Source organism: Crinia signifera, chromosome 12 (assembly GCF_055691185.1).
Source record: "Crinia signifera chromosome 12, ASM5569118v1, whole genome shotgun sequence".
NCBI lineage: Eukaryota > Metazoa > Chordata > Amphibia > Anura > Myobatrachidae > Crinia > Crinia signifera.
In genome coordinates this window covers 61881148-62000934 of record NC_139228.1, presented here as the reverse complement: position 1 = coordinate 62000934, position 119787 = coordinate 61881148, and the positions used below count along the sequence as shown (strand labels likewise).

At 45.6% G+C, this 119787-nt stretch overlaps 1 protein-coding gene across 3 annotated transcripts; it reads left to right on the top strand.

The window, feature by feature from the left end:
• Positions 1 to 8710: 8710 nt before the first annotated feature.
• AMN (amnion associated transmembrane protein) lies at positions 8711 to 95926 on the top strand. 3 transcript variants are annotated; one of them, XM_083165927.1, is made up of 11 exons: positions 8711 to 8831; positions 46878 to 46999; positions 51761 to 51805; positions 68041 to 68125; positions 68979 to 69211; positions 72795 to 72932; positions 73058 to 73169; positions 91753 to 91835; positions 92493 to 92679; positions 94468 to 94639; positions 95627 to 95925. In XM_083165927.1, exons 3-11 carry the CDS (start codon positions 51803 to 51805, stop codon positions 95766 to 95768), a joined length of 1155 nt encoding a protein of 384 aa, XP_083022053.1. In that variant the 5' UTR covers positions 8711 to 8831; positions 46878 to 46999; positions 51761 to 51802; the 3' UTR covers positions 95769 to 95925. The 3 variants fall into 3 exon arrangements, with proteins under 3 accessions (XP_083022053.1, XP_083022054.1, XP_083022055.1); XM_083165928.1 differs by lacking the exon at positions 8711 to 8831 and adding an exon at positions 38516 to 38601; XM_083165929.1 differs by lacking the exons at positions 8711 to 8831; positions 46878 to 46999; positions 51761 to 51805 and adding an exon at positions 66263 to 66335 and having other exon boundaries at positions 95627 to 95926.
• Positions 95927 to 119787: the final 23861 nt, after the last annotated feature.

Below are 119787 nucleotides of genomic sequence, written 5' to 3'. Positions count from 1 at the left end.
TCTGTAACTGAAAATTCCTTTTGCTAACAGGCAAAGTAAATATCCAGGCAAGGTTGATAACAGGAACAGACAAGTCAAATATCCAAGGCTTATTTCCTGAAGGAGCTGGAGTACAGAACATCCACACATGGAGCAGGAACTATGACCAGTAATGCCCAAACTAATATAATATAAAAACGCTTGTTCGCATCTGCATATTTTATTTTACACTCCCAGAAAGTGTCCAATTCCCACCCAAAACTCCAGCTTCCTATCAATCAACCTCTGGGCACATTGCATTAAAGATCCATACACTTTTTCTGTCGCTGTTTGGGCTACAATCCGTGTGCTTGAGCAGTCCTTCTATAATCAATAGAATGGTGAACATTCATATAAAATGTTCACATAACCTTGATATTTTTCGGGCATTTGTCACCCAAAACCGTGGGACAGAGAAGGTTAGTGAAATTCAATAGTGGAAACCCCCTTTCAGGGCCAACAAGAGCTGAGCAGTATAGGTGTACTTGAGGTGGCGGGATGGGATTGGGGGGCGGGACAGTGCAGATAATGTGGCAATGGCCCCTCCTCTCTGGGGTCTGAGCAATCAGGACTCCCCCTCTCAGCGCCACCGCTGGCTTTTAAGATCCTCAATCTGTATTATAGCGTATGTATGTGTGTATATAATATATATTTGCTTGCTGTAGTGAGCGTAAAAAAAATATTTAGTGTTACAACTTTCCCCCTGCAATATTGAGGCCTATACAAAATGAGACACTTGTAATTACAGGAAATGCTGAATTCTTCACTAATAATAATAATAATAATATTTTGGTTGCTAATTACCATGTATGTAAGGCAACACGCCAATAGCCACAGCCCTGCGCCCCGCACTTCTGACGGTCTCCTGGGACGTTAAGCCTGAAAGCATGGCCATTAAGTAGCCTCTGTGGACTGAATATACACACTGCTATTGTAATATTGCTTTATATAAACGATGTAAAATAAATATATATATTTACTTGAAAATGATGACAGCCAGTGCTATTACAGTGAGTGATTGGAGATGTGTATCTACTGTTTCCGTTCTGCATTTGAGGATGTAATGTGACAGAAGTGACCGTTGTTTACAGGGCTGAGAATTTTCCCTTACTTCCTGCAAGAAGGCGCATTGAGAAAAGAGGTGGCGTTCTTTGCTGGGGTGGGGGAATGCAATCAGATGTGGGTTACACATGTCAGAAATCAGGACGTTTCCTACAGAAATTTGGTGGGGTATGTAGACGTACGTAAAAAACTAACATGGGTTCTAGGTGCAAAGTGGGGATAGTGTTAGGTCCAGCACGGGGTGCCGGCATTTTAAGTGTTGGCTTTAGAACGTTAAACACAGTGGAGGTTACAGAGGAGGCGCTGCAGCACCGTTCAAAATACAGATAGGGGAGCCCCACCCACTGCCAGTGAGTCAGTTTGGAATGGAAGTTGGTGTCTCTTCCCTATTTGAAGTTTGAACTGTGCTGCAGCTCCACCTCCTGGAACCGCCACTGGTTAAACACTGGCCAAGCATCTCATTTGAATTTCTAAAGTCGACACAGTTAAAATGCTTTAAATCGCATTATTTGCATGTCGGTATCTGACCTAATAATGCCCCTGCTTTCATAGTCGCTATTTCTTCTACTAACCCTTTTACGTATGTCTTGTCAGCAAAACCTACTACCTCATTTGTCTCTAGATGCAGTAATATAATATATAGCAATGGTAGGTCAGTAAGAAGTATTGAAACCAATTTATGACATAACCTAATTACTGGAAGTTTAATTGTGCTTGATAAACAGTCAATAGGTCGCCCATTAACTATCTAGGCACAGTAGATGCATTATCTGGATACCAACTTATAACTGAAGACTTCAGAGTATCCTTATGCCCATATTTGGCCAATTATTTGAAACCTCATAATCTGTGTGCTAAACACTGTTACTTGGAGGTGCCCAGATCCCATTGTCTGGAAGGAACTTTCGCATCAGGCACTAAGGCAATGTCATCATCTTTTGGGGACAGTCATCCTTGTTGCGTGATGAACGCCTGTTCCTGGTAAGGCAGACACCCCGCAATCTCACAGACCTGAACCCTCTTTTCTCACTGTCAGACTTTGTTGCATGGTGCTGTTGACTTAAGGGGTAATTCTTGTCTGCAGGCTGGCCACGGATTAGTGGAAAGGCCATGGAGGTCTAGGGGCTGTGGCTGTTGGTAGTACAAAAAATTAGGCTTGGTGTGGACACACAAATCCTGGCCGGTTTGCAGATGAACACCTGTAAACGTGTCTTAATGTATAGGGGGGTGGGGGGTTAATGAATTAGATAAGAGATGTCACACCTGTTATAAATATAACTTTTATAATCTCTTGTATAACTTATCTGTAATACTTGCTATCTCAGAGTGACTGTGTTTTATATCTGCAACAGCTACAAACTGGTTACTGTTCCATTACGCCGCAATCCCGTCTTCTCTCTACAAAGATGGACAGAAGCCTTTCTTACATATCATTTATTGCAGCGCTGTGTATGTCTCTCTGGGAGCTTTGTGTGCTTGCTATTTATTTGTAATGTCTTGTATATAAGTAATAAATATAGGTTTTTCTTGTTTTCTTTTGTACAGTGGTTGTGTGTGTGTTTTTATTGCAAGTCATAGGCTATAATAGTGTCTTACGGCTATCCGCAAAGTGCAGTACGCCGTCTTGTGGATTGGACCATTTTTGCCCATACACTATCATACTGATAAAATGGAGATTGATAAACAACTAACCAATCAGCCACTGCCTGACGTTTTTCAATCACAGTCTGGGGCATGTCAGGCAGGAATGGATTGGCTGGCTGTTTTCACTCTCCATTTTATCACTTTTGAAGCTTGGTGCATCTGGCCCTCTCCTTCAGGGAGAAAATGCTCTGTTCCTGGACTTCCCTGGTAATGTGTGATTGCCATCACCAGTGAGGAGCTAGGTAATTGATAAGAAAGGTGTTGGCAATCCTACATTACCAGGGAAGTCCAGGAAAAGAGCATTTTCTCCCTGAAGGAGAGGGTCAGGTAGGCAACCCTGAGATACATTTGGTTGGGGGGTGTTCAAACTGTAATCTATATTGCAGGGTAAAATAAAGCAGCCAGTATTTGCCCTGCACAGAAACAAAATAACACACTAAAATCTATCTCTCTGCACCTGTTACATCTGCCCTACCTGCAGTGCAGCATGGTTTTATCCATTTGCTATCTAAATTTGCCCTGCGATCATTTCTAAATTAGGTCTTTTATCTGTCTCTGCTTTATCACTCTCCAAGGCTTAGTACATCTTGCCCTGAGTCTGAAGCTATGCTTTAGGTCAGGGATGGGGAACCTACGGCCCTCCTGCAATGCAATGCAATTTTTCATTGTAAAGACCTGATTTTTAATTGTATAGTCAACCATTAATACTATACAATTAAAAATTGGGTCTTTACAATGAAAAATCACATTGCATTGCATTGTATTGCATTGTATGCCACTATATTGCATGCGATGCGATGCAATGCAATAATCGGACGCCCAGATAATACATAAGTACCCAAAAATGCATAGAAAGGGTGATCTTGGAGGCAAATGTCCCCATGCAGGCTCCTGTTCTCGGTTTATCTAGGCAAAATCAGAACTCAGAGGTAGATTTATCGGTACTTATGGTACTTGTGAGTTATCCGGGCTGCCGATTTTTTTTCATCGTGCCCGAAAAATCGCGGGCATCGCGTCGGTCGCGGCCATTATAAGGGGCCGCGACCGACGCGATGCCCCGCGATTTCCCATAGACAGTAATGTTAAAAGACGCGATAGATCCGATTTCCCATAGACAGCTATGTTAAAATTATTACAGTAATGTTAAATGATGTGCAAAATAAAATGACAATGTGAAATGGGCCAATATGGCCATTTCACATCGGATATGTTTTAAAAAAAAAGTTTCATGGCCCCGTTAACACCACCCCGCTATTGACGCCAACCCAAAGCGTGGCGAGCGCAGCGGTACGCGTCCTCCAACCTTTTCATACCCCTACTATCCACGTCGGCGTGGAGTTGAGAATAGAAAGTGTGGCGAGCGCAGCGAGCCACCGAGCCCGAAGCGTGGCGAGGGGACGCGGACACCTGTGAAGACCGCGAGGGGACGCGGATATCTGTGAAGGTATCCGCGTGCGCTCGCCACACTTTCTATTCTCAACTCCACGCCGACGTGGATAGTAGGGGTATGAAAAGGTCGACAACCTCAGCATTCCCTAATACGAGACACATCTGGGTTATTTGATACCATCCAAACCCGAAAATTATCTGTGGTCTTTCTGAGTCAATCTGGATCCATAATCTGCTGGATAATTCTCCGGGACTCCATCCATCCTCCTCCCCAAAATATACAGGAAAGAGACTGCCGAACTACATACTTGGTAAATATTCTACCATCTCTGGTGCATTTGAACTGCTTCTTTTGTCCACCCACTGGAGCACTACCTTTCCAGACTGCCCTTACCCATCCCCCAATTGGTGAAATAGAGAATTCTCTAAAGTTGTCAATTTTAAATGTTTTATTGATGTTTAATAAATGTATATTTTTGGCTAAATTGTGTTAGCCTCCTTTTCAGTCAAACCCAGCGCTGTATACTTTTTTTAAACCATTACAGGGAGCTTTACACACTCCCATATACAGCTGCTTTAACTACACTTGTGGTCCATATCTCTTTGTATTTGTATTCTTTTCGGGGATAGCGCTTACCCTGATGCATGATAGCAGCAATGCGGGTACTATATCTGCGGCACCACGGGGGAAGAAGCTTAGCGCAGCCGCTATATTTTATAATGCGCGCCTGGCTCCCACCGAATGTATTAAGCTTCTTTATGCCCATGCTTTCCTTATTATTTCTCCTGTCCATAACGCCAGAATTATCTGGCGCTGCAGGCTTCTCATGTCTTGTTGTTTTTTTTTTTTTCATTTTTTTTTTCATTTCACTGAACTTTATTGTTTTACTTCCTGGGCAGCTGGCATTTCACTTCCCGCCTAGGTCTCTCCTGCCGCCCAATAGCTAGAACTGCGCATGCGCAGGACACCCAAACCGGCACAGTAGCTCAAGGAAGGACACAGCGCACCAGCTGTTATGGGAGGATGCGTATACCCGTCGGGTGGGGATAACGCACTCCCATAACAAACACTTCAGGATAATACATCCAGGCGATGTGCGGTGCCGATAAAGTGGTGAAATGGGAGGGGGCTCATAAAAAACGATAAAGACCTGGGGCCAGATGTATCAAGCTTCAAAAAGTGATAAAACGGAGAGTGATAAACAGCCAGCCAATCAGCTCCTACCTGTTATTTTTCAAACCCAGCCTGTGACATGACAGGTAGGAGCTGATCGCCATTTTATCACTTCTGAAGCTTGATACATCTGGCCCCTGATGAGAAATCTACCCCTCAATCCCTTAAAGTTACCACACCCTATTTGGCAGTTGCTATTTCCATTTATATATAATTATAATACATCATTTATACATATAATACATCACCCTGAAGCATGTGTGTGTATATATAAATCCTCAAGATAAACAGCTCTTAAAAACACAGATATATCTACCTAAAATAAAAATGTGCATGTACATACACTAATTTCAATTTAATAATAACTCTTAAAGAAATGATGGTGCTTCTTTCTGATCATATTATATTTGGTACTGCTTTCCTAGCACGGCGCCCACGATAAGCATCGCATGTATCGGTCCTTAATCGCAAGCATCTTATGTGCTTCTGCACCATAAGATGAATACGATGTATACGATTTATGCGACTACAGTGATTTTTCATCGTATCCATTTTTATCACATGTATCGCATCGGTCGTACTGTTTTAATGTCATAATATGCATGCGATGCATACAATTGATGCAACCCCGCGAGGGGCGGCGGTACGCGTCCTCCGACCTTTTCATACCCCCACTATCCACGTCGGCGTGGAGTTGATTTTATAAAGTGTGGCGAGCCCGAATCGTGGCGAGCACAGCGGATACCTTCACAGGTATCCGCGTCCCCTCGCGGGCTTCACAGGTATCCGCGTCCCCTCCACGATTAATAAGTAAACGATGAGTGCGATGCATGCGATTTAAACGCATACATCGCAGTCATCGAATCGCACGCATCGTACCGTACTATACTACTGTTTTTCATGCGATACATGCGATTTAATAACCGAAATCGCACGTATCGCACAGATTGTATGCCTTATAAAAATTTACACGATTAATGCGATGGGCGCCGTGCTAGGAAAGCAGTACCTTATATTTATTTACATAGAAAGAGGTATAGGCACTAGGTCGACATTCAATAGGTCAACCACTGAAGGTCGAGGCCTTAGGTCTACCCCCTAAAAAGGTTGACATGACTTTAGGTCGACAGGGTCATTAGTTCGAAATCAGCATTAGGTCAACATGGGGAAGGTTGACAGTCGAAAGTTCAACATGGGTTTTTTGAGTCGACATGTGCCGACAGGCGGTATTTCATGCCCTACTATTACTTCTCAAAAATACTGCAAAAACACATGTAGACCTTTTGACCTAATGCTTGTGTTGACCTTCAAACCCTGTCGACTTTATATGTATTGACCTAAGGACCATATACCCTCCATGCTCTGCAGACTTGGGGCCAGATGTATCAAGCTTCAAAAAGTGGAGAGTGATAAAAAAAAAACCAGCCAATCAGCTCCCACCTTTCATTTTTCAAACCCATCCTGTAGCATGGCAGGTAGGAGCTGATTGGCTGACTGTTTATCACTCTCCATTTTATGACTTTTTGAAGTTTGATACATCTGGCCTTCAGTGTAAGCCAGCAGATGCGCCCACAATGCAGATGTGGGCGCATTGTGCAAGGTTGTGTCCCAGGCCATTGCACACCAACCTGGGAATGGCGAGTGCGGTGGTATCCTGTATGTATAGTTTTGGGTTTATTTCAATTCACCGTTCTGGGAGCACAGCTTTCTCAGGCACTCCAGGTAAGTTCATTTATCCTAAACCTGTGACAGCTGCTCCCTCAGTGCTAGTTCAGGAGTTGTGTTGGTGACTGTCTCTCCTTTCAAAGCCAGAAGGTAATTGGCAGCTGAGCTTTAACCCTTTGGGTGAATTTGTCAAAACAGGTGTGAAAATTGCACAAGCAAACATCTCTTCTCACCATAATGACCTGTAATGTCACCTTATGTAGGAAATATCATCTTTTTTTTTTAACACATTTTTTAATTGAATTTATATAACAAATGTGAGCGACGCTGGTATTTTAAGAGGATATCTTGCGCATCTCTCACAGTGACGTTGGCACATCTGCTCAATGCAGCATAACCAGTGGCGTAGCTAGAAATTTTTCTCCCCCCCCCCTGCCAAAAAAAATTCTGGCGCCCCCCTTCCCCCCCAAGATGGGGCGAGGTAATGGACTATGGCTGCCACTGGCTGAGCTGACAGGCGACCTAGGCGGTATCCGGACTATTTGTCTACAGCAAAAAGATAGACAACCATTAGGTCGACATGCCAAAAGGTTGACATGGGGTTTTTCAGTTTTTTTGAGCCGACATGTGCCGACAGGCGGTATTTCATGCCCTACCATCTACTAGGGCGAGGTGTGAGAATAAAATAGTGTGCCGAGCACAGCGAGCGAAGCGAGGGGCTGCGGTTCCCTTCAAACTGTGTCCATGTCGACTGTATCAACATTTGGGTAAAAAAACAGTGAAAAAACCCATGTCGACCTAGACACTGTCGACCTAATGGAAGTGTTGACCTTTTTGCATGTCGACCTATTTGCTTGTCTATCTTTTTGCTGTAGACAAATGGTCCCGCTTCCAACCCAGGCAGCAGTGAGCGCTGAGCTGGTTCTACTCCATGCATATCTAATGAGCCAGGATCCAGCGCAGTGCATATATAAAGAGCGGGTCCCCGTCCTGTGCATATGTAATGAGCGGGACCCACTCATTACATATGCACGGGGCGTGGATCCGCTCATTCAATATGCACTGCACTGGGTCACATTAGATATGTACAGGGCGGGACCAGCTCAGCGCTCACTGCTGCCTGGGTCGCTTGTCATTTCAGCCAGTGGCGCCCACTATAGACCCCACTGGTGCCGCTCCCCCAAGCCGCTGCAGGGTTTGCCACATATGTAATGTAGCTACGCCACTGAGCATAACACTGGGCATTCCCTCGGGTGAAAAATAATTTGATGGTCGCTCACCATCAAATGATTTTCAACCATTGGCTAATAAAAGTCAGTCTAGACCAGCGGTTCTCAACCTCGGTCCTCAGAACCCCCCAACAGTTTGCGGTTCTCAGGTCACCCTGCAAGTACACAGGTGCATTCATTATTCATTGACACATTTTAAAAGATCCACAGGTGGGGCCAATCACTTCACCTGAGACTCTGTGTGGAGACCTGGAAACCATGTACCTTGGTACATAACTACAGATTTATCTGTCCAGTTGATCTGGTGGGAACCCAAATCTGTAATGTATGGGATTATAACAATTAAACATTTGCTCCCAAACACTGTAAAGTGGTCATTCATACATATAGGTTACAGCCATCTGCTTTTACAAATGCATCCAAGCAATGGTTTTTGTCTGTGTTCCAGCATTTGGGAGTAAATGGTTAATAGTCATATATTCCCATACATCACCAGGTGTTTGCTCTCATCAGACTGATTGGACCCAAGCCCACCTTGTCCAGCACCTGAAGGGTATTACTTCATTAACTGAGCAAGTTCAATTTCACACAGAACAGCTCTGAGAGGCAGAGAGAGAAGTAGTGCTTGGAGGATGCAGGGGTGACGCCAGGTAGGTTACATGCGTGTGTGTATGTATATATGTGCTATTATCATGTGGCTTTACAGTACGTTATTATATTGCTAGTGTCAGTACTGTTATCTACCTGCCTGCAATCCAGAGACAGGTGTGCAGCCTGAGCCAGGGTCATACAACAGGCAAGGATGGAACCTATCACCAGTATACTGCACTGTACATACTAATACCGTATATTAGTCTAATTATTCATGTGTATACATATGGTAGTGTCATTCATGTATTCATATACAGTATCCTGGTGATAGATTCATGTATACATGTACAGTGCTACTAATAAAAAATATAAATAAATGACCTTACCATATGTATACATGAATAATGACACCTTTACCACCATATATATATACACATGAATAATGATAGAACCTAGCACTTCTATCTTACTCCAATGTACATGTGTGTCCAGGGGACTATGTACTAACTCCGCCTTGGAGCCGGCGCTCCCCGTCCTGCGTCCCTGCTTCTACCGCTTCACCTGTCCAGCTGCAAGACAGGCGGCGGCACCAGCAGCGTGGAGTTGTAGCTGCAGCCCGCTGTCCTGCCGAGGCTGCGCTTACAAAAGGCGGCAGCGCTGCGCTTTAATGGCCGTAAGCGCTATATCCGCGGCAGCTCAGCACAGCCTATTATGGCCACATATGCATAGCTCTGGTCCTTACTCCCAGTCACCGCTCTGCAGCGGCATCCAATCAGCTGCCACCAAATCCAGCCCCCTAATTTTTTTGCTGAATGATAGCGTTGCCAACCAATGTATCAGCAACTGGCACCTTGTTAGAGATGGCCAATCAGTGCAGTTAAATCAACCAACTATCATAGTCTATGGTTGCCATTGATGGTGATACTAGAACCAGCTATTCATGGTAATGAAATAAACAATGTGATGGATGACCATCGATAGTTGTAGCTATCGATGGTCATCCATTTTCTTTGACTGGCTGGCCAGTGGGCCGATCTGAATGTGGGGACGGGACTTCAGGGTTAATGGGGGTGAAGCTTTGCACCGTGTCCCTACACCTTAAAACTGGGGTAGCCAACCCTAGTCCTCGAGAGCTACCAACAGTGCATGTTTTGCAGGTCTCCTCGCATGGGTCCTCCAAACTGCGGCCCTCCAGATGTTGTAAAACTACAAATCCCAGCATGCCTTGCCACAGCTTTAACACTCCCTTATAGCTAAACTGTGGCAAGGCATGCTGGGATTTGTAGTTTCACAACATCTGGAGGGCCGCAGTTTGAGGACCCATGCCTCACAGAATCACAAGTGAGCTAATTAGCTCCATCTGTGTAATGTGTCAGTGATTAATGAGTGCAGCTGTGCAGCAGCTAGCTTGTCCGGAAAATGTGAACTGTTGGTAGCTCTCGAGGGTTAGGGTTGGCTACCACTGCCTTAAAACAAAACCGGTATTGTTGTGAAATCGATGGAGGAAAACCATTTAGTTCTCCCCCATCGATGGCAAAAGTATTTGACATCGCTCATAAACCATCGATGATTTCGTATCAATGATGGTGAATGGCCATTCCTACCATTGTCCCTGTATTGTTATTACTATTTGCCTTAGGCATCCGGACTCATGATATGTTGACTCTTGGTCGACCACTAATGGTCGTCAGTGGGTAGGACATTTAAATGTTCAATATACTCAAAGTCAACAGTGACAAGTCGACACAAGCAAAAGGTCGACAGATAGTTGACACAAGTTTTTCATGTTTTTTTTGTTGTTTCGACCGACTTGGTTCATTCTTTATCATCCACTATGAAGTGGAGGGAGAATAGAATAGTGTGCCCGAAGCATGGCGAGCGCAGCAGTACACTTTTATACGGTGTCCCTGTGGACATAGACACAAATAAACATGAAAAACTCATGTCAACCTCTTGCTTGTGTGACCTTCTGACACTGTCGGCCTTAAGTATGTCGACCACTTAAAGGTGTCAACCTGCCTTTATGTGTAAGGTGCATTGCTACTGAGTGTGGCCGTTATGTTTACAGGTCATTACTACTGTGGCCTTAAGTGTGTCGCTACTACTGTGGCAGTTATGTTTAAGGCGCATTACTACTGTGGCCATTATGTGCATCACTACTGCTGTGACTGTTATATGTAACGGGTATTCCTACTGTGGCAGTTATGTGTCTCGCTACTACTGTGTCCGTTATGTGTAAGGGGCATTACTAATGTGGCCGTTATGTTTAAACGGCCTTATTGTGGCAGGTGTGTGTGTGTGTGTGTGTGTGTGTCCCTACTACTGTGGGCGTTGTGTGTTAATGCAACTGTAGCCTTTGTGTCATGAGCATTACTACTGTGGCCGTTATATGTATCAATATTGCTGTGGCCGTTATGGGTAAGGGGAATTACTATTGTGGCCGTTATGGGTTAGGGGTATTACTACTGGGGCCATTATGTGTGTCATTACTGCTGTGGCTGTGAAAGGAGCGTTACTATTACTGCCGTGGCCGTGTGTGTGTGTCATTACTACTATGGCTGGTGTGTGTGAGGGGTATTACTACTCTGGCTGTTATGTGAAAGGGGCATTACTACTGTGGCCATTATGGGTAAGGGGCATTACTACTGTGGCCATTATGTGCATCACTACTGATGAGCCCATTATGGCTAAGGGGCATTACTACTGTAGTCATTAAGTGTGTTACTACTACTGTGGCCATTTTTGTGAAGGGGCATTACTACTGTGGCCCTTATGGGTAAGGGGCATTATTACTGTAGCCATTAAGTGTGTCACTACTACTGTGGGCGTTAGGTTTAAGGGGCATCACTACTGTGGCTGTTGTGTGTCACTACTCCCCCTGTGGTGTGTGTGTGTGTGTGTGTGTGTGTGTGTAAGGGGCATTACCACTGTGGCCATTATGGGTAAGGGACATTATTACTGTGGCCGTTATGGGTAAGGGGCATTACTACTGTGGCCCATGTGTGTCACTACTATTGTGGCCGTTATGGGTAAAGGGCATTACCACTGTGGCCGTTATGGGTAAGGGACATTATTACTGTGGCCGTTATGGGTATGGGACATTATTACTGTGGCCGTCATGGGTAAGGGATATTATTACTGTGGCAGTTATGGGTAAGGGGCATTACTACTGTGGCCCATGTGTGTCACTGCTATTGTGGCCAGTACATGTAAAGGGCATTACTACTGTGACCGTTATGGGTAAGGGGCATTTCTACTGTGGCCATTGTGTGTGTAAGGGGCATTACTACTGTGGTGTCACTACTACTTTGGGTGTTGTGTAAGGGGCATTACTACTGTGGCCCATGTGTGTCACTACTATTGTGACCAGAAAATGTAAGGGGCATTACTACTGTGGCCCATGTGTGTCACTATTATTTTGGCCAGTACATGTAAAGGGCATTCCTACTGTGGCCTTTATGGGTAAGGGGTACTATTACTTTGGCCATTATGTACGTCCCTACTGTTATGGGTAAGGGACAGTATTACTGTGGCTATTATGTGTCTTACTATGGGTAAGAGGCATTATTATTGTAGCCGTTATGTTTAAAGGGCATTACTACTGTGGCCATTAAGTGTGTCACTACTACTGTGAGCGTTGTGTTTAAGGGGCATCTCTACTGTGGCTGTTGTGTGTCCCTACTCCGCCTGTGTGTGTGTGTGTGTGTGTGTGTGTAAGGGGCATTACTACTGTGGCCCATGTGTGTCACTACTATTGTGGCCAGTACATGTAAAGGGCATTACTACTGTGGCCGTTAGGGGTAAGGGGCATTACTACTGTGACCGTTATATTTTAAGGGCATTCCTACTGTGGCCTTTATGGGTAAGGGGTACTATTACCGTGGCCATTATGTACATCCCTGCTGTTATGGGTAAGGGACAGTATTACTGTGGCCGTTATGGGTAAGGAACATTACTACTGTGGCCCATGTGTGTCACTACTATTGTGGCCAGTACATGTAAAGGACATTATTACTGTGGCCGTTATGGGTAAGGGACACTACTACTGTGGCCGTTGTGTGTGTGTGTGTGTGTGTGTAAGGGGCATTACTACTTTGGAGCGTCACTACTACTTTGGGCGTTGTGTAAGGGGCATTACTACTGTGGCCCATGTGTGTCACTACTATTGTGGCCAGTACATGTAAAGGGCATTACTACTGTGGCCGTTATGGGTAAGGGGCATTACTGCTGTGGCCATCATGTGCATCACTACTGCTGTGGCCATCATGTGCATCACTACTGCCGTGGCAGTTATGTGTAAGGGGTATTACTACTGTGGCCATTATGTGTCTCACTACTACTGTGTCCGGTATGTGTAAGGGGCATTGCTAATGTGGCCGTTATGTTTAAATGGCATTATTGTGGCAGGTGTGTGTGTCCCTACTACTGTGGGGGTTGTGTTAATGCAACTGTAGCCTTTGTGTCATGAGCATTACTACTGTGGCCGTTATATGTATCAATATTGCTGTGGCCGTTATGGGTAAGGGGCATTACTATTGTGGCCATTATGGGTTAGGGGTATTACTACTGCGGCCATTATGTGCATCATTACTGCTGTGGCTGTTATGTAAAAGGAGCGTTACTATTACTACCGTGGCCGTGTGTGTGTGTGTCATTACTACTGTGGCTGGTGTGTGTGAGGGGCATTACTACTGTAGCCATTAAGTGTGTCACGACTACTGTGGGCGTTACGTTTAAGGGGCATCACTACTGTGGCTGTTGTGTGTCACTACTCCCCCTGTGGCCTGTGTGCGTAAGGGGCATTACCACTGTGGCCATTATTTACATAGTTTACATAGTAGGTAAGGCTGAAAAAAGACTTGCGTCCATCTAGTTCAACCTGGTATAGATATCCATTGCTGATTTGGTAGGTTCTGCTATTTTACAGACAAATTATATTTCTTATTTGTACCCATGGATGTTTTTCCCCAGTAAATGTTTGTCCAACTTTGCCTTGAACGCATTTAATGAGCCAGCCAATACCACCTCTCTGGGAAGAGAGTTCCAGAGTTTGACTGTTCTGACCGTAAAGAAATTCTTTCTACTAGCTGAATGAAATCTTTTTTCTTCTAATCTATACTCATGCCCTCGCGTCCTAGATTCCTTTCTAGTAGAAAATAGGGTGTGTGACAGTTCCTTATATTGGCCCTTGATATACTTGTACATGTTGAGCATGTCCCCCCTTAAACGTCTCTTTTCTAATGTAAATAGTCCCAAATTGCTTAATCTCTCCCCGTAGCTTAAATTCTCCATTCCTCTAATAAGCTTTGTTGCTCGCCTTTGGACTTTTTCTAATTCTATGATGTCCTTTTTATAGTGTGGGGCCCAGAACTGTACTCCGTACTCTAGGTGAGGTCGCACCAATGCTTTATATAGTGGCATAATTACCCTTGAGTCCCTAGTTTCCATTCCCCTCTTAATACATGCCAGAATTTTGTTGGCCTTTTTTGTAGCTACATTACAATGGGCACTACATCCTAGATTGCTGTCTATTTGGACTCCTAGATCCTTTTCAAGTATGGAATTACCCAGTTCCTCTCCGCTAAGGTTGTAACTTGCACACTGGTTGTGTCTCCCAAGGTGCATAACCTTACATTTATCTACATTGAACCTCATCTTCCATTTTTTAGCCCACTCATCTAGAATTGCAAGATCATTTTGAAGCATGGTGACATCTTCTGGTGATTTGATGACTTTGCTAAGTTTTGTATCGTCCGCAAAGATGGATACATTGCTGAGTAACCCTATCCCAATATCGTTAATAAAAATGTTAAACAAAATGGGCCCCAAAACCGAGCCCTGGGGCACTCCACTTAGTACCGGTATCATATCTGATACGGCACCATTCACAACCACTCTTTGTTCTCTATTACATAGCCAATTCCCTACCCATCTGCAGATAATTTCACCCAATCCTAGGTTCTCCATTTTATTAATCAATCTCTTGTGTGGGACAGTAATCTCTTGTGTGGGACAGTAAGGGACATTATTACTGGGGCATTACTACTGTGGCCCATGTGTGTCACTACTATTGTGGCCAGTACATGTAAAGGGCATTACTACTGTGACCGTTACGGGTAAGGGGCATTACTACTGGGACCGTTATATTTTAAGGGTATTCCTACTGTGGCCTTTATGGGTAAGGGGTACTATTACTTTGGCCATTATGTACGTCCCTACTGTTATGGGTAAGGGACAGTATTACTGTGGCTATTATGTGTCTTACTATTGCTGTGGCCGTTATGGGTAAGAGGCATTATTACTGTAGCCGTTATGTTTAAAGGGCATTACTACTGTGGCCATTAAGTGGGTCACTACTACTGTGAGCGTTGTGTTTAAGGGGCATCTCTACTGTGGCTGTTGTGTGTCCCTACTCCGCCTGTGTGTGTGTGTGTGTGTGTGTGTGTGTAAGGGGCATTACTACTGTGGTGTGTCACTACTACTTTCGGAGTTGTGTAAGGGGCATTACTACTGTGGCCCATGTGTGTCACTACTATTGTGGCCGTTATGGGTCAAGGGCATTATTACTGTGTCCATTATGGGTAAGGGACATTATTACTGTGGCATTTATGGGTAAGGGGCATTACTACTGTGGCCCATGTGTGTCACTACTATTGTGGCCGTTATGGGTCAAGGGCATTATTGCTGTGGCCGTTATGGGTAAGGGACATTATTACTGTGGCCGTTATGGGTAAGGGACATTATTACTGTGGCCGTTATGGGTATGGGACATTACTAGTGTGGCCCATGTGTGTCACTACTATTGTGGCCAGTACATGTAAAGGGCATTACTACTGTGACCGTTATGGGTAAGGGGCATTTCTACTGTTGCCATTTGTTTGTTTGTGTGTGTGTGTGTAAGGGGCATTACTACTGTGGTTTGTCTACTCCTTTTGTGTTGTGTAAGGGGCATTACTACTGTGGCCCATGTGTGTCACTACTATTGTGGCCGTTATGGGTCAAGGGCATTATTACTGTGTCCATTATGGGTAAGGGACATTACTACTGTGGCATTTATGGGTAAGGGGCATTACTACTGTGGCCCATGTGTGTCACTACTATTGTGGCCGTTATGGGTCAAGGGCATTATTACTGTGGCCGTTATGGGTAAGGGACATTATTACTGTGGCCGTTATGGGTATGGGACATTACTAGTGTGGCCCATGTGTGTCACTACTATTGTGGCCAGTACATGTAAAGGGCATTACTACTGTGACCGTTATGGGTAAGGGGCATTTCTACTGTTGCCATTTGTTTGTTTGTTTGTGTGTGTGTGTGTAAGGGGCATTACTACTGTGGTTTGTCTACTCCTTTTGTGTTGTGTAAGGGGCATTACTACTGTGGCCCATGTGTGTCACTACTATTGTGGCCAGAAAATGTAAGGGGCATTACTACTGTGGCCCATGTGTGTCACTATTATTTTGGGCAGTACATGTAAAGGGCGTTACTACTGTGGCCGTTACGGGTAAGGGGCATTACTACTGTGACCGTTATATTTTAAGGGTATTCCTACTGTGGCCTTTATGGGTAAGGGGTACTATTACTTTGGCCATTATGTACATCCCTACTGTTATGGGTAAGGGACAGTATTACTGTGGCTATTATGTGTCTTACTATTGCTGTGGCCGTTATGGGTAAGAGGCATTATTACTGTAGCCGTTATGTTTAAAGGGCATTACTACTGTGGCCATTAAGTGTGTCACTACTACTGTGAGTGTTATGTTTAAAGAGCATCTCTACTGTGGCTGTTGTGTGTCCCTACTCCGCCTGTGTGTGTGTGTGTGTAAGTAAGGGTGCATTACTACTGTGGTGTGTCACTACTACTTTGGGTGTTGTGTAAGGGGCATTACTACTGTGGCCCATGTGTGTCACTACTATTATGGCCAGTACATGTAAAGGACATTATTACTGTGGCCGTTATGGGTAAGGGACATTATTACTGTGGCAATTGTGTAAGGGGCATTACTACTGTGGCCCATGTGTGTCACTACTACTGTGGCTGTTATGGGTAAAGGGCATTACTACTGTGGCCGTTATGGGTAAAGGGCATTACTACTGTGGCCGTTATGGGTAAAGGGCATTACTACTGTGGCCGTTATGGCTAAGGGACATTATTACTGTGGCCGTTATGGGCATTACTACTGTGGCCCATGTGTGTCACTACTATTGCGGCCAGTACATGTAAAGGGCATTACTACTGTGGCCGTTATGGGTAATGGGTACTATTACTGTGGCCATTATGTACATCCCTGCTGTTATGGGTAAGGGACATTATTACTGTGGCCGTTATGGGTAAGGGACATTACTACTGTGGCCCATGTGTGTCACTACTATTGTGGCCAGTACATGTAAAGAGCATTACTACTGTGGCCATTATGGGTAAGGGGCATTACTGCTGTGGCCATCATGTGCATCACTACTGCTGTGGCCGTCATGTGCATCACTACTGCTGTGGCAGTTATGTGTAAGGGTTATTACTACTGTGGCAGTTATGGGCATCACGGCTACTGTGGCATTTAGGTGTAAGGGGCATTACTACTATGACCGTTATATTTTAAGGGCATTCCTACTGTGGCCTTTATGGGTAAGGGTTACTATTACTTTGGCCATAATGTACGTCCCTCCTGTTATGGGTAGGGGACAGTATTACTGTGGCTATTATGTGTCTTACTATTGATGTGGCCGTTATGGGTAAAAGGCATTATTATTGTAGCCGTTATGTTTAAAGGGCATTACTACTGTGGCCATTAAGTGTGTCACTACTACTGTAAGAGTTGTGTTTAAGGGGCATTACTACTGTGAAGTGTCACTACTACTTTGTTTGTTGTGTAAGGGGCATTACTACTGTGGCCCATGTGTGTCACTACTATTGTGGCCAGTACATGTAAAGGGCATTACTACTGTGGCCGTTATGGGTAAGGGGCATTACTACTGTGACCGTTATATTTTAAGGGCATTCCTACTGTGGCCCATGTGTGTCACTACTTTTTTGGCCAGTACATGTAAAGGACATTATTACTGTGGCCGTTATGGGTAAGGGACACTACTACTGTGGCCGTTATGGGTAAGGGACACTACTACTGTGGCCGTTGTGTGTGTGTGTGTGTGTGTGTGTGTAAGGGGTATTAGTACTGTGGCGCGTCACTACTACTTTGGGCGTTGTGTAAGGGGCATTACTACTGTGGCCCATGTGTGTCACTACTATTGTGGCCAGTACATGTAAATGGCATTACTACTGTGGCCGTTATGGGTAAGGGGCATTACTGCTGTGGCCGTCATGTGCATCACTACTGCTGTGGCAGTTATGTGTAAGGGTTATTACTACTGTGCCAGTTATGGGCATCACGGCTACTGTGGCATTTAGGTGAAAGGGGTATTACTACTGTGGCCATTATGTGTCTCACTACTACTGTGTCCGGTATGTGTAAGGGGCATTGCTAATGTGGCTGTTATGTTTAAATGGCATTATTGTGGCAGGTGTGTGTGTGTCCCTACTACTGTGGGTGTTGTGTTAATGCAACTGTAGCCTTTGTGTCATGAGCATTTCTACTGTGGCCATTGTTTGTGTGTGTGTGTGTGTAAGGGGCATTACTACTGTGGCCCATGTGTGTCACTACTATTGTGGCCAGAAAATGTAAGGGGCATTACTACTGTGGCCCATGTGTGTCACTATTATTTTGGCCAGTACATGTAAAGGGCATTACTACTGTGGCCGTTACGGGTAAGGGGTACTATTACTTTGGCCATTATGTACGTCCCTACTGTTATGGGTAAGGGACAGTATTACTGTGGCTATTATGTGTCTTACTATTGCTGTGGCCGTTATTGATAAGAGGCATTATTACTGTAGCCATTATGTTTAAAGGGCATTACTACTGTGGCCATTAAGTGTGTCACTACTACTGTGAGCGTTATGTTTAAGGGGCATCTCTACTGTGGCTGTTGTGTGTCCCTACTCCGCGTGTGTGTGTGTAAGTACTACTTTGGGCGTTGTGTAAGGGGCATTACTACTGTGGCCCATGTGTGTCACTACTATTGTGGCCAGTACATGTAAAGGACATTATTACTGTGGCAATTGTGTAAGGGGCATTACTACTGTGGCCATTATGTGCATCACTACTGCTGAGGCCATTATGGGTAAGGGACATTACTACTGTAGTCATTAAGTGTATTACTACTACTGTGGCCGTTTTTGTGAAGGGGCATCACTACTGTGGCTGTTGTGTGTCACTACTCCCCCTGTGGCCTGTGTGTGTGTGTGTGTGTGTGTGTAAGGGGCATTACCACTGTGGCCATTATGGGTAAGGGACATTATTACTGTGGCCGTTATGGGTAAGGGGCATTACTACTGTGGCCCATGTGTGTCACTACTACTGTGGCCGTTATGGGTAAAGGGCATTACTACTGTGGCCGTTTTAGGTAAGGGACATTATTACTGTGGCCGTTATGGCTAAGGGAAATTATTACTGTGGCCGTTATGGGCATTACTACTGTGGCCCATGTGTGTCACTACTATTGTGGCCAGTACATGTAAAGGGCATTACTACTGTGGCCGTTATGGGTAAGGGTTATTACTTCTGTGGCCATTATGTGTCTCACTACTACTGTGGGCGTTACGTTTAAGGGGCATCACTACTGTGGCTGTTGTGTGTCACTACTCCCCCTGTGCCCTGTGTGTGTAAGGGGCATTACCACTGTGGCCATTATGGGTAAGGGACATTATTACTGTGGCATTTATGGGTAAGGGGAATTACTACTGTGGTGTCTACTACTTTGGGTGTTGTGTAAGGGGCATTACTACTGTGGCCCATGTGTGTCACTATTATTTTGGCCAGTACATGTAAAGGGCATTACTACTGTGGCCGTTACGGGTAAGGGGCATTACTACTGGGACCGTTATATTTTAAGGGTATTCCTACTGTGGCCTTTATGGGTAAGGGGTACTATTACTTTGGCCATTATGTATGTCCCTACTGTTATGGGTAAGGGACAGTATTACTGTGGCTATTATGTGTCTTACTATTGCTGTGGCCGTTATGGGTAAGAGGCATTCTTACTGTAGCCGTTATGTTTAAAGGGCATTACTACTGTGGCCATTAAGTGTGTCACTACTACTGTGAGCGTTATGTTTAAGGGGCATCTCTACTGTGGCTGTTGTGTGTCCCTACTCCGCCTGTGTGTGTGTGTGTGTGTGAGGGGCATTACTACTGTGGTGTGTCACTACTACTTTGGCTGTTATGGGTAAGGGGCATTACTACTGTGGCCCATGTGTGTCACTACTATTGTGGCCAGTACATGTAAAGGGCATTACTACTGTGGCTGTTATGGGTAAGGGGCATTACTACTGTGACCGTTATATTTTAAGGGCATTCCTACTGTGGCCTTTATGGGTAAGGGGTACTATTACTGTGGCCGTTATGTACATATCTGCTGTTATGGGTAAGGGACATTATTACTGTGGCCGTTATGGGTAAGGGGCACTACTGCTGTGGCCGTCATGTGCATCACTACTGCTGTGGCCGTCATGTGCATCACTACTGCTGTGGCCGTCATGTGCATCACTACTGCTGTGGCCGTCATGTGCATCACTACTGCTGTGGCCGTCATGTGTACGGGTTGTTACTACTGTGGCAGTTATGGGCATCACGGTTACTGTGGCATTTAGGTGTAATGGGTATTACTACTGTGGCCATTATGTGTCTCACTACTACTGTGTCCGGTATGTGTAAGGGGCATTACTAATGTGGCCGTTATGTTTAAATGGCATTATTGTGGCAGGTGTGTGTGTCCCTACTACTGTGGGTGTTGTGTTAATGCAACTGTAGCCTTTGTGTCAGGAGCATTACTACTGTGGCCGTTATATGTATCAATATTGCTTTGGCCGTTACGGGTAAGGGGCATTACTACTATGACCGTTATATTTTAAGGGCATTCCTACTGTGGCCTTTATGGGTAAGGGGTACTATTACTTTGGCCATTATGTACGTGCCTACTGTTATGGGTAAGGGACAGTATTACTGTGGCTATTATGTGTCTTACTATTGCTGTGGCCGTTATGGGTAAGAGGCATTATTATTGTAGCCGTTATGTTTAAAGGGCATTACTACTGTGGCCATTAAGTGTCACTACTACTGTGAGCGTTGTGTTTAAGGGGCATCTCTACTGTGGCTGTTGTGTGTCCCTACTCCGCCTGTGTGTGTGTGTGTGTAAGGGGCATTACTACTGTCGTGTGTCACTACTACTTTGGGTGTTGTGTAAGGGGCATTACTACTGTGGCCCATGTGTGTCACTACTATTGTGGCCAGTACATGTAAAGGGCATTACTACTGTGGCCGTTATGGGTAAGGGACAGTGCTACTGTGACCGTTATTTTTTAAGGGCATTCCTACTGTGGCCTTTATGGGTAAGGGGTACTATTACTGTGGCCATTATGTACATCCCTGCTGTTATGGGTAAGGGACAGTATTACTGTGGCCGTTATGGGTAAGGGACATTACTACTGTGGCCCATGTGTGTCACTACTATTGTGGCCAGTACATGTGAAGGACATTATTACTGTGACCGTTATGGGTAAGGGACACTACTACTGTGGCCGTTATGGGTAAGGGACGGTACTACTGTGGCCGTTGTGTGTGTGTGTGTGTGTGTGTAAGGGGCATTACTACTGTGGCGCGTCACTACTACTTTGGGCGTTGTGTAAGGGGCATTACTACTGTGGCCCATGTGTGTCACTACTATTGTGGCCAGTACATGTAAAGGGCATTACTACTGTGGCCGTTATGGGTAAGGGGCATTACTACTGTGGCCGTTATGGGTAAGGGGCATTACTGCTGTGGCCGTCATGTGCATCACTACTGCTGTGACAGTTATGTGTTAGGGTTATTACTACGGTGGCAGTTATGGGCATCACGGCTACTGTGGCATTTAGGTGTAAGGGGTATTACCGCTGTGGACATTACTATTACTTTGGCCATTATGTACGTCCCTACTGTTATGGGTAAGGGACAGTATTACTGTGGCTATTATGTGTCTCACTACTACTGTGTCCGGTATGTGTAAGGGGCATTACTAATGTGGCCTTTATGTTTAAATGGCATTATTGTGGCAGGTGTGTGTGTGTGTGTGTGTGTCCCTACTACTGTGGGTGTTGTGTTAATGCAACTGTAGCCTTTGTGTCATGAGTAGAGACAGGATTATATGCAACATAAAAAGCTTGAAATATGCATGCAAATATGCATGAAAAATACTTAAAATATGCATGAAAAGTGTTAAAATATGCTACATTTAATAATAAAAAGTTATTTTTTAACTTATTTATTTAAAAATCATCAATTAGTTGCAAATAAACCTCAAAACTAGGCCCACAGCATCTGCAGATGTCTAGTGCTGTACACAGGATATTTTTTCTTCCTGGCTGCTACAGCAGACTGCAGCGTCCAAAGATGCTCTTGCATAAACTACACGGACCCTCATCGCCAGCGCCGCAAATGTCAGTATAGCGTGTGAGGGCGGCGCAGTTGATGGCTTCCTCCCTGCGCCGCATTCTCACTGTGACACAGCATTTTCTCTGCGCTGCGTGATGTCACAACCCTTCCGCCTGCCTCCTCTGCTGCAGAAGTCTGTCTCTTGGTGGAAAGTTCCAGGCCAGGGGCAGGCAAAGGTTCAGGAGCTTTGTAATGTCATCTGCCCGACTGACTTTTATCAACATGGATTGGCAGCCCAGAGCAGTGTCAGACATAGCGTACATCCAAGGTTCCCCACACTGCACACATATTGCCCCAGCCTGCACACTCTACTACTACCTGGCCAGCAGCAGCAGGGCAAAGCAGTGCTCTGACTCGCGGGTGGGAAGAGGGCAGTGCCTAAAATATGCACCATCACTAGATTTTTGGTAAAATATGCAATAACCAGTGAGAATGGGCAAAATATGCAAATATGCAAATGCATATAATCCTGTCTCTAGTCATGAGCATTACTACTGTGGCCGTTATATGTATCAATATTGCTGTGGCCGTTATGGGTAAGGGGCATTACTATTGTGGCCGTTATGGGTTAGGGGTATTACTACTGCGGCCATTATGTGCGTCATTACTGCTGTGGCTGTTATGTGAAAGGAGCGTTACTATTACTAACGTGGCCGTGTGTGTGTGTGTGTGTGTGTGTGTGTGTGTGTCATTACTACTGTGGCTGGTGTGTGTAAGGGGCATTACCACTGTGGCCATTATGGGTAAGGGGCATTACTACTGTGGTGTGTCACTACTACTTTGGGTGTTGTGTAAGGGGCATTACTACTGTGGCCCATGTGTGTCACTACTATTGTGGCCAGTACATGTTAAGGGCATTACTACTGTGACCGTTATATTTTAAGGGTATTCCTACTGTGGCCTTTATGGGTAAGGGGTACTATTACTTTGGCCATTATGTACATCCCTACTGTTATGGGTAAGGGACAGTATTACTGTGGCTATTATGTGTCTTACCCATAACGGCCATAGCAATGGTAAGACACATAATAGCCACAGTAATACTGTCCCTTACCCATAACAGTAGGGACGTACATAATGGCCAAAGTAATAGTACCCCTTAACCATTAAGGCCATAGTAGGAATACCCTTAAAATATAACGGTCACAGTAGTAATGCCCTTAACATGTACTGGCCACAATAGTAGTGACACACATGGGCCACAGTAGTAATGCCCCTTACACAACACCCAAAGTAGTAGTGACACACCACAGTAGTAATGCCCCTTACCCATAATGGCCACAGTGGTAATGCCCCTTACACACACCAGCCACAGTAGTAATGACACACACACACACACACACACGGCCACGTTAGTAATAGTAACGCTCCTTTCACATAACAGCCACAGCAGTAATGACGCACATAATGGCCGCAGTAGTAATACCCCTAACCCATAACGGCCACAATAGTAATGCCCCTTACCCATAACGGCCACAGCAATATTGATACATATAACGGCCACAGTAGTAATGCTCATGACACAAAGGCTACAGTTGCATTAACACAACACCCACAGTAGTAGGGACACACACACCTGCCACAATAATGCCATTTAAACATAACGGCCACATTAGTAATCCCCCTTACACATACCGGACACAGTAGTAGTGAGACACATAATAGCCACAGTAATACTGTCCCTTACCCATAACAGTAGGGACGTACATAATGGCCAAAGTAATAGTAATGTCCACAGCGGTAATACCCCTTACACCTAAATGCCACAGTAGCCGTGATGCCCATAACTGCCACCGTAGTAATAACCCTAACACATAACTGTCACAGCAGTAGTGATGCACATGACGGCCACAGCAGTAATGCCCCTTACATGTACTGGCCACAATAGTAGTGACACACATGGGCCACAGTTGTAATGCCCCTTACACAACGCCCAAAGTAGTAGTGACGCGCCACAGTAGTAATGCCCCTTACACACACACACACACACACACACAAACGGCCACAGTAGTAGCGTCCCTTACCCATAACGGCCACAGTAGTAATGCCCCTCACACACACACACACGAGGAGTAGTGACACACAACAGCCACAGTAGAGATGCCCCTTAAACATAACGCCCACAGTAGTAGTGACACACTTAATGGCCACAGTAGTAATGCCCTTTAAACATAATGGCTACAGTAATAATGCCCCTTACCCATAACAGCCACAGCAATAGTAAGACACATAATAGCCACAGTAATACTGTCCCTTACCCATAACAGCAGGGACGTACATAATGGCCACAGTAATAGTACCCCTTACCCATAACGGCCACAGTAGTAATGCCCTTTACATGTACTGGCCACAATAGTAGTGAAACACATGGGCCACAGTAGTAATGCCCATAAACGGCCACAGTAATAATATCCCTTACCCAAAACGGCCACAGTAGTAATGCCCCTTTCCCATAATGGCCACAGTGGTAATGCCCCTTACACACACACACACACACACACACACACACACACAGAGGCGGAGTAGGGACACACAACAGCCACAGTAGAGATGCTCCTTAAACATAACGCTCACAGTAGTAGTGACACACTTAATGGCCACAGTAGTAATGCCCTTTAAACATAACGGCTACAGTAAGAATGCCTCTTACCCATAACGGCCATAGCAATAGTAAGAGGCATTCTTACTGTAGCCGTTATGTTTAAAGGGCATTACTACTGTGGCCATTAAGTGTGTCACTACTACTGTGAGCGTTATGTTTAAGGGGCATCTCTACTGTGGCTGTTGTGTGTCCCTACTCCGCCTGTGTGTGTGTGTGTGAGGGGCATTACTACTGTGGTGTGTCACTACTACTTTGGGTGTTGTGTAAGGGGCATTACTACTGTGGCCCATGTGTGTCACTACTATTGTGGCCAGTACATGTAAAGGACATTATTACTGTGGCCGTTATGGGTAAGGGACATTACTACTGTGGCCATTATGTGCATCACTACTGCTGAGGCCATTATGGGTAAGGGACATTACTACTGTAGTCATTAAGTGTGTTACTACTACTGTGGCCGTTTTTGTGAAGGGGCATCACTACTGTGGCTGTTGTGTGTCACTACTCCCCCTGTGGCCTGTGTGTGTGTGTGTGTGTGTGTGTAAGGGGCATTACCACTGTGGCCATTATGGGAAAGGGGCATTACTACTGTGGCCCATGTGTGTCACTACTACTGTGGCCGTTATGGGTAAAGGGCATTACTACTGTGGCCGTTTTGGGTAAGGGATATTATTACTGTGGCCGTTTATGGGCATTACTACTGTGGCCCATGTGTTTCACTACTATTGTGGCCAGTACATGTAAAGGGCATTACTACTGTGGCCGTTATGGGTAAGGGGTACTATTACTGTGGCCATTATGTACGTCCCTGCTGTTATGGGTAAGGGACAGTATTACTGTGGCTATTATGTGTCTTACTATTGCTGTGGCTGTTATGGGTAAGGGGCATTATTACTGTAGCCATTATGTTTAAAGGGCATTACTACTGTGGCCATTAAGTGTGTCACTACTACTGTGGGCGTTATGTTTAAGGGGCATCTCTACTGTGGCTGTTGTGTGTCACTACTCCTCCTGTGTGTGTGTGTGTGTGTGAGGGGCATTACCACTGTGGCCGGCCGTTATGGGTAAGGGACATTATTACTGTGGCCGTTATGGGTAAGGGGCATTATTACTGTGGCCGTTATGGGTAAGGGGCATTACTACTGTGGCCCATGTGTGTCACTACTATTGTGGCCAGTACATGTAAAGGACATTACTACTGTGGCCATTATGTGCATCACTGCTACTGTGGCATTTAGGTGTAAGGGATATTACTACTGTGGCCATTATTTGTCTCACTACTACTCTGTCCGGTATGTGTAAGGGGCATTACTACTGTGGCCATTAAGTGTGTCAATACTACTGTGGCCTTTGTGTGTCACTACTACTCGTGTGTGTGTGTGTGTGTGTGTGTGTGTGTGTGTGTAAGGGGCATTACTACTGTTGCGGTTGTCCCAGTACTACTGTAGCTGGTAGGAGTAAGGGGCGTTACTACTGTGGGCATTGTGTGCAGCACTCCTGTTGTAGCCGCTATGGTTAAGGAGCATTACTACTTTGGGTGCTACGGGTAAGGGGCATTATGTGTGCCACTACTATGGTGACCATTATGTGTAAGGGGCATTACTGCAGCAGCCATTATGTTTACTGCTGTGGCCATTGGGTAAGGGGCATTACTGCTGCGGCCGTTATTGGTAAGGGACTTTATTACTGTTGCCGTTATGTGTAAGGGGTATTACTACTGTGACCTGTGTATTTTAAGGACATTAATACTGTGGCCATTGTGTGCATCACTACTACTGTGGCCTTTATGGGTAAGGGGCATTGGGGCAGATGTACTAACCCCCCTTAGCGCTTCTCAAATAACGGGTCCCGCTTCTCCTGCATAACGAGGAGAAGCAGGCACCCGTTATTTCCTAATGGATTAACCCCCTGCAAGCTGATAAGGAGAGCCGTTATGCCCAGCGTTAACGGCTCTCCTTATCGGCTGCCCTGGTGTCCTGCGCATGCTCAGTGCGCTTTCCCCCCCCCCCCGGCTCTAATGGGCATGCGCGAGATCTCGCAAAAACCGTGAGATCTCCTGCGCAGCCCAAGTCAGAAGCAGGGCTAGCGTCGTCCCCGCAGTGGGGGACAGGACAACGCTAGCCCTGAGCTGGCGAATTGGGCGGGGCTGTTAATACATCGCCCCAGCCGCTAAACACTGAGGGGGGATTGCAGGGGACAGCCCCGCCGAGCGTAACTCGGCGGGCTGTCACTAGCGCACCTTAGGTGTGCTAGTAATACATTAGGAAAATCGTAATCCCCCCCCCCCCCACCCCAGTTAACCAGCGTTAAGTGCATTTGTGCAATGCTGGTTCATACATCTGCCCCGTTATTACTGTAGCCGTTATGTTTAAAGGGCATTACTACTGTGGCCATTAAGTGTGTCACTACTACTGTGGGAGTTATGTTTAAGGGGCATCACTACTGTGGCTGTTGTGTGTCACTACTCCTCCTGTGGCCGGTGTATGTGTAAGGGACATTATTACTGTGGCCATTATGGGTAAGGGACATTATTACTGTGGCCGTTATGGGTAAGGGACATTATTACTCTAGCTGTTATGGGTAAGGGGCATTACTACTGTGGCCCATGTGTGTCACTACTATTGTGACCATCACATGCAAAGGGCATTACTACTGTGGCCGTTATGGGTAAGGGGTATTACTACTGTGGCCGTTATGTGCGCCACTACTACTGTGGCCTTTATTTTTTAAGGTGCATTATTACTGTGGGCGTTGTGTGCGTAACTATTGTGGTGACCGTTATGTGTAAGGGGCATTACTACTGTGGTTATTATGTGTGTCACTGCTACTGTAGCCGTTGTGTAAGGCATATTACTCCTGAGGCCTGTTATGGGCTTCACAGGTATCCGCGTCCCCTCGCGGGGCTTGCTGCGCTCGCCACACTTTCTATTCTCAACTCCACGCTGACGTGGATAGTGGGGGTATGAAAAGGTCGTACGACGCGTACGGCCGCCCCTCGCGGGCTCGCTGCGCTCGCCACGCTTCGGGTTGGCGTTGATAGTGGGGGTGATAGTGTGAAAAATGACATTTGGGGTGCATTTTACATGATTTTAACACATGTCCATGATTTCTGTGAAAAATGACATCGCATGCGATGCGATTTTTTTCCCTGTGCGATGCCCATCGTGGGAGCCGTGATAGTATACAAGTATCGGTATTACTACTGTGGCCATTATGTGTCTCACTACTACTGTGTCCGGTATGTGTAAGGGGCATTACTAATGTGGCCTTTATGTTTAAATGGCATTATTGTGGCAGGTGTGTGTGTGTGTGTGTGTGTGTGTGTCCCTACTACTGTGGGCGTTGTGTGTTAATGCAACTGTAGCCTTTGTGTCATGAGCATTACTACTGTGGCCATTATGTGTATCAACATCGCTATGGCCGTTATGGGTAAGGGGTATTACTACTGTGGCCGTTATGGTTTAGGGGTCTTACTACTGTGTTCCATTATGTGCGTCATTAGTGCTGTGGCTGTTATGTGAAAGGGACGTTACTATTACTACTGTGGCCGGTGTGTGTGTCATTACTACTGTGGCCGGTGTGTGTGTGTGTGTTTTTTGTGTGTGTGTCATTACTACTGTGGCCTGTGTGTGTGTGTGTGTGTGTGTGTGTGTGTGTGTGGGGTATTACTACTGTGGCCTTTATGTGAAAGGGACATTACTAATGTGGCCTTTATTGGTAAGAGGCATTACTACTGTAGCCATTATGTGCATCATTACTGCTGCGGCCGTTATTGGTAAGGGACTTTATTACTGTGGCCGTTATGTGTATCAACATCGCTGTGGCCGTTATGGGTAAGGGGTATTACTACTGTGGCCGTTATGGTTTAGGGGTCTTACTACTGTGGCCATTATGTGCGTCATTAGTGCTGTGGCTGTTATGTGAAAGGGGCGTTACTATTACTACTGTGGCCGGTGTGTGTGTGTGTGTCATTACTACTGTGGCCGGTGTGTGTGTGTGTCATTACTACTGTGGCCGGTGTGTGTGTGTGTGTGTGTGTGTGTGTGTGTGTGTGTGTGTGGTATTACTACTGTGGCCTTTACTACTGTGGCCTTTACGTAAAAGGGACATTACTAATGTGGCCTTTATTGGTAAGAGGCATTACTACTGTGGCCATTATGTGCATCATTACTGCTGCGGCCGTTATTGGTAAGGGGCATTACTACTGTAGTCATTAAGTGTGTCACTACTACTGTGGCCGTTTTTGTGAAGGGGCATTACTAATGTGGCCTTTATGGGTAAGGGGCATTATTACTGTAGCCGTTATGTTTAAAGGGCATTACTACTGTGGCCATTTAAGTGTGTCACTACTACTGTGGGAGTTATGTTTAAGGGGCATCACTACTGTGGCTGTTGTGTGTCACTACTCCTCCTGTGGCCGGTGTATGTGTAAGGGACATTATTACTGTGGCCATTATGGGTAAGGGACATTATTACTGTGGCCATTATGGGTAAGGGACATTTTTACTCTAGCTGTTATGGGTAAGGGGCATTACTACTGTGGCCCATGTGTGTCACTACTATTGTGGCCAGCACATGCAAAGGGCATTACTACTGTGGCCGTTATGGGTAACGGGTATTACTACTGTGGCCGTTATGTGCGCCACTACTACTGTGGCCTTTATTTTTTAAGGTGCATTATTACTGTGGGCGTTGTGTGCGTAACTACTGTGGTGACCGTTATGTGTAAGGGGCATTACTACTGTGGTTATTATGTGTGTCACTGCTACTGTAGCCGTTGTGTAAGGCATATTACTCCTGAGGCCTTTTTATGGGTGTCATTACTACTGTCGACGTGTGTGTGTGTGTGTGTGTGTGTGTGTGTGTGTGTGAGGGGCATTACTACTGTGGCCCATGTGTGCCACTACTATTGTAGCCAGTACATGTAATGGGCATTACTACTGTGGCTGTTGTGTGTCACTACTACTTTGGGCGTTGTGTAAGGGGCATTACTACTGTGGCCCATGTGTGTCACTACTATTGTGGCCAGTACATGTAAAGGACATTATTACTGTGGCCTTTATGGGTAAGGAGTATTATTACTGTGGCAATTATGTACGTCCCTGATGTTATGGGTAAGGGACAGTATTACTGTGGCTATTATGTGTCTTACTACTGCTGTGGCCGTTATGGGTAAGAGGCATTATTACTGTAGCCGTTTTGTTTAAAGGGCATTACTACTGTGGCCATTAAGTGTCACTACTGCGGCCATTATGTGTGTCACTACTACCGTGGGCTGTATATTTAAGGGGCACTACTGCTGTGGCCGTGATGTGTCACTATTGCTTTGGCCATTAGGTGCATCACTACTACTGTGACCGTTGTATTTTAAGGATGTTACTACTGTGGCCATTATGTGCATCACTACTGCTGCAGCCGTTATGGGTATGGGGCATTACTACTGTAGTCATTAAGTGTGTCAATACTACTTTGAGCGTTATATTTAAGGGGCATCTCTACTGTGGCTGTTGTGTGTCACTACTCCTCCTGTGGCCGGTGTGCATATAAGGGGCATTACCACTGTGGCCATTATGGTTAAGGGACATTATTACTGTGGCCGTTATGGGTAAGATGCATTACTACTGTGTCTCGTGTGTGTCACTACTATTGTGGCCAGTACATGTTAAGGACATTACTACTGTGGCCGTTATGTGCATCACTGCTACTGTGGCATTTAGGTGTAATGGGTATTACTACTGTGGCCATTATGTGTCTCACTACTACTGTGTCCGGTATGTGTAAGGGACATTACTAATGTGGCCTTTATGTTTAAATGGCATTATTGTGGCAGGTGTGTGTGTGTGTCCCTACTACTGTGGGCGTTGTGTGTTAATGCAACTCTAGCCTTTGTGTCATGAGCATTACTACTGTGGCCATTATGTGTATCAATATTGCTGTGGCCATTATGGGTAAGGGGCATTACTACTGTGGCCATTAAGTGTGTCACTACTACTGTGGGGGCGTTATGTTTAAGGGGCATCTCTACTGTGGCTGCTGTGTGTCACTACTCCTCGTGTGTGTGTGTGTGTGTGAGGGGCATTACCACTGTGGCCGTTATGGGTAACGGACATTATTACTGTGGCCGTTATGGGTAACGGACATTATTACTGTGGAGGGGCATTACCACTGTGGCCGTTATGGGTAACGGACATTATTACTGTGGCCGTTATGGGTAACGGACATTATTATGGTGGCCGTCATGGGTAACGGACATTATTAAGGTGGCCTTTATTTTTTAAGGTGCATTATTACTGTGGGCGTTGTGTGCGTCACTACTATGGTGACCGTTGTGTAAGGGGCATTACTACTGTGGTTATTATGTGTGTCACTGCTACTGTAGCCATTGTGTAAGGCATATTACTCCTGAGGCCTTTTATGGGTGTCACTACTACTGTCGACGTGTGTGTGTGTGTGTGTGTGTGTAAGGGGCATTACTACTGTGGTGCGTCACTACTACTGTGGCTGTTGTGTGTCACTACTACTTTGGGCATTGTGTAAGGGGCATTACTACTGTGGCCCATGTTTGTCACTACTATTGTGGCCAGTACATGTAAAGGGCATTACTACTGTGGCCGTTATGGGTAAGGGGCATTACTACTGTGGCAGTTATGGGCATCATGGCTACTGTGGCATTTAGGTGTAAGGGGCATTACTAATGTGGCCGTTATGTTTAAATGGCATTATTGTGGCAGGTTGTGTGTGTCCCTACTACTGTGGGCGTTGTGTGTTAATGCAACTGTAGCCTTTGTGTCATGAGCATTACTACTGTGGCCGTTATATGTATCAATATTGCTGTGCCCATTATGGGTAAGGGGTATTGCTATTGTGGATGTTATCAGTGGCAGATTCAGGGGGGGGGGGCACCCGGGCACGTGCCCCCCCTGTCATTAATTTTGTAGATGAGGACCAGAGCTTTCCAACGAGCCCAGCCCCATGTCTCTAGCCCCCGGGGAACCGGAGATATCGCCTGGCAAAGCTGTAACATTTTTTCCCCATAGGATAATATGGGACCTGTCAATTCCGACCCCCACCCGGTTCCAACAGCTTCCAGTTCCCCCCCTGGCATCACAGGAGCTTGTGATTGATGTTATTCAATTCCAAATCGCTGGGCCTTCAATAGGATACCAGGATGGTCCATATCGGTCAATCAGTTCCAGAGATATAGCGTGTAAATCGATTTTTTTTTTTTTTTTTAAATGTAATTTCATGGCTGTTCATGTTCTTTGAGGGCAGATTACTCTGGAACCAAACGTTCCAGTTTTACTGGACCAAAATCATTCAAAGCCAACTCAAAAGTTCTTCAATATGATACTTGTCTCATGTAAATGGGTCAGTTAGTTCCGAAGATATAGCCGGTTAAATGAGATAACTGGTTAAAGGGGGGGGAGGGGTGGTTTTCTCTCCCCCTCACACCAGAAAATGCAGGGACTAGGCTGGTGTAAAAGGGGCCAACCTGGGAATGCATTTTCTGGTGTGAAATGGGTATTATTTCAAATAGCTGGGACCTGCAGTGCTCGGAATACAGCCAGGCTCTGCCACTGTCAGTGGCTATCACTTCTGCCTGGCGGTGGCTGTCCCCCATTTACCACAAGCATGTATTCCCCGTTGGCAACGAGCATGGAACCTCTGGCAATGAGCATGGAACCCTTGGCAATGAGCATGTAGATAAGTAGCACTTACTGTATGTAGCATAATTTTTAATAGGTATTATGGTGTTTGGCATAATACATAATGGACATCATGCCGTGTAACTTAACGTGCAATGGACATTATGGTGTAAATGTTTAATGCGCGCCTTTGGTGGACAATGTCCCTGTTTATGAAGTTTATTGTGAATTTTGTCTTAATCTGTGTGGCATTATGTGAATTCTGGCTCAATCCGTGTGGCATTATGTGAATTTTGTCTCAATCCGTGTGGCATTATGTGAATTTTGACTCAATCTGTGTGGCATTATGTGAATTTTGGCTCAATCCATATGGCATCTTATGAATTTGGCTCAATCCATATGGCATTTTATGAATTTGGCTCAATCCATGTGGCATGATGTGAATTTTGGCTCAATCCATGTGGCATGATGTGAATTTTGACACAATCCATGTGGCATTATGTGAATTGTGACACAATCCATGTGGCATTATGTGAATTTTGGCTCAATCCGTTTGGCATTATGTGAATTTTGGCTCAATCCGTGTGGCATTATGTGAATTTTGACACAATCCGTGTGGCATTATGTGAATTGTGACACAATCCATGTGGCATTATGTGAATTTTGGCTCAATCCATTTGGCATTATGTGAATTTTGGCTCAATCCGTGTGTTATTATGTAAATTTTGGCTCAATCCGTGTGGCATTATGTGAATTTTGACACAATCCGTGTGGCATTATGTGAATTTTGGCTCATTCCATTTGGCATCATGTGTAAGGGGCAAGTATAATGGGGTCTAGTATTTTGTTGCATAATGTGTAGAAGTTGTATATGGTGTTGTACACTACACTCAAGGACATGCCCCCTGTTGAGTGGCCACACCCCGTTTTCCAGAGCGCACCTTCGGCGTGTGCACAACTACATCCTTCACTTTTGTTGCCATGGTGGGCCTGCGTACTTTAAATGCCAGGGCCTATTTTTAATCCCATTCCCACCCTCTCTCTGCCGCTCTCTTAGCATGTACACTGGCACCACTAACACTGGCCCTCCCCCACCTAAACCCTCTTTTTATCATGGTGCCCCCCCTGTCATTTTATCCTGGATCCGCCCCTGGATGTTATGGGTAAGGGGCATTACTATTGTGGCCTTTATGGGTAAGGGGCATTACTACTGTGGCCGTTAGGGGTATTACTACTGTGGCCATTATGCGCGTCATTACTGCTGTGGCCGTTGTGTGTGTCATTACTACTGTGGCCGTGTGTGTGTGTGTGTGGTAATTACTACTGTGGCTGTTATGTGTAAGGGGCATTACTGAGGCCGTTATGGGTATTACTACTGTGACAGATATGGGTATCACTGCTGCTGTGGCCGGTACGTGTAAGGGGCATTACTACTGTTGGCGTTGTTTGCAGCACTACTGCTGTGGCCTCTAAGGGTAAGGGGCATTACTAATGTGGCCTCTATGGGTAAGGGGCATTACTACTGTGCTTGCTGTGGGTAAGAGGCATTATTACTTTGTGCGTCACTACTTCTGTAGCCGTTGTGTAAGGGATCTTACTACTGTGGCCTTTTATGGGTGTCGCTACTACTGTCGACGTGTGTGTTTGTGTGTAAGGGGCGTTACTACTGTGGCTGTTGTGTGTCACTACTACTTTGGGCGTTGTGTAAGGGGCATTACTACTGTAGCTGTTATGTGCATCACTACACTGTTGGCCATTGTGTGTGTGTGTGTAAGGGGCATTACTACTGTGGCCATTATGTGCGTCATTACTGCTGTGGCTGTTATGTGAAAGGGGCATTACTATTACTACTGAGGCTGTTATGTGAAAGGGGCATTTCTACTGTGGCTATTACGTGAAAGGTGCATTACTAATGTGGCAGTAATGTGCATCGCTACTACTGTGGCCAATATATTTTAAGAGCATTACTACTGGGGCCGTTATGTGCAGCACTACTGCTGTGGCTATGTTTAAATGGCATTTCTACTGTGTCTGCTATGGGTAAGGGGCATTACTACTGTGGCCTTTATGGGTGTCGCTACTACTGTTGGCTGTTAGGTGTAAGGGGAACTATGGCTGTGGCCGTTATTTGTCTCACTACTGCTGTGGCTGTTATGTGTAAGGGGCATTAGTACTGTTGGCGTTATGGTCGTCACTACTACTGTGGCTGCTTTTTCTAGGATTACTACTGTGGGCTGATGTGCAGCTGTGTTACTGGATGCAATGTCTATCTTCGACCCTCACAAGTCTTGCCCTCTCTGCGAACTGCTGCCTTCACACTTACATAGCAGCCTTTGCACAAGAAAACTTTTACTCTGCCCATGTGTGGGACAAAGCCCATCATGGATTTTTGGACATTTGCACATGGTAGGGAAATACTTGCATAACCATCCTAGTGCTCCTAACAGCCTAACTTGGCATATCACCCTGAGGAAGAACAACTATGTTTGAAACGCGTTGATGTTAATTGGATTTTTTTCTTTGGGACCAATACCTACCTTTTAAACATCATAAGGACTGACAACCTTCATGCTTGTCATTCCAGGCAAGAAGTTTGTAGTGTCGGTCTGGAGTACTGTGCCCATTGTTTTAACGTACTAGATAAAACCTGTTTGGATCGTTTCTGGATTGGAGGTGTTTGTCTGGCCTGATATCCACAATAAAGAAACCTTTATATGAAAATAGGGATCACCTTTTAGGTGAGTGTCTGTCTTTATGGGTTATGAAGTCTTCTGCATATAAAGAAACCTTTATGTGAAAGTCTTCAAATTAGACTAGGTGAGACTTACATGATCTAATTAAAATGATTCTTCTTGTTTTTGTCCCTTTATGGTTGGAGTTTGGAAAAAAAAATGTCCTCTCCTATATGGGATCATTTGGCTTATCCTGGGAACAGCGCTGTGGAGATTATTTTTTTGTATCAATATTTCGTGCTGTGTTTTGTATCCCTTATGTTTACCCTAGCTGCAGTTTCTTTATGAGCGCAGGTGGCATTATATAATATTTTCTGGACGGAGGAGGTAGCGATGATGTGTTTCGTCCTCGATATGGGGACTTTTTCATGACTGATGGCTCCATGGTCTGTGTTCTCCTCTTATAGCTCTTTAATTGCTTACATTTTAAACCGCTGTGACCTAGTAATAGTTTTGGACATTTTTGTTTGGTCCGTGCTTCACAGAATAAATTGTAACATGTTATTGAGTCTGGATTCATAATAAAAAATATATAATACTAAATACAAAGTAACAGTTAATGTAAACCCACTAGACGGATGTATCCATTTTTAATTTGAACTTTGTCCCCACCCCCCGAAGGGCAGATTTGGTTCTCTTCTCCGTAACTTCAAAAGTCAGCAAGTATGGCTTAGTACATACACCCTTAATATATCGCACTCTACACCTAGAACCCAGTTGTTTCAGGCTTAATATTAATAAAAGGTGAAAAAAACCTATGCCATGACCTTTTATCTGCTAATTACTTATCTTACATCATGTGTATTATAATCTAGTGGTTAAAAGCCTGTCAAAGATATGGTTTCTGCAATGGGGTAGACCGCATTAGATCTACAGGGTCACAAGCATTAGGTTGACAGTCAAAAGGTCGCTATGGGGTTTTTCACATTTTTTGTCTTCAATTTCAACACCGTCGATATGGACACTGGAACGTTGCACCCGCGTCCCCTCACATGGCTCGCTACACTCGCCACGCACTATGGTAGGGCATACGAACTGTCGGCACATGTCGGTTCAAAAAAATGAGAAAAACCCATGTCAACCTTTTGATTGTCGACCTAATGCTTGTGTTGACCTGATGATCCTGCCGATCTACAGTCATGTCGACCATCTGCTTGTAGACCTAGTGAACGTATTACCTGCAATGTCCTTTCACTTTGAGCTGTGACCGCTTTTAGACCAGAGACTCTCCACCCCACCCCCACCCCCCATCTGCTCCTACCTCCAATCCCTGTCTTCACTCTGTCCATATCCAGCAAGTTTGAAACAGATCAGTGTCGCTGCAAAATTTGCATTCTCTTTCTGTTATGTCCTCTTTTTGCACACAAGGGAGTCCGTGAAGCGGCCTCTAGTGTTCAGTGGTGGTACTTCACCTGATAGAGGTGAGGAGTTGTTAGCAGTGACTGATCCTACCAGTGTGTACCCAGCTTTAGAGGTGTCCTCCGTGAGGAAGAGGAAGCAGTACAATGCTGAGTTCTGAGCTTGCGGGCTGGTGCTCACCAGGGATTACACCTGCGGCATGTGGTCAGTGGTGCGCTCGCCACACAAGACACGTGTTGCTGACAAAACGATGACTACCATTGTGAGAATATGAAAATCATTGTATTCTAATTCTGCAGCGTCTGGGGTCTGTCTGAGGGGGAAACACAGCTCATTTTTATTTCTTGGAAACTTTTGTTACTTTTTTTGAAGAAGGCATATTCCGTTTCAGAATTTCCTGGTGGTTATATTATTACGAGAGGGGGGTGTCTAGAGAAGTCCGAAACCTTCTCAGTATTTACACCTGCAGAGCTTTTGTGGTGACATCCCGTCTGTGCAGTTTCATTTCTGTTTGAGGCCATGGTGCAGGAACATGACTGAAGTATTGGCAGTAAAATCACTACCCTTTACCTACCTCCCAGAAATGCGATATGTTCTAGAGCAGACATTAGTGGGCTGCGCAGTCTGTTTCGCATTGGGTATGGATCATTGAGTCAACCCACCAAAGGTCGGAATTAAGTTGACCACAGAACTTCTACATGGCTTAGTTGGGCACCTCAAATAGGTTGACATTTTTAAGGTCGACATGGTTGGAAGGTTTACACAAGCATTAGGTGGACAGTGTCTAGATCATGGGTCCTCAAACGGCGGCCCTCCAGATGTTGTGAAACTACAAATCCCAGCATGCCTTGCCACAGTTTTAACACTCTCTTATAGCAAAACTGTGGCAAGGCATGCTGGGATTTGTAGTTTCACAACATCTGGAGGGCCGCAGTTTGAGGACCCATGGTCTAGATCAGGGCTGGGCAATTGCGGCCCTCCAGATGTTGATGAACTACACATCCCAGGATGCTTTGCATTAATTTCTACTATGTGGCCATGCTGAAACTGATGCAAGGCATTCTGGTATTTGTAGTTCATCAACATCTGGAGGGCCGCAATTGCCCAGCCCTGGTCTAGATCAACCGTCAAAATGTTTTCACTTTTATTGTCCCAAATGTCGACATGGACACGTCTGTGCATCACGTCCGCACGCCATGCTTCAGGCATGATGCCTCACTACGCTTGGCACACTTTTCTATTCTTCCCTCGTGCCCTAGTGGATGGTAGGGCATGACATTTTGCCTGTCAGCACATGATGGCTCAATAAAAAAAAAAGTGAAAAACCCATGTCAACCTTTTTCAGGTGTCGACCTAAGCCATGTCGACCTTCAGTTGTCTAACCAACTATCATATACCCTTGCATTGTGGTACTAAAGTATAAAAATGTTTTGTAAAAGAGTTGCTCTCTACCCACTGCCATATTTTGCTAAAACTGCTTCTTGTACCACTGAGTTAAAGGAGTAGATACACAGTGCCAATATTACAGGTACTTGAGGCAAGGGCCACAATTCTGCAATTTTTTTAGCACAGTGTGGTCTGTTTTTAAGCACTGATATGCAGACCAGACTGTGCTAGAAACACCACAGCCGATGGCGACACTCAAGGCAGGGAAGAGGAATTGCAAGGGTTTTGAACGAGGCAGCCTACTTACAGAAAATAACCGAGGGGGATATGATGACACAATTCATTGCATCATCCTAGCCACCTCCCCCCCCCCCCCCCACTATACAGTGGGGGTGGAGCCATGATGACCCAATCTGCCTACCTTCCTGCTGGCCATGCCCACGGTCCCTCAGTATGGTTCACACTGGATGACATCACAGAGCCTGAATTCCAGGGTCTGCATTGAAATTGTGGACAAGAGTCCCTGCAAACAGAACTTGCCGTAGGAAGATTCCTCTATTGGGCAACCATACAAAGAGAACGTACGTGGTGAGCTGTAAATGCGTTATGCACTGAGTCCTAACCATTGTGAATCAGAGGGTGTATGGTCATTGGGTCGACCACTAAAGGTCGGCACGGCTTAAAGTTGATATGGTTGGAAAGTCGTCACAAGCATTAGGTCGACAGTGTTTAAGTCGACATAGGGTTTTCTGTGTTTGTTTTTGTTTTTTTTAAGCTGACATTCGATATTAATGCCCTACCATCCACTAGGGCGTGGTGGGATGGGAGAATAGAATAGTGTGCCAAGCATAGCAAGCGCAGCGGTGCAATGGTACGGTGTCCATGTCAACATTCAGGACAAAAAAAGGGAAAACCCATGTCAACCTATTTCAGGTGTCGATTTAAACTGTTGACCTTTAGTGGACAACCCAATGCATGTCGACCCAATGACCCATACCCAATCCTTGCAGAGGACTCCTCCTGTTGCCTTTTCTCCTCGCGTGAAATCAGGAGACCAATTTAGAACGTACTTAATGGCTTACTTTGCTGAAATGACTGAGGAGTGTCTGGCGGGCACAGCTGTAGAACACCGCTTTAAAATGCTAATTAATTTTAAAAAGCCAATTTAGAGGGAAGATTATTTATATCTTATAAACTCCTAAGGACATAACCTTTCATCATTACTGGAAGCACTCGTTCGGCTAAAGTATGCAAGGCCTTCTGCCTAAGCTGTGTGGTCAAGGGGACAAACCACCTGGAAAGGTGGGCAAGTCTCCTGCATCCCCTAGGACCCATGTTGGCCACCCACTTACCTATGTAATAGATCGACAAGGTCAAAATGTTGACATGATAAAAGGTAGACACCTAAAATGTTGGCATGAGTTTTTCACATTTCTTTGTGTCCGTGTTGACAACTGTCAATTACTGTCGCTTCGATCGCTATGCTCAGCACACTATTCTATTCTCCCTCTATACATGGATGGTGAAGTTAAAACTAAATAAAAAAGCATGAAAAATAAGTCGACCACATCATGTCTACACGTTTTTTATGTTGACGTTTTGACCCTGTTGACCAGGGGTGGCCAAACCTGTGCTCGAGATCTATCAACGGTGCATGTTTTCCAGGAAACCTGTGGGTCTATAGTAGGAATGATGCAGCATGTTTTAAAATGTGACAGTTAGTAATGACTACAGCTGTGCACCAGCTAGGTAACCTGGAAAACATGGACCGTTGGTAGATCTCGAGGACCGGTTTGGCCACCCCTGCTAATGACCCTGTCAACCTACTGCATATTGAACTTTTTGGGTATTAACTGTTTGTCTTGACCACTGGTTCTCAAACTCTGTCCTCAGGACCCCACACAGTCCACGTTTTCCAGGTCACCCGGCAGGTGCACTCTTTACTGACTCATTTGAAAACATCCACAGGTGGAGCTAATTATTTCACTTCTGATTCTGTGAGGAGGCCTGCAAAACGTGCACTGTGTGGGGGTCCTGAGGACCGACTTTGAGAACCAGTGGTTAAGACACTGTAGATAGGTTACCCAACCAGAAGATGTTTGCCATCTGTCTCTGTACACCGTACATCTATGAGGGAGGATTTGTGCTGAGGATGCAGAATTGTTGGCTCGTTCCTTCTCCTTGCCACGTGATCCGGCACAGGTCAGAGTACAATCCTGTCTTCTTAGTTATCCCTGTGACAAAATGAATACAATACAGGTCTTGCTGTCTCTTCTGTCCGTCAGTAAGTATAGATTTTTAACAACATGTATCACATCTAATATATAGGGCCCTATTTACCATTGATCGCATTTACAATGCGATCTGGGCGGAATATTACCGCCCAGGATCGCATTGTAAAATGCGATCATTTCACCCCAATGTATTACCGGACAGGGGGCAGGGATAGGGCTCAGAAAAGAGCCCGTCCCTGCGATGCCCGGAGCCGGTAGCTGGGGTGGTCTGCGCATGCGCGGTTATGTGCTGACCGTACTGCCGCTCGGGCAGTGCGATATGTAGCCATAGGCTACCATGGGCTATCGCCATCTCAGGATGTTGATACATCAGGCAGTTTTATCATACCCCATAGAAACCTATGGGGGATGCGGCCGGCAGCGCTGCAGGGGGCACCGCAGCAGGGATCGGAGATTCCTGCTGCGGTACACTGTGATACATCGGGGATTTAGCCGCAAATATCATTTGATAAATGTGGCCCTAAGAGGCTACTGGTAGTGAGAGGTGTGGATTATTAAGAACCTAAAGTAACCATCAATTAATGAGCTGCAGTTCCATCTGTTTTATTTTTATGTGTCTTCTAGTTGCTGAATTGTTCCGTGTGTGTTTTTTTTTTTTTTTTATTGTGTTATTACTTATTTTAGACAGTCTGCAGTGCTTTACAGATTATTTACATTCACAACCAGGGGCGTAGCTAGAACTTTTGTGGGCCCCATAGCAGAATTTATAATGGGGCCCCCTCGGTAATGCCCCTTACACAATATGCCACACACCAGAATGCCCCTTACACAATATGCCATACACCAGAATGCCCCTTACACAATATGCCACACACCAGAATGCCCCTTATACAATATGCCACACACCACAATGCCCCTTATACAATATGCCACACACCACAATGCCCCTTATACAATATGCCACACACCACAATGCCCCTTATACAATATGCCACACACCACAATGCCCCTTATACAATGTGCCACACACCACAATGCCCCTTATACAATGTGCCACACACCACAATGCCCCTTATACAATGTGCCACACACCACAATGCCCATTGCACATTATGGCCCTTATTCTGGTTCACTCGCAAAGGCAAATTACTTCTGGGCAAAAACTTGTGCACTGCAGGTGGTACAGATGTAACATGTGCAGAGAGAGTTAGATTTGGGTGGGGTTTTACTTCAAAGTGAGATCTATATTGCAGTGTAAAAATAAAGCAGTCCCTGCACAGAACAAAATAACGCGCCCAAATCTCTCTGCACATGTTACATCTGCCCCCCCCCCCCCCCCTGCAGTGCATATGGTTTTGTCCATTTGAGAAGGAATTTGCCTATGGAAGTGAACAAGAATAACCACCTATGTGACACACCATAATGTCTCTTACACAATATGCTGTCAGAACACCCGGGCTGGAAATTGGGGGGCGGTCTCTCACGGAACAGCGAGCCCCATGTGTCTGCAGCTGACGCAACATCATCCTACCAGAGACGCTTCCCGCAAACCCTACTGGCTCCCCCAAGCCTCTGTGTGATCTGCAGCACAATGTAGCCCTGTTAATGTTTGCTGCGATGCGGCATGCTGCGCCGGCCTGTGACTATTTGTAACTGGTGATCGCGCCATTAATTTCTATAATAGTCACTGCCTGGCGCAGCATGCCTGATGGCAGCAAACATTACATTTTGTATAAGACAGAAGAAATGCATAAGAAAAAAAAAAGTAAATACAACATTTGAAATGTTTTATGTACAGTAGGACATCCCGCCAGCAGGGCCATCTTCTCTTATGCTTTCAGTCCCAGGCAGGCACGTGGGTGGATGGCTCGTCTGTCAAGCAGGATGTGGGGTGGGCACCAGCAGGCTCCATGTGTGTCACTCCTGCTTCTTTCCACGCGCACGGCGCTACCTCCCACACTCGCCGCCCGGCTCCTTCTTCATGCCGCCGTCCACTGCCCGGATCCTTGTGCAAGGTGCCACAACCCACCTGCCCTGCGGTAGCGGAGGCGTGGTGAAGCAGGCAGCTCTCCAACAAAATAATAGAACTACAGAGGGTGCAACGGATTGCTTGCTCTTCATGGGGCCCCCCTAGCCGCCAGGCCCCATGCAGCTGCACCCTCGGTAGTTCTTCCACTGTTCACAGCGGTAACTGCCCCAGTGGAGCTTATACTCACTCTATATATTCTCTGCAACATGTAAACACACATCCATGCTGTGGCCAATGCCAATTAACCTACCACCATATTTTTGAACTGGGGGAGGAAGCTAGAGTACCCGGAGGAAACCTACACAAGCATGGGGAGAATATACAAACTCCACACAGGGCCATGGTGGGAATCAAACCCATAACCATGACACCAGTACTATTTTTCTGGAAAAATAGGTTCAGGAACTCCAGGTCAGGGGGGTGGATCAATTAAATAAAAAGAAACATATATAAGAGAGAGAGGGAGGGAGGGATATATGTATATATTGTATTTAGAAACAAAGGCACTCACATGTGACTTTAAAATTAAACTTATCTTATGGAAAGTAGATTTTCAGTTACTGATGATGTCCTAATTAATTAGAGGTTCAGGAACTGAGTTCCTGCTGGTTCCTGCTGAAAAATAGCCCTGCATGACACCAACCGTGGTGCTACTTACACTATTCATGATGCCACAGTAATAGTATTCCCTCTATACAGTCAGTAATGTGGTATTACATGGTACCATAGTATGGGTGACCTATTATTGGAGGGGATTGTGTTCTATGACTATTACTCAGAGGAAAAAAAAGGGGGGGGGGGCTCAGCTAGTATACCTATTTTTTTGCAGGATCATCCTATTTTTATTGGGTGGGGGGTCCCACGTCCCACTGGGGCTGCCAGTTTCTGTATAGCAGTGATTCCTACTTTTTTGAATCCCGGCACCCTAGAGTATGAGTTGTGTGGGTTTTTTTTTGGCACCCATAGACCAAAAATTCCTTACATTTTTATAATTTCCGAAATTACTCCAATACATAAATTGTGTTTACTGTATATGCCACTCTTAGGCTCCTTTATGTGGAGATGGACAGGATTCACTTTTGTTTGTCCACATATTATCCACATATTATATAATTGGTAACCACAAGCACTAGTTTTGCCTGTTAGTGACCCTAAATCTGATTTGGACCTAGACCACCAACCCAGTGCACCCCTGCAAATGCTCCACAGCACCCCAGGGTGCCACGGCACACAGTTTGGGAATCACTACTGTATAGTAAATCTGGGTTGCCTACCCTCCCAGAATGGCCAGGAGGCTCCCAAAAATCAGGACCCCCATCTCTGCCCACCCGGAAAGGTGGGCAATACCGGTGCCACCTCCCCCTTGCATCGCCCCTTGCGTGTTTCGCAGATTATCGGGGGAGGGGGCGGGCCTAAAGATTCAAATAGCCTAATTTAGCGCTGCCCCTCCCGCAGTCTCAAGAAATTTGGGATTTCCCTAGTTGGGTTAATTGGGTGGCCCCAAAAAGGGTGTGTGGCTTTGTTTACAAGGGGCATAGCATGCCCATTTGTGCCACTGTGGGGGCATTGCCAGCTCAGTCTGAGCTGCTGACCATGTCCCCAGCCCCTCTGCCTCCTGTGAATAGATGGCTGTCTATTCACCACTGCTAGGCAGATTATCATGTGGCAGTAGGGACTCCCAGCTGCCCCTCACTGTGTCACTGCCAGCTCAGGGCCTGAGGACAAGTATTGGTAGAATTGCTCCAAGATTACACAAAGCGCCCATATCCATTGGTGGCCCTACTCTACTAGGCAATTGGATCTCTAATAGAGAAACCATCGATCATTCCAGTCCACAGTCTTAAATATCATCCCTAGAGGAAGAGTTGGAGCCCACTGGGGATTTTCTGTTCTCTGGTGGTCCTGTCTGCCCCTGGGTCAACGTTCTGTTAGTCAGGAGTAATACCCACAATGAAAGCTAAAGCCTGAATCCGTATTTATAAATACACTGTATAATGTACGTTCTTCCTGCTGCATAATAGACTAGCTGACTGCAGACAGAATTTCCCGATCTGATACATATTTACAGACTCATTAAAGGAAGCTGAGTATCCTCCAGCCTGAGTGTGATTCACAGAAGTACAGGATAGAACTGTGAGGAAGTGACTCTGAATAACCCCATGTACAGTATGTCATGCAAGTCGGGGAACCCAACAAAGCAAAAAATAAGTCCAGTCTGCTCCTGCCGGTAATTTAGCCTGGCAGTCTGCTGTCATCAGGCTAGATATTTGTAATCATGGTGATCCCATGCCGCATCGGGATACACCCACTTTCAGTGCTTTAAAGTGGTCCTGGAGAGGTGTTGGAACTCCTTTCACCTAACACCCCCCCCCCCCCATTTAGCAGAGCCTGGACAAGTGCCAGGGAATTTGTGCCCTACCTCCCATAAAGGAATAATGGTCCCACAAGGAAGGGGTGTGGTCACACAATAGTAACTCCAATTAAAATTACAACACCGTAGCAGAATCATATACACATTGCACCACATGTAGTGTCCCTGATTCATATTGCACCATAGTAGTGACCTTTATACACATAATGTCCACAGTTGTGCTGCTTATACACATATGTCTCTGTTGCTCCATGCCCTGTGTCCCTCCAACAGATTCCCCACCTCTGAGTTCCTCCAGCCCCCTGTCTTCAGCAAGCACAGAGCCTGCTCCTCTTAGTGGCTCTTCACTTCAGCGGTGGTGATGGCATGACGTTGCCTACACCGTGCCAGAAGAAGAAGAAGCCTCTGGGAATGAGGGGTAGATTTATTATTAGTGCCGTACCGATCTTTATGGGCGCAGGTTCGCTTCACCACTTTATCGTGGTGAAGCTCACCTGCAATTCGGCCAAATTTATCAATGGAATGGGCTTCGTTATGGTAGTGCGTTATCCCCTGCTGCCGGGGATACGCTGCCTCCCATAACGTATGTGCGCTGCCGTCCCCCTGCCTTATCTGCGCACGCGCCGGATACTTTTTTTCTCGCAATACGTCCCGGCGCATGCGCAGTTTTCCATGTTAGCCTCCGCTAGTTGGTCTCCGGGTCTTCAGATTAAAACTGCACATGCGCCGGATAATGTTTGCCGGGGATGCTGTGTACCCGGCCCATGCGCAGTTTGGATTTGAAGACACCGGAGACCAGCAAGCGGCGCTGACTATGAAGCAGTAGACCCACATCGCCAGAAAAAGATGGCGATCCGGGACGGAGCTCCATAAAGAACGAAGCCCCACATGGCCGGATCATACATAAGGTAAGGCGCAGGCTCTCTTTTTAAAATAACATTGCTGCGCTATCCCTCCTGCCCCGCACCGCCGCCTGTTTAACACCCGTATCGCGGGCGTCATAAATCAGGGGAAGCGCTATCCCCTGCCATAACGCATGGGGATAGCGCATATTCCCCTGATCGAAGTTTAATAAATCTACCCCTGAATTCTCTGTTGGAATTACTGTTCAGGGCTGTGGTAGAGGTGGAACTCAGTTCAACTCTTCTTGTTCCCCCTCAATTTAACCACTGCCCACTTCTTAATAAGGGAGGAAGGGGTGGACTGCTCTTGTGTTTTTTCTTTTTAAACATTTTGACAAAATGACAGGACATCAGCACCGACGGCTGTGTGCGACCACGTGGAGCATGACTTTAATTGCTCGGTCATGCGCCATCTATTGGCCTCCAGCACACACACTTAAACCCCCCAATAGAGGTGATATGCAAAGCATTTATTGTATAGCATTATTGCAGAAATACTGGGATCACCAAAGGGGATTTTAAGATTCTCTGGGGTAAATTTTACTAAAGTGGGAGTTGAAAGGATGTTACACGTAGCAACCAATGAGGTTTTACTTATTTGTTTAGAACTTAGGTAGCATCTGATTGGTTGCCCATAGTAACATCCTATCTTAGTAAATTCAGCCTTCTGTCTCTCCTGCGTCTCATACACTGAGTCCTGTAATGACCATACAGGATATAGCACACGTTGTAGGCAAATGAGATAACTATAGTTACAGAAAAATGATTTGGATAATCCAAAAGATTGAAACTAATATTTGAGATTGTAAAGACCTATTGCTACTATTAGAATATATATTAATATAAAATACATATTTTTTTTTTCATAGTTTTTTTTATTTTATTTTTTTATTCTTTCATTTTAAAGTGACATAACGCATTTTCTTGAATTGAGCACTCTGACCCTTACTGAGCATGTGCAGATCTCCAGAAAAATGGCGGGCGGACATTTTTCTGGGGATTTCAGCAGCACTAAGGCCGGCGTCACGGTACTCCGGAGGGTAAGTATATTTAAAAACCCATTATAAATACGCCACTGGTACTGCTAAAGAAATTACACTCGCACGGTACATGAGGTCGTGGGAAGAGATGCCTTGGAAATCAGGTTTGAGCTGTGACATCTCCTTTTTTTTTTTCCACTTCCTTTATCACATGATGTGCTGTGAGCTTCTCTGTGTATGGAGCAGCCATCTTATATGCCACTCCAGAGTTATTTTGAAAAGGAGATTATTGATAGTATTTTTCAAAATGTCGCATCAATATATAAATATTTTTTTTACAGTTGGGTTAACAGATGCCATCGTCAAACGTTGGATTCCTAATACAAATTTTGAGAATTCTTCAAACTGGAATGAGCAGAGAGTTCCCTGTTCCCAGGATAATGTCATTTTTGCAAAAGAGAAGGTATATATTGTTGTGGTTGTTATTTGTACTGTTCCAGCTATTATTTTGTTTATACAATATACAGTACTTTGACATACAGTATGAATATTAATGAGGCAAGACTTAGCCCTCATAGCCTGCACGAGTACTTGCTTAGTCAGTTGTGGGATGTATAACCGTGTGTGTGTGTGTGTATGTATGTATGTATGTATGTGTATATGTATGTATGTATATATATATATATATATATATATATATATATGTGTGTATATATATATATATGTGTGTATATATATATATATATATATATATATGTGTATATATATATATATATGTGTATGTATATATGTGTGTGTGTGTATATATATATATATATATATATATATATATATATATATATATATATATATATATATATATATATATATATATATATATATATATATATTCTCTCCACACCTGGACCGGCACTCCCTTTAATTTCAGCAATGTCGCTGTATACAAAGCAAGGTCCCGATTCCCCTCAGGTAGCCGGAACAGACACGTCACTGCAGCCTTCTCACAGATTCAAAGTTGCTTTATTAGACCTCGATGGGCCGTTTCGGGGTAACACCCAGTTTTCAAGAGGATACAACACATACAAACATCTTACCATTTAAATAGGAACCCGTGGCGCCAATCTTCACAATTCTCCGCCCAAAAGCTCCCCCAGCCGGCCCCTTGAGTACGGGCGCATAGATCTGACGTCAGCGGCTCCCACCCGCCGGGTAGGATAGACGCTGTCTCCATACAGTCTGAAGTGAAGGCGGGTTGTCATGGTGACGACGCCGGCAAGTGGGAGCCGCTGACGTCAGATCTATGCGCCCGTACTCACGGGGCTGGCTGGGGGAGCGTCTGGGCGGAGAATTGTGAAGATTGGCGCCACGGGTTCCTATTTAAATGGTAAGATGTTTGTATGTGTTGGTCCGTTTCGGGGTAACACCCCGTTTTCAAGAGGATACAACACATACAAACATCTTACCATTTAAATAGGAACCCGCGGCGCCAATCTTCACAATTCTCCGCCCAGACACTCCCCCAGCCAGCCCCGTGAGTACGGGCGCATAGATCTGACGTCAGCGGCTCCCACCCGCCGGTGTCGTCACCATGACAACCCGCCTTCACTTCAGACTGTATGGAGACAGCGTCTATCCTACCCGGCGGGTGGGAGCCGCTGACGTCAGATCTATGCGCCCGTACTCAAGGGACTGCTGTGTCCCGAAACGTCAGTACATCGGTCTGCTGTCTCTTTCTCTGTTTGAGAACACAGTCCATATTTAATGATCCTTTTTCAATGATGCAATGAAGGTTTCATCCAATATTAATTTTATTTTTGTCCTTCAATGGGTAGTCACATGTCCAGGCAGATGTACAAAGAAATGTCCTGTCTTTGTATACACACACGTCTTTGTATACACACTGCTCAAAAAAAATAAAGGGAACACTTACACAACACTATTAACTCCAAGTCAATCTCACTTCTGTGAAATCAAACTGTCCACTTAGGAAGCAACACTGATTGACAATCAATTTCACATGCTGTTGTGCAAATGGAATAGACAACAGGTGGAAATTATAGGCAATTAGCAAGACACCCCCAATAAAGGAGTTGTTCTTCAGGTGGTGACCACTTCTCAGCTCCTTTTCTTTCTGGCTGATGTTTTGGTCACTTTTGAAAGCTGGCGGTGCTTTCACTCTAGTGATAGCATGAGTCTACAACCCGCACAAGTGGCTCAGGTAGTGCAGCTCCTCTAGGATGGCACATCAATGTGAGCTGTGGCAAGAAGGTTTGCTGTGTCTTTCAGTGTAGTGTCCAGAGCATGGAGGCGCTACCAGGAGACAGGCCAGTACATCAGGAGACGTGGAGGAGGCCGTAGGAGGGCAACAACCCAGCAGCAGGACTGCTACCTCCACCTTTGTGCAAGGAGGAGCACTGCCAGAGCCCTTCAAAATGACCTCCAGCAGGCCACAAATGTGCATGTGTCTACTCAAATGGTCAGAAACAGACTCCATAAGGGTGGTATGAGGGCCCGACGTCCACAGGTAGGGGTTGTGCTTACAGCCCAACACCATGCAGGACATATGGCATTTGCCAGAGAACACCAAGATTGGCAAATTCACCACTGGCTCCCTGTGCTCTTCACAGATGAAAGCAGGTTTACACTGAGCACGTGACTGGAGACTCAAAGAACGTTCTGCTACCTGCAACATCCTCCAGCATGACCGGTTTGGAACTGGGTCAGGAATGGTGTGGGGTGGCATTTCTTTGGGGGGCCGCACAGCCCTCCATGTGCTCACCAGAGGTAGCCGGACTGCCATTAGGTACCGAGATGAGATCCTCAGACCTCTTGTGAGACCATATGCTGGTGTGGTTGGCCCTGGGTTCCTCCTAATGCAAGACAATGCTAGACCTCATGTGGCTGGAGTGTGTCAGCAGTTCCTGCAAAACGAAGGCAGGTCTGGCCTGCCCGTTCCCCAGACCTGAATCCAAATGAGCACATCTGGGACATCATGTCTCGCTCCATCCGCCAATGCCACGTTGCACCACACACTGTCCAGGAGTTGGCGGATGCTTTAGTCCAGGCCTGGGAGGAGATCCCTCAGGAGACCATCCGCCACCTCATCCGGAGCATGCCCAGGCGTTGTAGGGAGGTCATACAGGCACGTGGAGGCCACACACACTGCTGAGCCTCATTTTGACTTGTTTTAAGGACATTACATCAAAGTTGAATCAGCCTGTAGTGTGTTTTTCCACTTTAATTTTGAGTGTGACTCCAAATCCAGACCTCCATGGGTTAATAAATTTGATTTCCATTATTTTGTGTGATTTTGTTGTTGGCACATTCAACTGTGTAAAGAACAAAGTATTTAATAAGAATATTTCATATTCAGATCTAGGATGTGTTAGTTTTCCCTTTTTAATTTTTTTGAGACCCACGAGCGAGTGTGAGAGCAGATACTGTATTACAGACCATATGATCTGGCTCTTTTGCAAACTGATGTCATATTAATTAAACCTCCCTCAGAAACCGGTTGTGTCATAGGTGTTGCCTGAAGCAGAACATACAGTACAACCCCATCCGCTCCGCAGAGAACAATCTGTTCCCAAACTCCACACAATTTAACTGATTTAAATGTTTTTGGACAAACAGAGTCTCACCCTTGTAATCAGTTAATTATTGCAGATCCTGTCGTGGGCGGATTGTGTCAGACTGGAGTATTGAGGTCCCACAAAGTGCCACAAACATATGAAGGACCCAGTCTGGCTCTAGTGAACCTATTGCTAGCACCAGGGTTATCACTGGGGTCATCAACACTGGATGTGCCAACAAGTCCCCACCAAAGCGGTGTGATATTGAAAAGGGGTGGGGCGTACAGAACATCCTTGGAGATGCTGCACTCCTGGCTAGGGATGGCCATCGATGATTCAAAATCATTGATGGTTCATGGCCGATGTCGAATACTTTTGCCATCGATGTGGGAGAACCAGATGGTTTCCCTTCATCGATGGAACAGCAAAACGATGATTTGCTGTGTTTTTTTTTTTTTTTCTCAAAATGCCGGGACACGGAGCATAGCTCCGCCCCAGACACCTGTGAAGCCCCGCCCCATGTTCAATCAAACACAATGGTTGACCATCGATATGTAAAAGGATCGATGGTCATCCATTGCATCGTTTAGCACTATCAATGGCCAGTTGCAGAATTGCCATCGATGGCGACGGCAACAATTGCCATCCCTACTCCTGGCTCCTACACTGTGACAGGAGCTGAGTGCTGCTGTTAGTGTCACCATGCAGCACCTGGCTCCTGTCACTGGGGAACAGCCGGCAATTTAGTGTCACCCCCTCCGATGTTTTGTCAAATAAAACAATATTCAGGATCATGCAGCCTATCCATTCCTGATGTGATTATTTGCTATAAGGTGGGCATTGTCCTAGTTGTGTCAGGACTCGCAAAGTAAATTGTGCCTACCAGGTGATTTTCCACCCAGCTAAGCAAATCCCTTCATAATAAAGTGAAGTCCGTTCATTTTGAATTTGATACATTCCTTAACTAATACATCTTGGGGGTAGACTTGCATGTGGTGCTGTTGCCCATAGAAACCAATCAGATTCTAGCATTTTCTAGGATTCAATAGAACACAGGGTCTCAAATGTGGTCCTTAGGGCCCCACACAGTTCAGGTTTTCCAGGTCACCTGTGGTTATTTAAAATGCGACAGCTGGTGATACACAGTGCACCTGCCGGGTGGCCTTGGGAAATGTGGACTGTGTGGGGTCCTGAGGATGCTACAGAGAAATAGAAAAAGGTCAGTGTAGATTTACAAATGCTCCTCTATGTCACTCTCCCATGGGTGTAGGGGGCTACCTGAAAAAATTGAGTCTACGGCAACTTGCGGGTAGGCAAGCATGCTTCTGGATGCACATGTTAATGTGTGTGTTTAAAGCGGCCAATCCTCTGAATACTACTTTTCTGAGGTTTCACTGTTATTGTTATTTATTATTATTATTATTATTATTATTATTATTACAAGTCTTGTTTATTTAGGCCAAGTACATGGTGAATAAAGATGTGTGTGTGTGTGTGTGTGTATATATATTTTATAAAAATGTATTTTTTTAATTAGTGTTTATGTTATTTACATATGTGATTATGTGTATCTCGAACCATACTATCCCTGGGTACTGGGCCTCACAATAATGTTATGGTGGCCATCTAAATATATCTCCCTTTCTTTGTAGAAAGTCTCCGTCTACGTGCAGACGACTCACTCCCTGACAGCGATGGTAAGAGGATTACTTCTTTACACATAAATCAGATTGATGTTCACTTATCTTTTGATGCCTATTGCATATTATGCCACATTCCTTAATGTCCATTACAGATTATGCCACATTCCTTAATGTCCTTAAATATTATGCCAGATACATTAATGTCTATTACATATTATGCCACGTACCTTATTGCCTATTACAGATTATGCCAAATGCTGTAATGCCCATTACAGGTTGTACCACAATGTATCTCTTACCTACATGCTTGTTGTCAGAGGTTTCTTGCTCAATGCCAGGGGTTACATGCTTCTAAATATTTGTGATCTATTTTTACACATTTATGAATACATCAGATTCTAGACCTCTGTTTAAGTGCAGTCTGTGCCTAGGAAAACTTCCCAAATTCCTCTTCCCTTTGGTTACATGCTTCTTGCCACGGGTTTCATTCTCATTGCTATGGGGGGGGGGGGGTGGGGTGGTGTTTACATGCTCGTTGCCACTGGGGAAGTTACATGCTCCTTGCTAGGGGGAGTTACATGCTCATTGCCAAGGGGACATAATTGCATGCTTGTTGCCCAGGTTTTTTTTTCGAACAGCATTCCTGGAATCCGCACTTCCAGGTAGCACGCTGCGCTCCTCTGACAGACACTAGGTCATTATGACCAGAGCCTTTTGTCTTTGTACAATTTCTATGCTCCTCCATTGACCAAAATAAACACTGGCAGATTACATTGGTGCCTGGGTATTTGTGGAAAGGAAACGGAAATGTCAACATTCTGTTCATTTTTTTTTTTTTAAACTCTAACGCTAATTCCAATGGAAATGTTGGCATTATGATTATGTAAACATTTAAGTGTCCATGTTTCAGGTATCAACATTAATTATATTGACAATGTGATTGTTGACTTTCTGACTGCATACTGTTTGAGCACCATATATCTATACATCTAAACTGGTTATTGACCCTGGGTGCTCTGCGCCGGAGTGGTGGTATAGGTCGGTGTGGCGGCCGTGAGCATATATACTATAAAGTTGACTTTATTGCTTGGCCCATTAATTCGGCTCTGTGTCGGCACCATGCTGAGCTCTCTAGGAAGCGGGGCTGTTTTTTTTGCTGAATGAACTTTGGATGTGGTTGTTTATAGCTGTGGGGAGACCACAAAGAATGCGCTTTGTTTTCCATAATCCCCCTCGCAGGGATTTCCCTAAGATTCTCAGGAAATAAAAGCTCCACACTCATCTATAGATCATATTTCATACTGGGAGATGAGAGAGGCCAAACGGCTGGGACAACAAGGTGATGTATTTCCACAGGCGGAAAATCCCGGCTCAAAATTAGTTTTTATTGTTTTTTGTTTTTTCTTTTTGCATTCTATAAATTGGTTCAAAAAAATGCAAAACGCTTTTGTTTTACAATCACAATGTATTACAGGAAGGGGATGCAATGCACACACGGGCTGCCTCTTTAGTATGCGAAGTAGGAGGTGGCTTGTTGAGAGACATATTCTTTTGGGGTCTGTGATCTGCTGCTGCGTCGTATGAAACAGCAGCATCAGACCACATATATAAATGATTACTGAATGCAGTACCCTTGGTTTTAGCTTCTGAGCAGATCAGTATGGAGTCAGCTCTGATTAGAAAGCCAGACCTAAGCTTTGCATTACATGGCGGTCACTGCCCAGAGCTGTTGTCTGCCTCGCCTCCTGCTAGGAGTGCGGCACTGGTATGGCCCAATTCTCTGCACACCTCGACCCTTCCTCTGTTCTCCTGGCTCCTACTAGGCTCTCTCCACTATATCCTATGTATCCTCACACTGCACACAATGTGACTGCGGGATGCGTGCCACCCCCAAGTGCTGGAGGTCATACCCACACCTGCAGGCAGTGTGTGTGTGTGTGTGTGTGGTTTGACAGAGCCAAATTACTGCCTTGTCCCGGGTGATGAAAATCCTACCTTCGGCCCAGGTGGGGGACAACGGGTAGACAGCAAAAATGTCAACATGGGGTTTTTCACTTTTTTTTTTTTTTTGTTCCAAATGTCAACACAGTAGCACAGTATCCCCTCGCGTGGCTTGCTACGCTTGCCATGCTTCGGGCACACTATTTTATTCACCAACCACCATGCTGTAGTGGATGGTAGGGCATGAAATACCGCCTGTCGGCACAGGTTGGCTCCCCCAAAAAGTGAAAAACCCATGTCGACCTTTTTTTGTGCTTTGATATTTTTGCATGTCGACCTTTTTGCTGTCTACCCGTTGTCCGGATACCTTTTTTGGCCCTGCTGGATGGATTTCTCCACATGGCTTCCCCATCATGAGCAAACGCTGCAGGAAGTAGGAACATGGCTTTTTGTCCCGGGTTCTAGGGGCAAATGTACAGGTCAGACCAATCCCAGGCACCCAAAATGCTACGGTCCCCTACATGTCAGGGCCAGTCCCCAAGCATACCCGACCTCACCCGCACCACAATGCCATTGCCCCACCGACTGCCGTTTGCCAATAAAGTAATAAGTTGTAAGGACCAAACCCAAAACACCAGCCACATCTAGCAGGGCTCTCATGCAGTGGAGTCAGCCCCCCAACACCTCCACCACACCACACCAGCAAGTGGCAACCCCCCCCCCCCCCCACCAAAAGAAAATTATTATTATTTTTTTTAAAATCAGCAGTACCCTGAGGGTCTGTGATGTGTTCTCCTACCATTTCTTGCAGCTTTGACTAATTACTGCCTGCCTGACTAAAATCGGCCCGGTCCGGGAAAGTCCCCTGCAATGGCCGCAGTCTCCTGTAACCCCTTGACAGGAGGAGGGGGTTGTCCCTGCCCCCGCGCTGTGGGGGCTGAATTGCATCATCAACCTATCCATTAGCGTTAACATTAGGGTTAATGGAAGGTTTGCACTAAAATAAGACATTGTCGACATTACACCAGTGTCGACATTAACCATGTCAACATTAATGCTCCACCCAATTCATATAAGGTACCTTACGCAGCTAATATTCTACCATGTGTCACGCTGTATCTATGTGAACACAGTAGGAATCCGAGTACAGAGATGCATCCGTTCTCCGGTCTCAGAGCAGATTGGAATATTTTGAGCTGGATCCATATATAGTGTCAGGGATTAGCTGCAGGGCTTCTCCTCCCGTTATAGCGGCAGATCAAACCTGCAGCAGCCAATGATTAATTATCCTCAGGCTGTGAGCGATTCACAGGCCAAACCGAGAGAGGAGTATGGGGCTGCCCAATCCCCCTCCACTGTAATCAGGGACACCCCTGCTGGGATAATGAGCTATTGCTGCTGTACCCACACCTATACCGTGTGTGCGTGTGAGCCTAATTAGGAACCCTGGCTTCTTAGTAGAGGCCTCCTGTAGGTAGCGAGGCCTAGATCTCTGTACAAGCCTCAGCTGGTGGTGCCACAATATAACTGACAGATTTCTCTGTGCAAGGCAGGATCCTGGGAGTCACTGCATATAATGATCCTGTCAGTCACACGCGCCGTACGTGGTAGTACTCATTTCACTGCCTGCGGCGGGAGACTTGGCCGTGCAGGATGTACTATTATGTTGTAACAGCATCATCCATTCCGCTTTTCTCTATGGTGTCGCATAACTCTGCAGAACAGGACAGTCGGTGCAAGTCAGACAGTATAAAATAAATCCCAAGTCACGTGTAAAACAGAATAGGAATGATTCAGACCTATTTGTACGACCAGCGATCAGTTGACAGTGAAATCTCCCTGTGCAAATGGATGCGTACGGCTGCACCTGAGAGAAAATTTCCAAATTGCGTGAAAGCCGCCTACCATTTAATGATCAGGTGCTGGGATTGCAACCAGCGTGTCAGTTGGCATCGTAGGGGTCCAGACCAGAGCCAGATTAAGGTCAAAATGGACCTGGAGCTGAATGATCAAGGGCCTATTATGTGCAATAATAGGGGTTGTGGCCAGCACCTAATAATGTGGGAGGCGTGACCACTGTTCTGGTTGGGTGGTCTGCTCATGGGTGTGTCTGTATTTGTGTAACTACTTTCAACTAAATATATATGCCTGGAAAAAGCAGGGGGCTGGCATAGGAAAAATGCAAGGAGATATATTGGCGGGTGCACTCCAAAGGTGCACCCGCAGGACGCCGATGTCCTAAGATACTTGCGGGGTGGGGCGGCATTCCAGTCATAAAATAATAATGAAAGCCGAAACTTGGTAGACAACATTTCAGCACCTTTTATGTGATCTCCTAAGTTTACCACATCATATGCCCCTTATACATATCATGCAACACAATAGTAACCCCTTATACTGTACTTGCCTCTTACACAATATGCCACATGGAATGAGCCAAAATTCACACTATGGCACACAGATTGAGTCACAATTCACGTTCTACCACACAGATTAGGCAAAATTCACATTGTGCCATATGGATTGAGCCAAAATACACACTATATCAGGCATATCCAAACTGTGGCCCTCCAGCAGTTGTGAAACTACACATCCCAGCATGCCTTGACATCATTTTATCATTCCCTAATAGCAAAACTGTGGCAATGCATGATGGGACTTGTAGTTTCACAACAGCTGGAGGGCCATAGTTTGGACATGCCTGCACTATACCAAACAGATTGAGCAATAATGCACAATATGCTTCATAATTAAATTGGGGCATTGGCGTGCATTAAAAATTTACACCATAATGCCCATTACAAGTTAAGACACACACCATAATGCCTATTCAAATTTATGCTACATAAGTGTTGCTTACCTACATGTTCATTGCCGGGGTTCCATGCTCGTTGCCATGTGGGATTACATGCTCATTGCCAAGGGGGAATACATGCTCGTGGTAACTGGCGGACAGCCGCCGCCGGGCAGAAATGACAGCCGGGCAGAGAGCAGGGGGCTGCCCGGCTCTATTCAGAGCACTGCTATTTGAAATAATACCCCTTTTCACACCAGAAAATGCAGGGACTTACCCAGGAATATGGTCCCAGGATCATGCAGGGACATTCCCAGACTGGCCCCTTTTACACCAGCCTAGTCCCTGCATTTTCAGGTGTGAGGGGAGAAAACCACCCCCGCCCCCCTTTTAAACAACCAGCTATATCTTCGGAACCAACTGACCCATTTACATGTAGGCTCCGAATTATGTCGGTCCCGTGAAACAGGGCCGTTTGGTTCCAGAGAAATCTATCCTCAAACAACATGAACAGCCATGAAATTACATTTCAGAAATGAAAAAAAATTGGTTTACCCACAATATCTCTAGAACCAATGAACCCATACATATGGACCAGGTATCAGATTGAAGGCCCAGCGATTTGAGTTTGACTGAGATCAACCTCGAGCTTCTGTGATGCCAGAGGGGGAACTGGCAGCTGTTGGAACTGGGTGGAGGTCGGAATTAGCGGGTCCCATGTTTTCCTATGGGGAAAACGTTCCAGGTGTGCCTGGCGGTATCTCCGGTTCCCGGGGGCCTAGCAATGCAGGGCTGGGCTCGTTGGAAAGCCCTGGCCCTCAGCTACAAAATTTGGAGGCCTATTTGGAGAGTGGGCCTGGAGCTGTAGCTCCATCAGGCCCATTGTTAATCCGGCCCTGGTCCAGACTGGCGGATTTCCCAGAGCTTGGACATGTTCAGCTCAGAACCTGCCTCCGCCAATGTGACCCATTCCGAGTGGAGACGCCAGTGTATAAGGGGTCAAATGCCAGACTGTACCTAGGTTGGAGCTGGGTCCAAAAACTTGGTTGCGACCTGGCATTTTTGTGTGAAAGGGGTATATGGCGGTAAAAAATGGGGGCTTATGCATTAAGGTGGGAGGGGAGGAGGGTTAGGCTGAAGGTAGGTAGAGGTAGACCCTGTCGGGATATTGACCCTCTGGATACCACTGTCTGTGGTCTGTCATCCCGACCACAGGTCATGCATAAGTATTCTGATTTGAGGGCTGAACATCCAGATCACTATTGCAGTCATTATGAATACTATATAACAAAGACAAACACAGTTTTTGAGCGCTGTATGGTGATTATAATGCACAAGCGCTGCCTACATTTTTTCTTTCTTTGCCATTTTGCACAAGCGCTGCCTACATTTTTCGGTACTCTTTACCTAGAACGGCACCCGCGATTGGAATCGCGGGCGTCGGGGGTAAAAAATCGCGGGCATCGTGGGTAAATCGCGGGTACATCAAAATCGGGTGCCCGCGATGACCGCGATTTTCCCATAGGGATCAATGTTAAAAACGGTGATTGACCGCGATTTTAATGTTAAATGCCTCAATGCCCGCGATTTGGCCATAGGAATCAATGTTAAATGGGCCACAGAGCCCTAATAGTCACCGTGAACTCTGAAATGGCCCCCACAATTGTTAACGCCACCCCACGATCAACGTCAACCCGAAGCGTGGCGAGCGTAGCGAGCCCGCGAGGGGCGGCAGTACGCGTCCTCCGACCTTTTCATGCCCTACTATCCACGTCGGCGTGGAGTTGAGAATAGAATAGTGTGGCGAGCGTAGCGAGCCACCGAGCCCGAAGCGTGGCGAGCGCAGCGGATACCTTCACAGGTAAACGCATCCCCTCGCGGGCTTCACAGGTGTCCGCTTTTCGCCACGGATACCTGTGAAGCCCGCGAGGGGACGCGTATAACTGTGAAGGTATCCGCGTCCCCTCGCGGGGCTCGCCACGCTTCGGGCCTCGGTGGCTCGCTGCGCTCGCCACACTATTCTATTCTCAACTCCACGCCGACGTGGATAGTAGGGCATGAAAAGGTCGGAGGACGCGTACCGCCGCCCCTCGCGGGCTCGCTGCGCTCGCCACGCTTCGGGTTCACGTTTATCGTGGGGTGGCGTTAACAATTGTGGGGGCCATTTCACAGTTCACGGTGACTTAGGGCTCTGTGGCCCATTTAACATTGTTTCCTATGTAAAAATCGCGGGTATACACTAAAATCGCGGTCAATCTGATTTTTAACATTGGTCCCTATGGGAAATCGCGGCCATCGCGGGCATCGCGTCGCACCTGATTTTTAGTGCATTCGATGGTCGCGATGGCCGCGATGGGCGCCCTTCTAGGTAAAGAGTACCCATTTTTCCTTTCTTTGCTCTTCTACATTATGAATACTAGCTGTAGAAACTAATGTATTTGTATTGTATATACATGTCACTGAGAGGCAGGTACGGGATCAGTAGATGATGGAGGGTATGCTGATCCTCGATGTTGGCTGTATAAGAGAGGAGGGGGCTTGTGTGCAGGATGTAATGATCAGTTGCTGGCCTGTACAGGTGGAATTTGTGTTGTATTTTTTCCTGTCCAGATGAGCCCCCTCCCGTCCTCTCACCAGTGCTGGCCGGGTATGGATCATTGAATAGACATCAACTAGGTAGACATGACTGAAGATCGACCGGTTCGTTAGGTTGACATGGGGTTTTTCAAGTTTGTTTTGGTCCTGAATGTTGACATGGGCATAGAAAAGTAGCACCGCGTCCCCTCGCATGGCTCGTTGTGCTCGCCAAGCTTTGGGCTCGGTGTCTCGCTAAACTCGGCACACTATTTTATTCTTCCACCCGCCCTAGTGCAGTAATGGCTAACCTTGACACTTCAGCTGTTGCACTACACATCCCAGCATGGCCTGCCTCCGTTTTAAAATGGCCAAATAGTGAAACTGTTGCAGGGCATGCTGGGATGTATAGTTCAACAACAGCTGGAGTGTCAAGGTTCGCCATCGCTGCCCTAGTGGACAGAGCCAGATTAAGGCCTAAAATGGGCCTGGAGCTGAAAATGATCAAGGGCCTATTATGCGCAATAATAGGGGTCGCGGCCAGCACCTAATAATGTAGGTGGCGTGACCAGTGTTCTGGTTGGGGGATCTGCTCATGGGTGTGTCTCTATTTTTGTGTAAATACTTTCAACTAATTATATATGCCTGGAAAAGGCAGGGGGCTGGCATAGGAAAAATGCAGGGAGATATATCGGCGGGTGCCCTCCAAAGGTGCACCCGCAAGACGCCGATGTCCTAAGATACTTGCGGGGGGAGGCGGCACTCCAGTCATAAAAAAATACTGAAAACCGAAACTTGGTAGACAATATGTCAGCACCTTTTATGTGGTAACCTAAGTTTACCACACCATATACTCCTATACAAATCATGCAACACAATAGTAACCCCTTATACTGTACTTGCTTCTTACACATTATGCCACATGGAATGAGACAAAATTCACACAGATTGAGCAAAAATTCACACTATGGCACACAGATTGAGTCAAAATTCACGTTATGCCACATGGATTGAGCCAAAATACACACTATACCAGGCATGTCCAAACAGTGGCCCTCCAGCTGTTGTTAAACTACACGTCCCAGCATGCCTTGACATAGTTTTAGCATTCCCTAATTGCAAAACTGTGGCAATGCATGATGGGACTTGTAGTTTCACAGCTGGAGGGCCATAGTTTGGACATGCCTGCACTATACCAAACAGATTGAACAATAATGCACAATATGCTTAATAAATAGGGGCATTGCGCGCCAAAGGCACACATTAAAAATTTACACCATAATGCCTATTACATGTTAAGCCTCACACCATAATCTCCATTACGTATTATGCCAAACACCATAATGCCTATTAAAAATTATGCTACATAAGTGTTGCTTACCTACATGTTCATTGCCAGGGGTTCCATGTCGTTGCCATGTGGGATTACATGCTCATTGCCAAGGGGGAATACATGCTCGCGGTAACTGGGGGACAGTCGCCACCGGACAGCCATTAACAGCCGGGCAGAGAGCAGGGGGCTGTATTCAGAGCACTGCATGTCCCGGCTATTTGAAATAGCCGGGACATGCATTTTCATACCAGAAAATGCAGGGAATATGGTCCCAGGATCATGCAGGGACATTCTCGGACTGGCCCCTTTTACACCAGCCTAGTCCCTGCATTTTGTGGTTTGAGGGGGAGAGAGAAAACCACCCCAGCCCCCCTTTAAACAACCAGCTATATCTTCGGAACCAACTGACCCATTTACATGTAGCCTTCGAATGATTTTGGTCCCGTGAAACTGGGCCATTTGGTTCCAAAGAAATCTGTCTCAAACAACATGAACAGCCATGAAATTACATTTCAGAAATGAAAAAAAAAATAGTTTTACCTGCAATATCTTTAGAACCAATGAACCCATATGGACCAGCCTGATTGAAGGCCCAGCGATTTGGGTTTGACTGAGATCAACCTCGAGTTTCTGTGATGCTGTAGGGCAGTGTTTTTCAACCAGTGTGCCGTGGCACAATAGTGTGCCTTGAGCTGTTCTCAAGTGTGCCCCCAGATCTAGAGATGCCCAAACCCATTTACAGCCACCACCAGTTTAAATGTTATTTACTGGTCTCTTCTTTTCATGTAAAGGGCCAATGTATTTTATTTTTGTTACCTGTGGGGACCAGTGTGATTGTTTTTAATGTGGAGGCCAATAGGTTTTTTTCTCTCCTGTGGTGGCCAATGTGTTTTGCCCTGTGGGGATCTCAGGGTGTGCCTTGGCAATTTTAAAGTCTTATTTAGTGTGCCGCAAGGTAAAAAGGTTGAAAATCACTGCTGTAGGGGGAACTGGCAGCCGTTGGAACCGGGTGGAGGTCGGACTTAGCGGGTCCCATGTTATCCTATGGGGAAAACGTTCCAGGTTTGCCTGGCGGTATCTCCGGTTCCCGGGGGGCTAGCGACGCGGGGCTGGTCTCGTTGGAAAGCCCTGACCCTCAGCTACAAAATGGGCCTATTTGGAGAGTGGGCCTGGAGCTTATAGCTCCATCAGGCCCATTGTTAATCCGGCTCTGCTAGTGGATGGTAGGGCATGAAATACTGCCTGTCCGCACATGTCGGTTCCCCCCAAAAGTGAAAAACCAAATGTCGACATTTTGACTGTCAACCTAATGCTTGTGTCGATCTAACCCACGTCAACCTAATGCTTGTAGCCCTAGTGACCGTATCCTGCTGGCCAACCTGTTTCTGTGCATTTTTTTTTTTATAATTTTAAGCCTTTGACACTATTCTGGTTTCTTTTTTTATACATTTCCTGTATTTGTGGTTAATGAGACGCCTATTAACCACAGTTGTTTCATCTAACTAGAGAGGGGATTACCACGGATGAACCTTTCCTCTACGGTCATGGGTTATAGATAGGGGGCATTCTAGCTGGCATATCTATAATGCCGAGAGCTCCTTTGTGTTTAATATTGGCGCCCAGGGGTTTATTTACAAAGATGGGAGTTATATTGAAGATAGGAAGTTGCTATGTGCAACCAATCTGAATCAACTTCTTATTTAGCACGTTTTAGAAGAAAAGAGAATCTGATTGGTTGTCCATAGCAACATCTCATTTTGAATAGTACTCCCATCTTGCTATCCCCCCTGGACTCAAACCCAACAAGCAATGATGACAGTGCTACCCCATCATTCTCCTCTCCTTCCCCGTAATCCCATTACTACACCACCCTAATCAGTGGCGTAACTATATCTCCGCAGCCCCCGCGGTGGCGGGGGGCAGAGAAATTGGGGGCGCCGCCGGGGGGCTGCGGGGCTATAGTTACCCGCGGTCTGCGTCTCGCCCGGCTCTCTGACGGGACCTGCCTGACCGTCACGGTCCCGGCCGGCTCCTGCTGCAATGAAAACTGACAATTAGAAAACGGCTGCCCCCATACTGCAGACGGTTTTCTGTCTGCAGTATGGGGGCAGCCATTTTCTAAGAATCAGTTTTCATTGTAGCAGCAGGACCCGGCCGTGACCGTGACGGTCAGGCAGGTCCCGGCAGAGAGCCGAGCGAGACGCAGACCGCGGGTGCGGGTAAGAAGGAAGGGGGGGGGCAGGTTTGGTGGGTGGGGGGTGCCGAAAAAACGTGCGGTGGGGGGGGGGGGCAAAATAGTTAGTTACGCCCCTGACCCTAATGGCTCCGATATAAATGCTCCGATATAAATGCTACTGTAACTCATGGCACACCTATTGCTTCTGTTAATACAGATGCTGTGGTCAAATCAGAGCTTGCGGGCCGGCAGCCAATCGGGATCTGCTGCGGGTGCTCTTGATTGTCTGTCTGCGATTCCATGAGCTCCGGTTGGCCGGAGGTAGTCTCAAAATATCTATATATCTCTCTCCACATGTAAAGCCTGTGTTTGTCCCTCTGGACCTTACTCTGTAGGGGCCCTGACCGGCTCAGCGCTGACTGTGATTAAAAACCCTCCCTCTCGGCTCTGACCTCTTGAGCAAAGGAACTTTCTAGTAGTAAATGCCTGGTAAACCTTTTGTGGCGCTTGAGGCTCTGGCAAGTACAGTATGTGACTGTTTGCACATTTGGACATTCTAAAGAAACCTGGGAATACGATGGTTAAAGACGAGCAGATGATGAAAGGAGGAAGGGGAACTGTACTTTTGCAACTGATAGCGATCTACTTCGGGACTTTGCAAACCCCGATTTTCATTAACAGTCAATGAATTCCTGTATTGAAAAGCCTGGGTAGTTTCTGCGCTGGTCACATGAGGTCATGTAGACTGAACAAAGTTCCTTGTAGGTAAGATTACAGAGCCACCTATTGGTGAAATGTGTAACTGCCTCAATGTACAGTACCTATTGGTTATTTAATGTGGTGGCTTTTTTTCCCCTTTCTTTTCTGCAGGATTATTTGGCATTGTCCTTGTGGGGTACGGTTGCTAGGTCAACATTGGGATGCTCGACACCTAAAATAGGTCGACATGGCTAAAGTCGACGCAAGCAATAGGCTGACAAATCATAAAAATAACAGAAAAAACACATGTACATGAAAAGATTTGTTAAATATGTGACCGGTTGTATCATGAATGTCAAAAGCCTCATTTGCTGGGCAGAACTAATCATTTGCATCCGCTTCTACAAGAACTTTCTTTTTGTGTACAATTTTAGTTGCCTACCCTCCTGCATTCTGCAGGAGACTCCCTGACATAGCAGCATATCTCCACCTCTCCCTCATTAGTCTAACAATCTTCCTCATTTCACCTAGCCCACATTACACTGTTACATAGTTACCTACCCTCCTGCATTCTGCAGGAGACTCCCTGACATAGCAGCAATCTCCCTCTCCCTCATTAGTCTAACAATCTCCCTCATTTCACCTAGCCCACATTACACTGTTACATTTTTGGGGAAAAAAGGAATGAGAGACAGATACATTTACATTGAATCATCAGCACCATTTCCCAGCACTTTACCAAGTATAGTAGCTCTTACTAACTGCTTTGCGACTCATCTACATTTGGATATAACTAAGTCATGTTAAAAGATTCCTCTCATACGTAGCAGTACACAACCAAGCATCTTGGTGCCACGTTCAGTCTTTTTTCACAATCTCTCCATATAAGGAGCTAGACACGCCCTTTGGATGGAGCATGACACGCCCCCTCAATGGGGCACTGTACAAAATTCTGCTACCAACTATAATCTCACTGAAACTAGTTTTTAAAAGTAGGCAAGTATGGTGCAATACTAATACCATCCTGCTAATACCATCAGATATTTTTGCCACTAATCGTTTCTAAGCTTTTGCTCGGCTAAAGATGTTTTATCTACAGTTTTTGCTACAATTGGTCACATTTAACAAATCCTTTATGTACATGTGTTTTTTTTTTGGTTTATTTTTATGATTGTTATATGTTGTTTAGATTAAGATGATACATTTTTATTGATTCAATTTGACACAAATGAGTTTATAATAGTGTCAATATTTTCTTATATTTTTATTAAAATAATTCCATTATAGCGCAGTGTCTTCTGTTCTCATTTGTTTTTCCTTCATGTGTGTTTGTAGCCACATTTCACTTCAGCTTTAAGAGGAACTACTGTATATTATATCTAACGGAGTGGTTTTCTAAGCGCAGTCACTCGCTTTACTCGGTTGTGAGAAACGTCTGTTATTTTAAGGATTAGCGAGTTTGGATCGTAGAGATCCGAACACAGCCGAACTTGTCTGATCTGAGGCGTTTCCGAACAGCTTGCTTCCGTTTCGTTGTAAAGCCGAGTTGAAAACGAGGCCGAATGTCCATATCAGATTCTCGTGAGTCCCAGGCTCTATAGAAGTTCCATCCTTGTTCCCGCAGTTACATAGTTACATACTGTCTGCTACTATGGGCTTTAATGGAGTCTGAGAGGGGCAGAGAGGGGGGCTGCTACAATGGGGGCCACCTAAGGAAGACAAGTACTATGGGGGAAATTACTATGGAGGAACTAGTATACAATGGGGGAACTCTAAAGAGTACAATTATGGGGGCACTACTAAGGGGGCTGGGGTCTAATAAATGGGGATTGCTGTGTATTTATTTTATTTATATATATATATATATATTGTATTTTCCGGCTTGAGAAAGGGGCGCTGCCCCGAAACGTTGCCATCACCTGCACCATTAAAAACTAAAAAGTTTTTTGGTTTATTGCATTTATTGGAGTGCCGCCCCGAATCTGTATAATATATATATATATATATATATATATATATATATATATATATATATATATATATATATATATATATATATATATATATATATATATATATATATATATATATATATTGTCCAGGGGTGCCACCATGTGTACCGTATAATTAATGGGGTGCCGTGAAGTCTGCTGAATCTGCCCAGGGGTGAGCCAAGAGTGCGGTATAATTTCTGGGGTGAGCCAAGTGTGCTGTATCAGTCCAGTGTTTGTGTGCATAGTCCTCCATCTACCTCTGTGCAACCTTTTGGCCTAAAAACAACATTGTGATGTGGTTTCAGGATAGACCGAAAATAAATGGAAATTAATGTTATTGAGGTTAAAATAGCATAGTAGCCAAAAAAACACCAAATTCTGGTGTGTGTGTGTGTGTGTGTTAAAAAACAAACAAAAAAAACCCACACAGACATGAAACACAGAAGGGTGGTGCGTTGGAACAAATCCAGATCCAAAACACGGCCAGAGATACAAACCCGAAAAGTGGCTGGTGTACATGCCTAGTTTATTAACTAATATATAGGTGGTAAACATTGATCATTAGGCGTGGGGGAGAGAAGTGAAACTCCTTTTTAAAAGAGAATGAAAGCCCAGTGAAGAAATGACGTTCTGAACTGGAAGGGCATCTGTTTAGGGGAATTATTAGGGAGTATTTGCTCAGAGTAGGATTTCGTTACCATGTTGTCATTTTAGAACAATCTTTAATTTTCGGAATTATTTTCTGCTCGCCTCATTTAGAATGAAGTATAATTCATTAACTGAAAACATAACTTCTTGTTCAGCATCCCAGGCAGTGCTGATCTGTCTGTCTCCTTGTCACGTGTCCAAATCATCATCTTAACAAGTGTTTTTATTGTTTGCCATTACTTAACGCCAGTGTTGTAATAATACTGCACTGCATCTTTTTGCTGACCACAACCACTCCCAACTGATGAAGTCACAAAGGGGGTGGGGCCACCAGTGCTGGGAGTGGGGCAGACCTTCCTGGAGTGTACTGAGGACACACTGGGTGGGGGTGGTTGGCAGGTGGACACTAAATAGGTCAACAGTCAGTAAGTAGACCACTATTGGTCAACAGGCCATAGGTTGACCAATGAAAAAGGTTGACATGGTCAACAGTCGACACAAGCAATATGTCAACATTGAATAGGTCGACATGTCAAGGTCATTTATAAGTGAATTTTGTTTGTTTTTTAAATGCTGGAGTACAGCGATCATTGGCCAGGACATGCCCATTATTTTCAGGGGTGAGCCTCCTTTGCACCAATGTCACCAATGTTGGGAGGTATGCCATTACAGATTCGCTACTGTATGGGTATCAGAAATCTGCATCCCACGGCTGGCAACCATAGAATTCCTTCAATTTGATGGGAAAATTGCTTCCATTGCATCGGGAACAGTGATGGTTACTATCAGTTTCGGATATCCATTGCTGATTCTACCATTGTCACCAATCTTCTGCACCAAAGTATGGTATTGTCTTATCCTATCCTATTTGCATTTCAGAATTAAGGGGCCTACACACGGTACAACACTGAGCGGTGCTAGAATGCTTCAAGATCGCTGAGCACACAGCACTGCACAGCGATGTGTCAGCGCTGAGCGATCGGTCAGGCCCAGAGTTCTCCAGGGCCGGCGATTTTGCTAGATTTATCCAGCATGCTGGATATTAATTGCCAGGTGATTGCGATGCGATATGTGGTGCCGTGCATCGCTGTCGGTATGGCCCCTACACATGGAGCGATGTAGGGGTATTTTCTAAGCGATGTAGTGAGATGCCAAGTCCTCTTTCTTTATCTATTTATTAATTTACAAACATTCCCGTTATCACGTCTTGTAACACACAAGCCAAGTTTCTTCCATCACTTTGATTGTGGAGTCATCACCTGTGATGAGTTGGGTTGGGGTTTCCCTGGTAGAACATGCCAAGATTTGCATTGCGGAAGAGACAGTGTGGCTTGGCAGAGGTGACCGACCTGTGGCATTAAGAATAAATGTAAAATCAAATAAAAAATTTTGACTTACAATATTATGTTTATTTTGACACAGCTGTGAATTTGCATAACCACACCCTTCTAATGGATCTCAACCCCGCCTTTCTGGTTGCTCAACCTCCTCTTTCCTCAGTCCTCAGTCCTCCTCCTCCTCCTCCACCATGCACTTGGCAGTCACTGCCACAGGTAGCTAGTTATTGTGGCCCGACTCCTCATCTGGGGCCATCCCTGATCCTTTCTCACTACCTACTTTATATAAGTATTTTCGCCATTTTCGTTTTTCAGCTCCCCATTTGACCCCACCCGCTCCCCTTTGGACCCAACCCCTCTTGCGGCATATCACTGGGTATGCATATCCTGTAATGTGTACATAGATTTTTTTTGTTATTTTATAATAATATTTAAAGCGAATACAATGCATGATAATGGGGTGACAGTAACACATGTTCTGGGGCAGATTTATTAAGCCGGTGAAGTGACAAATTGGAGGGAGAATGCAGCAGCCAATCAGCTCCTGTCATTTCCCAAACCCAGCCCGTAACATGGCAGTTAGACGCTGCGGTGTTATCACCTTCCACTTTACTAATTCTGCTCTAATGGTCAATCGCAGTTATCCTCTACATTGTATGTTAAATTCAGCAACATCAATGGAGCATCCGCCAATGGCAGCCTTGCATGTGAGCACAGTCGGCCAGTATCCGTCTGTGTAGCACAAGTCCTTGCGATAGAATGCCTCCTGAATTTGTGTTCTATCTGTTCCCAGATCCTGCCAATGGACGGAGAGTTTATACTGTCGCACGGCGCTGGCTTCATGTCGGCTTCCAGGGGAGATCCAGAATGTGGTGACGGTAAGAAGACTGGCTACTGACAATGGGTGGGGATGTATCATGCCTTGCAGAGGGATAAAGTGGAGTAGTCACGCTGGTGAGAGCAGCAATAAGCCTGGGGTCTACTGCCAATAAAATCTGCACCGAAGCCCCACATCTGGATCCAGAGCCGGCCCTAGACATGGGCAAATGCCTATGGACATGCATTCCAAGCATGGTAGTTGCTAAGGGACCTTTCACGCCCAGGGGGAGGAGCAAGGCCAGGGGGCTTGCTCCTTCACTATCCATGCCACCACTGGTTGCTTCCTCTCTCTGCCCCCTCTCCTCCCCTGTGATGCCAGGAGGTTCCTTAGCCCACTTCAATTTAGACCTAACCTTCCAAGCAAAGGGCCAGCTCACATTGACTGAGGGCAGCAACAGGCTGAGACAGGCATAATGTGTATAAGGTAAAGAGGTACTAATGTATGGCATACCATGAATAAGGAAACCCTGTCATGTGATGTAATGTGAATAAGGTTGCACTACTGTGTGATGCCATTTAATTTGGTACTATTTTGGGGTCATACCCTTGCAAGACCACACCCCTTTCTGCCCCAATTTAAAACATTGGGGTCTGGATCAAAGCCCCAAAATGTCTAGTTATGGCTCTGTGGATGTGGGTAAGGGTGATGGATGTTTCTGGCTGCTAGTGTGAACTGTGCTACTGGGTAATGGGTGCTGTGCTGGGAGAGGGCTGCTTGGACATGGTATTAACTGCTGATGGTGTGAAGGGGCATCAGCCAAAATCCTGTCTAGGGCATTAAAATGGTTAGGGACGGCTCTGTCTGGATCAGAGGACCTTGCATCTAATGCCAGATGTTTTTCACCTATACAGGGTCATTTGTAAACTTCCATGATGTGGATCAGTTCCAGTGGTATGACCCCACGATGTGGCAGGCTGCCCTGTCCGCAGATGACCTTGAAAATGGCAGATTTCTCTTTGCTGTGGACTCGGAGCGTGTCCCCTGCACTTATGATGATGTCCTCTTCTCACCTGAGACCTCCTTTCTTGTCCAAATGGAGCAGGCTTCTGAAGTTCAGCTGAGGAGCATATCCGTATTGGGTCAAGTAGGGTTTCATTTTATTTTTTTCTTTGTACACTTTTTGAGTTGTCCCTATAAACATGACTTGGGTGACTATACTGATTGATCATAGGGTGCTGGGTGACTGTCCGACAGTCGGGATCCCAACTGACAGGGACTATTCTCCCTCGTGGGAGTCTACAACCCCCATACAGGGAAAATAGAACTTGTGACGAACTGTCAGAGTACCTGCGGTTGGGTTTACAATGTCATCAGCATACTGACATCTGAATCCCAACCGTTGGCCACTCATGCCACATCTGCTTGTACTACCGCCCGTCGTCTTCCTTAAAATGAAAATGAAGAAGTCCTAATTTTGTTTTGGTATGGTACATGGGGCGCTGCTGCTGGCTCGCTCTTCCCTATAGAAGCCTATGGGCTTCTTTCCGCAGCGCTGTCAAATGGATACACCACTGGCGGGGTTATAACTGGTAATGCCCCTGCCCACCCCATGGCACTTCTATTTGGTGCTCGACGGCCATTTCAAATGCAGTGCCGGCCAATCAGTGCTCGTATACCGGCAGTGGCGGTGATTGGCTGCTGGACTATAAACTCCAAATGGTCACCAGCCAGCGCCATGTCTAAAATATCTGCCGGTGGGAGAAGCTTGTGTCCCCTGCACAGTGACCAGCAGCGGCAAAACACAGGGGGCATTATATACACGCAGGGGGTGGGGGTACCCCAGATATCCGTGTATAGGGCCCCAAAGTTTCTGTTACCGACCCTGCAACCAATCAAATACTATCTATTGTCTTCTAGAAGGTGCTAAATAAGAAGTAGAATCTGATTGGTTGCTATGGGCAACATCCCATCTTCAACAGAACCCAGAACTCCCATCTTAGTAAATTTACCCCGGAATACCTCTTTATCTGCTAAAACAGAATGATAAATCAGTGCTGTTATTTATGTCTGGACCTTTTCCAGGTAACAATTCTCCCGGTTAGTCACTGATGTCACCGTGTCCCCTGTGCTGACTTGTCTGTGGATGACATCACCGTTGACTCATACCAACAGCCCTCACAGACATCTCTCAGGTTTCTGGGTGTTGTCTGCGCTTCTAGACTTTAATTAACAATGTATTTTATTCTTATGTCTACAATAGCAAAATATTTTTTTCAATATATTTAACCATCTCCTTACCTCCTCTGCAGATCATTAAATTACTGACCTCTCTATATATCTACAGAACATTGATCTGTTCTTTTACACCTTACCCTAGTGATCTATTGTGCAGAGGTTCTCCCCTTTTAGGCTGCTTAAAACAGTTGCATTGGGTGCTGGAATCTGGGGGGTGTCAGGAGAAGTGGGAATGGGGTAAATAGATCATACCTTCCAACAATTGCTATTGTCAAAGCGGGACCTGCCGCACGAAAGGCACCGCCACCTTGAAAAGTGGGTGGATGTGGCCTTGGGTAGATGGAATGTGGCCTAGCGCCCCTACATTATCCCTGATTTTCGGGGATGTGCCAAGTGCTCCAATATCGACAGTGCAGCCTCCGTCCCCTGGGCACCTCCCTCCCTTCACTTAAGCGATACAGAGCAGCGGTGAACTCCGGCTGTCCCCCCTCAGAACACTGCGACCCATGGGAGGGACAGCAGTGCAGTCTCCAAATAACAGGAATGTCCTGCTGTAATTGGGACAGTTGGAAGATCTGTGGGTGCAGTGCGGAATACGAATGATAGACTGAAAGGGGGTGCTGGTGTATGTCCTGCTCCTAGCCAGGGGATATTGACCCCTCCGCAGCCCTTTGGCCTCACCGCTGTGGGGCTGTTGCTCCTGCTCCTATTAAAAATGTCCTCAGAAAATGGCCACCGCCTCATCCAGAATTCTTAGTAACTGTCTCCTGTGTGCAGCAGCCATTTTTGGGAGGGAATTATTATTATTATTTTTTTAATGGTGGAAGGCATAATGGGACTGTAGACAAGTGTCTGCCAATCCGGGCAGAGTTCTAGCATTTTCCCCGCAGTGCCCCAGCGCCCACATACCACCCAGCTTTCCCAAGCAACTAATGGTCTGCAGGGGGAATTGCTACGCCACTAATGCTGCTTTCAGACCGCAAAACTGGCTTTGACCAGGTATTTTAAAATGTTTCTAAAGACGGGTCTACCAGCTTAAACCCCCTTTCCCATCGCAAGTCTTTAAACAGTATTTCAATGCAGTTTTTGTTCCTTCACAACACTGAACCCGTTTTAACCCATAGAAAACAGTGGATGAAAAAAAATGGGTCTGAAATGGGTAGGACCCTGCTTTACTACCGTTTAGAAATACCAGTTCAATCGAACCGGTAAATTCACTCTGCACCTTTCAGACTGCACAAATTACCGTTTTAAAACTGCAAAATAATGGGTAAAAAGTGTGGTCTGAAAGGGGCATGACAGTTACGTTCTATCTCCTAATACCCCAACAATGTCTATGCCCCGCTAACAGGGCATGCTGCAGTGGCAAACGCAGGATTTTCAGAAGGGGGTTTCCAGAGGGGTGGAGCAAAGCACGGAGATGGACACTTAGGTGATTCAATATATGCCGGGTCAGTTAAAGTATTATAGATAGACCAAATGTATATAAATAATTTTTAAAAATAATTATGTATGTGTGTGTGTATATATATATGTATGTATGTGTGTATATATACATACATGCATACCTACCTACCGCAGTGTATGACCCCTGGGCATAGCAATGTATTGGGGCCCCTACCGATCCTCCAGCGGTAGGGGTGGGGGAAGCTTTGATGTCCTGCGGGTGGTAGGGGGTATTATATCAACCGTTCTGCATGTAGGGCCTGGATCAGTAATTTCCACTAATTTCCCCTTTACTGCACAGATGGTGGGAGATTGGGTGGGAGAAGAGGGCATTGGGCTGAATGAAGGGGCCCTGATACATAACTTCCAGGGTGGTAGAGGATGTTTAATATGCAGAGGAGGGGTGTATAGTGGAGTGGGCTCATTATTCATAATTTTCTGGTGGGAGGACAGCTTGCTTGACTGCAGATATCTCCAGGTCCCAGAAATAGATTTCTTAGATTTTAATGGAATTCAAAACTAGAGAATCCCACCTACCAAATGGTATTGGGGACTAGGGGATCAGAGTTCAGGAGGCAGAGCAATCTGCCCACGAGTATATAATACTACATACCAGGTGTGTGGAGCTAGAGCAGTAACCAGCTGCTGGAAGGCTGATATCTCTGGTTCTGGGCACAGTAGAGACAAGCTACTAGTGTCCCTCAGAGTTTTTCTGAGGATATATTCCAAAAGCTGGGACTCTTCCCCTTTGTCAGACAGAACCTGAAATATCTGACTGGGAATAATAATTAACAGGCTTGGATGGGGACCACTGCTTTGAAGTCAGATATCTCCGGTTCCCAAGGGCCGGTTTTTACACTTCTTATACCCATGGAAAGAAGGGACCCTTAGACTCCTGGGGGGGTTTCTAGATACTCAGACACCCCCCCCCCCCCCCTGCGTGCGCTACTGTGCTGGGAGTTGGGATTTAATCACAGCTGGAGCTATGATCTAGCAGTGCCATTACTAATACTATGTTACATTTCTGTCTCTTTATTGGACTTTAGAAATTCACCAGCAATGAGGAATTTGCACTGTATGCTCAGTCTCCCACTGGGAAGCTGCAGTTTCCTGGCCCGGTCCTGCCCCATATCATCAACACCAAGTGCCAGGACCAAACCGGCTGCGTATGTCACGATGGCAGGGTGAGACCCCAATACTTTTTGTATACAAGGCAGAACAACGTGTACTGCTGAAACCATGTAATAATCCTTTTACGTGTTTGTCTACATGGAAAGTACAATTTTTAGTCTGATTTTTTTTTCTTCAGATGCTGCCGGTGATCTGTTCTGCGCTGCTGCGACATGCAGATGGTAACAAGTGTCCAAACGTGCCGTGCGCCAATCCTCTGCGCCCAGCAGGACAGTGCTGTGATATATGTGGTAGGTGGGCACACGGGAATTAAAAATATGGAAATATTGACATTCTAACGGATGATTCATTTAGTGTTCAGTACCCGGAATCATGTCGACAGTCATTGGGTTGACCACTATTGGTTGACAGGCAATCAGTCGACACATGTCTTGACAATATAGGTCAGATATGTATCAGAATATTTTTGTTCACAGGTTTGTAGGACCTCCAACACTATTAAATTGATTGCCTGCACTTAGTAACGATATTGTCCCGGCTCACTATTCCCTTATAGGTTATCGGTATAAGCTCATAATAATAGGTAATGGTGCAGGGAAAAGTTCCCTTGCGTTTCTACAATACAGTCTCCCTTCAGGGCTGGTTGAAGGACTGGGGGTTCCGGCCGTCCCCATCCCGATATTCTATGCAGTCCTGGCGACCTGCGGTGTTCAGGGCGCACATAGCCTGTGTGCTGTAGGTCCTGCTCCTGAGTTCCTTCCCTCTGCAATCAGTGTCTTTACCGGCGGTGTCCTGACCCTGTGACCTGGGTCACGTGATCAGTGTATTCCTTTCCGACGTACGTTTTGCTAAGAAAGCTTGCTCACAGGTCCCAGCATGCCTTGCCATAGTTTTTGCATTCCCTAATAGCAAAACTGTGGCAAGACCTGATGGGACTTGCAGTTTCACAAAAGCATGAGGGCCATAGTTTGGACATGCCTGCTTTTTCAGCTTTCAATGTTTCATAGGCTGGCTTTGTTCAATATATAGTTTCAGGGTCCCGCCTTGCAATTTATGTATATGACTATCTATATCTCTTTGTATGGACCTAGATCTACTTCTACTCATAAGTTGCGAATGCACTGTGCGATTACTCATCTGTAATGACTGGGTTACTGTTGGAAAAACATGAGGTGAACAAGTGGTCCTAATCCTTTGGTGGTGGATATTTCCAAATAAGGGCGCACTTTGTGTGTGTGTGTGTGTGTGTGTGTGTGTGTGTGTGTATGTATGTATGTATGTATGTATGTATATATGTATATATATATATATATATATATATATATATATATGTACGCGTTTTGTTGTAAACGACTTCCTCAGGGGTAACTTTCCGTAGGCAACTTAACCTTGAATACAGTTGTTATTTGCTCCAGATGTCAAAAAGTTTTCTGACCCAATATGAAAAGGGTATAAGAAAAGATCCTTTGAAGATCTTAATCTTGATGCGTAACCGCATCTAAAATATAATCAATTTCCAAATGGGACCCTTTTGGAAAAAAGGGGGAAACTCTGGAAGGAATTAGAACGGACCATTTCCTATAGTATCAACAGGTTCCTCAAACAGAGCTCAGCATGCATATGGTAGCTTGGGTTAAGTGTATAAAATATGTATGTATGGCTTTTCCCAGCGATAACCTATTACACCATCATGCTCAGCAAATCTAGGCAAAGTAAACTGTAGTACACCATGCAAAGCACATGCATATGGAAATTGCGTATCTACACAATTGCTAAAAAATGCCAGTGTTTACTTTTTAAATACTATTTTGCCTTTGATAGTCCACAAAACTATCACTGAGGCCTGTCCTCTTAACTGACATTTGTTCTATAACCCCTTCATTGTAGATTTTCATAGGCCACCCCCCCCCCCCCCCAAGCCAAGCCAGATGCAGTCTCTTTGAGACTGCTCTGGCTTCAATGTGACTTCCTATTGGAATATAGACAATTGGAAAAAAATTGGGGTATTCCTTCTACCTGTACGGTGAATAGAATGGCACCCTTGGGGGCGCAGTGAGCTCGAGCTGTTTTACTCAGCTGCAAAGAAAAAAACAGGTATGTCAAACCTGAAGAGATTGATACCAAATTACATAGAGATGAAATATGCAGCGCTTAAAAAATACTATCACAAAATATTGTATTGATTTCACATAATTTTATGATCTTAAAATCAAATCATAATTTAATAAACCATTGGGTTAAGCATGATAATACATTATAAAAAAAATATTTAAAAGCTTGTGTAAGCAGTTGTAGCAAGGTATCGGACTCAGTAACTCAGTCTTCACTGTCCATTCCTATAAGCACCTGGAATTAATAAGGACTGACTCTGTAGTTAGTATAACTACCATCCACTGTGTTGGATTTTGTAGGGTTTTGGATCCTGGATGGAATAAGGAATTTCCCTTTGTGGTCCAGAGTCCCTTTTTGTATCCAATATTGGCATGGAAACCACCACTGATGTCGGCAAAGATGTATGGATATCCGGTCCGTCCAGGCTGGTTCGGGCAGATTGAAGCGATCCGAGTGTTGCTAGAGCTGTTAGTCCACCTCTGCTGTAGAATTGATCCCAACTAACGCGTTTCGCTCTGAAGCTTTGTCAAAGGTAGCATGGATAGTAGAGGACTGGCCCATGGCCTGATATTTTATACCAATGGTATCAATTACTCACACCTGGAAACTTAGTCAATCCAATAGTATAAAAAATCTTAAAACAATTGTATATAATAGTGAGGAGGAGGCACATAAACACACTTATGATTGTATAGATGTATTGAAATAAAAGGCGTTTTATATTTGGAGAAAAAAAGGAATATAAAGACAATTTTTTAAAATAATTACATCCTGGTTGGATATTATTGATACAATCTAGGCATGTGATTCTGTGAGAGGCTTGGCTTCGCTTTAATCTAAATAAATATCAATGACTGGATAATGATAATGAGGCCTGGATATTAACTAGACATGTAGATATATAAGCAGACATCCAATTGGTCATAGGTCACGTGGTCTGGCATTTCTATCACGTGACCTAATCCATTGCTCATGTTGATGCGGCGGGTCACGTGTCCCAATCTCCGGCGTACATCAGTACAGTGTCTCTACTTCCTGACTCGACCCCGTTGCCTGGATACACAGATGCTACATCTGCGTCTCTCCGGGTCATGTGCACCGGCGCTGAGGTGTATAGTAATGTGTTCCTGGAATAGAGGGCTAATAGATCCAATGATATGGGTCTTTGCGGTCACATGGTGTTAAATGATCTCTATGCTACTGTCCGGTTTCTTCATTATATGACTCAATGACATAGGGGGCATTTAAGGGGCCTATTGAAAGTCCGACCTGCCAGTCACTCAATGCTGTCCCATTGGGAGGTGTTCCCTCCCTCCAGGGGGATGCAGTCAAATTCCCGGCAGGGTCAAAATCCTGAATGGGTCATAATACCGACAAGGACAAAATCCCAACAAGGTCAAAATACCGACATATAGAATGTACAGGTGAAACTGTCAACATGACTTTGGTTCGCGAGGTCGACATGTGCCTACAGGCGGTATTTCATGCCCTACCATCCACTAGGGCGTGGTGGGAGAATAAAATAGTGTGCCCGAAGCGAGCGATGTGAAGTGCTGTGGTTCACCTCCAACTGTGTCCATGTCGACATTTGGGTAAAAAAACAGTGAAAAAAAATCATGTCGACCTCGCGACCTGTCAACCCCGCGACCTGTCGACTGTTTCACTGCACATTCTATATGTCTGGATTTTGTCCTTGTCGGGATTATGACCCATTCGGGATTTTGACCCTGTCGGGCTTTCATACCGAATCCCCTCCATGATGTCTCTTTATGCACAACTGTGGGGCAGCCCCAAAAAACAGGTTCTGCACATGCGCAGTACCACAGACAATGTGTTTTTTTTTTTTTTTTTTCTTTCTATGATGTCTGGTGTTACATCCATTAAGTATGTAATTATGTGTGGTTCAATCTATTCACGTCTCTTTTCTTGGTGGAGCCAATAAAAAGGTTTAATCAAGTTTGACATACATTACTATATCCTCCACCAATAAACAATAATCCTCTAAAGGAAATTTTATTATCTCAAGTAACATAGATTAATTATTCGTGGTTCATAAATACCAAAGATATGACATGTACATGTCAGTTCAATTAACGGAGAGGCGTATGGTTCTGTTTGGAAAGGATAATAACATGGCAAATTGTGTCGTTAAGAGTGAAAGGGTTGAGAAAAGCGTTTCTTGCCTGCGCCATATGTAGATGGGGGGGGGGGGAATAACCTTGTCTTTGTACACGTAATTATGCAAAACTATCTTCCTGTGAGCAGCGTCTTTCAACATTCAAAACTAAAGCCAACTGGATAGTTGTTTGTTTACACCAGTGTCCGGTTTCTGGTCCTCTGGTTCCTTCTAATCATTTAGGGGTCTGTGCAGTCCTCTCCGAAATACAACAGCTGGGCTCATCTTCCTCATCGGCATCTACTGTATATATGAAATAAACAGATATTAGTACTTTTGGATGTCTCCATCCTTCCTACCCAATATGACGTCTCCTCTTCCATCCGATCCACTTGTAGCCTTCTGATATCCCACCATCACCTCGGTTTTCTGCAAGGTCCCAAAAAATAAATAAACCATTCCAGAGCGTTAGAACCCCCCCCCCCCCTTCTTGTCTCCTGTTCAATAATCTATTTATTGATTGGAAAAGTTAATGGAACCTCGCTCAGCTTTTAACCTTTTTCTTGATTTTCTTGCAAAAAACAATTGGTAAGAAATGTTAGTATACATGGTACAGTACTGTTTATACATCTAACTTTCCTATACCATATGTTTATATATATATATATATATATATATATATATATATATATATATATATATATATATATATATATATATATATATACATATACATATACACACACATACCTTCATTAATAACGTACTCATTGTAAGTAAACCTGCAGTATGGCCTACCTAATTACAACCTGCTTATCAATACATTTGCCAGATTACAAACTACATACCCGTAGCGTCTGTAAATACGTTCCTTCCTCTCCTGTTGCCACAATGCCAAACGATTTATATAGTTTACTCATTTCTTATGAGATTTTACTTATTTAATATTTCAATTCATAAATTATTGAGGACATCCTGATCAAAACTGCTGACGATCTCTGTCATTCCAGGGTTAGTTTTTCTCATCCACTCATTGTAATGTTTGATTGCCACATCACTACACCTTTTACTCATTACATACACACCGGACATGTTACTCGACGTCCTACCGTCATCTCCAGTATGCGACACGGTCGCTATACCGCAGTCTGATCACCCTTGATGATTCCCCTGTCGCATAACATTTCCACTCATGTCTGTGGGCCACCAGTGTACTTACAAGTTTCTTTCCTGAGTATTTTCTAAAAGCTCCCAAGAAATCACTAAGACACACAGAGCAAAATAGTACCAAAGGCTCTTCCAACATCCACTCATCTCAGCTGGGATTACAGATCAATAAACCGGAGCAGCCTGTTCTCCAGTGAGGCCCTTCGAACCGCCAAAGGTTTTCGAAATGACAAACAGATTAGTTTCTAGGCACCGGTAAATTAACCAATGTACGCAATTTCTGGGTCCACGATACAGTGTCTTGGAAATGAATAACTAACACTGATATACCCCTTTCCCAGAAACATAGTACCATGCATGCACCACTTCAGACACAGGGCGCGATGCACGAACACAAAAATGTGCTCAAAACCCCAATACGGTATCCATGTCGACAGTCGGGACAAAAAATGTAAAAGCCATGTCGACCTTCCCACTGTTGGCCTAATGCTTGTGTGGACTAATGACACAGTCGACCTAAAGACATGTCGACCTTTTTCACCTTCAGTGGTCTACCGAATGCAGTACCTTAGTTTGGTTGACCCATGTAACATACATAGTAATTAAGGCTGAAAAAAGACGTTCGTCCATCGAGTTCAACCTATCTAACTTGTAACTTCTCACTTCAGTAAGTCATATCTATAGGATTCCCTTAGTGGCCAGTTTTGGTTTAAATTCATTAACCGTAGTTGCTGTAATCAACCCACCGGCAATGAGTTCCAGAATGTTACTGCTCTAATGGTGAAGAATCCTCTTCTTAATTCAGTACGGAATTTCTTTTCCTCGAGCCTCAGTACATGCCCGCGTGTCCTAAGTATAGGCCTGTTAGTGATCAAATCTCCCAGTTCCATATGATGCCCAATCCTGTATTTGAACATACTAATCATATCGCCTCTCAAACTCCATTTCTCCAGTGACAACATATTCAGCCTGGTTAACCTATCTTTGTATTCTAGTGATTGGAGACTTTTTACTAGCTTAGTAGCCCTTCTCTGTACCGGTTCCAATTCATTTATGTCCTTTTTAAGGTGCGGTGCCCAGAACTGAACACAGTATTCCAAGTGTGGTCTCACATTGGCAACCCTTGATCCATGCCCCTTTTAATGCATGCCAGTGTCCTGTTTGCTTTTGCTGCAGCACTTGAGCAGTGTGGCACTATTACCCAATTTTTCATCTATGATGACCCCCATGTCCTTTTTTACCGCGGAATTCCCTATAATAACTCCATTTAGCCTATAAGTAGCTTGTTCAGTTTAGTTCCCATAATGAATTACTTTATATTTCTTAACGCTAAACTGCATTTTCCACCTTTCCAGTTTATTTAAGTCCCTTTGTAGTGTATCCACATCCTCTACTGAGATGATTTCCCTACTGCACATATTGCAATTTTACTCAATATGTCCCTTTCAATATCATTAATAAATATATTAAACAAGGTTGGTCCCAATACTGAACCTTGCGGGACCTTACCCCATCCCCCTTTATATTTGCTACTAACCTCTGAAAACGGGGCACAAGATCATCTTGTGTCCTGATGGGCTAGTCCCGAAATGTGGTTGACCCTTGTAAAGCAGTTTGGTATTGTATAGGTTTAGGCACTAGGGGGAGGTATAGTGTTAGGCTGAGGGGAGAGCAGGGTAAGTATACTTACCAGATCCCTGTCGGGATTCCTTCCGTCAAGATGCCAATATCAGTATTCTGAACGCAGGCATCCTAACCACTGTACATCCGTATGTATCCTGCTGCAACTTTGTCACAGCTGCTACTGCAGATCCAGCCACCTCTTTTTTTTTTTTTTTCAAATATAATTTTTTTATTCCATTTTAATATCACATATATACATATATCAATTTCAACTCTTTATACATTCTAGTGTTACAATAATAAATTGACATATTTAAAGGAAATTTGACATAATCCATAATTATAGTTACAAAACCCCTCCCACTCCCCCCCCCCCCCCCCCCCTGCCCACCCCCCCGCCTGGTTGGTCTGGTATCGATTTATTAATGTTTTGGTAGTTTTTGCGTTTACACTATTTCGCACATTCACATATTACTATATTCAGGTCCTGCCACCTAATGCTGTTAACGTTACGTGTTGGTGGTGGGGTTATAGTCATACCTTCATACTATACGTCTTTACTATCTAAGGTTAGTGGTACATAAGTGTTAAGTAGTTATATCGTTCATATACAGTGAGATAAATATGAAAAAAAAAAAAAAAAATTATAGTTTATAGGTGTATTCTATCTGTGTTATCTTAGTGTTTATTTTACCCTTTCTACTCTCCCTCGATCCTACTTCCTGTTTATCTAATCAAAAAATCTCTGAATTTAATAAATATATTAAACATTTGTGATTATTTCCCACATAATCTTGGGGATCTATGCATTTATGTTAGAATCTAATTCTTCCCACCGGTGCCAAATTTTATTGTGCTTATATAATACATTTCTACTTGTATACAAATATTTTTCGTGCTTGAACGTATAGTTAACCAACCCCCTCCAACAAGTTAGGTTAGGGCCTTTATTTGCCATCCAGCATCTTGCAATTACCACTTTTGCCAGCGAACAGAGGTTGTTAATATACTGTCGATCCCCAGGATCCAACAGGCTTGTGTCTAGAATATTTAGTAGGCATCCTCTAGGGGTCATAACTTCTCTAGGTATACCGGAATCCACCATTATTTGTATCACCTCCTCCCAAAATTTGGCTACATGCTGGCATTGCCATAGGAGATGGAAGAACGTACCATGATTGTCTTTACATTTAGGGCATACTGCTGAGGCCAAACCTTTAAATTTAACCAAACGTGTGGCTGACATGTAGGCTCTATGAATTACAAAGAATTGCACCTGCTGTACTCTAAGGGCATTAGTAGACTGTGCTATAGATGATACTGCACATTGCCATTCTTGTTCATCAATAGGCCCTAAATCTTGAGCCCACTTATTTCTCAGATCATCCATTAATTCCACCCCTTTTATCTTGGTTAAGTCGTTTATATATTCTGCTAACTAGATTCCTGTTGCCTCCAGCCCTTATCACCATTTTTATTGGTGACTCTTGGATATCTGGTTGGCCCCTCGGAAATTGGGCCTCCAGAGCTACCTTCAACTGAAGGTAGCGATAGAGGTATGATGTTGGGAGGCTAAATTCTTCCTGTAATTCCATAAAGGTTTTTATTCGACCGGGGAGATATATCTGCCCAATGGTGAAAATAGAGTACCTATTCCAGACCTCACGAACCTGGATTGACTTCAGTTCATTAAAGGTTATAGGGTCATCTATTAGATGCATAGGGTCAATCCCCTGGCTTCCCAATAACTTTTCCACCTCCTGCCAGGACTTTATGGCTTGTCGTACTAAGGGTGGGTCGCTTGTATACAAAGATGGTTGAACTATTCTGTTTTTAGGATGAGATCTGGGTGTAGCCAAAATTACAACCCCAAACGCAGTATCACTGTCTTCTTGGTCTAAAAACCAGGATCGCAGTTGCGCCAATTGCGCAGATAGATAGTAAAGCCGGAAGTCTGGTAAACCCAGACCCCCCCGCCCTCGACCCATCATTAGTTTCTTTAACTGTACTTTTGGTCGAGTATTGTGCCATATAAAGGATGACAGTTTACTGTTGAATTTCCTAAATAAAGATTTAGGGAGGAAAACAGGGGATTGCTGGATTATATAAAGCAACTGGGGAAGCACCACCATTTTAATCAGATTAATCCGCCCTGTGTTTGTTAAGGGTAGTCTGCTCCAGGATTTAAATTTCTTATCCAATTTTTCCATTAATGGGGTGATGTTATGTTGTATAAATTCTTCTGAGTTACGGGTTATCTGTATCCCAAGATATTTAAATTTGTTTGACCAAGTTAAGGAGAGAGGTGGCGATAATGATTGAACCGGCGTGTTTCCCAGATACATCACATGTGATTTATTCCAATTAATTCTGAAACTGGAAAATCGTCCAAATTCAGAAATTAATTTGAAGACGACAGGAAGAGAAATCCTGTAGTAAATAAATATATCAGCAGATCATCTGCGTATAGAGATGTCACATCGATGTTATGGGCCATTTGTAGTCCCCTTATACTCATGTGGTTTCGCAGCAAACACGCCAGAGGTTCGATTGCAAGGGAGAATAATAGGGGGGAGAGGGGACACCCCTGCCTAGTACCCCTAGTGAGCTCAAATGCTGGTGATGTCCACCCGTTAAGGGTGACCCTGGCCGTGGGGCCTTGGTATAGCAATTGTGCCCATTTAATATAGTTTCCACCTAAACCAAACGCTTTCAGAACAGCCCAAAGATATGGCCATTCCACGACGTCGAAAGCTTTAGTGGCATCCAGGGATACCACTACTGGCTGGCTGTCCGGTTCAGGTGGCAACTGTAAGTGGGCAAATAACCTCCGGAGATTCTCCGCTGTCGCTTTGCCTGGCATAAAGCCGGTTTGACTAGGGTGTATGATTTTAAGTATATATTTTTTTTAATCTATTGGCCAGGATTTTTGCAAGAATTTTGGCTTCATTTGATAGGAGAGATATGGGACGGTATGAATCGAGGCTATCGGCCTCCTTCCCCGGTTTTAGTATTACTACTACTTTTGCTTCAACCATTGATCCAGGTATCTGGCCTTCTTCCAAACAGCGGTTAAGTATTGAGTGAAATAACGGAGCTAGTGTATCTATATATTTCTTGAAAACCTCTACTGGAATGCCATCCAACCCCGGGGCCTTGCTGCCTGGGAGATCTTTTATTGCCTGGCGCACTTCGTTGATATCTAATGGTTTATCCAACTCTTGGCTATCTAATTGGGATAGGCTAGGTAAGTTGATCTTATCTATGTATGACTGTAGCTCTTCAGGAGTATTATCAAACTCCGAAGAGTATAAGTCTCTAAAATATTCACAAAACGCATTGCCTATCTGTGGAGTATCATATAGCATCTGGCCATGTACATCCTTTATTGGACCAATGGTGGAAGGAGGGGCTTCTGCCTTGGCCAGGTATGCAAGATATCTCCCTGTCTTATCGGCTGTTTGATAGGTCTTACAGGACTGCTGGTTCAGCCTTCTCATATTGTCGTCCTGTCTTGCCGCCAACCATATCTGTTGGGCCTCCAGCCAATTTTGCCGTGTACTTTCAGATTTATTTAGTATATATTTTAACTCACATTCCATACAACTATCTTCCAGGGTCTGTAATCGTTCTTTGCTAGCTTTTTTAGTTTCCGTTATTTGTTTTCTAAATATCCCTCGCATAAAGGCCTTAAAGGCATCCCATTCCGTGGCGGCCTTAGTTGTACCTTGATTAAATTCCCAAAACTCTTGCCATAGTTTTTTATTGTTCTCCTCTTGCCCCAGATAGTTTAGCCATGAGGGGTTTAGCTTCCAGAACCCCTGGCCTCTTTCAGTCGCATCAGAAAATTCCAGAAATATGGGCGAATGATCTGAAATGCCCCATGGTTTATATTCAACATTAATTACAGAGGACAGAAAGGATCTTGATGCAAGTATTAGATCGATTCTGGAAAAAGTCTGATACGACGCAGAGAAACAGGAGTACTGCAAAGCCTTGGGATTTCGTATGCGCCAAAGATCAATCCATCCCACATCCTCAATGAAGTTAAAAAAGGGGGTGTTCCCACCTGATGCCACTGGGGATCCACCTTTCCATCTATCTATTGAGGGATCAAGTATATTATTGAAGTCCCCGGGTCAAATCACCGGGGCAGAGGGATTGGAAGCTGAGAATGCAATGGCCTTAATTAATACTTCATATGCGAAAGGAGGGGGAATATAAGATCCAGCCACCTCTTAATCAGGATCTGTATTATTACATAACCTACCTATTACATAGATAGACAGCAGTAATACACCTCCCATAATAATAATAAACCACACCACCGGAAAGCAGAAATTCTGTATACCCCGAAATAGTATTACTACACCACACCACCCAGAAATCAGAAATATACCCCTAAATAGTATATTTACACCCGCATCACCCAGAAATATATCCCTAAATAGTATAACTACACCCTCAACACTTAGCAGTAATATACACCTGCATAGTATCATGCCCACCATACAGCAATGTGCCCCCCCCCCATATATACCATTAATACCCCCAGACTGCAGTAAAATGCCCTCTACACCTCCCCATATACAGTACTTACCAGCAGGAAGAAGGCTGAATGGTCTAGCAGACTGAGCTTAATACTGTAAATCTGCCCCTATATACTTTGGGAACTGTAGCAAGTAATAATAACAGTGCTGCCTGTAATATTGGATTATTTGTTTGCAGTTATTTGCTGTGATAATTTTGTTTTCTTCCCTCTCAGCACAACATACGTGATAATAAATTTGATGCCTATGCAATACATTCCAAGTGCAGATCCCATCTAATGCTGCTTTCCCACTGCAAAACCGTTTTAAGTTACAGGTAATCTTAAACGGTATTTAGCATTCCCACTGCAGCAGATTACAGTTTGAAATGCCATTTAAGTCCCATTCCCATTGCAGGTAAAACGTTTTAGCTCTTCAAAACGTTTTTACAGCATTGGTGTGCAGTGGTGCTAGTAATATATACATTGCTGCCCTGTGCCAGCAATGTATATATTACTGGCTGATAAATAATCATTGGTGTGCAGTGGTACCAATAATATATACATTGCTGCCCTGTGCCAGCAATGTATATATTACTGGCTGATAAATAATCATTGGTGTGCAGTGGTACCAATAATATATACATTGCTGGCCTGTGCCAGCAATGTATATATTACTGGCTGATAAATAATCATTGGTGTGCAGTGGTACCAGTAATATATACATTGCTGCCCTGTGCCAGCAATGTATATATTACTGGCTGATAAATAATCATTGGTGTGCAGTGGTACCAATAATATATACATTGCTGGCCTGTGCCAGCAATGTATATATTACTGGCTGATATATACGTTACTGTTCCGTGTTCTGGCTCCGTGTTCAGCGGGGGGGCGGGGCGAGCAGGTCTCCGTGGCGGGGGGCGTGGCGAGCAGGCCGGGAGGGGCGGAGCGCCCAGCCTGTGTGGCCGGGCGGGGGATCAGGACTGTCGGGCGGTGATTGACAGCGGGACGGCGCCGGTGCGCGACAGCTGGACGGCGCCGGTGAGTGACAGCGGGACGGTGAGCAGTGGTGAGTATATGACGCTGCGGGCGGGGAGGGGGGGGTGGCAAGGGAGGGAGCAGACAGCTGGACTGAAAGCCGCGCATCTTTCAGCCCGGCTGCTGTATACAGATTCAGCGATGATGGCTCAAATATGAGCCATCCTCGCTGCATCTGCTGGTAAAACCGTTTAAGAGGCATTCCCATTGCCTCTTAAACCGTGGATTACCGGCTAAAACCCTGCTCTGAAAACGGGTTGAAATACCGTTTAACTTTAAACGGTATTTCAACTCTGGCGCTTTCCCACTGCAGCCTTAAACGGTATTTTGCCCTCAAAAATCGGCAAAATACCGTTTTAAGGCTGCAGTGGGAAAGGGGCATTAATGTATAGTTCTCTGTTTTATTAAAAAAAATTCCCAAAAAAATGTAACAGCTGCATAAGGTGTGTTAGGAGAAATCGGGGAGATTGCTAGACTAATCAGGGAGAGAAGGAGATTGCTCCCATTTCAGGGGAGGAATATGTGCCCTGCCAAATTTCCTGTAATTGGTGGCAAAACGGGCAACAAATCCCAGTTTGCAATTATAAATGCCATTCCTGCATGCCTCCCAGGACCCCTGAAGCAATATTAGAGGATAAAAAATGTGATTAGCGTAAGAAATAAAATTGGTTATTTTTACATTAATTACAAACTTTTCATTTCAGTTATTTCACCTTTGCCTGGGAACAGACACACCGCATTTGCATTCAGTAGTGTCTATTGAAAGGACTCCTACATACTATGGCCAGATTCTCTAAGCTTCAAAAGTGATAAAATGAAGAGTGATAAACAACCAACCAATCGGCTCCTGCCTGACATTTTTCAAACACCGTATGTGATATGGCAGGTAGGAGCTGATGGGCTGGCTGTTTATCACTCTCCATTTTATCACTTTTGAAGCTTAGAGAATCTGGCCCATAGTATACCTGTAAAATCACCTGTATATTTTGTTATAGCTATTCTGATTAATATGCAGTCTATTGTTTGAGTCAAACTACATATTCAGCATTTGTAAAACTTTTTTTTTCTATCGAGAAAGAAAAGAAAAACCTCCTGACATTAGCATTAAGTATTCTTTGCCAGTGGGAAAAGCTTTCATTCTTCCGGAGGAGCGCACCACGCCCCATTTTCGCAGCTGTGGGGGCATGCGGATTGCTTTCTGTCCATGCACCCTCCCCCCCAGTCACCAGGCCCCACACCAGGCCACTTTCAGTAGTTCCGCCACTGGGGAGAAGGTTATTTAACTTTTACACCTTCACACAGGGTAGCAGACTGTCTGGAAGTAAAAAGAAGAGAAGACAAAAATACAAACACATTCCTTATACTATACATTTTACAAATCAATACATATCACTGTTTCACAGGACAAATCTGTTCCATATATACTTTTTTTTTTTTCTTGTATACAGTATGTAGGAAATTCTCTCTCGTCGTCGTCTATTCCAAAACAGGCCGTTTTATACCCTCTTGGTTTCAATCATACCCCGGCCTCATTTCTACACAATGGGGGCAATTCTAATTCGATTGGTCCCCCGCGAGATTGCACAGGGGTGGTATTGTTCGCAACCGCGCATAGGTTCTTATGCGCATGTGCAGCCGCTGTGTTGCGAGAGCCCACATCGCTCGCACACAGAAGTCCAGAGGGGCTGGGAAATTTGCCTATGGAAACGCCTTTGGTATTTCCCCTATTTCAGCTGCCCGGAGAGGAGACGTTCAGCAGGAGTTGTCATTAAGCCATGCCCTCAAGCTTCAAAATGACCCGATTTGCACATCTCCGTGGAGGGGCCGGGGCTAAAATGATGCGATTATGACACTTTAGCCCCCGCCCCCTCATCGGAGATAAGCATATCAGGTTATTTAAATGGTGCGTCGGGGGAAGCCGCGATCAGGGGCGGGGGTCCGCCGGGAGGTTTGCCCATCTTTCCGTGGGGCCGGGAGGGGGAACCGATTTTCAGGACCCTCCCGGCCATTCCGGGAGGGTAGGCAATCCTGCGATACTTCCCCCAAAATAAGCAATCTAACTTGCATCAAAAACAAACTGACTGTATCAAACACATGGCAACAATTCAATGACAAGAAATAACATGTAATATACAGCGTGTGTGTGTGTGTGACAACAAAGACCGAGGGGCAGATTTATTAAGCTTGGAGAAGAGATAAACTGGAGATAAAGCGGAGAAAAGGTAAAAAGAGATAAAGCACCAGCCAATCAGCTGTGTTTGAAAAAGACAGTTGGGAGATGATTGGCTGGTGCATTACCTCCTTTTACCTTTTCTCCGCTTTATCTCCAGTTTATCTCTTCTCCAAGCTTAATAAATCTGCCCCCCAGTCCTTGAATTCCAAGCCAGCATTTCCCAGACTCCACCAAACGGACGTGGTTTGTCAGCATCTAATGATAACTTTTCGACACATCCACCCTTTGCTGATAAATCGATCTTATGTCCTGCTTGTCTTTGATAATGTGACCTCCATCTGGTATGTTCTGTAACTTAATAAACATTATAAGATAGCTCATAGCTGCCTACCCTCCTGCATTCTGCAGGAGACTCCCTGAAAAAGCAGCAATCTCCCTCTCTCCCTCATTAGTCTACCAATCTCCCTCATTTCACCTAGCCCAGTGGTTCCCAACCTTTTTTTTTTTCTTTCCCGTACCCCTTGATTTAGGCTTTTCATTGATGAGTACCCTCTCAATTTGAAATATAGACAGTATTTACGAGGGGAGTGGAAGTGAGCGGTATGCGTATCCTTATGCAAGTCCTTATATTAAGGAGTAGCGTAGGAGTAGTATGCGGCCAGGAATTGTGCCCCTCCGTGTCTGGCTGCTGGTTGTGTATTGTCTCTGGGGTTCCCACGAACACCTGTAGAATTAATGCTGCTGCTTCTTCCACCTATGTCGGCGCAAGGCAGATGATTACTGATGTCTGAGGGCAGCATGGGAAGCTACCAGTGGATTGCTGGTCAGGCAAAAGCAGAAGGAGATCCTGAAGACAGAACCGTAAGTTACATAACATGGTTCTTCTCCATGGCAATGGGTCGTCTTCTGCTGCCGAAAGACTTTTTCATTTTCCACCATTACCAATATTATTTTGAAGTACCCCCAACTGGTCTGCAGAGTACCCAAGGTTGGGAACCACTGACCACATTACGCTGTTACATTTTTTGGGAAAAAAGGAATGAGAGATAGATACTTACATTGAATCATCAGCACCATTTCCGAGCACTTTACCAAGTATAGTAGCTCTTACTAACTGCTTTGGGGATCATCTACATTTGGATAGAAGTCATTTTACAAGATTCCTCTCAGATGTAGCGGTACACAGCCACGCTTCTAGGTGCCATGTTCCACAATCTCTCCATATATATATATATATATATATATATATATATATATATATATATATATATATATATATATATATAACTAGACACGCCCTGTGGGTGGAGCATGACACGCCCCCTCAATGGGACGCTGTGCAAAATTCTACTACCAACTATAATCTCCCTGAAACTACTTTTCGCCGCCCTGGATCCAGGATATCCGTTGTCAAGCAGAAGACCTCATACTGTATGTGTTACCAGACCTCTGGGTGCCAGATATTTATGTACTGTATACAATGCACACCTGACATCTACTTTCATTGGTCTAAGAGACACACACCCTCCAAGCCATCAGTGATCCGGATATGGGTCAATAGGGCGACCTAACTGAGGTCGACAGGCCTAAGTGTGACATGCTTAAGGTTGACACATGCATTAGGTCAATATTGGGAAGGTTGACAGCCAATCGTCGACATGGGTTTTAGGTTAACTTTTTTTGTCCTGAGATGTCGACACAGTTGACCTGGACACCGTATCGGTGCACCAATGAAGGTTGTCAGGTCTTAAGTTGACGCAGGCAAAAGGTCGACATGCCTAAGGTTGACAGGGACAGTCAAAAGGTCGACATGGGTTGTTCGTGTATTTTGTTCCAAATGTCTAAACAGTTGACATATGGACACCGTATTGGTGCACCACTGAAGGTTGACAGGGTGATAAGGTCAACACATGCATTAGGTCGACCTTTGGAAGATCATCAGTCAAAAGGTCGACATGGGTTTTTGTTCCGAATGTTGATACCATTGTCATGGACACCGTATCTGCTGCACATGGCACACTATTCTCCCTCAAAACTTTTGGAACATAACTGTGATCCAGAAAGCGATCTCTACCAGAGAAACTCTGACACAGATTACCCAATCCAATACCACATCACCAGCACGCCACTTTTTTCTCTTATTTATTTGTGCAGACATCAGTCTAAGCAGGGAATGTTTCCCTATTAAATTCTACAAACACCCTTCAAACGATACCCAGCTGATATTGCAATTAGCCTTCGCTGGGCACACGATACCCAGCTGATATAGCAATTAGCTTTGCTGGGCACATCCAACAATTTGTTGTTCGGTTATAGAATTTGAAATTTGCATAGCATATGACTTAAAAGCTCACTGCTAAATTTATGTTGTCTGTCTCGATTTGTCTTATGTTGTCTGTTGGACAGTGTTTGTCCACCCTATATTAAAAATATCATTAAAAGTTAAATTTTAATCAAAATCATATAACAAAGAGTGCCCCACAAAAAGAGTCCACTTTCCCTTCTCCCCTTTTGTACTTACATTTCGGACTCAAGGGAGCACCACCAACACACATAGACCCTCTATCCCGTCAGGGACATCACGTCTAAGGAAGTTGGTCACAGGCAACCCAGGCCACACCCCACCTGAGTGGTGAGAGGGGTCCCTCTCGACCCAATTCACACTCGGTGGGTAGGACCCAGTGCGGTTCCCGAACCCCTCCTTTCCTTCAATATATAGTTTCAGGGTCCTGCCTTGCATCTCTTTGTACATACATATCTACTTCTACTCCTAACTTGTGAATGTACTGTGCGATTATTCATCCGTAATGACTTACAGCTGGATAAATATGGGTGCTAAACTTGGACTAAGGGGTTATTCTGATTTAATTGGCCCCCCGCGCGTTCACATGGGGGACCGATTTCTCGCAACTGTGTGTAGTCTTTTATGCGCATGTGCAGCTGCTGTGTGCAAGCACCCATGGTGGATAGATTATTTGCCGGAACTCGCAGACAACAGTGCAGGGGGGGGGGGGGTGTAGGGCGGCGGACCGGGGGATGTGGTCATGGGAACGCCCAGCGTTTCTAGGGGTTCCCATGAAAATGCCGGGCATCCTCATGGTAAGTTCCCAATAACGCGGGGGCACACTTCCCACACAGGTCGTCCGCTGATCTGCGAAGCCACAGAGGTGTCTCAGATCTGCGAGCGCTTGCAAAATCGATCGTTGGCGACCAGGGGCGCCGATTTACGATTTTTCCGGTGGGTGCTCCCAGACGATTTTTCCGGTGGGTGCTCCCAGACTATCACCCCCCCCCCCCCCCCCGGGACTCACCCGCTGCTCGCCGTCAAGAATAAGGTCCCAAGTGTATATAATATATATTATAGAATGAATGTGTCTCTATGGCTTTTCCCAGCAATAACATATTATACCGTAATGCGCATGCTCAGCAAATATACGCAAAGTGTACTGTAGAGCGCCACACAAAGCACATGCATACGTACTAAATAGCGTATGCACACAAATGCTGAAAAATGTCATGTTATTTACTTTTTAAATACTATTTTTTTTTTTTCTTCAAATCAAACGACTTTAACCAATTTATCTGAATCGCTATGGTTTGTTTTTCCAGCATTTGGGAGCAAAAAGTCTCATATGCTCCCATATATAGCCGGGTATTTGATCCTACCGGATAGATTGGACTGATAAATCTGTACCCAGCATTAACCCCTTCCCGACATTGAAATAATGATTTAAAAATAAAGTTTAGATATGGTCTATGTTAGTTATTAACTATTTTGAGTGGTATGATTATTTGTCTCACAAGCAGAAAATTTTACATTTTGCTAATAGCAAAATGTACAATTTTTTTACGACATTTTGGTATTTTTCACAAAAAAAAAAAAAAACTGTATCGACCAAAATTTACCACTAATTTAAAGTACAATGTGTCACGAGAAAACAATCTCAAAATCACTGGGATAAGTAAAAGCAAAAAAAAGTTATCCCCACTTAAGTGATACATGTCAGATTTGAAAAAAAGGGCTCTGTCAGGAAGGCAAAAACATGCTGCGTCGGGAAGGGGTTAAATGGTTTTCTGTCAGATCCTACAATTCTCCTTTCCTTTGTCTGACTGCAGGTGTCGTCATATCACTGGAATACTCATCGGAATTTGACTTGGACATATATCGCAGTCGCCTTATTCACACGTTCCTCAACCTGGTATAGTTACTGATGCTTTAAAGGGGTAATAGTTAACCAGGGAGCCACAGACTGGGATTTATACAGTGGGAGGAGCAGGGTCCCCAGCAGCACAGAATATATCAGGAGATGAATCGTGTCAGTGAGGTCAGGCCTTCATGTGACAGGGGCAGTGACATGATGTGAGGAGGGGAATGGAGGAAGCCACTGAATGGAGGAAGCCACTGACCGAGTTATATAGTGGGAGGAGCAGGGTCCCCAGCAGCACAGAGTATATCAGGAGATGAATGATGTCAGTGAGGACAGGCCTCTATGTGTAAAGGTGCGTACCCACGGTAAGATATAGTGCAAAATCTAGCACACTATCTAGCTAGTTTCGCATAGCATGCTAGATAATGCACTATATCTTACCGTGTGTACGCACTATCCGAAGTACGATGCACGCTCCCGCCGGTCGTCTGGGAGGGAGCTGCTCGGGGGAGCATGCAACTCAATCTGGCTAGAAAGCATAAGATAGTATAGGAACATAAATCGTACCGTGGGTACGCACCTTTAGGGGCAGTAATATGATGTGAGGAGTAGAATGGAGGCAGTAGAACAGTGTACTTACCTGACCCCTGTCCCTTTATTGGGATGTTGTTGTCAGTATTCTGAGTAAATCTTTTATTTTCAAAACAGGCAAAATATTTCACAGTCGAACTGGCGATCTCTAAAGTGGAGGATACACCAGTCACTTTGGGTAAGACTCCCCTGGCCTCACAGCTGAAAATCCAGATCGTTCTAATTGGCAAGAAAGAAGGGTCAGGTGCAGGACAGACGGTGCAGCAGCTGGCTGATGACATAATGTCAGACATTCAAACACATGGCAAGTATTCCTGCAAAAGCATTATATACGTATTAGCCTTTTTGGGATGGCTTGTGGCATTAGGCAAATATTCACAACTAGTTTCCAGCCCATTAAGATGTCGTAACGGTAATGTCAGCGCCGGCAACTGTGCACCTGAATGGCTCTGTTGGGCGCCCTCTAGTGTCTGTCAGTGCACAGAATACCTGAATCTCCCCATAGAAGTGAGGAGCAGCGTTGCTTTTTTTATTATACTAGCTGAATTTACTAAAGTGATAGAGCAACGGTTTATAGGTTGAAAGGTACAAAATGTCCCCAGGTGAAAGGTAAACAGGTTCAAAGGTCGATGTGGAAATGGTCAACACACAAAATGTCAACACTTTTTAAAATGTATTTATTTTGTCCCAAATTTCCGCACTGCTTTCATTTACTATCTACATGATTGGGAATAGTAACCTGCCCGTTCTACGGTAAAAAGTGACTGTCTGGGGTACAGCTCCCATTAATCCTATAGCCATCTTAAAAGCTAGCAGACAAGACGGAAGGATATCTGTTCGATGGCTCGCCAGTATCTAGGCTGACCATCGATAGGTCGACGGATACAAAAAGATGAACTAGGCCAACATTGACGAAATGTTGACACAAGCAAAAGGTGGACATGTCATGGTCATCACCGGTAAAGGTTGACAGTTTTTCATGATTTTTATTTTAAATGACTCTTTCTTACTTATACGATCCAAGTGGGCAAAAAAACAAAAAAAATTATGAAAAAATTGTTGACCACTTCCGTGGTGAACTTGCTCAACAGTTTACATTAAACTGAGGGAACAAAACGGCCAAATGTAACAGCCCACTCACGATACTCTGCATGGTTCTCTGCATGGGCAGTACGGATGGTGTAATGGTTAGCATTACTGCCTCACAGCACTGAGGTCATGGGTTCAATACCCACCATTGCCCTAACTGTGGGGAGTTTGTATATTCTCCCCGTACTTGCGTGGGTTTCCTCTGGGTACTCCGGTTTCTTCCCACAATCCAAAAGTATACTGGTAGGTTAATTGGCTCCCAACAAAATTAACCCTAGAATGTCTGTGTGTGTGTGTATGTGCGCATGTGGTAGGGGATATAGATTGTATGCTCCACTGGGACAGGGACTGATGTGAGTGTTCAAATATTCTCAGTAAAGCGCTGCGGAATATGTGTGCGCTATATAAGAAACTTTAAATAAATAAATTCTAGTCTGCAAAGGGATATATAAATAAAATCATCATTATAATGTACTGTAGAAAAGGGTATGGATCATTAGGTCTCCAGCAACTAGGTCGACATGGGGTTTTCACTGGTTTTTTTTTTTACCTGAATGTTGACATGGACACTGAAACATAGCACTGCATCCCCTTACATGGCTCACTACGCTCGCCATGCTTCGGGCACGGTGCCTCACTACGCTCGGCACACTATTTTACTCTCCCACCATGCCCTACTGGTTGGTAGGGCATGATATACCGCCTGTCGGCTCCAAAAAACAGTGATAAACTCCATGTCGACCTTTTCACTGTTGACCTTGCCCAAGTTGAATGAATGCTTGTGTCGACCTACACACATGTCGACCTTTCTGCATGCCAACCTAATGGTGTCAACCCAATGCATGTCGACTTAATGTTGTTGACCTAATGACCATATCACGTAGAAAAATGTCATTGCATTTGTAGTGCGGAATGAGATTGCGAACCATCGATGGAAAGAATTTCCGTTTTAGATTTTATTACTTTTAATTGTTTTTTTTTTCTCCACCCCTTTCCCCAACAGGGCAGTCCTTTGGCATTACAAAGGCTGAAATGCAGTCAGCCACTGACTTTACTACAGGTGCCCACAAAGGATCTTTGACGCCAGCGGGCATTTCAGGAATAGTCCTCGGCATTGTCCTTGGAGTGTCATTGATGGGCATTATTGTTTTCCTCTACAGAATGGATGCCTTTAGGTAAATTAAATGATACAGTCCAATATGCAAGTCCCCAATGCAATATTCTTGTAGATTTTTGTTGGTGAACAAGTCAAGAAATGAAAAAATAAATTCAACAATTTAGATAAAGTAAAAATAAAGTATAAATAAAATAGCTGTAGTAACAAAACAGATGGATGCAGGGGACCATCCAGCGTATATATGGAGTGGGGGTGGAAGCCAACAGTTTTTTGGGAGTGGCAAAAAAAACAAACACCTGGAGTGTCGGGGAAAAATGCAGGCGTGCCAGGTTGGCTTAGGGGGAGGGTTTGTGAAGTCAGCACCAGCCCGGATGTACCTGTTTTTCAGTGCAGCGCCAAGTAAGTCTTGGGCTATACGGCGCCTACTAGGACTTGTGCGCAATCTAAAAATCATTCGATGGTGAGCCGGTTATGAAGGATATATTCGCAAGGGTGTCAACGGACCTGCACCCATACATATGCATTCACACAGTGGGCACATTAATTCGCAAGGCGGGACTTCACTGGAGTGGGGCGTCATCTTAACTGATCGCTGCATATTTGCAGCCGTGCAATCAGGTCTGAATTACCCCATCTATGTGGAGACTTGGAAAACATGCACTGTTGGGGGTACTTGTGGACCAGCCGGGGGTTGGGAACCACTGGTATTAGACTTTATATGGACCTAAATTGAAGTACTTTGTTCTCTCTTCTATTATACCGTACACCCAACGACGTGACACAAACTTGCTCTCTATAGAACATGTCCAACGAGATTGCATTGGTAAAGGCATTTCACACCTAAATGAGGCGGCAGAACTTTGATAAAATGAGAAAAGAATGCACATAATGGAACTGCAATAAATCGCAAACCAGATTTACGATCTCTTTCCCTCATAGATGATCAAGGGGGTTTTTTTTGTGTTTTTTTTTTTACATTTTTGGGGTGTTTTATTCGATGCTTCATCATACTGTATGTGAATAATTTTATTTTTTTTATTTTTAGACTACAATTTTGGTTTCGGAGGCATGCACTAAGGGAAGAACCCGATGCAGAGAACAGGGGATTCGAAAACCCCATTTTTGAGCCAGCTCCACAAACCATTCAGGTACACTATACGTATAGAATGTGTTACACTTATCATTGATTGTTACCTCAGCCTGCCGAATCCCAGCCCTAATACATTGTAGCTCCGCCCACACTGATTTTTAGATAAATTATTTAAAAGCCCATCAAAATGACGGCCTGTATTTTCACTTTAGCCCAAAAAACTCTCCACCTCACCCAGGGGCGGATCCAGGATACAATGACGGGGGGGGCACCATGATAAAAGAGGGTTTGGGTAGGGGAGGGGCGGTGTTAGTGGTGCCAGTGTACATGCTAATAGAGCGGCAGAGAGAGGGTGGGAATGGGATTAAAATAAGCACTGGCATTTAAAGTACGCAGGCCCACCATGGCGACAAAAGTGAAGGATGTAGTTCTGCGCGCGCCGAAGGCGCGCTCCAGAAAAGGGGGTGTGGCCACTCAACAGGGGGCGTGTCGTTGAGTGTAGTGTACAACACCACATACAACTTCTACACATTATGCAACAAAATACTAGACCCCATTATACTTGCCCCTTACACATGATGCCAAATGGAATGAGCCAAAATTCACATAATGCCAAATGGATTGAGCCAAAATTCACACAATGCCACATGGATTGTGTCAAAATTCACACAATGCCACATGGATTGTGTCAAAATTCACACAATGCCACACAGATTGAGCCAAAATTCACATAATGCGACACGGATTGAGCCAAAATTCACATAATGCCACACGGATTGAGCCAAAATTCACATAATGCCACACGGATTGAGCCAGAGTTCACGTAATGCCACACAGATTAAGCCAAAATTCACAATACACTTCATGAACAGGGACATTGTCCACCAAAGGCGCACATTAAACATTTACACCATAATGTCCATTACACGTTAAGTTACACACCATTCTGTATTATGCCATACATCCTAATGCATATTAAAAATTATGCTACATAAGTGATGCTTATCTACATTCTTATTGCCAAGGGTTCCATGCTCATTGCCAGAGGTTCCATGCTCATTGCCAAGGGGGAATACATGCTCATTGTAAATGGGAGACAGCCGCCGCCTGGCAGAAGTGACAGCCACTGACAGTGGCAGAGCCTGGCTGTATTCAGAGCACTGCAGGTCCCGGCTAATTGAAATAATACCCCTTTCACACCAGAAAATGCATTCCCAGGTTGGCCCCTTTTACACCAGCCTAGTAACTGCATTTTCTGGTGTGAGGGGGAGAAAAAAACACCCCTCCCCCTCTTTAACCAGTTATCTCATTTAACCGGCTATATCTTCCGAACAAACTGATCCATTTACATGAGACAAGTACAGGTTGAGTATCCCGTATCCGAATATCCGTTATCCGAATTATTCCGAAAACCAGACATTCCAGAAAGTGAAATTTTTTTTTTTTTTTGCTAGAAACTCACTGGGGACATTTGTAACAGCATCACTGGGGACATGATATGTAACTGGCCCTATATATGTGCAGGACAATGATTGCTTGGCATTCAAATTCAGTGCTGAGATAGTACACACATTTTGTTTCACGTTTTGAAACCTTGTTTTTTGAACAAATAAAATATATATTTGTGTGTTTTTTGTGTGGTAATAAAATATATTTGTGTGTATATTATGTGTTTATACAGCATAAATGCAAGATACTTCAAAATACATAAATTGAAATATTAAAATATTCCGAAATACGGAATAATCCGTTATCCAAAATTCTCCTGGTCCCGAGCATTTTGGATAAGGGATACTCAACCTGTATATTGAAGAACTTTTGAGTGGGCTTTGAATGATTTTGGTCCAGTGAAACTGGAATGCTTGGTTCCAGAGTAATCTGCCCTCAAAGAACATGAACAGCCATGAAATTACATTTCAAAAATAAAAAAATCAGTTTACACACAATATCTCTAGAACCAATTGACCGATATGGACCAGCCTGGTATCATATGGAAGGCCCAGCGATTTGGAATTGAATGAGATCAACCACAGGTCCCATATATCCTATGGGGAAAAAACGTTACAGCTTTGCTAGGTGATATCTCCGGTTCCCGGGGGGCTAGAGACACGGGGCTGGGCTCGTTGGGAAGCCCTGGTCCTCAGCTACAAAATGTAATGACAGGGGGGTACGTGCCTCCCCCTGAATCCACCACTGACCTCACCCCCAGTCCCTGTGTGCTCCTACCTCCAATCTATGTCTCCACAACTCCCTCTCTCCATATCCAGTAAGTTTGAATCCAATCTGAGTCCATGCAAAAATTGGTTTTAGTTTCTGTTATGACCGTTTTAGCACACAAAGGAGTAATTTGGTCTGTCAAGTGGCCTCTAATGGTCACTAGCAGTACTTCCCCTCATAGTGAGATAGAGATAGATATACTCCTCACCTCTCTCTCTCTCTCATTCAGAACAAATTCATGCCTATATATATGTGGGGTGGGATCATTTGGTCTAAAAAAAGTTGGTCGACATGGGTTAGGTCGACAGTGAAAAGGTCGACATGGTGTTTTTACTGGGTTTTTTTTTCAGCCAAATGTCGACATGGACACTGAAACGTAGCACCACGTCCCCTTGCATGGCCTGCTACGCTCTCCATGCTTCGGGCACACTATTTCATTCTCCCTCCACATCCTACTGGATGGTAGGGCATGAAATACCGCCTGTCAGCACGTCGGCTCCAAAAACAGTCAAAAAACCCATGTCAACCTTGCTCATGTTGACCTAATGCATGTGTCGACCTAATATTGTGGACCTAATGCTTGTCGACCATCATGCTGTAGACCATATCACCATATCCCATATATGAATATAAAATCTAAATACAAATATCTATAACTAAACCTTCAAATATATCAAGGGTTTTAACAAGGTACAGGTGGGAGACATTCTTCACAGGAAGAGGAGCAACAGAACACGAGGACATGCACTGACACTAGAGGGAGGAAGATTCAGGGGAAATGTGAGGAAGAATTACTTCACAGAAAGAGTAGTAGATAAGTGGAATAGCCTCCCATCAGAGGTGGTAGAGGCAAATACAGTAGTACAATTTAAACATGCTTGGGATAGGCATATTGATATCCTTACAAAGCAATAAGGATCAAGTATGGTTTGAAATAACATGTTTAATAAAGGGGCAGACTAGAGTATTGATAAGATAGAAATATAGAATTTGACAGCTGATAAGAACCACTTGGTTCCTATCTGCTCAAGACTCTGTTTACCTGTACCTCTCGCTACCTGTACCTTTTTGCTCTTTTCAGCTACCTCTGTTCATCATCTAGCTTTGTTCGCCCTGCTCTTTGTACCTCTTGCTATTTCTCACTCTGTCCATCTAGCTCTGTTAATCATCTAGCTCTCGCTACATGTAGCTCTGTTCATAATATTTGTTCTACTAGGTAACACACTGAACATCTCCTCTGTACTGCAGAGCATTACATCTATTGTGTGGGATTGATTTGTTCTACTAGGTAACACACTGAACATCTCCTCTGTACTGCAGAGCATTACATCTATTGTGTGGGATTGATTTGTTCTACTAGGTAACACACTGAACATCTCCTCTGTACTGCAGAGCATTACATCTATTGTGTGGGATTGATTTGTTCTACTAGGTAACACACTGAACATCTCCTCTGTACTGCAGAGCATTACATCTATTGTGTGGGATTGATTTGTTCTACTAGGTAACACACTGAACATCTCCTCTGTGTACTTTACAACAGTACCTAGCCTGTGTGTAGGGGGGAATTTATTTTTATTCTAGATGATATATAGTATCCTGGAATGCTAGTTTTGTTTTTCTAAGCCACTTTTATTGCTATGTGTTGTAGGGGGTGGGGACTGAGCGAGTGGATTCCAATTATTGGGAATTGGGAACTCATGCGTTGTTAGAGTACTTAAGTAGTCATTGCATACGGCTGTGGCCGGATAGGCTGTGGGACGATTTTATCTGTGGGCCGTTATTAAAGTGGGAAAACTGATTCATAACTACAGCGTTATACCAGCGTTAAACCGAAGTGTAACAGAAGGACAAAACAACAACGGAGAAAACCAAAGTCTGCTTTGAGTGTGTTAAATTCATTCACACAACATACTACTCCTGGCTGCTTAATCTGGCAATTCAACCATAACATCAGCATTTTACTTCTGCAAACAACTTTTACTATCACTGTTAAAGCTTGTACTTGCACTGTCAGTTTTGAAAATGACCAGCTGTACCTCTAATGATCTCACCTCTCCTGCTCTTCCATTGATAGTAGGTGTCCTCTTTCTCTATATATCCTCTCTGGGTGAGCTTATGTGCTCACTCGACTTCCGCTATCACATCTATGCTGATAACACTGAAATCTACCTCTCCTCTCCTGATCTCTCTCCCTCTATCCTCACTCATATCTCCAACTGTCTCTCTGCTGTCTACTCTTGGATGACTCAGCGCTTCTTTAGACTTAAAATATCAGACTAAGCTGTCATCTTCCCACCCTCCTGCATAAAACCTGACCATCTCTCATCCTAACCTACTGTTTATGCCCACTTCTTCCCCTTCTGTATCACCCCTGTCTGTCTAACCCTCCCCTTTTAGAATGTAAGCTCTCACGAGCAGGGCCCTCTCTCCTCATGTGCCTTTCTTAGAATATATAAACCACTGCCACCCTGATGATTGCTTCAGTGTCCTGTCCCCTGATGCAACTATCCGTATTAACCATGTACTTGTCCTAAACTGTCTTGTAAATGTAATTTGTTATGTGTTTTTGATTATAACTATGCTCTGTAAAGCGCTGCGGAATCTGTGTGCGCTATATAAGAAACTGTTAATAAATAATAAATAAATAAATAATATAGCTCTCTGTGCCTCTTGCTACCTGTACCTCTTGCTATCTCTCACTCTAACTAGTTCTGTCATCTAGCTCTGTCCAACTACCTCTGTTAATCATCTAGTTATCGCTACCTGTGCCTCTCAATCTCTTCATCTAGCTCCCGCTACCTGTGCTGTACCTGTACCTCTTGCTCTCTCCATCTAGTTATTTTCAACTACCTCTGTTTATCATCATCATCATGTTCGTCTTTGTACCTCTTGCTTTCTCTCACTCTGTGCATCTAGCTCTGTCCACCTAGCCCTGGCATCTAGCTCTGTTCATCTAGCTGTTCATTCTAGCTCAGTGGTTCCCAACCTTTTTTGTCTCTCGTACCCCTTGATTAGGCTTTTCATTTATGAGTACCCCCTTGTGACATTTTAGGGGGTGTGGCCTAAAAAGGGGTGTGGCTTAACAGGGGCAAGTCATACTGGCAATGATGAGAAAAAAAAAAAGTGCAACCACTTGACCACATCTAAAATAACAGAACCTTGTCAAATCTCGATTACTGAAGCAACAGACATTCCAACAGATCAAGTTAGCCGTCCAATAGTGCCAGATAAACATATGCTCCAATGGTGCCAGGTATGCCCCCACAGTGCCAGAAACGAGAATGCCACCACGGTGTCAGGTATGACTCCATGGTACTGGGTATGCGCCCAAAGGGCCAACAATGCCCCCATAGTGCCAGAAACAAGTATGCCCCACAGTGCCAGCAACAAGTATGCTACACAGTGCCAGCAATGCCCCACAGTGCCAGCAATGCCCCACAGTGCCAGCAACAAGTATGCCCCACAGTGCCTGCAACAAGTATGCCCCACAGTGCCTGCAACAAGTATGCCCCACAGTGCCTGCAACAAGTATGCCCCACAGTGCCTGCAACAAGTATGCCCCACAGTGCCATCAATCTCTGATTGGCAGACAGGCGGCCAGTCACAGGGAAGCACACTGAGGGGTAGGAGAGATGCGCAATGCACTCTCCTCCCCTCCAGCGACCTGTCTGACAGCAGCGGCCACCATTACAGGCTGGGCCGCCGCTTACCCCCGAGCAGGTGGACGCGTACCCCTAGGGCTACGCGTACCACAGATTGGGAACCACTGATCTAGCTGTTCATTTAGCTCTGTTGATCTAGCTCTGTCCAGCTAGCTCTTTGTCTAGCTGTGCACCTAGCGCTGACAACTAGCTCTGTGCATCTAGCTCTATACATCTAGCGCTGTTCAACTAGCTCTGTTTATCTAGCTCTGTTCATCTAGCTGTTCACCAAGCTCTGTGCATCTAGATCTTTACCTCTTGCAACATGTGCTGTTCAATCACTCCACCTAGCTCTCGCTACCTGTGCCTCTCACTCTCCATCTAGCTCTTCTCAACTACCTCTGTTCATCATCTTGCTTTGTTCATCTTGCTCTTTGTACCTCTTGCTATCTCTCACTCTGTCCATCTAGCTCTGTCCATCTAGCTCTCGCTACCTGTGCCTCTCAATCTCTCCATCTAGCTCCCGCTACCTGTGCTGTACCTGTACCTCTTGTTCTCTCCATCTAGTTATTTTCAACTACCTCTGTTTATCATCTGTTTATCATCATCATCATGTTCGTCTTTGTACCTCTTGCTTTCTCTCACTCTGTGCATCGAGCTCTGTGCATCTAGCTATGTCCACCTAGCCCTGGCATCTAGCTCTGTTCATCTAGCTCTGTATGTCTAGCTGTTCATTCTAGCTCTGTGCATCTAGCTCTGTTCATCTAGCTCAGTGGTTCCCAACCTTTTTTGTCTCCCGTACCCCTTGATTAGGCTTTTCATTTATGAGTACCCCCTTGTGACATTTATAGGGGGTGTGGCTTAACAGGGGCAAGTCATACTGGCAATGACGAGAAAAGAAAAAAAAAGTGCAACCACTTGACCACAATATAAGCTCAGCCCATTCTGCGGACAGCATATAAAATAACAGAACCTTGTCAAATCTCTATTACTGAAGCAACAGACATTCCAACGGATCAAGTTAGCCGTCCAATAGTGCCAGATACACATATGCTCCAATGGTGCCAGGTATGCCCCCACAGTGCCAGAAACGAGAATGCCACCACGGTGTCAGGTATGACCCCACAGTGCCAGAAACGAGAATGCCACCACGGTGTCAGGTATGACCCCATGGTACTGGGTATGCGCCCACAGTGCCAATAATGCCCCTACAGTGCCAGCAACAAGTATGCCCCCATAGTGCCAGCAACAAGTATACCCCACCATGCCAGCAATGCCCCAAAGTGCCAGCAACAAGTATGCCCCACAGTGCCAGCAATGCCCCACAGTGCCAGCAATGCCCCACAGTGCCAGCAACAAGTATGCCCCACAGTGCCATCAATCTCTGATTGGCGGACGGGCGGCCAGTCACAGGGAAGCACACTGAGGGGTAGGAGAGATGCGCAATGCACTCTCCTCCCCTCCAGCAACCTGTCTGACAGCAGCGGCCGCCATTACAGGCCAGGCCGCCGCTTACCCCCGAGCAGGTGGACGCCTACCCTTAGGGCTACGCGTACCACAGATTGGGAACCACTGATCTAGCTGTTCATTTAGCTCTGTTGATCTAGCTCTGTCCAGCTAGCTCTTTGTCTAGCTGTGCACCTAGCGCTGACAACTAGCTCTGTGCATCTAGCTCTATACATCTAGCGCTGACAACTAGCTCTGTGCATCTAGCTCTATACATCTAGCGCTGACAACTAGCTCTGTGCATCATCTAGCTTTGTTCATCTTTTCTCTTTGTACCTCTTGCTATCTCTCACTGTGTCCATCTAGCTCTGTCCATCTAGCTCTCGCTACCTGTGCCTCTCAATCTCTCCATCTAGCTCCCGCTACCTGTGCTGTACCTGTTGCCAGGCCCCGGAGAGACGCCCGCTCGGCAGAGAGGTCTGCCGCTGTCTCTCTCTCCCCGGGCACCTGTCATCAGGTCCCGACGTCAGGGGCTCCGGCGCTGCTGCTGCAGCAGCCGGCGACGTCGGGACACATTCCGGCGGCGAAGGGGTGCCGCCGTCACTTCAGGGCAGCGTCACGCACGGTTGCTTAGCAACCGAGGACGCTGCGCTGGCTCCCCGGCGGAAGTGCTGGGGTTGCCCAGCGACAGGAGACGCTGGGGAGAAGCGTGTGCGTCTCCCTGTCATCAGAGCAGCGGCCGGCGTTATCACGCTGCCCCAGCTGCTGTCATCTGCAGGATGCAGCCCCATTGGTCCAGGCTCCTTCTTAAGGGGGCTGGGCCAGTCCTTGATGCCGGTCATAGCTTCTGCTACAAGCTGCCTGCCGGTTCCGTGTCTTGCCCTGTCTGGTCTCCTGCCAGTGCTTCCCTTGTCCGGCTGCTGGTTCCAGGACCCTCATTCGGCTCCCTTGTAAGTACCCCTTTCTGGGGTCTTTTTCTTGTCGGTTTATTTGCCGCCCGATTGGGCCTTATTCCTCTGTTTCTCATCATTTCATTGGTCTCTGTGTCACCCTGGTTAGATCTCTTTTGTTTTGTATTGCCTTGCCCTTCTTTTTATTCAGTCCGGTATTGGTGCGACGGAGTCGCAGTGGTTGGCGACTAGGTCGCTGGCGCTTACTTGCGTTAGCTAGTTGCCATTTATTGTTTTTCTGTAGTTAGGAAGTTAGCCAGTTTCACCTCTTGACTGTACCTTGGGGGGGTCCCGACTCTTTGTCCCACGTAACACCTGGCTGTACCGGAGTCTGAGCCGGCTTAACCAGCTCACCCAAACGTTGCGGCTACAGGCGAAGCCTAGTTCTCCGCAAGAGTCGGTTACCCAACCCAGGGGGTCAATAGAGAGAGTATAGGACCGCCCTGGCTGTTCTAAACAGCAGTCACGGCTGCGGGTTAACACCCAAAACCTAACACCTGTACCTCTTGTTCTCTCCATCTAGTTATTTTCAACTACCTCTGTTTATCATCTGTTTATCATCATCATCATGTTCGTCTTTGTACCTCTTGCTTTCTCTCACTCTGTGCATCTAGCTCTGTGCATCTAGCTATGTCCACCTAGCCCTGGCATCTAGCTCTGTTCATCTAGCTCTGTATGTTTAGCTGTTCATTCTAGCTCTGTGCATCTAGCTCTGTTCATCTAGCTCAGTGGTTCCCAACCTTTTTTGTCTCCCGTACCCCTTGATTAGGCTTTTCATTTATGAGTACCCCCTTGTGACTTTTATAGGGGGTGTGGCTTAACAGGGGCAAGTCATACTGGCAATGACGAGAAAAGAAAAAAAAGTGCAACCACTTGACCACAATATAAGCTCAGCCCATTCTGCGGACTGCATATAAAATAACAGAACCTTGTCAAATCTCTATTACTAAAGCAACAGACATTCCAACGGATCAAGTTAGCCGTCCAATAGTGCCAGATACACATATGCTCCAATGGTGCCAGGTATGCCCCCACAGTGCCAGAAATGAGAATGCCACCACAGTGTCAGGTATGACCCCATGGTACTGGGTATGCGCCCACAGTGCCAATAATGCCCCTACAGTGCCAGCAACAGGTATGCCCCCATAGTGCCAGCAACAAGTATGCCCCAATGTGCCAGCAATGCCCCAAAGTGCCAGCAACAAGTATGCCCCACAGTGGTTGGCGACTAGGTCGCTGGCGCTTACTTGCGTTAGGCAGGGTTGGCTAGTTGCCATTTATTGTTTTTCTGTAGTTAGGAAGTTAGCCAGTTTCACCTCTTGACTGTACCTTGGGGGGTCCCGACTCTTTGTCCCACGTAACACCTGGCTGTACCGGAGTCTGAGCCGGCTTAACCAGCTCACCCAAACGTTGCGGCTACAGGCGAAGCCTAGTTCTCCGCAAGAGTCGGTTACCCAACCCAGGGGGTCAATAGAGAGAGTATAGGACCGCCCTGGCTGTTCTAAACAGCAGTCACGGCTGCGGGTTAACACCCAAAACCTAACACCTGTACCTCTTGTTCTCTCCATCTAGTTATTTTCAACTACCTCTGTTTATCATCATCATCATGTTCGTCTTTGTACCTCTTGCTTTCTCTCACTCTGTGCATCTAGCTATGTCCACCTAGCCCTGGCATCTAGCTCTGTTCATCTAGCTCTGTATGTCTAGCTGTTCATTCTAGCTCTGTGCATCTAGCTCAGTGGTTCCCAACCTTTTTTGTCTCCCGTACCCCTTGATTAGGCTTTTCATTTATGAGTACCCCCTTGTGACATTTATAGGGAGTGTGGCTTAACAGGGGCAAGTCATACTGGCAATGACGAGAAAAGAAAAAAAAGTGCAACCACTTGACCACAATATAAGCTCAGCCCATTCTGCGGACAGCATATAAAATAACAGAACCTTGTCAAATCTCTATTACTGAAGCAACAGACATTCCAACGGATCAAGTTAGCCGTCCAATAGTGCCAGATACACATATGCTCCAATGGTGCCAGGTATGCCCCCACAGTGCCAGAAACGAGAATGCCACCAAGGTGTCAGGTATGACCCCATGGTACTGGGTATGCGCCCTCAGTGCCAATAATGCCCCTACAGTGCCAGCAACAAGTATGCCCCACAGTGCCAGCAATGCCCCACAGTGCCAGCAATGCCCCACAGTGCCAGCAACAAGTATGCCCCACAGTGCCATCAATCTCTGAATGGCGGACGGGCGGCCAGTCACAGGGAAGCACACTGAGGGGTAGGAGAGATGCGCAATGCACTCTCCTCCCCTCCAGCAACCTGTCTGACAGCAGCGGCCGCCATTACAGGCCGGGCCGACGCTTACCCCCGAGCAGGTGGACGCCTACCCTTAGGGCTACGCGTACCACAGATTGGGAACCACTGATCTAGCTGTTCATTTAGCTCTGTTGATCTAGCTCCGTCCAGCTAGCTCTTTGTCTAGCTGTGCACCTAGCGCTGACAACTAGCTCTGTGCATCTAGCTCTATACATCTAGCGCTGTTCAACTAGCTCTGTTTATCTAGCTCTGTTCATCTAGCTGTTCACCTAGCTCTGTACATCTAGATCTTTACCTCTTGCAACATGTGCTGTTCAATCACTCCACCTAGCTCTCGCTACCTGTGCCTCTCGCTCTCCATCTAGCTCTTCTCAACTACCTCTGTTCATCATCTAGCTTTGTTCATCTTGCTCTTTGTACCTCTTGCTATCTCTCACTGTGTCCATCTAGCTCTGTCCATCTAGCTCTGTCCATCTAGCTCTCGCTACCTGTGCCTCTCAATCTCTCCATCTAGCTCCCGCTACCTGTGCTGTACCTGTACCTCTTGTTCTCTCCATCTAGTTATTTTCAACTACCTCTGTTTATCATCTGTTTATCATCATCATCATGTTCGTCTTTGTTCCTCTTGCTTTCTCTCACTCTGTGCATCTAGCTCTGTGCATCTAGCTATGTCCACCTAGCCCTGGCATCTAGCTCTGTTCATCTAGCTCTGTATGTCTAGCTGTTCATTCTAGCTCTGTGCATCTAGCTCTGTTCATCTAGCTCTGTGGTTCCCAACCTTTTTTGTCTCCCGTACCCCTTGATTAGGCTTTTCATTTATGAGTACCCCCTTGTGACATTTATAGGGGGTGTGGCTTAACAGGGGCAAGTCATACTGGCAATGACGAGAAAAGAAAAAAAAGTGCAACCACTTGACCACAATATAAGCTCAGCCCATTCTGCGGACAGCATATAAAATAACAGAAACTTGTCAAATCTCTATTACTGAAGCAACAGGCATTCCAACGGATCAAGTTAGCCGTCCAATAGTGCCAGGTATGCCCCCACAGTGCCAGAAACGAGAATGCCACCACGGTGTCAGGTATGACCCCATGGTACTGGGTATGCGCCCACAGTGCCAATAATGCCCCCACAGTGCCAGCAACAAGTATGCCCCACAGTGCCATCAATCTCTGATTGGCGGACGGGCGGCCAGTCACAGGGAAGCACACTGAGGGGTAGGAGAGATGCGCAATGCACTCTCTTCCCCTCCAGCAACCTGTCTGACAGCAGCGGCCGCCGCTTACCCCCGAGCAGGTGGACGCCTACCCCTAGGGCTACGCGTACCACAGATTGGGAACCACTGATCTAGCTGTTCATTTAGCTCTGTTGATCTAGCTCTGTCCAGCTAGCTCTTTGTCTAGCTGTGCACCTAGCGCTGACAACTAGCTCTGTGCATCTAGCTCTATACATCTAGCGCTGTTCAACTAGCTCTGTTTATCTAGCTCTGTTCATCTAGCTGTTCACCTAGCTCTGTGCATCTAGATCTTTACCTCTTGCAACATGTGTTGTTCAATCACTCCACCTAGCTCTCGCTACCTGTGCCTCGCTCTCCATCTAGCTCTTCTCAACTACCTCTGTTCATCATCTAGCTTTGTTCATCTTGCTCTTTGTACCTCTTGCTATCTCTCGCTCTGTCCATCTAGCTCTGTCCATCTAGCTCTGTCCATCTAGCTCTGTCCATCTAGCTCTGTCCATCTAGCTCTCGCTACCTGTGCCTCTCAATCTCTCCATCTAGCTCCCGCTACCTGTGCTGTACCTGTACCTCTTGTTCTCTCCATCTAGTTATTTTCAACTACCTCTGTTTATCATCTGTTTATCATCATCATCATGTTCGTCTTTGTACCACTTGCTTTCTCTCACTCTGTGCATCTAGCTCTGTGCATCTAGCTATGTCCACCTAGCCCTGGCATCTAGCTCTGTTCATCTAGCTCTGTATGTCTAGCTGTTCATTCTAGCTCTGTGCATTTAGCTCTGTTCATCTAGCTCAGTGGTTCCCAACCTTTTTTGTCTCCCGTACCCCTTGATTAGGCTTTTCATTTATGAGTACCCCCTTGTGACATTTATAGGGGGTGTGGCTTAACAGGGGCAAGTCATACTGGCAATGACGAGAAAAGAAAAAAAAAGTGCAACCACTTGACCACAATATAAGCTCAGCCCATTTTGCGGACAGCATATAAAATAACAGAACCTTGTCAAATCTCTATTACTGAAGCAACAGACATTCCAACGGATCAAGTTAGCCGTCCAATAGTGCCAGATACACATATGCTCCAATGGTGCCAGGTATGCCCCCACAGTGCCAGAAACGAGAATGCCACCACGGTGTCAGGTATGACCCCATGGTACTGGGTATGCGCCCACAGTGCCAATAATGCCCCTACAGTGCCAGCAACAAGTATGCCCCCATAGTGCCAGCAACAAGTATGCCCCAGAGTGCCAGCAATGCCCCAAAGTGCCAGCAACAAGTATGCCCCACAGTGCCAGCAATGCCCCACAGTGCCAGCAACAAGTATGCCCCACAGTGCCATCAATCTCTGATTGGCGGACGGGCGGCCAGTCACAGGGAAGCACACTGAGGGGTAGGAGAGATGCGCAATGCACTCTCCTCCCCTCCAGCAACCTGTCTGACAGCAGCGGCCGCCATTACAGGCCCTGGCCGCCGCTTACCCCCGAGCAGGTGGACGCCTACCCCTAGGGCTACGCGTACCACAGATTGGGAACCACTGATCTAGCTGTTCATTTAGCTCTGTTGATCTAGCTCTGTCCAGCTAGCTCTTTGTCTAGCTGTGCACCTAGCGCTGACAACTAGCTCTGTGCATCTAGCTCTATACATCTAGCGCTGTTCAACTAGCTCTGTTTATCTAGCTCTGTTCATCTAGCTGTTCACCTAGCTCTGTACATCTAGATCTTTACCTCTTGCAACATGTGCTGTTCAATCACTCCACCTAGCTCTCGCTACCTGTGCCTCTCGCTCTCCATCTAGCTCTTCTCAACTACCTCTGTTCATCATCTAGCTTTGTTCATCTTGCTCTTTGTACCTCTTGCTATCTCTCACTGTGTCCATCTAGCTCTGTCCATCTAGCTCTCGCTACCTGTGCCTCTCAATCTCTCCATCTAGCTCCCGCTACCTGTGCTGTACCTGTACCTCTTGTTCTCTCCATCTAGCTATTTTCAACTACCTCTGTTTATCATCTGTTTATCATCATCATCATGTTCGTCTTTGTTCCTCTTGCTTTCTCTCACTCTGTGCATCTAGCTCTGTGCATCTAGCTATGTCCACCTAGCCCTGGCATCTAGCTCTGTTCATCTAGCTCTGTATGTCTAGCTGTTCATTCTAGCTCTGTGCATCTAGCTCTGTTCATCTAGCTCAGTGGTTCCCAAACTTTTTTGTCTCCCGTACCCTTTGATTAGGCTTTTCATTTATGAGTACCCCCTTGTGACATTTATAGGGGGTGTGGCTTAACAGGGGCAAGTCATACTGGCAATGACGAGAAAAGAAAAAAAAGTGCACACTTGACCACAATATAAGCTCAGCCCATTCTGCGGACAGCATATAAAATAACAGAACCTTGTCAAATCTCTATTACTGAAGCAACAGACATTCCAACGGATCAAGTTAGCCGTCCAATAGTGCCAATAATGCCCCTACAGTGCCAGCAACAAGTATGCCCCCATAGTGCCAGCAACAAGTATACCCCACCGTGCCAGCAATGCCCCAAAGTGCCAGCAACAAGTATGCCCCACAGTGCCAGCAATGCCCCACAGTGCCAGCAATGCCCCACAGTGCCAGCAACAAGTATGCCCCACAGTGCCATCAATCTCTGATTGGCGGACGGGCGGCCAGTCACAGGGAAGCACACTGAGGGGTAGGAGAGATGCGCAATGCACTCTCCTCCCCTCCAGCAACCTGTCTGACAGCAGCGGCCGCCATTACAGGCCGGGCCGCCGCTTACCCCCGAGAAGGTGGACGCCTACCCCTAGGGCTACGCGTACCACAGATTGGGAACCACTGATCTAGCTGTTCATTTAGCTCTGTTGATCTAGCTCTGTCCAGCTAGCTCTTTGTCTAGCTGTGCACCTAGCGCTGACAACTAGCTCTGTGCATCTAGCTCTATACATCTAGCGCTGTTCAACTAGCTCTGTTTATCTAGCTCTGTTCATCTAGCTGTTCACCTAGCTCTGTGCATCTAGATCTTTACCTCTTGCAACATGTGCTGCTCAATCACTCCACGTAGCTCTCGCTACCTGTGCCTCTCACTCTCCATCTAGCTCTTCTCAACTACCTCTGTTCATCATCTTGCTTTGTTCATCTTGCTCTTTGTACCTCTTGCTATCTCTCACTCTGTCCATCTAGCTCTGTCCATCTAGCTCTCGCTACCTGTGCCTCTCAATCTCTCCATCTAGCTCCCGCTACCTGTGCTGTACCTGTACCTCTTGTTCTCTCCATCTAGTTATTTTCAACTACCTCTGTTTATCATCATCATCATGTTCGTCTTTGTACCTCTTGCTTTCTCTCACTCTGTGCATCTAGCTCTGTGCATCTAGCTATGTCCACCTAGCCCTGGCATCTAGCTCTGTTCATCTAGCTCTGTATGTCTAGCTGTTCATTCTAGCTCTGTGCATCTAGCTCAGTGGTTCCCAACCTTTTTTGTCTCCCGTACCCCTTGATTAGGCTTTTCATTTATGAGTACCCCCTTGTGACATTTATAGGGGGTGTGGCTTAACAGGGGCAAGTCATACTGGCAATGACGAGAAAAGAAAAAAAAGTGCAACCACTTGACCACAATATAAGCTCAGCCCATTCTGCGGACAGCATATAAAATAACAGAACCTTGTCAAATCTCTATTACTGAAGCAACAGACATTCCAACGGATCAAGTTAGCCGTCCAATAGTGCCAGATACACATATGCTCCAATGGTGCCAGGTATGCCCCCACAGTGCCAGAAACGAGAATGCCACCACGGTGTCAGGTATGACCCCATGGTACTGGGTATGCGCCCACAGTGCCAATAATGCCCCTACAGTGCCAGCAACAAGTATGCCCCCATAGTGCCAGCAACAAGTATGCCCCCATAGTGCCAGCAACAAGTATGCCCCACAGTGCCAGCAATGCCCCACAGTGCCAGCAATGCCCCACAGTGCCAGCAACAAGTATGCCCCACAGTGCCATCAATCTCTGATTGGCGGACGGGCGGCCAGTCACAGGGAAGCACACTGAGGGGTAGGAGAGATGCGCAATGCACTCTCCTCCCCTCCAGCAACCTGTCTGACAGCAGCGGCCGCCATTACAGGCCCTGGCCGCCGCTTACCCCCGAGCAGGTGGACGCCTACCCCTAGGGCTACGCGTACCACAGATTGGGAACCACTGATCTAGCTGTTCATTTAGCTCTGTTGATCTAGCTCTGTCCAGCTAGCTCTTTGTCTAGCTGTGCACCTAGCGCTGACAACTAGCTCTGTGCATCTAGCTCTATACATCTAGCGCTGTTCAACTAGCTCTGTTTATCTAGCTCTGTTCATCTAGCTGTTCACCTAGCTCTGTGCATCTAGATCTTTACCTCTTGCAACATGTGCTGTTCAATCACTCCACCTAGCTCTCGCTACCTGTGCCTCTCGCTCTCCATCTAGCTCTTCTCAACTACCTCTGTTCATCATCTAGCTTTGTTCATCTTGCTCTTTGTACCTCTTGCTATCTCTCACTCTGTCCATCTAGCTCTGTCCATCTAGCTCTGTCCATCTAGCTCTCGCTACCTGTGCCTCTCAATCTCTCCATCTAGCTCCCGCTACCTGTGCTGTACCTGTACCTCTTGTTCTCTCCATCTAGTTATTTTCAACTACCTCTGTTTATCATCATCATCATGTTCGTCTTTGTACCTCTTTCTTTCTCTCACTCTGTGCATCTAGCTCTGTGCATCTAGCTATGTCCACCTAGCCCTGGCATCTAGCTCTGTTCATCTAGCTCTGTATGTCTAGCTGTTCATTCTAGCTCTGTGCATCTAGCTCTGTTCATCTAGCTCAGTGGTTCCCAACCTTTTTTGTCTCCCGTACCCCTTGATTAGGCTTTTCATTTATGAGTACCCCCTTGTGACATTTATAGGGGGTGTGGCTTAACAGGGGCAAGTCATACTGGCAATGACGAGAAAAGAAAAAAAAGTGCAACCACTTGACCACAATATAAGCTCAGCCCATTCTGCGGACAGCATATAAAATAACAGAACCATGTCAAATCTCTATTACTGAAGCAACAGACATTCCAACGGATCAAGTTAGCCGTCCAATAGTGCCAGATACACATATGCTCCAATGGTGCCAGGTATGCCCCCACAGCCAGAAACGAGAATGCCACCACGGTGTCAGGTATGACCCCATGGTACTGGGTATGCGCCCACAGTGCCAATAATGCCCCTACAGTGCCAGCAACAAGTATACCCCACCGTGCCAGCAATGCCCCAAAGTGCCAGCAACAAGTATGCCCCACAGTGCCAGCAATGCCCCACAGTGCCAGCAATGCCCCACAGTGCCAGCTACAAGTATGCCCCACAGTGCCATCAATCTCTGAATGGCGGACGGGCGGCCAGTCACAGGAAAGCACACTGAGGGGTAGGAGAGATGCGCAATGCACTCTCCTACCCTCCAGCAACCTGTCTGACAGCAGTGGCCGCCGCTTACCCCAGAGCAGGTGGACGCCTACCCCTAGGGCTACGCGTACCACAGATTGGGAACCACTGATCTAGCTGTTCATTTAGCTCTGTTGATCTAGCTCTGTCCAGCTAGCTCTTTGTCTAGCTGTGCACCTAGCGCTGACAACTAGCTCTGTGCATCTAGCTCTATACATCTAGCGCTGTTCAACTAGCTCTGTTTATCTAGCTCTGTTCATCTAGCTGTGCATCTAGATCTTTACCTCTTGCAACATGTGTTGTTCAATCACTCCACCTAGCTCTCGCTACCTGTGCCTCGCTCTCCATCTTGCTCTTCTCAACTACCTCTGTTCATCATCTAGCTTTGTTCATCTTGCTCTTTGTACCTCTTGCTATCTCTCACTCTGTCCATCTAGCTCTGTCCATCTAGCTCCCGCTACCTGTGCTGTACCTGTACCTCTTCTCTCCATCTAGTTATTTTCAACTACCTCTGTTTATCATCTGTTTATCATCATCATCATGTTCGTCTTTGTACCTCTTGCTTTCTCTCACTCTGTGCATCTAGCTCTGTGCATCTAGCTATGTCCACCTAGCCCTGGCATCTAGCTCTGTTCATCTAGCTCTGTATGTCTAGCTGTTCATTCTAGCTCTGTGCATCTAGCTCAGTGGTTCCCAACCTTTTTTGTCTCCCGTACCCCTTGATTAGGCTTTTCATTTATGAGTACCCCCTTGTGACATTTATAGGGGGTGTGGCTTAACAGGGGCAAGTCATACTGGCAATGACGAGAAAAGAAAAAAAAGTGCAACCACTTGACCACAATATAAGCTCAGCCCATTCTGCGGACAGCATATAAAATAACAGAACCTTGTCAAATCTCTATTACTGAAGCAACAGACATTCCAACGGATCAAGTTAGCCGTCCAATAGTGCCAGATACACATATGCTCCAATGGTGCCAGGTATGCCCCCACAGTGCCAGAAACGAGAATGCCACCACGGTGTCAGGTATGACCCCATGGTACTGGGTATGCGCCCACAGTGCCAATAATGCCCCTACAGTGCCAGCAACAAGTATACCCCACCGTGCCAGCAATGCCCCACAGTGCCAGCAATGCCCCACAGTGCCAGCAACAAGTATGCCCCACAGTGCCATCAATCTCTGAATGGCGGACGGGCGGCCAGTCACAGGGAAGCACACTGAGGGGTAGGAGAGATGCGCAATGCACTCTCCTCCCCTCCAGCAACCTGTCTGACAGCAGCGGCCGCCATTACAGGCCGGGCCGCCGCTTACCCCCGAGCAGGTGGACGCCTACCCTTAGGGCTACGCGTACCACAGATTGGGAACCACTGATCTAGCTGTTCATTTAGCTCTGTTGATCTAGCTCCGTCCAGCTAGCTCTTTGTCTAGCTGTGCACCTAGCGCTGACAACTAGCTCTGTGCATCTAGCTCTATACATCTAGCGCTGTTCAACTAGCTCTGTTTATCTAGCTCTGTTCATCTAGCTGTTCACCTAGCTCTGTACATCTAGATCTTTACCTCTTGCAACATGTGCTGTTCAATCACTCCACCTAGCTCTCGCTACCTGTGCCTCTCGCTCTCCATCTAGCTCTTCTCAACTACCTCTGTTCATCATCTAGCTTTGTTCATCTTGCTCTTTGTACCTCTTGCTATCTCTCACTGTGTCCATCTAGCTCTGTCCATCTAGCTCTGTCCATCTAGCTCTCGCTACCTGTGCCTCTCAATCTCTCCATCTAGCTCCCGCTACCTGTGCTGTACCTGTACCTCTTGTTCTCTCCATCTAGTTATTTTCAACTACCTCTGTTTATCATCTGTTTATCATCATCATCATGTTCGTCTTTGTTCCTCTTGCTTTCTCTCACTCTGCATCTAGCTCTGTGCATCTAGCTATGTCCACCTAGCCCTGGCATCTAGCTCTGTTCATCTAGCTCTGTATGTCTAGCTGTTCATTCTAGCTCTGTGCATCTAGCTCTGTTCATCTAGCTCAGTGGTTCCCAACCTTTTTTGTCTCCCGTACCCCTTGATTAGGCTTTTCATTTATGAGTACCCCCTTGTGACATTTATAGGGGGTGTGGCTTAACAGGGGCAAGTCATACTGGCAATGACGAGAAAAGAAAAAAAAGTGCAACCACTTGACCACAATATAAGCTCAGCCCATTCTGCGGACAGCATATAAAATAACAGAACCTTGTCAAATCTCTATTACTGAAGCAACAGACATTCCAACGGATCAAGTTAGCCGTCCAATAGTGCCAGGTATGCCCCCACAGTGCCAGAAACGAGAATGCCACCACGGTGTCAGGTATGACCCCATGGTACTGGGTATGCGCCCACAGTGCCAATAATGCCCCCACAGTGCCAGCAATGCCCCACAGTGCCAGCAACAAGTATGCCCCACAGTGCCATCAATCTCTGATTGGCGGACGGGCGGCCAGTCACAGGGAAGCACACTGAGGGGTAGGAGAGATGCGCAATGCACTCTCTTCCCCTCCAGCAACCTGTCTGACAGCAGCGGCCGCCGCTTACCCCCGAGCAGGTGGACGCCTACCCCTAGGGCTACGCGTACCACAGATTGGGAACCACTGATCTAGCTGTTCATTTAGCTCTGTTGATCTAGCTCTGTCCAGCTAGCTCTTTGTCTAGCTGTGCACCTAGCGCTGACAACTAGCTCTGTGCATCTAGCTCTATACATCTAGCGCTGTTCAACTAGCTCTGTTTATCTAGCTCTGTTCATCTAGCTGTTCACCTAGCTCTGTGCATCTAGATCTTTACCTCTTGCAACATGTGCTGTTCAATCACTCCACCTAGCTCTCGCTACCTGTGCCTCGCTCTCCATCTAGCTCTTCTCAACTACCTCTGTTCATCATCTAGCTTTGTTCATCTTGCTCTTTGTACCTCTTGCTATCTCTCGCTCTGTCCATCTAGCTCTGTCCATCTAGCTCTGTCCATCTAGCTCTGTCCATCTAGCTCTGTCCATCTAGCTCTCGCTACCTGTGCCTCTCAATCTCTCCATCTAGCTCCCGCTACCTGTGCTGTACCTGTACCTCTTGTTCTCTCCATCTAGTTATTTTCAACTACCTCTGTTTATCATCTGTTTATCATCATCATCATGTTCGTCTTTGTTCCTCTTGCTTTCTCTCACTCTGTGCATCTAGCTCTGTGCATCTAGCTATGTCCACCTAGCCCTGGCATCTAGCTCTGTTCATCTAGCTCTGTATGTCTAGCTGTTCATTCTAGCTCTGTGCATCTAGCTCTGTTCATCTAGCTCAGTGGTTCCCAACCTTTTTTGTCTCCCGTACCCCTTGATTAGGCTTTTCATTTATGAGTACCCCCTTGTGACATTTATAGGGGGTGTGGCTTAACAGGGGCAAGTCATACTGGCAATGACGAGAAAAGAAAAAAAAGTGCAACCACTTGACCACAATATAAGCTCAGCCCATTCTGCGGACTGCATATAAAATAACAGAACCTTGTCAAATCTCTATTACTGAAGCAACAGACATTCCAACGGATCAAGTTAGCCGTCCAATAGTGCCAGATACACATATGCTCCAATGGTGCCAGGTATGCCCCCACAGTGCCAGAAATGAGAATGCCACCACAGTGTCAGGTATGACCCCATGGTACTGGGTATGCGCCCACAGTGCCAATAATGCCCCTACAGTGCCAGCAACAAGTATGCCCCCATAGTGCCAGCAACAAGTATGCCCCACAGTGCCAGCAATGCCCCAAAGTGCCAGCAACAAGTATGCCCCACAGTGGTTGGCGACTAGGTCGCTGGCGCTTACTTGCGTTAGGCAGGGTTGGCTAGTTGCCATTTATTGTTTTTCTGTAGTTAGGAAGTTAGCCAGTTTCACCTCTTGACTGTACCTTGGGGGGGTCCCGACTCTTTGTCCCACGTAACACCTGGCTGTACCGGAGTCTGAGCCGGCTTAACCAGCTCACCCAAACGTTGCGGCTACAGGCGAAGCCTAGTTCTCCGCAAGAGTCGGTTACCCAACCCATGGGGTCAATAGAGAGAGTATAGGACCGCCCTGGCTGTTCTAAACAGCAGTCACGGCTGCGGGTTAACACCCAAAACCTAACACCTGTACCTCTTGTTCTCTCCATCTAGTTATTTTCAACTACCTCTGTTTATCATCTGTTTATCATCATCATCATGTTCGTCTTTGTACCTCTTGCTTTCTCTCACTCTGTGCATCTAGCTATGTCCACCTAGCCCTGGCATCTAGCTCTGTTCATCTAGCTCTGTATGTTTAGCTGTTCATTCTAGCTCTGTGCATCTAGCTCTGTTCATCTAGCTCAGTGGTTCCCAACCTTTTTTGTCTCCCGTACCCCTTGATTAGGCTTTTCATTTATGAGTACCCCCTTGTGACTTTTATAGGGGGTGTGGCTTAACAGGGGCAAGTCATACTGGCAATGACGAGAAAAGAAAAAAATGTGCAACCACTTGACCACAATATAAGCTCAGCCCATTCTGCGGACTGCATATAAAATAACAGAACCTTGTCAAATCTCTATTACTGAAGCAACAGACATTCCAACGGATCAAGTTAGCCGTCCAATAGTGCCAGATACACATATGCTCCAATGGTGCCAGGTATGCCCCCACAGTGCCAGAAATGAGAATGCCACCACAGTGTCAGGTATGACCCCATGGTACTGGGTATGCGCCCACAGTGCCAATAATGCCCCTACAGTGCCAGCAACAAGTATGCCCCCATAGTGCCAGCAACAAGTATGCCCCACAGTGCCAGCAATGCCCCAAAGTGCCAGCAACAAGTATGCCCCACAGTGGTTGGCGACTAGGTCGCTGGCGCTTACTTGCGTTAGGCAGGGTTGGCTAGTTGCCATTTATTGTTTTTCTGTAGTTAGGAAGTTAGCCAGTTTCACCTCTTGACTGTACCTTGGGGGGGTCCCGACTCTTTGTCCCACGTAACACCTGGCTGTACCGGAGTCTGAGCCGGCTTAACCAGCTCACCCAAACGTTGCGGCTACAGGCGAAGCCTAGTTCTCCGCAAGAGTCGGTTACCCAACCCAGGGGGTCAATAGAGAGAGTATAGGACTGCCCTGGCTGTTCTAAACAGCAGTCACGGCTGCGGGTTAACACCCAAAACCTAACACCTGTACCTCTTGTTCTCTCCATCTAGTTATTTTCAACTACCTCTGTTTATCATCATCATCATGTTCGTCTTTGTACCTCTTGCTTTCTCTCACTCTGTGCATCTAGCTCTGTGCATCTAGCTATGTCCACCTAGCCCTGGCATCTAGCTCTGTTCATCTAGCTCTGTATGTCTAGCTGTTCATTCTAGCTCTGTGCATCTAGCTCAGTGGTTCCCAACCTTTTTTGTCTCCTGTACCCCTTGATTAGGCTTTTCATTTATGAGTACCCCCTTGTGACATTTATAGGGGGTGTGGCTTAACAGGGGCAAGTCATACTGGCAATGACGAGAAAAGAAAAAAAAGTGCAACCACTTGACCACAATATAAGCTCAGCCCATTCTGCGGACTGCATATAAAATAACAGAACCTTGTCAAATCTCTATAACTGAAGCAACAGACATTCCAACGGATCAAGTTAGCCGTCCAATAGTGCCAGATACACATATGCTCCAATGGTGCCAGGTATGCCCTCACAGTGCCAGAAACGAGAATGCCACCACGGTGTCAGGTATGACCCCATGGTACTGGGTATGCGCCCACAGTGCCAATAATGCCCCTACAGTGCCAGCAACAAGTATGCCCCCATAGTGCCAGCAACAAGTATACCCCACCGTGCCAGCAATGCCCCAAAGTGCCAGCAACAAGTATGCCCCACAGTGCCAGCAATGCCCCACAGTGCCAGCAATGCCCCACAGTGCCAGCAACAAGTATGCCCCACAGTGCCATCAATCTCTGATTGGCGGACGGGCGGCCAGTCACAGGGAAGCACACTGAGGGGTAGGAGAGATGCGCAATGCACTCTCCTCCCCTCCAGCAACCTGTCTGACAGCAGCGGCCGCCATTACAGGCCGGGCCGCCGCTTACCCCCGAGAAGGTGGACGCCTACCCCTAGGGCTACGCATACCACAGATTGGGAACCACTGATCTAGCTGTTCATTTAGCTCTGTTGATCTAGCTCTGTCCAGCTAGCTCTTTGTCTAGCTGTGCACCTAGCGCTGACAACTAGCTCTGTGCATCTAGCTCTATACATCTAGCGCTGTTCAACTAGCTCTGTTTATCTAGCTCTGTTCATCTAGCTGTTCACCTAGCTCTGTACATCTAGATCTTTACCTCTTGCAACATGTGCTGTTCAATCACTCCACCTAGCTCTCGCTACCTGTGCCTCTCGCTCTCCATCTAGCTCTTCTCAACTACCTCTGTTCATCATCTAGCTTTGTTCATCTTGCTCTTTGTACCTCTTGCTATCCTTCACTGTGTCCATCTAGCTCTGTCCATCTAGCTCTGTCCATCTAGCTCTGTCCATCTAGCTCTCGCTACCTGTGCCTCTCAATCTCTCCATCTAGCTCCCGCTACCTGTGCTGTACCTGTACCTCTTGTTCTCTCCATCTAGTTATTTTCAACTACCTCTGTTGATGATGATAAACAGATGATAATCATGTTCGTCTTTGTACCACTTGCTTTCTCTCACTCTGTGCATCTAGCTCTGTGCATCTAGCTATGTCCACCTAGCCCTGGCATCTAGCTCTGTTCATCTAGCTCTGTATGTCTAGCTGTTCATTCTAGCTCTGTGCATTTAGCTCTGTTCATCTAGCTCAGTGGTTCCCAACCTTTTTTGTCTCCCGTACCCCTTGATTAGGCTTTACATTTATGAGTACCCCCTTGTGACATTTATAGGGGGTGT

What these genes read in the sequence shown, in the direction of transcription:
- AMN (XM_083165927.1), top strand. An exon ending in GCGTATGTCACGATGGCAGG is followed by an intron (nt 72,933 to 73,057) that starts GTGAGACCCCAA and finishes TTTTTTCTTCAG; the next exon opens with ATGCTGCCGGTGATCTGTTC. An exon ending in GTCAGACATTCAAACACATG is followed by an intron (nt 92,680 to 94,467) that starts GCAAGTATTCCT and finishes TTTCCCCAACAG; the next exon opens with GGCAGTCCTTTGGCATTACA.